The following is a 121,896-nucleotide window of genomic DNA, read 5'->3' as shown; positions in this document are numbered from 1 at the left end:
CACACACCCCACACACACACACAAACACACACACCCCCCCCACACACACACCCCACACGCACACACACGAACACACACCCCCACACACACCACACACATACACACACACACACACACAGGATTAGCTTTTTATTTATTAAAATATTTCACCAAAAGCCCAAGCAACAAGAAACGTAAATCACTCAAGACGTCTCAACCTTTAACAAATTTAGCAGAAAAACTTGTAATAGATTTTAATTATTTAATGAAACTTACCTCTCTTCCAAAAAGTTAAAGCTAGTGTATCCTTCTAGTAAAGGAATCATTCACTTTCTAAAGAAGAGCCACAGGAACAGTTGTGCCATTTATCAAGCAACACCGCATATTCGACAACTTATAGCCCAAATATTCTTGTTTCTGCAATACTAAAACCACATCACTAGGTAACTGTTACCACATCAACCTGATGGCAGAAAAATAACAGAAACTTGGGCTGGTGAATGATTAGTTGTTTACCTGATAAACAGTAAGTCAAATGTAAGCACAAGCATGAGTTAAGCATTAGCTATAACATATATAACTGATTAATTGTTCTAGCAAAAAGACCATTATCTCTTTTCCATGCGAGTAACCAAAAATCAAGGTGATGCTACAGAAACTACCATGTGATTCAAGGGTGAAAATTATAGAGACCGCTATTAGCAGCAAGGAAATCAAAATGGCTAAACACACCAAAGTTAGGGTTCAAAACTATAACATTTTGTTGTAGTCGCTGGCAACCAATTCAAGAATTGGTTAGCATATCATAACCACCGAAGTCATTTATCAGATTTATCAATCCTCCATTCATTTTCTCTCACTATACCCCCTCTAATAACGTAAATCATCCAAGACCACTCTTGCTAATAAGATATATTGAAAGAGAAAAAAAAGCGGGACAAAGCACTCTCTTTTGTCCTATTATTGATCTTCATTTCAATAAATACTCTTTCATATCAGGTAAACAAAAATGAGAATAAACATCTATTCAAACACACAAAAATATTATAAATGACATAAATAGACCACAAAGACAAACTATACCCATAATGAGCACAAAATTTTGCGAAACTATGGTGACATCCTGCACGAGAAAAGGGTAGTGAAAATAGAAACGAAGACTTAGAAATTGAAGCTGAGTGACAAATGTAACAAGATGCAGATGACAATCGTTGGCGCAAGAGATAAAAGAAATACCTCACTTCTTCTATGTCCATTTTGACACACCCACACACCCCACACACCCACACACCCCACACACCCACACCCACACACATACACACACCAACACATACACACACATACACACCCACCCCACACACATACACAAACACACACCCCACACACACACACCCACACACCACACACACACACAAACACACACAGATACACACACACACATCAACACATACACACACGCGCCACACGCACACACATACACACCCAACACACACACACCCCACCCACATAGACACACACCCCAACCCCACACACACGCACATACACACACACCAACACATACACACACGCTACACGCATACACACACACCCACATACCATACAGACACATACAAACACACACCCCACACACACACACACACACCACACACACACACACACGCCACACGTATACACATACACACCCCCCCCACACACACACAAACAAACACCCCACACACATACACCCACACACCACACAGACACACACACCCCACACACACCCACACACACCACACACACACACACACACAGGATTAGCTTTTTATTTATTAAACCATTTCACAAAAGCCCAAGCAACAAGAAACGTAAATCACACAAGACGTCTCAACCTTTAATAAATTTAGCAGAAAAACTTGTAATAGATTTTGATTATTTAATGAAACTAACCTATCTTTCAAAAAGTTAAAGCTAGTGTCTTCTTCTAGTAAAGGAATCACTCACTTTCTAAAGAAGAGCCACAGGAACAGCTGTGCCATTTATCAAGTAACACCGCATATTCAACAACTTATAGGCCAAATATCCTTGTTTCTGCAATACCCAAACCACATCACTAGGAAACTGTTACCACTCAAATATGTATGAAATTGCCCATAAGACAAACTGAGAATACACATCTATGCAAGCACACAAAAATATTTCAAATGACATAAATAGACCACAAAGACAAACTATACCCGTAATAAGCATAAAATATTGCGAAACTATGGTGACATCCTGCACGAGAAAAAGGGTAGTGAAGATAGAAACGAAGACTTACAAATTGAAGGTGAGTGACAAATGTAACATGACGCAGATAGCATTCGTTGGCGCAAGAGATAAAAGCAACTTATCACTTCTTATATGTTCAAAATTGAAGTAAAACATGTTCTACCGTGACACACCCACTCAAACACACATACACACACCACACACACACACACCAACACATACACACACGCCACACGCACACACATACACACATACACACCCACCCCACACACAAACACACACCTCACACACACATACCCCCCCCCCCACACACACACACATACACACACACGCCACACGCACACACATACACACCCCCACCCCCCACACACACAAACACACACCCCCCACAGACACACACACACACACACACACACACACCCATACTCCCCCCCCCCACACACACACCCCACACACACATACACACACACGCACACACATACATACCCGCCCCACACACCACACAGACACACACAAACACACAACCCACACACACAGAGACACACAAACACGCACCCCACCACCATACACCCCCCACACACACACACAAACACACACCCCACACACATACACCCACACCCCACACACAAACACACCCCACACACACACACACACACATACACCCACACCCAACACACACACACACAAACACACACCCCACACACATACACCCACACACCACACAGACACACACAAACACACCCCCACACCCCACACACCACACACCACACACACACATACAAACACACACAGAGGATTAGCTTTTTATTTACTTAAGCATTTTAGCAAAACCCAAGCAACAAGAAACGTAAATCACATAAGACGTCTCAATCTTTAACAAATTTAGCATAAAAAACTTGTAATAGATTTTGATTATTTATTGAAATTTACCTCTCTTCTAAAAAGTTAAAGCTAGTGTCTTTTTCCAGTAAAGGAATCATTCACTTTCTAAAGAAGAGCCACAGGAACAGCTGTGCCATTTATCAAGCAACACCGCATATTCAACAACTTATAGGCCAAATATCCTTGTTTCTGCAATACCAAAACCACATCACTAGAAAACTGTTACCACTCAAATATGTATGAAACTGCCCATAAGTACCTGAAGGCAGAAAAATAACAGAAACTTGGGCAGGTGAATGATTAGTTGTTTACCTAATAAACAGTAAGCCAAATGTAAGCATAAACATGAGTCAAGCATCAGCTACAAGATATATAACTGATTAATTGTTCCTAGCAAAAAGACCATTATCTCTTTTCCATGCGAGTACCCAAAAATCAAGGTGATACTACAGAAACTACCATGTGATTCAAGGGTGAAAATTATAGAGACCGCTATTAGCAGGAAGGAAATCAAAATGGCTAAACACACCAAAGTTAGGGTTCAAAACTATAACATTTTGTTTTAGTCGCTGGCAACCAATTCAAGAATTGGTTAGCATATCATAACCACCCAAGACATTTATCATATTTATCAATCCTCCATTCATTTTCTCTCACTATATCCCCTCTAGTAAAGTAAATCAATCAAAGACCACTCTTGCTAATGAGATATATTGAAAGAGAAAAAGAAGAGGGACAATGGACTCTCTCATGTCCTATTATTGATCTTCATTTCAATAAATACTCTTTCATATCAGGTGAAAAAATTAGCATAAAAACTTGTAATGGATTTTAATTACTTCATGAAACTTACATCTCTTCCAAAAAGTTAAAGCCAGTGTCTCCATCCAGTAAATGAATCATTCACTTTCTAAAGAAAAGCCACAGGAACAGTTGTGCCATTTATCAAGCAACACCTCAAATTCAACAACTTATAGGCCTAGTATCCTGATTTCTGCAATACAAACCATATTATTAGGAAACTATTACTACTCAAATATGTATGAAATTGCCCACAAGTACCTGAAGGCAGAAAAATAATAGAAATTTGGGCAGGTGAATCATTAGTTTATGCATGTTGATTGAAATTAATATGGGTCATGCTTAAGGCTTTACATGATTTGAGTTGAACGGAACACATTATTATTCAAAAATATTTGAATTAATATCGAATTTTGCATTTGAATTTAGTTTGGTTATTGATTTAATCGAACTCAAACAAATTTTAATTTGATCAAACATGAATCAAGCTAGCTCGAATAATTTGATATTTTTAAAAATATTTTATTATATTTTTTCGCTAATCGAATCGAACCTTCTAAAAAATATATTACTTAAGTTTTATTGTCAAGGTTAAAATATCAAATTCAAATAACTTCTATCAATCGATATCAAATAGTTTGAACTATTTTTCAACCCTAGTTATGTTAAGCCAAGAACTCTCAGAAAGTAATTATAAGGATCAAACTATATATTATTTCGTGCCATCACAAAATGGGTAAAGTTACCTTATTAATTAATAGATTTTTTGTTTGTTCTATAGTTGTGATTTATTATAATATTCAATATATTCAAATTCATAAATAAATTTAATACATTAATAATTTAAATCAATAAATACATTTAAATGAGACAAATAAATAAGACGTTAATATAAAAGTAGACATTACTTATATTCATAGAACTCAAACTGAAATTTTTTTATATATAACTTCAATCTATATTAATTGATGTACGTAGGCAAGCGTCCCATATTGGTTGTACACAAAAAGCTTGAGAGTGGCTTATAAGTCCCAATACTTCATCTTCCTAAGAATGCGCTTTTTAGAACAAACTCCCGAGGCTTTTGAGAAGTTAAAACGAACAATACATATGCAACAAAACATCAAATGAATTGTAAGTCACATCATTTGCCGTTGTTTGCAAAAACAAGGTCATGTGTCTCTCAAACCCCTCGTCTGAAGAATTTGAGTTAGTTATAAGTCTCAAAACCTCCGTTCCTCAACAAGGGATCTGATCCGGGTCGAAATCTACGCGACCTCCTTGGTTCGATCTCCCAAGCGGTTCGAGGTCGCTCCTCTCCCAGACTAGTGATTGGGCCCTGAGAAAAGAAGCAGATCGTTAGGCTTGCTGGGGTGGCCCCCAGCTAAGGCCCTCCGATGCTTAAGTCAGTGTTCGGTTGAGGTCGAAATATGGGGTCGCTGGGAAAAATAGCGAGCTGAAGGTAAAATGCGGTCGAGACGACGTACCTTTAATACACTGACTGGGAGGTATATATAGAGAACCAGGGGGTCTATCGACCCGCTACGCGCGTGCCACGTGCTCCAGGTCGTCGGGTCGGGTCGCGACCCGACCCGATAAAAGTGGCGCGGGTCATGCTGGCAAACTTGCGATTTTGGGCCCCATCAAAGGCAAAGTTGTCTTTTTACGAGAAAATAGGGTTTTACCCCCATCATTACTCCCCTACTTTTCTTAGTGTGAGTAGCACGCTAAGGAAAGTCGAATGGTCCATCGATCTCGTCCCTTAGATCATCATCGCCATCTCGATATTCGACCGTTGCCTTTCGACATTCGACCGTTGTCTTCGACACGGATCTCCATAAATTTACCCCTATAAATACAGGGAGGTTCGTCTGCAGTTCTGCTTCACTCTCAATCTCAATCGTTCCTCGCGCGATCTGCCTTCTCCAGCTGCGACCTGCCTTCTAGCCAGGTACTTCCGAGCGACCTCCTTTTAATATTATGTCTTCCAAGCCTAGTAATTCTAGTAGCTCATCTGGTAGTTCATCTAGTAGCTCTGGTAGTTCATCGAGTACCTCTGGTAGTTCATCTGCTAGTTCTTCGGGTAGTCCCGGCAGCTCCTCTGCGACCTCACAAATACCCATGGCTCGTAGAAAACAGATAGGATCCCCCAGCATAGGTAGAAGCGACCCGGAGATAGCAATCTCGCTGATGACCCCAGAACATAGCGAGGGCGAACCAACTGATAAACCTTGGCTAACCATTGAGAGCACTTTATACTTCACAGCTGATGCGATTAGAGAGAGGTATTATATTCCTCTAGATTACGAAATTATTCTTCCTTCTCCCTCGGATCGCATGAATCGACCTCCTCCAGGTAGTTGCCCGATTTCTATTGTACATTTAGCTGCAGGCTTGCGTTTTCCTCTTCCTCGTACCGTTGCTAGAATTTTATCCAGGTTAGAGATAGGTCCCATGCAACTAGCTCCCAATTCCATCTGCCATATTTTATCCTTTATTATCATAATGGAATACTTCGAGCTTGAACCCGACTTCGATAGCTTCTGGTCGCTTTACAAATTTACGACCTCGAAGAGGTCAGGCGACCAGGGTTTCTTCTATCTCACTACCAAACCAAACTGCTCCTTTGTTACCAAGCTAAAGTCCAATGTGGGCTCTTGGAAAGACAAATTTTTCTTCCTTCGACCTCCTCCTAACCAAGTCTGGCCATTCCCTTGTGATTGGCGAACTACTAAACCCGAACCCAAAATCCACGGCGTAGGGTTAGATGACGACCTGATCATTACTATCACCCAGTACCAATATCAAGCCAAATTGCTTTTGACGGAGCATACCCTAAAGCTCGCAGGTCTCAGTCCGGCACCTATTCAAACTCGGGGCTCTTTAGGTGATCAATCTCTTACCTTGCTCTGTTCGTAATTTTTGGTACTTAGTGGTGACTGGTTTGCATCTTTGCAGATTCTGTCGTGATGGATGCTCGCATTGCAAGAATGGTTCGTGCGAAAAGGGCTAAGCGAGCAGTTCCTCCTTCGGGACCAGACTCCCAGCATACTCTATCTGCTCCTTCAGAAGATGCGTCGAGGTCGCACGGAGTTCGATCTCTGAGTCCATCGGGCGCGACTCCCGTCGAGGTCGCCAGTGGGGACAACGATCCCACTCCTGAGCATTTACCGAGGGACTCCGAAGAGCCAAGTGATCCCGAACCGCTCATCCGGAAGAAGTCCAAGGGGAAACAGGTCGCTTCGGAGTCGTCCAAGAGGAAGCGTAGTTCCCCGCGACCTAATCCCTCCTCCCAAAAGAAATCCAAGGCAGATTCTTCAGCGGAGAGCGAGAATCTGAAGGTAGTTGACGAACTGACTGCCTGGTGGAGAGAGACCCAGAAGGACCTCCAATCGCCTTCTTATAGTCCGGCTGCCATGGAGGGTGAGAGGCTGATACCGAACTGGGCCATTTTGGGCCAAAGTTCCGTGTTGAAGACCCACGTTGGCCAAGACTCATGGGAGTTGTATAAGTCCACCATCCTGCCCCGCGATCAAGCTCTCCTCGCTCCCATGTCGCATATTCGGGTCGAGCAGAACTTCGCTCACTCCCTCGCACAGGTAGTGTTCTTCCAACTTCATCAACTTCTTTCGTTTTTGCCTTTAACTAATTCTCTGCTGCTATATGTAGGTCTCAGCTTTCGGGCATCATTTGTCTTTGAAGTGCAATTACTGGCGACATGAGAAGATGGTCGCTGACAAGCTACTCGAGGAAAAGAGCTCGAAGTTAGCGACCTGTGAGAAAGAGAAGGTCGAGCTCGAGGCTCAGAAGTCCGAACTAGAGGCTCAATTAAGAGAGCTCAGGCAGAAGGTCGCGTCTTCGGTGGAATCGGCTAAGGCGGAAGGCTTTTCAGCAGGTCGGGTGGCTGGTCGAGAGGAATTCCTATTCTCTGAAGAGTATCGACACCAGCTCGAAATTGCCCGGAATCAAGGTCGCGACCAGTACTTGAGTTCTGATGACTATGAGAAAACCTTAGCGGACACTCGGTTGCAGGGAGCTCGAGATTTCATGAAGTCTACCGCCTTCACGACCGCTGTAGAAGCTAAGTCTGCCGACTATCTGGTTAGAGGTTTCGATCGCTGCACTTCCCAAATAAAGAAGCTGAGAGGGTTCGCAGATGGGTTCGATACTAACTGGATCGACCCGACCTTGGATGGCAATCTCGCGGCGTTCCCTGAAGAACCCCCTTTGAAACATGATGATGAGTTTGGGGTTTTGGTGGAGGAAATTGAGAATATGGGCGAGGATGCAGTAGATAAGTAGGCTCTTTGTATTTCAATTTGTAATCGTTAACGCAGATCACTGTATTTACCTCAGTTGAGGTTGAGCCTGTAAATTATCCTTCTTCTCAATGAACTTCCTTCTTTATGAGAGATTCCCCTTTCATCTTTGTATTCCCATAATTCCCTTAAGATAATCATCAATCCGACCTCAAATATAGGGAGAATTGAAGCGATTTTCAAACACTTCTCCTGATCGCATTGATCGGTTTCGGCTGACAGGGAGGATGCGTTCTTTTAGATCGCCTAATCGATGGTCATCAGACCTTATGTTGTCCTGCCAGGTACCCTTTCCAGGTCTCGTAGTTGGTCCTTTATAAACGAGGGGTCGCATGGTTGGTGGTCTTTCAGACACAATGAGATCGCGCCTTGTGCAGGTCGGGTAGTTGGTGGTCTTTCAGACAAAATGAGATCGCGCCTTTTGCAGGTCGCGTAGTTGTTGGTCTTTCACAGACACAATGTGATCGCGCCTTTTGCAGGTCGCGTAGTTGTTGGTCTTTCACAGACACAATGTGATCGCGCCTTTTGCAGGTCGCGTAGTTGATGGTCTTTCACAGACACAATGAGATCGCGCCTTGTGCAGGTCGGGTAGTTGGTGGTCTTTCAGACAAAATGAGATCGCGCCTTTTGCAGGTCGCGTAGTTGTTGGTCTTTCACAGACACAATGTGATCGCGCCTTTTGCAGGTCGCGTAGTTGTTGGTCTTTCACAGACACAATGTGATCGCGCCTTTTGCAGGTCGCGTAGTTGATGGTCTTTCACAGACACAATGAGATCGCGCCTTCTGCAGGTCGCGTAGTTGATGGTCTTTCACAAACACAATGAGATCGCGCCTTCTGCAGGTCGCGTAGTTGATGGTCTTTCACAGACACAATGAGATCGCGCCTTGTGCAGGTCGCGTAGTTGATGGTCTTTCACAGACACAATGAGATCGCGCCTTTTGCAGGTCGCGTAGTTGTTGGTCTTTCACAGACACAATGTGATCGCGCCTTTTGCAGGTCGCGTAGTTGTTGGTCTTTCACAGGCACAATGTGATCGCGCCTTTTGCAGGTCGCGTAGTTGATGGTCTTTCACAGACACAATGAGATCGCGCCTTGTGCAGGTCGCGTAGTTGATGGTCTTTCACAGACACAATGAGATCGCGCCTTCTGCAGGTCGCGTAGTTGATGGTTGCGTGATATTGCGTCGTAGAGTAGGATACTACTGGAGCTATTTATTTCATGTGAACATTCATACGTGCTAATTCAACCAAATATTGCAATTGCGTACATGTTTTGTGATGTAAATATGAACATTTCAAAAAGATAATAATCATCCGTCATGCAAATAAAGATACAAACATACCCACTGTAGTGGATTGCTACCTTCACCTATTTCGACTTCGTTCTCGATCTCCTTCCCATTCTCTATCCTTGATTGTATTCATCTCCTCCTCGTTGATATATTTGTGGGCCAAAAGCGTCAATTGTTCTACATTTCCGGGGGGATCTCTAGCTAATGCTGATGCAAGCGGTCCCTTCTTTAAACCGTGTATTAATATACTCGTCATCATATCAATCTGCAGATCCTGCACCTCCAATGTCTCGTTATTGAATCTCCCCATAAAATCTTTAAGAGATTCCTCTCTTTCCTGCCGGATTGCGAATAAGTGGATCGCTGATCTCTTCGACTTTTGCTTGCTAGCGAAGTGGTATGCGAACCTGTGTAACAATTGCTCATATGATCCAATGGTCCCGTTAGGCAAGCCGGTGAACCATTCTTGTGCCTTCCCTGTCAAAGTAGTCACAAACAGCCTTGCGTTAATAGAATCTGTTTGCCTATATAAATTCATTACCATTCCGAATGTTGCGATGTGCTCGCGCGGGTCCTTCGTCCCATCGTATCTAGGTAGATCGGGTAGTCGAAAATTTGGACCAACAACTTCGAATAGCATTTCATTGGTGAAGGGCGAGTTCGTATTTTGCCTAGCCAGGTCGCCTTGCTTCTTCAGGTCGCTTCGCTTCTTCAGGTCGTCTAACTGTTGCTTCAGTTTCTCTATCTGCCTTCTTACGCCTCCCACTTCAACTCTGGAGGTCGCTGGTTGTCCTGCCTTACTGCTGCTAAATGTGGTAGCTGATCTCTCTCACCCCCGACTGGTTCTTGGCATTATTTCCTTACTCTTCCTCATGCGAACCGTTCCTTCTACTTGACCAGCCAAGATCATTTTTCTCCGTTCTTCCGTCCGTCCTTTCCCCGATGGTTCCCTGACAAGTGGGCAGTGCTCCTCTATGGCCTTCTTACTCGCTATCCCGATCATCCGCTGCTTCTCTTCATCGGTTAGATGCCACCTTCCCTCTTGTTCACGCATTGATGATTCTGACATGGCGAATTCTTCCTCAAACCAAATCTAAAGGAGCTTTCCTCAGATTCCCACAGACGGCGCCAACTGATCCGGGTCGAAATCTACGCGACCTCCTTGGTTCGATCTCCCAAGCGGTTCGAGGTCGCTCCTCTCCCAGACTAGTGATTGGGCCCTGAGAAAAGAAGCAGATCGTTAGGCTTGCTGGGGTAGCCCCCAGCTAAGGCCCTCCGATGCTTAAGTCAGTGTTCGGTTGAGGTCGAAATATGGGGTCGCTGGGAAAAATAGCGAGCTGAAGGTAAAATGCGGTCGAGACGACGTACCTTTAATACACTGACTGGGAGGTATATATAGAGAACCAGGGGGTCTATCGACCCGCTACGCGCGTGCCACGTGCTCCAGGTCGTCGGGTCGGGTCGCGACCCGACCCGGTAAAAGTGGCGCGGGTCATGCTGGCAAACTTGCGATTTTAGGCCCCATCAAGGGCAAAGTTGTCTTTTTACGAGAAAATAGGGTTTTACCCCCATCAGGATCTTTTCAAAATAAACTTGTGAAGCTTTAACAAAATTAAAACAAATAATATCACCCACAACGAAACACCAATCAATCGCAATCCGTATCACTAATCAAGAAAGTTGTCATTGGCTTTGTCAAAGCCAGTTGTGGGCATATATATGTAATAATGGGTTTAATGGTTACGATCTACCAACCATCCACATATACATATTTAATGTGAACATTTAATGTGTTCAATTGTAGATACATAAACTTTGCTTTTTCTTTTCTTCCTCTTTTGACTTTTGCGATCGATTCTTATAATTCGTGTGATAGGCATGCTGGAAGTGTAGGCTGAACGAGATTCTTGCCAATGTATAAATAAATAAATATATATATATATATATATATATAAATTCAATTCATTTTTGGAAGTTTAGATTTATTTTATTTAAAATTAAATCTACTAGACCATAATAAAAAATATTTCTTGCGATTTGTTTAGATCGGAACAAACTGAGATAAAAATTCTGTAAGTTTGCGTATTAATTAATAAATATTAAATAATGTATTCAATTATGTCACCTGTAATATATATATATATATAGACTAAAGAAAATTGCCGAATATATTTAATTTTTTTGGATTATAAAATATAAGATTATTATTCTGCATATGAATATTTAGCATATATGCTTGAATTTTCTCATAAGTCTATATATAATCTACATGATCTATAGATAAAGTCAATTAATTTTCTTATCTATCTATATATAAAGTCAATTAATATTTTACCTATGTAATGTCACATAAAAGCATAAATATTGAATTATTGAAAACAAAAATTATTTAATTAGTGAAAGTTATTTTATAGTTGCATTAACGAAAATTATGAGTTATTAATTGGCTGATTGTCAATTATATTTCTCAACAGGGGCATAAAATATTGTCAATTATGAGTATATTATGGGATTTTTTAAAAAATTATGAAGAATTAATTTACGAACAGAACTATTTTGTTCAATTGTGAATTCGTTGAAATCTTAATTATAAATGCTTTTGAGGGGTATGGAATGTCAATTTTTATTTTTGCAACAGTTAAGGAAAGCATTTTATCATTATTATATATAATAGTTTATCCTCTTAATTTTCATTTTGAAAATTGTACATCTAAAATTCATATTAGAGTTTTCAAATAACTTGAATAAATTTAACACTAACAAAATTTACACTTTACATATTTAATATTTTAGAATTTTTATATTTTATTAGCTATATTATCTTATATTATTCCCATATCATAGAAAAATATAAATTAACTGTCTATGATTAGTTAATAAATGAATATTTTTTTGGCAATCATGCAGGTTTATTTTTCGAGATTAAATATATTTTTGGTCTTGTAACTTTGGTATTTTATTTTATCCTTATTTTTTCTAGGATTATAAAATAGTCTTGTAACTTTTTGATATTTCGAGATTTTGGTCATTTCAGTGTTGGATGTTGCAAAATTGCCAGAATAAATCATGTGCTCTTTGCAATTTTGGCAATTTTATTCTTTATCTTTTTAAAAATTATAAAATAGTCCTCTATTTTTTTTTATATTTCATAATTTTGGTCCTTTTCGTGTATAAAAACACCAAATTGTCAAAATTACAAGAGCAAAATTATATTTAAGCTTTATTTTTTGTGTATAAATATGAAAATTAATATATTACTTTGTGGAAACATTATTGAATTAATGGAAAATTATATTTTTTTTATCCTATATATTAAGGCCTTTTTCAATTTAATCACAGTTGTTATGACTTTCTCATATTTATCACATGAGTTAGAAACTTCTTATTTTTATCATCAAATTGTTTTCCAGTCCAATAATTAATAGAGCACTACATACGAAAAAAATATTTTATAGTAACGGCTTTCGTAATAGACATCCCTACCAAGGCTTTTTTGGGCGTTACAAAATATTTGTAACGACTTGCTTGGAAACTATTACAATTTGTTACTATCTTTTTATCGGCCATGCATGACCGTTACAATTGTAGTCTAATGGAAAAAAAAGAATTTGGACCTACTTTTGGAACGACTCAATTAATTTCGATTTAATTGTTATTAGAACGATCTTTGTAACATATATAGGTATGGTGTGCTTGAACTTTGGCTTAGTGTTTGGATTACACTTTGTAGCGGTCTTGCATTATATTGTAATGGTTTTTGTATCACGTTTTGTATTTCTTTTTTCAACTGTTTTTGTAACGGTCTTTGTAACACCTTATCCATATGTTGGTTTTGATTTTGTATCTGCCTTTGTTACTGTTTTTTACACTGTTTTAGTAACGGCTTTTGGTCAGTATGTATCAAAAACCATCCTTTGCGCCGAATCCATCTGTTGTTCATCACCCAGTGTGAATAATTACGCACTAGTGTGGCAATCACAACATCAAAGTACTCCTGCACTCTCTCCTTGTTATGAAAAGTCCAATTATAATATTCTCGTATAAATCCTCGCATACACAAGTGATAACTAACATCGTCGGGTGTTTTGAACTTTGTGTTTTTGCACTTCCGGCAAGAGCATCTAATTTTGTCTCCATCCATATGTCCACGCTGACACTTTGCCCATTCTATGAAAGTCTTAACACAATCCTCAAACTCCAATGTAAGATCTGCCCTCCCGGGGAAGTTCTTATGATACATCAATCTCCTCAGTTTCGTGACATGATGATATATATATCATTGTATATTCACACGTATATATATATATATAATTATATAATTCAACGACCTATAAATTTATAATTTTACATTGCACTATTTAGTAATACGTAACATATAAGATCAAAAAATCATAAAACTAAAATAAGTAAACTATAATTAATTTTATTAACACAAAAAGATTAAATTAGTCATTATTATCTGGTCAACCAACTTAACAGATGATCAGCAGTTGACAATCCAAAAATTAAGTAATAATCTACTTGATCAAATTTAGAATATTGAGAGTGTGTTTAGTTAATAAGAATTTTTACAACAAATGAAATAAAATGAAAACAACTTGCAACACAATTGTATATAATCTATTTTGTTACGACCTTTCTAACGGCTTTTGAAAGGATTAATACAGCCTTTAAAAACTAGCCGTTAAAAAATGTAGTTGTTTTTCATGTTTGCCTTTGGAACGGCTTTTGTAATACTATCTATAAAAAAAAAAAAAAAAAAAAAAAAGCCATCCCTATTGATGCGGTTTTTGTAACATCTTCTTATTGTATAATTTCTCGCGATTTTTTCCATGGTAATTGTAACGGCTTCTTTTTTTTTTTCAAGACCATTACAATATTACACATCTTTACAAAAATCATAAGAAAATAGTATCGGCGAAGTATATGGAATGTGTTTTGTAACAGCTGGCATAATGCGAAAAGTTGGCCATCCCTAATTTCAGAAACCATTACAAAAACCTTTACAAAGTATAACGGCTGTAATTTATAATGGATTTACAGATACAAAGAAATGCTATTGCAAAAAAAAGTAAATCTTTTCAACCCTTTCATGACGTTATCATATCCAATTCATTATAAATACATAACAAAAACCGTGAGTTTTAAAACAGCCACAAATCCCCAATTTTTTATAGTGGAGAAGTCACAAAACCGATAGTTGAAACGCATAATGGGGTTTGCTTTTTTCTTCTCTTTTTTGACAATGAAATAACGAAATTGCATAATTGGTATCAAAAGTCGAGAATCAATTAATTAATATGATGTTGTCTTAATAAGTAAAAGTTTTAGGAGAAGGGTAATTTAGTCACTTGTCCTAAAACAAAATTTCACAATAATATCTACAAAGGGCCAAAACCAAAAAAAGAAAAGTTTAAACAAAAAGAAATATAAAAGTTACAATTGATTCGAAACGTCAGGAATGAATACAAATTTTATTCTTGATATTTAAGAAAAAATACGTAATCTTAGATCGACTAAATTGAGCTAAAATTATAAAACGAAATCTATCAATATATAGATAAATTAGTTAATAAACAAAGAGAGAAATTAAAACACACACAAAAAAAGAAAAGAAAAGAAAAGCCCCCTTAAATATGAAATCAAAAATTACAAATATCAAAACCCTTAAAGAGAAACCAACCAAACATCTTTGAACAAAATACAAATCAAGAAAATGTTTAGGGCAACCTGTAATTATAAACTTGAACCACAATATATCTTATAAGCAGCAACCCATATGTTTAATTACCACTATGCCCTTGCCTTGATCTTGGCTCTCAGGCTATTCTTCATCACTACAGTGAACTCAAGCTTCTCACTAAGGTCCACTTTCCCCTTATCCGGGTAACCCGCCCACTCAAATTCCTGCACCATTCGGGCCAACATCAAGTTCACATGCACCGTCGCCATGCTCAACCCGGGGCAGATCCTCCGCCCCACCCCGAACGGCATCATCTTCACTCCCTTCACACCCGTTATGTCCGCGTCCTCCCGATCCGCAAAGAACCGATCCGGGTCAAACTTCTCCGGGTTGGTCCATATATTCGGGTCGTCTGAAATACCCGGCAAGAAAAACTCGACGTTTGTGCCTGTCGGGATGTCGTAACCCGCCAACTTCGCGGGCTCAGTGACGGCATGCGTCAGTGAGAAGTAGGTTGGTGGGTGCTTGCGTAGGAGCTCCTTTACGACGGCGTTCAAGTACGGCATCTTCTCTACGTCCTTCTCGTCGACTCGTTTCTCGCCGACTGTCGATCGGATCTCATCGTAGAGTCGGGTCTGGATTTCCGGGTTCTCGATCATCCTCGCAACCGCCCACTCGATGGCGGTGGCGGTGGTGTCGGTGCCGCCATTGAGGAATTCCGAGCAGAGGGTTACGATCTCCGGGTTGGACGGAGCTGATTTTCTCCCTTCAATTTTGAGGTCGAAGAGGGTGTCCAGGTACGAGAATGACGCAGCAGTTTTGTCAGAACCAGGGTTCTGTATGGCGTTCCGCCGCTTTTCGATCAAAGGGACGAGGGTTTCGATTTGCTCTTTTCTCACTTCTTGAACCCTTTTTCTCTGTTTGGAGAAAAATGGGCTCAAGAGTGGGAGATAATCATCCAATCTCGGATCAAGAACGATGAGCACAGTTTTCATCATCTGGTCCACTTTTTCAATCATCTCCTCGTCCATTTCCACGCCGAAACACATGGCTAAGAGTATGCAAAACACTGCGAACCTGGCGTTCTTGAGCACCCAAACGAGGCCGTCGTTGGCCGCCGCCTCCGCCTTAAGCCTGTCAATAAGTTTATCCATCGCCACCTCCCGCGCCCGGCGGAACTCCCTGACCCTGGCGGTGCTGAGCATGTTCTGCACCATGTTCCGCCGCAAGGACCGCCACACGGGGCCGTAGACGGCGGCATTGACGGTGAACTTGTTGCAGCTGAAGATGGTCCGCGTCGGGTTCTCCCTCGGCCGGCTGGCGAAAATCGGGCCCTTCTCGATCAAAGCCTCGTAGGCCAACTCAGCACTGCTGATGATAATCATGGTTCTCGTGCCCATCTTCAGCGTCAAAATGGGACCGTACTTGGGAAGCAGCTCGCGAACATATTGGAAGAATGGCTTCCCGGAGCGCGCGACCTGGAACAGGTTGCCGACCACCGGCGGCCCGGGAGGCCCCGGCGGCAGATTGAGCTTCTTGGCTGTAGATTTGCGGGAGAAGACGAAGATCAAGGCTGAAATGAGGAACGCAAATGCAGTAAAAATGAGGTGATAGTAAGGGGAAAGCGGAGAAGAAGAGAGAGAATCCATGGGAGAGACAGAGAGAAAGGTGTTTGATGTGGGAATGGAGAAAGGAGATGAAGCCATGGAGTGTATATTAACAGATAAGAGCTTGATTTTACAGGTGGGATCAATTAAGGCTATTGAAATTTCTCACCAGAAAAGGGAAAAACTGTGGGTGTTTAATGCTCTGCTTACAATTAACAAACCCTTCCAAATTTCAATCATTTTTTTCAACTATTTTTGTAATCAAATTAGCCTAATATTTTCTGATAAATTGTGTAAATATAGAATATACAAAATGGAGTAGTTGTTAACTTGTTACATACATATATACAAAAAAAATAATTTTTTTTTGTTTTTATTTCATAATATTTCTTCCGTATCTATTTACAAATCTAATATTTTGTAGATACGGTATGTCCTGCCATCGATCGTATTTACGAGAAAATGTATTAAATGTTCGTATTATAGGTGATTAGGGTTCAAAAATAATAAAATTTATTCCGAATTCTCTATTATGATTTTCTATTAATAATTTTACAATATAAGCATGCTATGTATTGAAAATATTTTGTAATTTGAATATATAAATAAAGTTTATTTTATACATGCAATAATATATATGTATATATACATACAAGTAATAAAAGATAAAATAAAATACAAAATTAGAGCACAATATCCAAATTAATTGATATATAATTAATATCTTACTTTAAAAAGAAATATTTAATATACGTGATATATAATATTATATATACGAAATATAAATATAAGATTATAATTATACACAAGACTAAAATATGTAGAATATTTAAATTAGAAGGAAAAGTAAAAGTAGAGAAGTATAAATGAAGGAGAAGGAGGCGAATTTTAGTTCGGACACGACTCTATCATATTTAAATTAATTATATGACAAGTATAATATATTTATTGTGTGATAAGTATAACTTAAAAAAATAATTAATCACATCATACTTGCTCTATAATTAATTTAATTAGTCAAATTTATTCCAACAAAAATTTCCGAGAGGGAGTTGGGAGGTGGAAAACGGTGGGTGACAAGAGTGCTATTAATCACAGCTTCAACCACTTTCTCCGCTCATTAAATTTGCAGACCAAAAGTTAGATGTTGCTGCGCTGCCCTTCTCCATGTCTTACACACACACACACACATATATATATATAGCTTTGCTGATTCAACTTTCTTGGGAGAAAAGATACAATTTTAGTCCAATAATTTTAAGAATGATTTTTTGATTTTATGTGAATTATTTTTTATAATTTAGTCATATAATTTTAAAATTTTAATATTTTTTGTCGTTTTTGGCATGAAAATTACATTGGCGTGTACATGGCCTAATTAAATTCTAATTTTAGTACTATAAATTAATCTGTGCAGGATCAAAAATCTCAACCCAACATTGAACGCAAGATTTAGGTCATTTACAAGTCACATGTAATTTTTCAGTCAACTATTAAAATTACCAAAATTTTAAAGATACGGGACTAAATTATAAAAATCAATTCATGCATGGACGAAAAATGTCAACTCCCTAATTTACAGAACTAAAATTATGTTTTTTTTTTCACCTTTCTTTTATGCTCTGTAAGTATTTTATTTTTATATAGAAAAAGCAATGGCATATCATATCGATATCAATAAATAAATTCTTAGTGTAATAAATTCACATTAAGTAAGACAAATATCGACATTCTTCTTGTGGGACTCAAATTATGACTTCAAACTTATTTATAGGACTTTATCTATCGCTGGGCTAAGACATGTCTTGTAACTTTTCATTGAAGGAGAATCTAAATTTGCTTGATCCATTGGGAAGCATATTTTGCATTTATATATGACGTAAATAGAATGCAGGCTAAAAATAGTTACATCTATCATTTTAGAATTTAGATATTTAATTTGGAAAAACTATTTAAATTTCTAAGTATTAGAGTCATATGTATCATTTTAATCATTTGATGAATGATACCTTAATTAACCTGCAGCCTGATTAAATAACTAAATACGAGATAGAAAAATTCAACCAATTTAATTAAGTACTTACAAATCATTTTCGTTATTTATATTTTTTGAAAATATATCGATATTTCTAATCAATCGATATATAATTACTACAATTTTCAGTCCGTAATACATACATTAAAAAAAAATTCAAACACTTTATTAGAGCTTATAAGCTCTCAAACATCTTATAAGATGTTTTGAGAAGCTTATAAGCTTAGCCAAACACCCTCTTACTCTTATGCTTTATGGAACTTTTAAAATTGTAGTGAAATTCACTATAAAAAAAATGGCTCAATATAAAGCAATGAAAGTAATGTCGAGCTAATTAGCAAGTAAAATTCTCATTGCTAAAATTTATATTATTTAATATAAAATATTTACTTGCTAATGGATTTAGCAATAAAAATTTATTTAATAGCGAATTTTGCAACAAATTGTTTATGATATATTAAATAATATAGATTAGTAATGAAACTTATTTTATTTTCTAATTAGCTCGATTCTGATTTTAATATAAACAAACTTCATAGCTATTGAGCATTTCTTGTAGTGATTGAAAAAACTCAACACAATTAGTCCTATAAATTTGATAAAGCAGAGGGACTCTTTAGGATGACTAAACATGTCAAGTTTTCTTAATTTTGGTACTATTTTTTATCTCATTGATTATAGGATTCTCACTTTTTGTCATATAACTTCTAAAAAGTAACATTTTTATCCTATGATACACTTTCGATATTTATTTTAATGGAATATGACACGTAGCCTTTAGAGCTTTTATACTTTTGGTGCCATATGTTACAGGATTCTCACTTTTTGTCCCAAAATTTTAAGAAAAAAAAAAATAGCATTTTTTATCTCATGCACTTAACAGCCAAGTGGTCTTTCCGTTAAACATTTAAAGTAAAGGTGTCACGGGACCAATACTGCTATTTTTTTAAAATTACAGGACCAAAAGTGATAATTTCGTAACCAATAGGATAAAAAGTGAAAAAGCCTTAAATTACAAACGGAAAATAGTATCTTCTCTTTGTTTAATTATAATTATTATATCATATTATTTGAAAAAATTATGAATTCTCTAGCAAATGTAAGAGTTCATTTATGGGCATTTATCATTATTCATAAACACAGAATTGCTACCAAATTAACCAAATAAGCGGCACAAAATTTCACAAATGTCTCAATACCAATACTATAGTTGAAATTTGGGCACTTTGAGATGGTACGTACCATCCTAATACCACTAAACAAAAAAAGTATAAAAAATTTAATCATTGAAATTGATTCAATAACTACTTTTACAACATAGTCACGGCTTCGGAAGACACACGATATACTACACGACTTCTGGAAGAGTTTGACTAACTTCTAGAACTTGCGTAATAAATCTAGAACATATTATGACATAAACAGATAAAATTATACTTTTAGTCCCATAAAATATATATAATTCAGCATTTTTAGTCTTCTACTTTATAGAATTCTTAAAATGATCCCAAAAACCGAAGAAAGAAAACTCACTTTAAGTCCTTTGTTTTGCAGAATTTTTTAAAATAACTCCAAAATTTAAAACATTCGACAAATTTAATTGTCTTCTTGATGGGATATATATGACTAAACGTACGTGTAATGAAGAGATAACAACTATACGTACATACATATATACATATGTGTAGGTATAAGAATTTAATGAGATGAAGACAAGAGAAGAGTGAAGTTGGTTGCATGCATGTGATATATATAAGCTTGACATGTGGCTCATTACAACCCCCTACTCCCACATTAATCTTCTACCCCATTCACCTTGTCAACCACATTATATATATATATATATATATATATGTTGATGTGAAGTACATATAAATTTTCAAAAAGTACGAAATTCACACAAACATATATGTGTGTGTGTGTGTGTGTTACAAGGCATGCAGAAACTAAACCTGAATATATGTATATGCAGATGAGAACTGTAATTACTTCAACAGTACAATAACAGACTTCATATAATGTTTGGATTCAGAGACAGAAAGAAGGCAGACTTTTCTCTCTGTCAATTGTTGTCTTCATCATCTCTGCTTCCATTTATTACACTACTAATTAAATAATAATGGATGAGTACTCTATCAGCTACCTGCCTACCAAACTATTTCAGTTATTTTTTTTATGGTGTTTGCATAGCATTGATTTATGATGTATGGATACATACATGATATGATACGGGCGCTGTGACATGAAAATTTTAAAAAAAATTAGGATACGATACACCTATATATAATATATTTACCTCAAATAGAACCAAATTGATGATCCAATCACTGCAAGAAATTATTATTATGGCCAAAAATGAAAACTCAAGGTGAACAATAATGATTTACAGCTCCACAACAGCTAATATCGGCCAATGTTTCAGTAGTTAAGGCCAAACATTAGTCATAGCTAAAAGTCTAGGTAAAAGTTTTTGTTACGATTAACGTCGGGTTCAAATTCATTTTTGGTCCTATAATTATATGTACCTTTTTTATATTTTAATTATTTATTCTGTAAGGTTGCAAAATGGGCAAATTAATATTTTTTTTAATTTATAGATAAAGGATAAAATTTGGTCGAAAATTTTAACATCAATCGCAAAGTAGCACGTGTGAAAATTAATTAGTCACGGCTAAAAATATTGGTAAAAAGTTTATTAATAAGATGCCAAATACACCAAAAATAGTCAATAAGGTGAGAATGTCCAATTTTTTACTAGCACATGCAATGCACGTGCCATTTTCAAGTCAATGTTAATATTTTCGGCATATGTCCTTGAATCGAGAAGTTAATTAAAAAAATAAGAGTACATGATTATTTTGCAACTTAACAAAATCAAGAACTAAAATACAGAAGGGGTATCATTACATGATTGAAAATGCATATAATTTTTAAAATTATGATAAGTACTTTGATCATAGTTGAAACTACGAAAAATTGATTGATTTCTTGTATATAATTATTAAATCATAGTCATTACAACATCGGGACCGCATAGCGCAGTGGATTAGCGCGTTTGACTTCGGATCAAAAGGTCGTGGGTTCGACTCCCACTGTGGTCGATGAATACCCTTTTTCATATTTAGTTTTCACTTTCTTCCTTTTCTTTTAAAAATTAAAAATAATAATAATATTAATTGAAGGAACCTGCATAGCTGATATTGGACCTTACGCATTACAGAGTGTACATTTGTTCATCGTTGCTCCAACCCTTATTTTCTCTATACATATACACATGCAATATTCTTCCCCAAATTAATTCTCAGTCTTTAATTAGAAGCCCCTGAAATTTGAATCCCATGTTAGGGTTGAGACCCCCCCCACTCTCACCTCTTGATTTCCCCTTAAAATCCAAACCTTTCCCTCCAAATCCAATTCCTCCCCTACAAAACCCTAATTTCTTCTCAATTTCGACGACCCTGCGAAAATCTCCATCACCAAACCGGAAACAGTTCCGAATTCATGCGCAAAATGGTAACAACGAGAACAAAGATGGCGGGCCGCCGACGGGGAACGGAGAGGAGGAGAAGGTGAAGAATGGACGGGCGAGATTGAATCTGAGGTGGGTGGATCTGGTGCTGGACCCGGACCCGGATAACTTGGTGGCCGTGGGATTGACGGGGCTCCTGACTTGGGCCAGCGTTCAGGTGTTGTGGCAGCTGTTTGTGATATCGGCGGCCATTCTGATTGCTGCTCTCAAATACACCATTGTTGCTGTTCTTCTCATCTTTATTCTTATTACTCTTCTTTGATTTTCATTTTTTCTTTTTCATATAAATTTTTGGGAGAATGAAGTTTGGCTTCAGTGTGTATATATGATTTGGGCAATGATGGAAGAATTATTGAATTTTTATGTCAATTTTCTCTGAGTATGAACATTTTTAATCAAAGGAATCCCATTTTTGTGAGTATAATATTTTGCTTATTACCAATCAATAGTAGCCTCTAAAGTTGAGTAATGTTGGATTTTGGTAATAAATTAATATATATATATATATATATATATACATTGGAAAAATGAACAAAAAGTATTGAGGAAAAGAAAATGCAGTAATATTAAAAATTGTTTGTTTTTTCAGGCGATGTTGCTGAAGAAATTTTTACACTTTTGTCACATTCATTGCATGTGCAAATTTACCAAATCACATTTTATGCGTGTGTAAAATAAGACAGTAATATTCGAGTCTCATATAACACTAATCAGACATAAATTTACTTCTTTTCATGTTGGTATTATGATTTTCTTCGAAAGTGAGTATGAAAGTTACCATCATGAGTTGGGACGCAATGTACTTGCAGTCATCATAGTGAAATTCAGAAGAAACAAACAGGGCCATAGTTCTGTAACTTGGAAGGAACACTGGCTTAAGATTTCTAAGCGGAAAATCAAAATTGAAGCAGCCTACTTGTTACTCAGACTTAATTTTTGAACACAACTAGCATTGAATTCAATCAAGAGGACAATTCCATGTTTCAACATTTCAGTTTACAGGATTTTAACAAAGTTTGATCAGCAACAAGAATCAAACCAAGATTCCTGAGACTACTCTTATAGTTCTTTCATAACAAAGCCCCGAAAAGTTAAAAAGCCAGAACTATCAATGCTACCAAAAATCAAATTATCAAACATATTAACTTGAAATAGTATATATTCTTCACGTTGCGTCCAAACATTCAAAGGAAGTTGGCTGCCCTTGGCACGTCAACAGAACAACGGGAATAATTACAGAATTTTATCACAAGTGATTAATGTAACTGTGATGAGCAACCGTCTAGACTGAGTTAAATAGAAGGTATGGATGATCAAAATTTGAGTGCATGGTTTGTAGAAACGGTGTGCTTCCTTCTGGTATGCCTGGAAAGACCTATTCCTCGTCAAACTTAATCTTCTTTGGAGTGGGTTGGATACATCCGACCTGCAGAAGGTACAAAAAATTGTCAATAAATCTGACCGGAGTTTGTTAAGGATGCGACATTCTTGAACAAACTAAAAGATCAGTTCGGTTGGACTGTTGCAAAAATTAATATTTTTGTTTTTCTGGTTTTAATAAATGGGGCCAATACAAGTGAAGTATTATGCAAATATGAAGGACACAATATTGGAGAAGAAAACAGAAGAAGATATATCATCATTACTATTTCTGGGCACTCATAATGAATGCCAGCAGCCTCGATCCGCTTTCGTCTCTTTTGGTCCCTTCGCATTATTCCTGCAACTAACTTCTGCTGCTGTTCCAGAGTTCGTTCCTGGATATTACAGTTCAATCAATAGGACTAAAATTAAGTGGAAGTGGCATAAAGTAAAAGGACGAAATTTAAACCATCATCTGCACCTTATCATGATGCTTTCTTTCAATTTGAACCCAATCCAAGGGTTGGTACCATCGGTTTACACCTTTCCATCTGCAAAGATGTAGGTACAAAATCCTTAGAATTCTAAAGAATCCATAAAAGACATGCTTCAGGTTCCGTGTGGCCAAAGTATACATTTTCTACCAAAGCAGATTGCTAAATATATACATTATGAATTACTTAAACAAGAAAAGAAAGAATCTTCATGAATGCTTGAGAATGAGGACCAAGCATACTTGCAGTGATAATTACTCACAATTTTGGATGAACTTGTGCAGGAGGAACAACGCGAACTTGCAACAGATGCTCATACATTAGATAATTATGCATGCATTCTTCAACAACTCTTGCGACCTGCAGTAGTAAGAAAAGGAGCAGCGAACAAGGATTAGGAAAGGTCAAACAGGTCCAAACCATGTGAAGAAATAGAAAGACTTTATAGCTATTAATATCTTTTCTAGAAATGTACAACCTCAGGAGACTCAAATTCAATGAACCCAAAATGCTTCGACTTTCCTGTCTGCCAGAAGTGAAAAGGAGGAAAAAGAAATTAATAGAGTAAGTGAAAGGATAATGACATGCCTTGTCCCAATGACACATACAACGACACCAAAGAAGCTCCACATGCATATGAAAACAAAATTCTAGAATTTTACACTTTGCACTTGAAACGTTAAAAGATTGATGCCAGAAACACACTTATTTAATCATTTGATATTAATTTGTTTAACAAAAGCATTAAAAAGTTGATAACATTGCAGCCTCGTGCATTTTCAAATTCCAATAACAGTAATACCAAAAATCTATAGCAGAAGGTCAGATAAATTCTTTTTCAACTATAGATGAAAACTTCAATTTGCATCTCATGAATTTTGTACTTAACAAAATCGGTTGCAGTCACAGATTCTTCCTGCTTGCATGATTTACAAGTGAATTTTTGAGGCAACAGATTCAATAGCCAATTCAGTTAATCCGAACAATCAAAGATGAAAAGCAATTATGCTGCAAAGCAAAGTACAACAGTGCATAAAGCCCCCAAAAGAGCGAGGGATTTGCACTACTTCACCCTTCAGAGGCACAACAGGAACAATTTTATTTCAATCGACCTCCTAGAAAGCTCTAACCAAACATTCAACTCATCTTCCTGGAATTAATTCTAAACACATGTTCTCTAACTGAAACAAAAACCGTGGAGAGAGAAACATATCTTCTAGCAGAGAGTGGGAAGGATCAGATACCGTTAACAGAAGCTAGTGTATAAGTTGCTTGAACATGATGATATCAGTGCCAGAAATTATTTAAAAAAAGGCAAAAAGCAGGGACAAGTACAACAGTAAATACAATGGGACCATATGATGGCTAATTTTTCTAGACAACAGGATGCAGCTCAATCTACCATCTACACACCCCAAGTTCAGTTTCTCTTATTCCATTCACCTGTTCAATGTATATTAACCTAACATGGTAATGAATACCAGATAAAAAGGGTAGAATCTTATGTCGAGCGATACCAGATAAAGCAGACAATCTAATTGGCATCAAAAGCTCTCCATCAAAAAGATTAGGATCCCTTCTTCTAATGCAATCCACTCTATTCCAAATAATTATCACTCTCCTCTAATCCATGCAACATATTATAATATAGTAACACACTAACATCTTGATAAAACAAAATCCGTCTCACTTAGTGAAAGAATAATCCAGAGTCCAATCTTTCCAACATCACAGCTTGGTAAATGCAACGAATGCTATATACCGCTTGATGATGCAAGGAACCATCATGCAGTCTCAGCGGAAAACAACCATTCAAATCAACCATCAGTTTTGACGGAACTAGATAGTTGGTGGAAATCCATATAATAAAATACAAAACAAACTGCCAATGAAACAAGGAACCAACCTTCCTATTCCTTGCAATTCTGAGTCTCTTAATTGTACCAAACTGTTTAAAAAAAGCTGCACGAACCAATCATTAGTACATTGAATCGTGTTCCCAACATACAATACCATACAGTGAATTACTGCAAACACGGGGAGAAAGACTTGCAACAGACCTTCCATTTCATTCTCATAAAACCCATGTGGGATTCTCCCAATATACAGAACTGTTGCTTTATTCTCTCTATCTTCAACTTTTAGAAGATCCCTGGCAGGGCCGCCCTCCAATGGCTAAATTTTTCCCACATAAATCACGAAAACCGAATTACTTCACATACCTCTTACAAAATTAATCATAAAATAAAACCCCAAAAGGCAAACAAACACATACGAGGACTTATACATATAAATAAGACTGAATTTAATTAATTAACCGAGAAAAAGGCAGAAACAACACACCAAAAAATCAGGGGTCGCATCTTTGGAAGTAGAAAATTGAGCTGAGGCCTTCTTCAAATTCTTCATCACTGCTTTCTTCTTAGCCTTTGCCCCCATTTTCCTTGTAGCAATTTGTGTTCGTAAAAATTAATAGGTATGAGCAATTAAGAATTATGAGATTACGTTACCAGGCGCAGCTCAGGGAGAGAAAGCCTCCTAAACCCTAACTATGGGAACGGGGAAACATTTTAGTATAGGTCATAATATAAAGGATATTACAGTTTTCGTCCTTCGTCTTTACAATTGCATCAATTTAAGTAGCTATATTTTATCTCTTCAAATTTAAGGAAAAAAAATTATAATTAAGGATTTATTTGATTAGGGTATAAAGTGGTTTACCTCATCCAATTTGGAGTTCTTTATTACAAATTCCAGGGTCAAGCCTCCATATATTTGATTTTCTTGAAATAAATTTGCGAATCAATTAAAAAGAAAATAATTCGTAGATGATGAAAATTCTTACTTTCCAATTTATGCAGCTACCAAATTTTAGGGGTGTACATAAATCGATTTAATCGGCCGAATCGAATCGAACAGAAAATTTCAGTTCGATCATCTATTCTTTTTCTTAAAAAATTCGGTTTTCGGTTCGATTTTTTGGTGACCGGTCGGTTAACCAAACCGAATCGAAAACCAATTTTTTAAATATTATATTAAATAAAATATTTATTATATATAAATATTATATATATTATATTATATTTATATACTAAGATTAATATTATTAATATATATTATTATTAATGTACACTCGTGACTTGTACTATTAAATTAGAATTTAATTTTGTTATTTTGGTATTTATATTTTTGGATAAAATTGAAAAAATATCACAATTATTTATATATATATTATTTTAAAAAAATAATTTTTTTTATTTTTTAAACCGAACCGAATCAAACCATTTCCGTTCGGTTTTCGGTTTTCAAAAATCCCGAACCGAAAATTCAGTTCCATTCGGTTCGGTTAACCGATTTGTACAGCCCTAGCAAATTTTTCATGAGATTATGTGTCATCATCTGTGCAATATATTAAAGGAGAACACCTTTTTATTATCTTCTTTTTTATAATATGCTTTTTTCTTTAATATTAATTTATTTTTTATTTATTTATCTAATTTTTAACTCCCCACTATCTTTAAATAGTTATTTTGTATTTTTATTTTCTTGCACATTTTTTTTTTTGCACAACTATTTACAAACCTAATATTAATTTATTAAAATTTTGGATATGTTAATTAAATAATAAAAAGTTATTAATATTTCAAATAATATTAAAAAAATTATGCACACACATAAAATATGCCGTACATTACTAGTTTATAATTTTGGTTTACGAGTATAATTGTCGGCAACTTCCAATGGCTAGTGCAACCCCAGGATACACGTAAAGCATTGACACATCAAATAACCGGTAGTAAAAAGGCTAACGGATGGTAACGATGAGGACCATTTTGTTATGCTTGATAGTTCGGGGGTGTGTTTGCAACAAGAACCATAATTCGGGATGCAAAGTGTATTAAACCCCGACTTTTAAGTGCTTGAAATGTATGATAGCCTGATACACATTCTTCTGCTCCAGGACTGACTTTCATCGAGTGCCCGACCAAGTGCTGCATCTACAGGTAACTCAAATAGTCCTTAGTGAAACCAAGGATATTGCTTTTGAATTTTGTCAGTAGGTTTGTTAAATCTTTGAAAAATAATCAGATACAAAAATTAAGCAGCATGGTTTTTGAACTGTGGTCATTCCATTCGTCATAAATAAAACAAAAATCACCAAAAACTATCAGAAAGACGAAACTAATGTTACCAAACAATAACCTGCACGGGATGTAGAGGGGAGTGCCGTTTCTGTTGCTCCTAAGAGTGACAACAGTTAATATTTTAAGTTAAAAGAGGATGGTACCATCGATCAGAATGAGTAGCCAAAGCTCAAGTTGGAGAAGTCTTGCAGAAAACTTGCATCAACTTGGTTCATCCATCTTCCCCCCTTGTATTAGATCACAACTCAAACTTGTATGCTCTCGTTGTCCTGTTCAATATGCAAACTTTGCATATCAGAAGAATCCAGTCACAGATCATGTAATTTCTAAGAGCGAGCTTACATCTATCAGAAATCTGTATAAGAGACGGCTGATCCAATTTGGAGCTAAGTTGTAATGATAGGATTAAGCTATCTAACATATTATATCATGATCACCGAAAAGAAAACACAATGAAGAGAATACCAAATCCAAGTTGAAACGAAAATCAAGAACATATAAAATTAATACAACAGATTGGAAATTATACTTTCTCGATATCCTTCCATCACCACCTGACTCTAAAAATAAAAAGATAAATAAATGAATAACGAAAAGAACAAAGGTTTTGCGAATATGTTAACATGGGTGATCATATTTCGTCTATCTGAACTAGGTTTCAGCTGACATAGAGCTTTCGAATTACCAAAGAAAGGCAAATAGGAGTTTTTCTATTGTGTCTGGAATCCTCGTATTTCATCAAAAGGATTTGGGGTAAATGACCAAGCAGTTTCCATGAAAATGAACTTGTTGACACAACAAGTCAATTCACCATTTTAGTCCTACATAACAAGACATCTGATTTCTCATTAATAATGAGGCCTGTTTTTAACATTGCAAGATTTAAGATTTTTCATTAAGATAACAAGTATAATAATTTACCATGATCCTGAGAATATAAGGAAAAATGTCATTCTAACTATTACCGGCAGGAGTGTAGTGCCAGGGGCTCCTTAGAGTTCGGAAGACTAGTTAGTGAAACAACTATAATCATATAGGCCCATAAAACAATGAAAGCTAACACAAGAAAGGTTGAAATCTATGATAATGTACAAGACGATTGGAGACATGCTGAACTGTAACTAGTTTTCTAATCCAAAAGCAGGGACATTTATTGATTCACCAGGTACCTTACAGAACATTTGGTAAAGGCATAAAAGCTCTTGCCGCACTTCATAGAGCCCTCTCTGCAAAACAAGCATGTGGACTCATATTCGCAATCTTCAATAAGCAATTCTTGGTTTGTTTGTCTCTGTTGTTGTTCTTTCACGCATCAGCTATTAAGAGTTGAACCCTGGATATCTCCCACACCTTTTTCAAGTGCTGGAATCTAGTACAAAAACAAAACATTCCGTTGTTGGTTGCTGTGCCTGTATCCTATAATATCCTGCATTCATTATTCATCTGTGCGCTTCATATAGTGCGTTATTAGGTCCATTGATGGCAAGTTTGATAGGATACTTTAGAATATCTTGAGCATACCAGAGAACTTAAATTTCTAGCAATTAATTCTCACCAAACAATACTGTCTTCTCTGCCCATATTTGCTTTCGCAGGTTCAACAACTCAACATGTGAAAACAACCACTGCATTGTGTTTCACTCAAGGCAAGCTCTTTGCCTCATCTCAGCTTAACAAAAGTTTGGGAACTCACTCAGCCAAGCGTCATTCGATGCTTCAAGATGCTATTTGTCGAATGCAGGATCAACATTCTTTGGGATTTTTCTTATGGAATCTATATAAGATCTTGAAACAGTCAATTTCAACTTACTCAGAAAGGCACCCTCATTGGAGTCTAAAGCATTTTCAGTTTTTGATTTTGTTGCAATAAGAACAAAATTCTCCCCATTTCCAACATCAATCTCATACAACTCCTCAAAAGCATCTTGAAACTTGCTAATCAACCTTTCATAATATAACTTGCTAGAAGGAATTGCATTAATAATGAGAACTCCCTCCTCATGAAGAACAGCTCTTGCTGCTAGAAGAACAGACTTCCTAAGAAACTCCTTTGGTGGTGCACAAACACCCATTGTTGGATCATTTGAATCCAAATCAACCATAACAACATGAAACCTACTCGTCTCACTTTCAATCTTTGCAAGCTTTTTAACATACTTAAACCCATCTTCAGCAAAGAGATGAATTAACTCATCACTTCCCAGCCCAAAGTATCTCTTGGCGACTTCCAACACAACCTCATCTTCTTCCACTCCCACAACTTCAAAATCCAAATAAGCCCTCAAGAATCCAAGCAAAGCCCCTCCGCCGACGCCCAAACACAAAGCTTTCGGCCTAAACCCGTCCCACAATTGCCCCTCCAAGAACTGACTAATCACTGATATGCCAGCAACCATCGGACTCAAATATGGTTGAACCAACACTCCCTTATCCAATTCAAACTCCATAGTATCCAAATTTTCCAAGCAAGATTCGTCTTTTGGGCGAATCCTGATCTGGGACTGCACGAAATTCGGCATTCTCTTGAACCTCAACCTCCTCCTAAACTCCTTAAAGCCATCATTCTCCAACTCAACGTTTTCTATCAACATTTCACCAACACAAGGCCCCTGACAAACCTCCAAGACTGAACTTTTAACCACCTCATCTTCATAACTCAACAAGGGCACTTCTGGCCTTTCACCATCACCAAGAAATGCTGATTTGGGGGTTAGGGCTGATAGCAAAGGCGCCAGATTTTGTTGGAGGGCTGTTGAATAGGAGGGGTGGAGTGTGGAATTATAGGAAGTGGGCTGCGGGTGGGACGGGGAATTCCCAACTAAGATAAGGCGGGAGAGAGGTTCGGTGGTGGGGGAAGATAGGAGGAGCTGGAGGTGGCCGGAGAAAGTGGAAAAAATCCAGTCGGATTCACGGCCTGGTGGGATCCACATGGCGGCGGTAAAGGCACCGGCGGCGGAGGAGGCGGGGGAATCGAGGACGGCGATATGGAGGTGGTGGCTATCGGGGAGTATGAAGGTGACGTAGCGGGAGGGAACTATGGTTTCGAAAGTGGATGGACTGAGAGACATCATTCTTGCAACTGTATTGTTGTCAGCAATTAGAAGGTCTCGAAATTGATATTTGAAATGTATTTATCGATATTTTATTACAACATAAATTACATTTGACACCCCTAAATTTAGACTAAAATACAGAAATGCTCCACATCTATTATAAAATTATAAATATCTTTTAAAATTATAATTGTAATTACAAAACACCCCCTCTTTAAAAACAAACTTACAAACATTTTTTGAAAAATATTACAATAACAACTTTTAGAAATGTAACTATAATTTTATAAAAAAGCATAAAATGTTCGAATATTTTGACATAACCACAAGGGTGTCAGTATAAAAAGTATATGTATTTTAATTTTAAATTAGGTATGTGTTGGATTGTTTATTAGGTAGAGATTCATAAAAATAATAATAATAAATAAATCAGTAATATAATTCAAGTTTTTTTCAATGTCCAATGATACTTAAAAATTATTTTTTTCATTTGAAAAATATTTAATTTAAATAAGTGTATTGTTGATTTTTTTTATTTAAAAATTCACTCATTTTTTAAGGTGAATTAATTAGTAAAATGATCTAAATTTATCTTTATGTTCAATATGCTTTTTTGATTTTCTACTTATTATTATTTAAATTTTAAATTATCATTTTATTTTTTAAAATTTAAATAATTATGATGGTACTTTTATCTTTTAAAAAAAAATACAAAATTCTAGTTTGAAAGTGGAGTGCAAGATCTTCACCCCTATGGATACATTTTTATTGAGAAATCTTTTCTTTCTATAAGATTAAAACTTAAAAAGATTAAATCGATATTTTTAAATTAACGAGCATATTTAAAGAAAATCAAGAAACAAAAAACTACTGCTATAAATAGATTATATAGTATCTATTCACATTCATATGATTCAAATTCACAACCTGTTGATTATGATAACTCAAACTAACCGTTCGAGAAAGGCTTCATCAATAAACTTTTATAAAGAAAATATAAGTAACCCAATGTAATATTAAATCCAAATCTTTCAAAATATTCATGTACATAGATTTTTTATTCAGCTTTAGTCTTAGTTCAGTCCAACGGTTATATAATTAATTATGGTAGCAATGATTTATGATGTTTGGATTTTTTTTTACAATTTCATAATAGATTATATAAATGCACATTTTAGCTAAATTTTAAAAGTAACATCATTTCTCAGAGTTATGAAAAATTAAAAAATTATTTGGTAATTAAATGAAAATTAATTACATTGTCTAAAACTATAAATTGTAGTTTTGGTGAAATTTAATCGGATAAAATACAATTTTACCTTCCTATGCTAATGAAAAAAGTCCAAAAAAAAAAATATCATGCGAAAAAACAAAGTGCAATTCATCCCATTGTAATTTAAAAAATAGTTAAATATATTACGCACTCCTGAATTATGCATTTAATTGCATTTACACCCAAAAAGTATGAAATTTAACAAAAACACTGTAACAAAATAGTTTAGTATTGATAGGATAAAAATGCCCTTCTTACAAACTCCCTCTACTTTTTGTTTTACTATTTAAAATATATTTTATTAAAAAATCTCCACCGAAATTATTTATAGTGATTTGAAATTTTATTCAAATTTTATTTTGAAAATAATATGAAATTTACAACCTTTTATAAAATTAAGTAATACAAAAAAATATTTATAAGGTCAATGTATGAAAATATATTTTACAAAACAAAAAATATATGTTAAAAAAGTACATGCAAATGTGTGTAATTTCATAATGCATGTAATATTATATAAAAAGTATGTGATATAATTTATAAATTTTTATTCAATTACATGTCTCCATAATAAAGTGTATCATATCATTACTCAAAAAATTAAAGATATTATATATTAATTATATTATAAATTTGTATATTGTACAATGTTTATATATATGTTTAATCTGATATTTTAAAATTATAATGATAATTTATTTTTAAAAAAAGTTTAATATACGTACAACAGAAGCAAAAATTATGTGAATCTTTTACCAGTTATGCAAAATATATAATAATTATAAATTTATAGAGTTTATACAAATTCTATATTTTTTAATAAAAATCATAAACTTTGAGTAGTGTTTAAATTATTATTTAGGAGAATAATTGCAATAGACATATTTTAGGGGTGTAAATAATAAGGTCATTATCGTCATAAAAAAATTGATCAATATTATGAGGGGCTATTTTGTTACATTTTATAATTTAGGGGGTGTAAATGCACTTATGCATAGTTTAGAGGTGCAAAATGTATTTAATCCTTTAAAAATGATGCAATTTACCTCCTTTTGTAAATTGACGGGAGAGGTAAATTACATCATTTTTTAAATTAGAAGGGAATTTTTTGTACTTTAATTTTTCACAGGGACTTTTTTGCACTTTTCCATTAACACAAAGTAATTGCATTTTAACCCAAATGTACTCCCAAAAGTGAATTAATGAAAAATAAGCCAAAAGATTAAAAATATACATATACTCTTGAAACGTTAATTTGACCTGCGCAATCACATGGACAAACAAATATTTAATTTGAAAACATGTCACCAAAATTTCTCCAGCTTTCATTCAAAATTACATTTTATTACAGACAAGTAATGTTTGGTGGTTTCATTGTGTTATACAAAAGTCCAGAAAACATATAGTTGAAAGTGATTCTAAAATGATTTAGAACATTTTAGATAAATATAAATATATATATGAGAATTCTAAAATAATTTGAAACATTTTGGAACTGAGTGTACATGCAAAAATTGATCTCCACCATGTGATTAAAAAGATTGCAACAACAAGAAAAATAAGAGAGGCACCATAACTATAAGTATGAGAGAGTTGAACTCAATACCTACTTCAATTTTACATTTTCCCACCATTTTACCTTAGTTCAAGAGTTTTGGTTGAGTTAAATACATGTAATATGTTTATATTTCATTTTGCGCTACAAAATTTTATATCGTGAGTGAATGTACATAAAAACAAAAGTATCTAAAAAAAATAATATTTTTCAATTATGATTTGGTATGTTTTATATAAAATAAGTTTTGATTCCACCAAATAAAATGTAGAACGTCTAGATAAATTTAACTTTACAAGTTGCTAAAGTTTCTAAGATATCATAATGACCATATCCATGGAAAATAACAGTAATTGAATTATATCTTCATCCTTTGGATAGTCTTCACCATTATTTGCTATGTTTATTAAACTATTGGAGCTACTCTCTTCCATGAAAATAGAAAATGATGTCCTATAAAATTAATTAAGCAAGTACATTAATGAATGATACAATTTCAACTCGATATGTTATATAGTGTTTAACGATAAATAGAATCTTAATAGATTGATATCAAGGATTTTTGAATGCAAAAGAAAATTCCAATATGAATTTGAAGCGATCATTAGAACACCACATTCCACAACCCTTCACCTCCCTTGATTGACTCGTGCTTCCACAAACTTAACAGTGTTATCCGTCGTTCCCTCAAATGGAAAGGAAGAATAGTGTGCCATATAGAGGTCGGCCTGCCGCACCGGAGCAAAGAATGAAAGGATTAGTTGTTTGAATCTCGAGGTGGGTGGGATGGACTCCTGGTGAGCGGATCGAAAAGAGGCATGGGTAGCAAATTGTGTTGGCTTGCATACAAAAGCAACGGCCAATAGTCATTGCAGCTGCGGTTACTAGTATCTGTCATAATTTTCTACTTTTAACCTTTCTAATTTACCATAATAAAAAATTATATTTTTTTTCGAGAGGAGCCATCACTAAAATCAGTCGCAGCTATCATAGGTGATTAAAAATATAAAGTAATTCCATTTTAATTCTTGTATTTTTTATTATTTTCAATTTATGCTCTTTTTTATTTAAAAAAACTTAAACTTGTAATATGTGAAGAAGATTGAAATGAGACTGATGTATTAAAAAAAATAGCCACATATAGGGGACTCGAGGCCCAAAAGGTCTGGAATTTGATTGAAGGCCAGCTTATATATGATGCTTTTTAGGTTTCTTGCTTATTTATGTCTAAGGGTAATATTCTACAGATTAAGTTCATCTCATATTTTAGCTCAAAGTTTCTACATTATTCACTTTACGAACTCGGCTCTTAATCTGTTTTAGAAAAGTCACTCTAAGTCATACAGTCACATAATTGACTCTTTATATAATTTATGTCATCATATATGCAATTTCATGACGTAACTTTATAAATATGATATAATGATATTATTGAAAGGTTATTGTTTTAATCAAATTTATAAATAAATAAATAATAGGGTCTGATGGACCCGAATCCAACTTGAGAGTCAATTAAAACTTTAAAACTTGTTATAACTTTTTTTTTTCTCGACAATAAATCATATTTTAAAAATATTTTTTTTAAAAAAAATATATTTAATTATGCACACTCATTTGAAACCAACACACACTAGTAAAAATTAAAAGTTTGAAGGCCTTTAGTGGCCCAACACTTGGTAAATGAAATTCTACTATGTTACTTGAAGAATCATCGAACATGTTTTTTACAAAAAAAAAAATTATGTAAATGTATTTTGTTCGAAAAAACATATTCATATAAATGCAAAAGTTAAAATCGTTTCCGTCGTGGTATTTTTTATTTTTAAAAAATTTTACGTACAATATCTTATATTTTAAATCGATTTGACCTGCCCAACAGAACGCCCAACAAATAAATAGTTTGATCATTCTAGTCACCAAAATTTTTAGAGCTTTCCTTCAAAATTGCATAATATACAAACAAAATAATGTATTGGTTTCATGTGTTTGTGTTGTAAAAAAGGGCACAAAATATTTTAAATTAATATGACTATTCTAAAATGATTTAGAATATTTTAGATAAATATATATATGAGAATTCTAAAAGAATTAAAAATATTTTAGAACTGACCGTACATTACAAACTAAATTGATCAACACCATTTGATTAAAATGACCACAACAAGAAGAATAAGAATGATATAAGGATGAGAGGTGAACTCAATACCTTCTTCTATGTTACATTTTCCTACCATCTTAACTTAGTTCAAGAGTCTTGATTCAACTAAATAAATGCCATATAAACATATTTCATTTTATGCTACAAAGTTTCATATTATGAATACACATGAAAAAGAAAAATTATCTAAAGCAAAATTAGTGTTTCTCAATCATGCTTTGCTACTTCTTACATAAAATGAATTCTCATTCTACAAAGCAAAAATGTAGAATTTCTACATAAATTTAACTTAACAAGTTGCTAACGTTTCTAAAATATCATAATGGCCATATCCATGGAAAAGAACATTGATCGGATTATCTTCATCTTTTCGATATTCTTCTCCATAATTGGCTATGTTCATTAAACTACCGGAGCTTCTCTCCTTCATGAAAACAGAAATCGGCGTCCTGTAATTAGATCAATTAAGCAAGTACATTAATAAATGATAGAGCTCCAGCTCGATAACGCAAATAATATCTAAATGCACAATAAAATCTTAACAGATTGATATCAAGGATTCCATGAATGCAGAAGAAAATCCTAATGAACCTAAAGTGATCATTAGAACATCATACTACACCTGGCAAAAGCATAACACGTCGAAGCAAAAGAGAACAATACGTGTACAAACTAAATGAATAATACAAATGTTTATAGAACATCAACTCCTTGTATGCTAATAGCTAGTTATGTCACATGTTATAAATATATTATAACTCAAGCATTTTGTTAATAAAAACATTCGTGCATCAACTTGCTGCCCTAAAAAAGTATACGTAATGAACTACATACCACACAAAATAGAATACAAAACCAATGCATTGGATTTTCTATTGCAATTTGCATCTTATGCTCCATTTAACACAAGCACGCAATGTGTATAAAATCTTTTCCTAAATAAAATATACACTGTCATGTTTATTGAATGGAACAAAAGAAACAATAGTATTTGGGCTAGAAAATCAATCCAGCAATTAGATAGTGCCTCACAAAATCACAACACACTATAAGAAAGCAAATAACTCACCTAAGAACATGTGAAGACATTAGCAACTCAGGTTCTCCTCCCCACACATAAGGCTCTTGAATCCTTTTCACATATACATCAAAATCTTCCTCAATGAACCTACACAAATAAAAAACATCAAACCTATACATTCAAACCACTTGGTTTCTCGAAAAGAGAAATACCATTCGACTTCTTTTCGCCTCTTTAACAGCTCTTCAACCACCTGAACATCATCATTTCATCAATCAGAAATACAGATTCATATGCATATCTATACTTTACTTTTATAACAGAAAACTTATTAGTTTTCATTGAATCTTTTTGGCATAATCTCACGAATTAAAACCAATCCATCAACAAAACAATTATAATTGTTCATAAGTATGTACATACTTGAGCTCTTAATTCATCAGCAAGCTCTCTCTGACGATTCTCATCAGGAGCCTCTTCCCCATTCCTCAAGCATGCCATGTGTGCTACTGCTCTAAACAAACACCTTCCATCTGCGACAACCCCTGCCCAACAACAATAATAATATGATCACACGACTAATCTCTTAATTAAACCACAATTAAGCAATCAAAATCAAAATCCCAATTCACCTGTCACTCTATAGTTACAAATTACATCACTTTTCAATTCATCCTCCGCCGCGGGATTCGGAATCGGATCCGAATCGATCGCCGGTGCAGCGGCGAAGAGCAACCAAGCGGACTCGGGGTGGTGGAGCCATCGCGCGGGCCTTGCGTCCCACGCCACATTCCACGACCCTTCACCTCCCTTCACCGACTCGCGCTCCCGCCTGCCTAGCACTGCCGTCCGCCGCCGCCTCCAATGAGAAGGAAGAATGGTGTGCCATATTGAGGCTGCGCCGCCGCCGCATGGGGGCGGAGAGTGGTTACACGGATCCCGAGGTGGGTGGAGAGAGCTCCTTGTTAGCCGGTCGAATGGAGCCGCCGCGGAGCCGTGGGCGTAGGACAGAGAGAGTGAAGTCAGCAACCAAGGCCTGGGACGCGCGCAAAGTACTCCGAGCATCACCAGAATCAGTCTCGCTCAGAAATGAGTGACAAACCAATACCAACACCAAATCTCACCCACAGTAGGTGATTAAAAGTATAATTTAATTACAATTTAGTCCTTCTATTTTTGTTATCTCTGTTTCACACCCTGTTTTAGTTTGTATTTCCTTTTTTCCCAAAATTAGGATTCTTTTCATTTTTGGTAAGATACAAATTTAAATTTTTCCTTTCAGAAATACAAAACATACCATGAAATCTTTTCTTTTTCAAAATTTATGAAAAAAATACAAAATAATTCATTTTTCAGTACGAATTAAGATGGTATCTAAAAATAATTTTTTTTTATAAAATATTAAAAACTTATAAACTCATTTGAAAAGAAAGAAAAAAAAAAGTAAGAATCTTTTTGCCATTGTTTTACAATCCTAACAAATTTCTGAACTTTAATATATTATTAATATTTTATAAAATTTATTATTTTATTTTACTCGAAATCAAATAAAAAACTTATATATTAAATAAAATTGATACGTTTATAAACTTTGGAATATTTTAAGAGATATGCGAACTTTTAATTTTTTTTCAAACGTGTGAGTCAATACCCACATAAGTCGTTAGTTATTACTTAGATCACATACAATATCATTATTATGCGTTATTCTATTAATACACAGTTGATACGATTACAATTCACATGGACAAAATCAAATTTTCCAAAAAATATAAAGTCGTATAGGCAACATCAATTTTTTCCAAAAATACAAGGGTAAATTAAAATAGGCTTTTCACGATATTTTTCATAATCACAAATATTTACTCGTTGTTTGAAAAATTATAAATATTTGTCTAAAATTATAAATACCCCCTCGTGATAGTCCATTATAGGAGAAGATTATAATTTTAAAAAAATATTTATAAATTTTTAAATAATAAAAATTTATTTTTAAGTATGATATATTTTATAAAAAGCTTATCGTAATCTATTCGAAGTATAAATTCACATGGACGACAAAAATAAATGATAAGAATAAAGAGTAATATTGTATTGAATGATGCCCCCTCGTGTGGTCCTTCTCAGACTTTTCAACAACAGAAAAATGGTGTAAAGTCACGTGGTGGGCAAGAAAAGTTTATTTTCTGATCCCCCCAAGTGCACGCAACTCTTGGTGCAACCCTCTTTGCATCTTTACACGTGGCGGTTTCCGCACCAACTAGGTCATGTTTTGTAAAATTATGGGTAGCTCTATCTCTGTTTGTTTGGGTAGGTGGGGAAACTATTCTTTAATTTAATATATAATATAATAAATAGATTTTTGTCTAATTTCTATGGTCCTTAAAATAAGCTACGTTTCTTTGGAGTTGGAAGCATGTCATTCATTCAATATTATAATTTTTGATAAATTGTAATTGCTTCCCCAAAACTTTGCATAATTATAAATATTTCCTTCAAATAAAAAATAATAATATAGCCCCTGAGGTGTACATACTCATTTTACCTTGACTGGTTATATTCTTTTTTTTTTTAAAAAAAAAGTAATTAATTAAGGGTAGCTTAAGTAAATCAATAAAAAATAAATGATATATTGATTAGTTCACCATAAAAATTGAGTGAAAACTTAACAGAAGCTAACAGAACGACTCATTGTTAGCCGAACAATCAATCAGGGGGCTATTTGTAAATATCCAAACAATAGAGCTACGTATAACTATGTCAGACCTAAAAAAAAAAAAGTAGTTGCAATTTACCTTATAATTTATTCTCCCACAAAAATAAACAATGATCATATTTATATACTGTGTATAAATCATCAGCAGTCTGAATAGTTAACTCGATATATTTTTCTAAATAAAACTAATCGGGATATATGTGATTTAAAGAAATAATATCTATATAATCCTTTCCAATTATTCTTTTTTAATGTTATTTATGTCTTATTATTTTATTTCTATCACTTCGCTCCATATTTGAAGTTTTTAACATTTTATCTCTTATATGTTTCTTTTTTTAGTGAAATTTTATTTTTTCAAGGTATTGTTCTCTGCACTTATCCTACTTTAATAGTCATGAAAATACTTAACTCGACTATATTAATTAAAATATTTAAGTACAAATATTCAGTATGTCAACACTATTGGTCCGAATATATACAATTATTCAAGTTAAAAAATTACTATTTAACTATGTTGATTCAGATTGAAATTCTACTATTAGAATATTACGATTAAATTTACAAGTGAATTTCGATAGCGACTACATTTATTAGTTACAAATTTGTTATGTATAAGTTATTATAGTCTATTTGGGAAAACATTGATTGTAATATTGGTAGAACAAAGTAAATAATAGTGGAAATAGAGTTTTTATTACTTTAGGTTTGCACATCATAAGACAAAAAGTTTGTCATAAAAGCTGGACAGCTATCACATTCAATTTATAGAAACAAATAGCCCACCATGCTATGCTTGAAATTTAAAGTTGTCTTTGGCTTCATCTCAAACTTTCCAAATGTCAAGTTGATTAAAAGTTTTAATTTAAAAGGGTGTTTGCAAACAATATTTTCAGTATATTTTCAACAATAAACTGAGAAGCGTTTATTTTAAAACCTCACAAACACGCCCTAAATATAAATTAACAATTTGCAAGTTATTATTTTTTATATTTAAAATTATTTAATTTTAGTATTATCAACAGCGTGAGACTTGCAATGATACTGGTGTCATCAACAACAAAGTTAATTGACTTGTTCATAATTTTAATGTACATTACTATTAAAAATAATGATATATTTCAGCATACTATTATATATAACAATAGATATTTCGAATAAAAAGGCAATGATATTACTTTAACCCCACTTGGTTAAAGACTTGTCCTAATACACAGTCAGCAGCTACCAGAGTGAGAGAGACCTAGACAAAGATTCGCTTAAATATAGCATCAAGAAGAAAAATAATCACTTCAGCATTTGAACAATTCAGCAAATCAGATGTATTAATGCCTCAAAAACCAGGAACCATGATCCATGATATAAGTATTTCTAACCAATGGACAAATAAATTTGACTAAGTTTATGCAAGGAAGACGGCTGAAGCCCCAACGTACAATTACAAGACTATCGTGGAGAAATATGAAACTCCATATACTGTAAGTTCGTTCGAGAGAACAAGCGACTGCTTGGTGAAATGTCTGCTAAATGTTTCTGAAACTAACATTCGGTTTCTACACCACGTAACATGACAATGTTAAAAAGCATAGTGGCTTCCACTATGATTCTTGAAAACTTGTCGAGTGCCAAGAGGAATTAGGACCACCCATCTCACCTCTTTCGACGTGGAGTCGCTAGAGTGCAAGCAATTTCCAACTTGAATCACCTCGCCAGCTGATTTCAAGATTGCGTCAACTGTGGACAAACTGGAGAGATATATTACCACAAGCTTTCCTGATGAATTCGGAGTCCTGCATGCATAGATGAAGAGTGTAAGACGGACATAGAATTTTCTTGAACTTCAATATGATAGTTAATGCAGTCACAAGTCGTGAAATATCAGCTGAATGTGAGAAACGAGATTTCCACAACAGCTGTTGGCATCCTAAGAGAGTAGTACAACCATATTGATTCCATTCAGCACAAATGTACAAAAAGTTGGATTTGACAGATTGCAGAGATATTCTATAATGTTGAAATATATAGTGATTTTGCTGGAGAAGTTTCTCAGCATTGCTAGAGTGGTGCAAGTGACTTTCAGCTGTTACATATGCAAAGACATACCGCTCTAACATCCATCAGTGTAACAATCAACCTGAGGAAAAATTGATCCTGTCCGGTACCAAGAGAAAGTGAACAAGTAGAATTACAAACACCAGTTTCCATAACATGATACAAATGATCTTTTACAAAAATTTCATAAACAATGTATTATAAACAAAGTGTGGCAAGTTTAGTTTGAATTCCTCTAAAAAATGCAAAATAAATCCTCTTTTCTAAAATTTGATATTAAGAAGGCCTGCGCACACTCCTTAAATTGACAAGTAGCCTAAACCAATCTCCAATTTTTTGGTGTGCATGAAAATACATTTTAACGAGTCTAATGACCTCATTTGTATATGACTTTCGAATAGGTGTTCTCTGAGCATGCGCCTTTAATGCATTTTGATGTATACTATGTCAAACACATTCTTGGGACAAAATTGGTATAAGATTTAGATAAATATCCAAGGACTACAGGCATATATGAGGACCACATGCTCTCACTCCAAGAAAAACGATCCTTACCTTTGCCTTCCAAATAACTATAATACACTTCAAGAATGTGCCTCTTAATGTTCCTAGAATGTAGAATACTCACAATAAACGCATATGAGCAACTACAGTTTAGTAAGAAGAAATCAGAAGTAATCCATTGCCAATATGAGGTGTACAGAGAACCAGAAAACAAAATATATATTTACACACGTCGATATCCCTATTGACTAACCTTTAATATATTTTACAAAGAATGAAGTATAAAACTTATATGCATAAGAAAGAGTCTACATCCCCATTGACTAGCCGTTAATATATTTTATAAAGACTGAAATATAAAACTTATATGCATAAGAAAGCCGATTTCCGAGCATCAGAACATGAACAAATTCACAAAGAACAGTTTCACAGCCAAACATACCTATAATAGCTTTTAGCCTCTTGAAACATGTACAGACGAGATGATTGCACTTAAAACTGTTAGAGATACTAAAATATCATTTGCAGACAGATCCTCCAGACAGCTTTTGCACGACATAAATGGATGAATTATTTATGCAGTCACAAAAACTACTGTCTGAAGCTTTTCAGGGATGAACTGCCTTATGGATTTGACTGCATCAAAGTAAGCGCCTCTGAAAGGGGCTTCTAGTCCATCAATAACCTTCAATAATGAAACAAGAATAAGAACATAAGGATTTCAACATTTCAATAAGCTACTATTGATAAGTAAAACACCTAAACTAGAAGTTTATAGCCTCACAGAAAGCAGGTTGAGGAATTTGGAACTAAGAAAGCTGCCCATGTTGTTTGACACCACCATTACATGTGAAGCAAATCACCTTCATGCAAAGAGTCATGCAATCTTCATTGTTAACTCAATTTCCCCCAGAAGGAGTTCTTTGAATGGATTCAAAGATTCCTACATTTTGCTACTATCTAACCATTCTTTACAAAAATGATTTTAGTAACTCATAATTTGGAGAACTATGAGAAAATGTATCCCACGGAAAGCACATGTGAGAAGAAGAAAAGGAAACATCTTGAATTGACAACGAGTTCACACAGAGGAGAAGGTTAATTTAAACTCACCAATAAGGACACTCCAGATATGTCAACAGCCTTTAAGGAGAGAAGCTCCAAAAGTCTCTCTGGGGTGGAGACAAGAAACTCTGGCTCACAACTCTTTAAGCTGTCAGATAATGAGATCAAACAAGTTAAAAGAAAAAGACAGAATACTCCAAAAAGATTACTAGTAAAGGAATAAACAATGGCAATAAGAAAACAACAATGTCACTAAGTAAGTATTCCAACATCCAAATAATCAATGTGGAAAATCAAACAAATAAAAAGAAAAGACATAGTTCAACAACAACTTGCATTTTAGCGGCTCACAACACATTTTGTGCACTGTTACATTGTTTATGATCCCCGAGTATGGTGCTGAGCCTAAATAGTCAATAACCAAGAACTTTCACCGTGCAGCATGGGACATAATTGCTGGAGATTAGCCAGCATCAAGTTCACACTCCAATAAGTACAAATCTTACATGAAAGAATGTATTCGTTGGAAAACTAACCCACTAATTTGATGATCTATGGAGGCACCAGAATGCAAACTCACTGTAAGTATTCCAAGCGCTTTCAAAGGCTTGCAAACTTGTCGTACCTAGTAATGATGCAATACAAATAAACCAATGGAGATTAGTTAACAACCAAGCAGAAATAGCTTTTCCAGGCAAGTGATATCACACAACGGAACGGATAAAATTGAATATTCTATGGTACTCCAAGGATAAAAGTGTTGTGCATTACCTTAGAACAGAAGAATTTCTTTCCTCAAATATGTGAAAAGATTTTTATCAGTTCATCTTACCAAATTTAACAATTACGAAAAAAATATATCCAAGGAAAGTTATTGTGTAGTTAGATAATAAATCATCTTAATCCCATTACATTTAACTGAAAATGTAGCCTTTCCACCAAGTGCGCTCAAGATTTCCTGAGGGAGGTCTTGTGTTTGAAACTAGATATGTGCGGAACAAAAGCAAAGAAAAGTCAAGTGGAAGACAACTCATGTAGAGAAACCCCGTAAAAGGAATGCTATTAATGCAGATGCCATGAAGATCTCAACATTATGACAAAAAAATGTTTGTCACAGAAAGTAGCCTACAGTACAAACCTTAGAAGCCTTTTCTTGTGATGGCACTAGATATAAAAGAAAAGGGCCACTAAGTGACAAGCCCTCTTTCTCCTTCATTGAAATGGTATCAGCAGCAGTTGATGCCATCCACGCAATTTGCTCGACAGTGGCACCAGCTCCAGTGGTCTCCAACACATCTTTTCCAGTGCAGTAACAATTCCAGAACTCAAGGCCCCACGCATTGGCAAAGAGAGGCTTTTCCCCTTCACTACTCAAGGCTCCACCATTCTCCAAAGCTTTTTGAATTGAATTCAAGCACATAATCAAGAACTTTGACGGGCACTCCAAGTTGTTCTCTGAAGCAAATTCTTTCCAAGAATGATTGGACCCGTCCCGCTTGATGATTTGGCATGTTGATTTCCCTAAGTTGATAGCAATCTCCGGCCCCATGAAACTTATAGAAGAAACCAAAGCTAATTTCCCTTTCTCCACATTCACGGACTCAATAGCTTTGTGCCCTTTAAGATCCCCATCTGCATTATTGTCCTTGAAAGATTCTTTCTTCAGCCCACGAGCACTCTTGTCCACAAGCTTACGCCTTTCTTTGGAATTTCTCTTCCTTTTTCTCGTGGGTTCGTTTTTCCCAAGCTTATCATTGAAAGGGTCCTCTGGAGTTGGAAGGCTGAAGCACATACCCTGAAAGCAACCATAAACAACACTTCTTAGCTACAATGCACTATGAACTACATAGCATCACTGCAAAACACACTCACCATTAACGATTAGCCATACATCAAAAGAACGTTGCTTGATCAAAACTCAATGTCTAGAAACACAAACAAAAACATCAACCACACCCCAGCATTGAGCAGAAAGCTATCAATCTACAGGCATACCTCCAACATCAAGCAAAGAAGAAGCTTAAATCTTGACAAAACAAGTAAAAGAACAGGAAAAACCATTACTTTCCTTCTCTATCAGAAGCCATCTAAACTCACCTGACAGTTGCGGCGTTTGCCGGACTGGCGGCGCTTCTTGGCGGCGATAATGGAAGCGACACGAGCGGAGACCTTTGAGGACGAATCCCTCTTGTTTTCTTGCTTTTTCCTGTTCTTCTTGTTCCTCCGCCTGCTTATCGAATCATCGCTTCTTCCCATTTCTTGCTGAAATCGAGAGCACGATGCGGTAGTTACTGGGATTTTGCAGTTCCTCTGCTCGCACGCAGTCAGTGCGTGTTTATAGTGTTGGGGTTTGTGGATGAATTCGGTATTAAATGGAATGTTGTGGTCTTTCTCGTCATTTGAAGTGATTATATGGGCTTACTGGGCTTCCACTATAATGGGCCCCTACCATCACTACTAGTGAAGTGATAGTTTGGGCTTCCCATACTTAGAAACTGATCCTCTGAGGGGAAAAGAAAGGTGTGATATGTAAGAATATATTTTATAAAATAAAATTAGAAAAGTGAAATAAAGTAAATTTACAAAAAAAATAAAAAAATGTATTCTTTTAGGTGTGTTTATATAGATATAAAATTATTATAATTATAATTAATATAACATATAAAAAGATATCTAAATAAAAAATTTAAAATATAATAAATCGCAATTATATTTACAAGATAAAAAAAAAAGGAAAAAAACAAACTCGGCGTAAGCAAAAAATAAAAGAAAACACCTTAATGTGGGGTTTCATGAATAAGTTAAAATCATGGTTCAAATGCTACTAAATATGTAGATATTTGTCTCACTTTATATGAGTGTATTTGGTACAAACAAAAGTTTACTTTTATAACAATAGTCAGATTTTTCTCACTCAATTCGATCAAGTTACGATAGTATTCGAGTGTAGAAATAATTTTCTCATAAAAAAAAATCTTAAACATATTTCACTATTATAAAAAAAAGACACGTCTTATCATCTATAATAATTACATTTTATTTTTTACTTAATAATTTTTGATATCATATCTAATTTATTCCATTTTATTTTTTTAGGATTATTTGATCTGCAATATCTCACCTATAATATTTACGTGAATTATCTATATTTTTTAAAAAATACAGTAACACTTATAAAAAATATTAACATTATTTATATATTTTTTTAAAAAATTATACATTCACGTTAAAAACGCCAAAAATCTTGACTGAGTAATTAGTGTAAATAGAGTGTAAGTAGGGTGTAATGACTCAATTTCGAAGCGGTTGGACACAGCGTCACGTGGGCCCCACTCAACTCACGTGTCTGACTCACGTTTATCACTCACACGAAACGGAAATTCGTTAAGCAGTGGTTTTCTCTTCTTTCTTGCGCCCGACCCCATCGATTCTCACTTCTTCCCCCCCCGCACAGAATCAAAATCTAATTCCAATTCCTGTATGCCAGAGAATGTCTATGCACAGAAGCCGGTCGGGGCGGACGACGTCGCTCCGTGAGTCGGAATCACGCCTCTCTGAGTCGGAGAAGGTCGAGGGCGCCGGTAGCTGGGACGCCCTTGAGTGGACCAAAGTTGATGTGTGTGGATTTTTCAACTAGGGTTTTGGATTTTTGTTTATGATTTTCTTGTGGGGTTATTTTGAGTTTCTTTCTTTTTTCTTGTGTTTTATTTTGCAGCCGGTTTCGAGGTCTGTTCCGCAGGGACTGCAGCAGTTCTTGCTTGAGGCCGAGCAACTCATAGTAGAGGTGACTATGGATTTTAATTTGTTGACCATTTCGGGAAAAAGGGAGAATAAGTTTCGTGTTATGTGTTGAATTTGAAGTTTGTTTATCCAGATTCTTGAAGTTTTAGTTCTTAGTAAAATGATATGTTAATGGCACTAGTAAATATGAAGCGGGGGTCTGGTTTTTACTGTCATTTTTACTGCAGAGAGAGATTCTGGGATTACTTTTTTAAGAGGACATGTTGAATTAGGAAAGAAGAACTCAATCGCGAAAGTGCTTCTAGGGCAGAAGACACTATTTCTTTAACCATGAAGTAAGGATGCTATAAGTTGTTTGTATTTAGTGTCTGGATTACATGGCATTGGAATCCTGTAACTGTCAATACCATGGAAGGTGGAAATTAATCCCGTGCAAGGCGTAAATCAGATATCGGAGTTTAGATGGAGAAAGCACGTGTCAAGTGACAGTGCTAATAGGTGTCATTTGACTTTGATGTAGTTATTAGATGCTTTAATGGATTTTCCAGATTAGAGTTCCAAGTGCATTGTGTAACACATGCTTTACTTAATCTGCAAATGACCTTTGTCAATACTTCAAAATATACTAATCCATTAAATAATAGAATGCGTAAAGATCTTGAAGAAAGCTATAAATTTTCCTTTAGCACAACTCTTATAGTTATTTTTCTGCTTTTGTATGTTTATTGACCATTCCTTTCACGTCTGGTGACCTATGTGTTCGAAGTCAATCTAAATATTGTTGAATTTGCCCAGAACATTTCTTATTTTATTTGAAGAAACTTACTCCTAAGAACTTCTTTAATCTGAGCAGAATTATTACGTGGCAAACGTGAAATGCTATCTCTTAACTGTTGGTTATAGTTTGTTTTGTGCTACTTATTCCTAAATGGTTGCCTTCATTTTGAGGCAAAATTGTCTCATATTGATCGTGATATTTCCTTGTGCTCTGTGTAAACATATATATGTATCAATGCATGCAAACATACGAATACACATGCTTCATTTTGATTCATTTTACATTTGACATACCTTTTTATTGTGTGTTCTTCAAGACATGCTCTTTCTATATTATACTCTCATTAGGTTTGTCAAATTTTGAATATATTAACAAAGTTGAGGACAGTGGAATAAAACAAATAAATTACGTGGTTTATCCATTCACGAGACAAATATCTGAAGGGCTAGAACATATTCATTAATCATTATCTTTTAATTTGAGATTACATCACTACTAGTTTATGAACTATATATTTATATAGGTGAGATAGAAGGGGAAAAAAGAGGATTTATGTGGTTTGGCCATTTGACTTATTTCTACGAGACAAATCCCCAAAGGGTTCATTCTCTCTTAATTTGAGATTACAATGACCACCTATTTATATAGGTTTTACATATATGCAAATATAGCAAGTGGAGCAAATAATTCCAAAATCAATTCAAAATATCATAACAATCAATTAGACATACATTGTTTCACTTTGCCAAATATGCCAGCGAATCAACTCTTGATTCGTAATCTAGGTGGTTTTCCATTTGGTTAGGTTTGGGGTGGAGTTCGTGGAAGTACCAAGATGATGTTTTACATGACTTTTTTTCATGTTAATCACGTATTTACTATTTAGCTCCATGGACCAAGTAATCCTGAGAATTTTATTGTTGTCAGCATGGATTGTGTTTTGTCAGAGAGTTTAAGTACAGGGGCTGTGGGTGGTCGAATTTCAGATCATATGTACCTGGAAGGTTTTACCTCCCCAGTCCTGTAGGTAATCCTTAAAATCGGCAGGGGCGGACCATATGGTGATAAATCTGTCCTGTGGAACTAATATTTTTTTTCTATAAAAAATGGTCCTGACCATTATGTAAAGATGCACATTAAAAAATGTTGGATGGAACTTTACATGCTAATATGCTGGTATACTTTGTTTTTCTACCATTTGGAATAGCCGGAAATCTTGGTCTGACCACTCTATGTTTCACTCTTCTACATTCAATTATTTGCTTAAGACACTATTATTTGATCTTGTAATTCCCTGCTTTATCGTCTTGCCTGCTGACAATATTTTAATGATTTTAACAAATAAAGAATTTAGCTGTGGTTCTGTTATTTTGTCGTCTAAAAATTAGAATGTGTAGGTAACTGAGATTTGATGTTCACATCCAGGGATATGGCGTTGTTCTTGTGAATACTGATGAGGCAGGGACGTTGTTTGTTACAAACTTTCGTCTTCTTTTCCTGGTGAGTATCATTGAATGTACCATTACAATCTATTCGTGAGACTTATACTGTACTCTGAGGTAATATGGATTTGCTCTTAAAAAGCTTAGACAGCAGGAAACTAGAGAGTTTATTTTTATAATGATAGAAAAGCTAAAGATGGCTAAGTAGCTATCCTTTTGCACCTTTTCTGAACCAATATCTGTTAAAAATTAATTTATTTTCCATGAAGTTGAATTCCGTGAAACATTTTAGCCCACTGACCTGGCAATTTATCATTTATGGATCTAGGAAGAATTTCCCTTTTGAGGGCTCATATGCATGCAGCGTTATCCTATAAGCAGAAAGATCCGTAAGGTGGAAAAATTAGAAGTTCAATTTTGTATTAGACCACCATTGAGTGAAGTGTCTTGTAGACCGTTAGCAATACTTTTAGGTGATAAGATAGCTAGAATTGATAAGATTTCTGATGGGCAGTTCTCCTATTCAAATTTACTCAAACTTCGTCTTGCTTTTTGTTGCAAAACAATCAGAAACTTTATTCTTGCTTGCTGACTGGAATGAACTTTTCCTTTTCTAGAGTGAGGGATCTAGAAGTATTATAGGACTTGGCACTATACCTTTGGCAACAATTGAGAAGTTCGGGAAAACTGTAAGTTGTATATGATCGAATCAATCTTCTATTTGTTTCATGGTTATACTTATTTTTTCTTGCCAAACACTAGTATCTATTACTGTTTCTCCTTGTGTCTTTGACATTCTTGTGCTCTATTTTCTAATGTAGATAGTAATCTATTTATTTTTTCTTTTGGGATTGTTTGTTCTTCTTTTGTTTTTTTGGGTGGGGGTTGGTGGGTGATGGAGGGGAAAGTGGAAGAGGGCATAAAGGACCTCATGGTTGGATACTTGATTGATAATCAGGGTAAGTGCAGAGACGGATGAAGGAAGTATTAATTGAGTGTTAGATGAATGTATGATTGAATAAAGCATGTTATTATCTTAATCAAATATATTATGCTTACTATATATGATTAATAAAATGTGATATTAAACGTCTTTTATATTGTGCTAGCTTTAATGGACTAAATAACACGATAAGTGATATGCCTAGAATGCGCCTTGATCATAAGTTCTTCCTTTATTATTTTTATTTATACTTCGTTTCTCTTTCTATTTATTTACTTTGTTAATCTTTTCTCTCCTTCTCCTTAATTTCTTGCCCAGATTTCTTGTCTCTTTCATTTTCTTTCTTCTTAGTTCTGTCTAATTTTTCCTCTTTTATTCTCTTTTTCTTACCACATTCTGCTCATTCCAGTCCTGCTCTTTCCCTTTTTCAGGTCCTATTTTTCTCTCTGTGCCTCCACTCTTTTCTTCATTTTTTGTTTTCCTTTCCAGAATCTATCTAGGTTCTGCTGGCTGCTTGTATCAGTGTTGCTGCCCCTGCTGCCTCATTTCTTTTCCTTTTTTCTTGTTCTCTTCCTATTTCTTCTTTATCGAATCTCCTTGTTTCTGGTATTTATTAGCAGTGACTATAGATCTTCTTCAGCATTGCTGCCATTGAAGTGTCACCTCCATCACCACCATTGATCTGCTAAAAGGGCCCAACTTATGAGGGGAAAAAACAATCTCAGTTGCTAGGTGTTTTGGTTGCAAGAATTTGAGCTTCAGTACTTAGAACCACCACAGGTAGAATTCAGAGGCAAGATGATATTGCAGGGGGCTGTTTCTAGTTTTTTATGACGAAATTGGGTATTTGAGGGAGGAAAGAAATTGGGTATTTGAGGAGGAAAAGAAAATTGGGTATTTTGGGAGAAGCAGCATAATAGTTGTAGTATTAGTAAAACCTTGTGAGCTAGGAGGAGTCATGGGGAAGATATATTTAACAGAAGCCATTATCATTTGGAGGCTTGGAGCATTGCTTGATTAAATTCTTTTAGCAACAGGATTCTTCAGGGATATGGAATCCCATTCATAAGCTGAAAAGTAATTGCTCTTATTTTCTTTGGTTGCCATCTGGTTAATATAATCACCAGCTCCCTTTTTTGTACTGCTAGTGGGCTAGATGGATTTGCAGACAACAATTATTAGTTAGTCTCATGCTAGTTCCTTGTTTATGCTTTTTACATGAGCACTTGTCTTTTTTGGATGAAGTTATCTTAGTGATATTAAAATCATTTGGCATATCTTGTATTTTGGCATTCACCAGAGAAATAGACTAGTGGTAGACTGTCCAAGTGAGTGATTTTACCCTGTTAGGTGGTCTGGGCAGATGAACCAAACTTGATTCCAAATGCATGACTGGTCCCATGTAGTGACTTTGCCGAACTTGCCTCAGATCCTACTGGATTATGTTGATGGTGTATTCCCTTTCAGCTGCAAGTAAAAAAGTGACTGCTTATTGTCGATCACCCTTACATGGTATCTGTCAATTTTTCTAAGAGGATATTTAAGAACTGTGTCCTCCGTCATTTGGGAAATTAGATTATGATGCAGTGGAACTTTTGGCAGGCTGATTTCTAGGTTCCTATTTAGGTTCCTATTTTAACTTTGGGATTGCTGATTTTTTATTGCACAATTGTTGATTCTGGGAGTACTGCGAATTTTTACTTATGTTGCGTGAATGCCCTGCTTTTCTGCATCCTCTTCGTATAGTTGTTTTGTTCAATCCCTGCACATTGGGATTTTGCATTGCCCTTTTATTGAATTATGCCGGTACAGTACTTATTGTGTTTGGTGATAATACACAATTTTAATTCAAATTGCTTTTCCTGGCCAAAGGTAATGAAGCTTCCATCAGGCCCCAGGCCGTTTGACAAGACTCCATCACAGCGATTGCTTCAGGTCATTGGTATGCAACATCCTTGTCCAAAAAGTGCAACTTGCACCTTATTATTATTAGTCACTGAGAGCAGTCCTGGGCAAATATATGAGGAACAATCACCAAAGCAAAGTTCTATTTGTAATTGGTTGTGGTATTGATCAATGATAGGGAAGTGTTGCTTTATCTGGTTTATGATTTATTTGTCAGCTGATCACTGAGTTTGTACAGAACTATGTTGTGTGATTGATTGAATTAAATCTACCCACTGTCCAATTGATTGCATTAATTGGACTGTTTTTTACTCTGATCTGCAGGCAAGGATATGAGAATTATTGTGTTTGGTTTTCGGCCTCGTACAAAACAGGTCAGTCATCCTGGTAATAGAAAGTTTATTTGTTTGACCTTTTGAACCAGCTCCAGGTGGTGGTATAGGTAATATTTCTGATACTTAGGCTGCATATCAAAGGATTTTCCTTTCTATGTTTTTGGATGAGCAGTACATGGTTAGTGTTTATGAACAATTGTGTGACTAACTAGGAAATCAACTAATCTAAAAGGTGATAAATCATAAAAACTATACAATATATATTTGTTGTATAGAGGTAAATTTACAGATTTCCAGCAGTCCCCTGATTTCCAACGCTTTTTGAATAGATAGTTAGTTGGGATATTGTGCCTGCAGCTGTTAAAATCAGTTTTTGAAATGAAATTACAATAGTCTGCTTGAAACATGTGAACGCCCAGATTATAGTCTTGGCTTCAGTAATCTGTTATTTTGTAAAAGATTTCCTTGACTCGCTTGCTAACCTAGCCCAACAATAAAAAACCTATTATTGATTGATTAAATAATCTGGATCAAACATTTAATGTACTAGAGTATTTTGAATCTATGTAGAATAATCACTATGTAGAACTACAAAGTAAGGAACATTCTAATTGATTTGATTAATATCGGTGGATCATTTATTAATCATTCACTGAATGATAATAACTACAAGTGATGGTGATGCATGATTCACATAACAAAAAATCCAATACTTAAAAATAGCTTATAAAATAAATAACTGGAGAGTGGAAAAAGTTTAAGCCTTACCAGTGGTGGTACATGAGATTGGGGGTTGTCCAGATCTATTGCTAGGAACCATCTCTCTAAAGTAGCGGCCTATATGAAGTAGTATCTAAAGATGAAATCGAAGTTAAGAGTTTCCAGCCTCATACATTTTGATAAACATTCAGAAAATTTATTCATCTCATCAATTAGAGAGGAAAGTTTTTGGTATTGATTTTGCAACAAGAAAATGAAGCTATGTATTAATCCATATTTTTACATGAAGAATTATGTATTAATCTATATTCATACAGTATAGTGTATCAAGAGTGGTAGTCTCTGTATCCTGATAAATTTGTGACACTCTTATCAAACTGCAATATCACCAGCTCTGTTTCTGACTTTGGTTTCCCCAAGTCCCAACCAAGATTCAAACCGGTCCCCGTCTTAAGGGTCTGTAGGCTTTTTTATATTAAAACAATGTCCAGATTAAGTATGTTACGAATTACAGTCACTTCTGTTTAGAATTTTAATCGCTTTGGCTACTCTTATGTATCAAAGTGGTTACTCCACTGCATAACTCTGGGCCCTTTTATCTTCTCATCCGTGTATGATGAATTTTCATGACATCATATTTTATATATGAAAGATGTGAACTCAAAATGTAGTGAACCATGATTGAAATAAAAACTAACCAATTTAAGTTCAGATTTTGGATTAAGGATTATGTCCAGATTAGTACCTGAGTACCTAACTTGATATTTTACCCTGAAAGTATCTCAATTATTATTCTTAATATTAATCTTCACAACATATGTCTTACAAGGTAAACCTGATTGAAAAATTGTGATTATGCAGAGGCGTGCTGTATATGATGCATTATTAAGGTGCACTAGGCCAGCTAGACTTTGGGATCTCTATGCTTTTGTCTCTGGACCTTCTAGATTCAATAACACAAGCCCTAAGGTGCGGCTATTGAATGAGTACTACCGGCTTCTCGGGATGGGGTCACATCATGCTTCTTCTAGGACAATTGAAGATGGCTCGTTCACATTGTCTAATGAATGGTGGAGAATAAGCAAAGTGAATTCTAATTATACAATGTGTGCGACCTATCCATTTGCGTTGCTTATTCCAAATTCCATCAGGTAAGATAATTTGCTTGCCTTTGATTTCTTCTCTGGAGTTACTGCAGGAAATCTCACTAATGCTGGTGATGGTGTGCATTATGTCTTTGCTTCGCTTCTGTTGTCAGTGATGTAGAAATACAGCAGGCTTGTACCTTCCGTGCACGGTGTAGGTTGCCTGTAATTTCCTGGTGTCATCCAGGTACTTGCTTATTCAGTTTCAAATAAATATTTTTATCTCGACTTCCTTTGTAAGTCTGTCTCACTAATGAGCTATAGGAACTGGAGCTGTTCTTGCTCGTTCTTCACAACCACTGGTTGGCCTCATGATGAATATGCGAAGGTGTGTCTTTTGCAGTTTTTAAACCTTGTAGTCCCATAAGAAGCTGTTAGTTATGATTGTTGCTATAGCAATGTTCAGTAGTGAGAGTGTGGAAGGTAGGTTCAGTCTCTTTGCTCTGTCTCCTGACATATGTTCTCTACAGCAATGCTGATGAGAAGCTAGTTGCAGCACTCTGGACTCAGCTTTCTGGAATTAAGGAACGCAGGAGGTGGCTTTTCTCATTTAGTTTGGCACAGTACTCATTTTTTTCGTACTTGTTATCATTAAACCTTTCACCTTGTTTCGCCTCTACCTTAATTTGTTGTGTTATTAAGCAGCTGAATCACCCAAAAATTGTAATATACTTCAGCTTGAGATTATTATCTAAAACAGTTTCAATATCTATATTCGAGAAAATCATTTTGTTGAATAAATTTTCAATAGGAAGCTATACATCGCTGATGCAAGGCCTAGGAAAAATGCTTTAGCAAACGGAGCAATGGGTGGTGGATCAGAGTCATCTGCCAATTATTCTCATTCTGAGGTCTGTCTAAATTTTGTGTCGACAAATTCTGACCTCATATTTCCCAAGTACTTCGGTTTTCTTTGTGTTCTTTTTTCTTTAATCTTCAGATTATCTTATTTGAACTGCTTGCAGATTGTTTTCTTTGGGATAGACAATATACATGCTATGAGAGAGAGCCTTGTTAGGCTTAGAGAATACGTGGATACTCATGGTGCCAATTCATCTGATGGGATGTCTTCGTTTTTGGTATGATTTTTATTCCTGCAAAGATATTGCTGCATACGACAAAAGAGGTTTCTGTTCTACTTATTAGGACAAAGTGATACCAAACCCCCATGAATCACCTTCACTCCATTTTCCCCATTGTGTGATCCTCTGGTAGCCTACCTGACCAATGCACGAAATATGTATTGTGATATGACAAAACTGAAGAAAATCAAGCTGTCTTCATGTAATTTGTTCTGAAAACATTGGACTTGGTATCTATTCAGTATGATGTACGTTCTCTACCTTCTTCTGAAGAATTAGAATAATGGTGTTCTCTTTGCAGACAACAATTATATTGGTGGAATTCCCAATTAACCAAATATCCCCACTAAGTTGTATAGTTCTAGTTGAATGATGAATCTAAGTCATTGGCTGACTTGATTATTTGCTGGCTTAAATTAGTAGTATATCAGTCAAAACTCCACAATAGCAAGACATATCAAGTCTGCTGAATTTTGTCAGTACTCTACAATATCACAATTCACAATCACTTGAGAAGCCTAAAATTGGCCAAGAATGTCTGCTGGTCTATCTGCTGATAATTAGTATGATTTTTACCTTTTTCTTTACCTTTGCCTTTTTACTGGCAGAGGCATGGTGGATGGACCTGGGGAGGAGGTAATCTCAGCAGTATGTCTGCCTCGGTCTCAACTCTTGGGGACAGTGGTTGGTTAATACATGTACAAAGTGTCTTGGCTGGTTCTGCTTGGATTGCTGCTCGTGTTGCACTGGAATCAGCTACAGTGCTTGTTCATTGTAGGTGAGATATCTTACTCATTAGTCATTCCCCGTATGAGCAGATTGTGCCTCATCTTTCATTAACAATGGCCTGAGCTTTGTTTTCTCAACATGCAACTCATACAGCCAGCCTATAGTGGCACTCATCAGTTGAAATTTTTTTATTAGTCACGAAACATCATGGTGTTTGTTTTCACTTCAGAAGTGAATGCTTTTTGGGTTAATCATTGTCTAGAAGTACATTGCGGGACTAACCATGGTAAATATTAGGGTTAATTTAACCGTACTATTCTGTGCAGGCAGGCTTTGCCCCTGTACTCCCTGTTGCATCTTTTTACTTAGACTCATGAAGCTGCTCTGAATGCATGTTCATCAGAATAAATTTTACTGTTCATATGTAATTCACTAGAATCAGTATAAAGTCACATATCAAATTTTAAAAAAGATAGCGTCACAATGGGTGACCTAGTTGTATTAATAGCTTAACCTAAATAATTAGAAAAAGATGAAAAACTACCTAAATTTACCACTTGGAAACATGGATCTGTGTTATGAGAGGTGGGGTTGTTAAGCTGAGATTTTGTAGTGGCTAGTGGTTTATGGTGGTTGAGCGAGGGGGTTTACAGGTTGTGGCCTTGAGGTAGGGGGTTGGGGATTGACTGCTTGGACTTGAGATGGATATGGGGATTTTGCAAGGCATATGAGGAGGTTATGATCCTGAGGAGAAAATGATGTAATTCTCCTTTTCCTTCAACAACTCGTTTTGTGCTTTTTCCAATTAATAAGTAATTCCAATGTATTATCTGGACTACTTCTCTTAATCTTTTCTATTTATAGTTTGAATTTAAATATGATTTATACTAGTTTTTAAGTTTGAATGATTTTAACATTTATTAATTTTATGAATGGTAATTTGAGAGTATAGGAATTACTGGTTTATAACAAATAAGTTGGTAAGTTTGAAATATATTTATAGGTTTCCATGCTTTGATTTTAGGAATATACAATTTAAAAATAGTCAACTATTTTTCCATTTTATTTACTCAAAGGTTAAAATTAAATGAATTATTTGAATGTATGACTTTTTATAATTTTAGATATATTTACATTTTAATTTTGTTGAGAATGTAGTAGAAAGTTCTACAAAGGAAGATCAATATATGTCTAAGGAATTATATCCTTTACTATATAAAGTCTTTCACCTTTTGTTTAAATTTTGTGAAAAGTGTTGACACTATCTGCAAAAGTAGTGAATATAAAAATTTACTGATTACATCCACTGGGTATAGATAGCATTGTACTTAGTCCTTAGGAATTTTTGTCTCAAAATATTCCATTATAAGCACCTAGAGGGAAATAAGTTTTTCTCATATATTTTGGCTGACAGAGGCAAAATTTGTGGCACAGACACGAATGTCAATGGGACATCTAGGATTTCAAAACTCAATTACAAATCTCAATTGGTTTCTTTGTTATTGGGCCTAACCTCGGGTGGTTTTTGTTAACCCAACATTTTTGTTCAGATGCTTTACAAATGAAACTACCATCAGAATTTCAAAATCTCCATATATTCTTTAAATAGGAATTGTTGCTTTATTGCTTTTCTGAAGCTTCATTATAAACACATATTATCTCCCTGTCAAAGTTCTTAAGAAAGGTTAACTATTGGAACTTAATTGCATGATCTTCGAAATTGTTATTATAATTGGTGGAGCATAATACTGAGGATATTGACAATCTCTCTTTTCAACTAGTCCACACAGGAAAAAAAAGAATCCGAATATCTAGTTTATGGATTAAGTATATTTGGAGAAAAGGACAACTGCTACATGTTAATCCTGTTCTTCAGATATCCTGCTATATACGAGATGGAGGTAGATTATACTGTTTTTTAGCTACCATCAGTTAAGGATGTTGATGATTTGTTCGATAACCAGGACCACACAATTCACACTTGGGTGGTTATATATGTTTCGCTAACAAAACTTGTTCCTTACCTGTTATAAAATATGTAACATGTTGAAGGAATTTCTGTTAAGTGCTCTGCAACTCCGTAATTAAGCTTTTAGTTCTTTTATATAGTTCACATGATTGTGATTTCATCAGTCGAGCCTGAGATTGTGAGCAATCAATTTTTAGTATTGACTCATGCTGCTCATAATTTTTATTTCCCATCTGCTACCTTGGTCCTTGTTTACCTTCTATATCTGGTGGCTATACATGTCATGGTGCTCATCCATGTTAAATGCTTTAAGTCTGAGAATATAGTTCGTAATCTTTGCTAATTTTTAAATGCTTGCTGTCTTACTGTGTTACGAGAAATGACAACCTTCTGCTGTTTCAAATGAAGTGTTTGTTCACTTCATGCCCTCTAAGTTTGAAAACTACTATTATCTGATATGAAGTACTACCCATTGGTTTGGTCTTACAAAATTGTGTTAGCAGTGATGGGTGGGATAGAACAACTCAATTGGTCTCCCTTGCGAGCTTGTTGCTTGATCCATACTACCGGACGATCAAAGGTTTCCAGGTATTGGCTAAATACTTCTGGATCTTCTTTATTCAACCATTATGTCTAATGCATGTTCTGTCTATAACTTCGGTTTAGCCTTTTCAATTAGCTATTATGTCTTGCAGCTATTGAATGTGGTAGCTTTTGTCTATATTTTATTTTATCTTTTCATCTCTGTGAGTCGACTTGGTCAAATTGTTGGAATGGATGTGGATGTCACCATGTAACCATACTATATTTGAAAAAATAGATATTGACTTTTTGGTGACGAGGTTCAATTTTTTCTTCTCATTCAGGCATTAATAGAGAAAGATTGGCTTGCATTTGGTCATCCATTTTCAGATCGTCTTGGAGTGCCAACTGTGTCTGGAAGTGATAATCCTTTTGAATTATCACGACAGGCTTCTACAGGGAGCATCCAGTCGTCCCCCGGGCGGCAATCATCCAGCTCATTCACAGCTCAACCTACATCTTCTCATGCTCAAAATAATTACTCACCCATCTTTTTGCAGGTACATGTATTGGAAATATCCACTGCTTCAAAGAGGGCTGAATTTTGCTTTAACTGTTTTCTTATCACCCTATTTAAATCATTTGTAGAAGTACTTATCTTCGAAGATACTTATGGATTTGGGGAATTTCTTGTGACACCAACTGTCATACCCAAAGAGAGGATATTTATTTTGTTGAATTGTTAACTCTAAGTTAGTCCCCATACACATCCTCACTTTAATTGTAACTTCATCTCAATGAATACTTTTGAGTAGCTTTGGAGTTTGGCTTTGAAAAGTTCAACCTAGAAACTGCTTTTCTTTTTCTTTTTATACTATGGAGTTTGGCTTTGAAAAGTTCAACCTAGAAACTGCCTCTTCTTTTCCCTTTTATCTCTGTTTCATCTTTTTAAAATTTTGAAATTGTTGTGCAGTGGGTTGATTGTGTTTCACAACTGTTACGAATGTATCCTTTTGCCTTTGAATTCTCATCGGTATGTATCTTCCTTTGATGCATCTAGACAAAGCTAGTTCTTCAATCATCGGTTATAATACTGCTTGGTTACTGTTACTTTCTGGAACTGCAGGTTTTCCTGGTAGATTTACTAGACTGTGTGCTTTCCTGCCGTTTTGGAAACTTTTTCTGCAACAGGTATCAGTCCTTCCTTCAGTTCAAACTTCTAAAACTAGCATATCTCTTGGCTGCAAACCCTCTGCTCCCATAACCCGTGTTTCTGCATTTTGTTTAATGTGAAATTTTGTGTCATATAAGACAAAAGATGCAGGGTAAAAATTCTGCAACTTCCAAAAGTTAGGAAACAGAGCTCCAAATTGGCATAACCGAAGTATATCAAATATTGACCTTTTAGGTTAAAGAAAAAACAAGTGCAAGAGGCGCCACTAGAAATAATCACCTCATCGCAACTCAAATGGCACAGGGTTTTGGTAGTGCTAAACTAGTCTCCTCTTAGAAAGACTTGGTGAATGCAGAAGCTAAGGCCTTCTTTGTTTTTTTTGCCTTTTCCATTTTAAATTTTCAATATCTCAAGTTTTTGTTTTTGTAGTGGGTTTTTGTGTGAGAATGAAAATATGTTTGGATTAGTATGTTTCGTGATAGATTTTCTTATGAAAAAGAGGTATATGTATTTGAATTTGTTTTTTGTGATTTTTTTTTTAACAAAAAGATGTAATAGAATGATAATATGTTTGGATTACGATGGTTTGTGATATTTTCTTTTATAAAAAAAGACGTGATACTCTGTAGTAGTTTTTTATCTGAAAACACATGATAGAATGGATATTTTAAAACTTAGATTGCAAATGGGTCTTTGAAAATGAAACCAAGCAAGGCCAAAGGGTTTCCTCATTGGAAATCTTCTATTCTTCTATAGGTGGTGAAGGTTCAGTTGCCATGTCAACTTACAGAGCACAACTGAATCTATAATGGACAATTATGTTTTAAACAAATTCTGCTTTCTGACTTAAGAAGTTGATTATCCAATGCTAGTTCTTTCTGATACCACTCAAGTAATAATTCAGATTCAACTTCAAGCAAAATCAAAACCAACAATCTTGCTAGATGTTGGGGATGATAGTTGATCACACTGGCCTAAAATCTAAAACTCTATATCTGATATTCTGTATTGTGCAAGAATTTATTATACATGAAATGAACTCTTGTTAGACTCCTATTATCATTTTGAAATACCTACCTAAATGTTTCCGGCAATTGGTACTTCAAAACTCAGTGAAAAGGAAAGGCAGCAAGCTGGTGTTTATGATTCATGTGGCTGCTTGTGGATGTATTTAGCTGATTTGCGGGTTTCAGATGGAAGGTCTCATGTGCATTATAACCACTTCTATGATCCATCAAAATCTGAAGGTCCATTACTACCTCCAGCTGCAGCTTTAGCCCCAACACTTTGGCCTCAGTTCCACCTTAGATGGGCTTGTCCTTTGGAAGTCCAAGCCGGGGAGATCGAGACACACTGTAGGAATATGGCTAAGAAGATCTCTGAACTGCAGAAGGTAATTGCAATGTTTTTCTTATCGCACGTGGTTGAACTTCTTTAGGCTGGAGGCGTACTTTTTTCTTTTTCTAGCTGTGTGTGTGTGTATGTGGATGCCGATCAGTGCGAAAATGCACTCCATTTTTTTTGTTGAGAATCTCTATGTGCATATATGTTAAAATATCTCGTTTGAAGAATTTAGGCACTCCAGCTATGCGTAACGCAGACTTGCCAAACCAAAATTAGATTTGTGTGTGGAACCATAAACAGAGATTGGTTTGGTTTAACATGTGATCCTGATACCAACTGTATTCCTTTCTTTCCCGAGGCAAAAATAGAAGCATATAAAGGTTTTCCCCGAACTCTGGCTGACCAACGCCGACCTACCTGGTCCTCTCCGTCCCTCCACTTTCCACCTTTCTCACTTCTCTAGCCCTCCCTCTCATTCTTTGACTTATTTACTAGAAGCAAAACATGTGTTGAAAGTGAAAGACAATCTTTTATATTGTGTTTAATAGGAAATAGGGAGTATCGCGTATATGTTTATGAGGTATTTACGAGGAATAGGCTGTCGAATTTCAACCCACAATCTCCTTAACAACTTATTTAATGTCAGACGCCAAACTCAACAAATAATGCCAAGATTATTTTGGGACACAAAATGCTAGCAACTTCAGCAATATCAGATGCCAAACTCACCAAATAATGCTATGATATTTTTGGAACTTAAAATGCTATATGTCCTTTAATACATAAGGCCTTGAAGTGTTTAGGTCGAATTTATAAGATGTTACTGTTCACAATTTTGTAATTAATATGGTCAAAACTAGACGGATTTATTAGTCTCATAGTGGTGAGAACGTGGGAATGAATGGATGATAAACAATTAGAAACTAAAAAAAATGAACTTATGTACATAGATTCATGTGATTAGACTTCATTTTTCAGCGATATAATAAGTCAGATAAGAACCAGAGGTTGCCATCAAGAGATGGAGGCATAAATGTAATTCTTGTCACTAAATAGACAGTCAAGACCATCTTTTTTGCTTACATAGAAAAGGCCTCTTTTCCACGATTAAACATCATCTGTTATGCTGGCATAAAACAAATTCCATCTCCAATTACAATATTCGTAGCAGATATGTATTACTATCACACAATTATCGTAATGCATAAAACTATGCTGGCTTTCTTGTTTCCACAATCATGTCTCTGGTCATATAACAGAATGCTGCATAAAACTTAACATCTATATATGAAGTAATGGAGATGAGTATAAAGGATAGCATAAGATTTTTTATCAAGTTTTTGTATGAGTAAGACATCTACAGATAAGTAATCAGTTGCTGTTGAAATTTTTTTCTTCTAACTAGGGAATTAAATCTAGTCGACATATAGATTTCATAAGATTTAATTGGATCTGCAAGATTCTGCATGCAAAACATATATAGGAAAGCTTAGAACACTTAACTATAGCTTGGATTCTTGTCACCAAGTTGGAGGGGGCGCTCAAAGTTTAGGGTGGAAGTTAATTCTTTCCTTACTGTAAGGGGTATGAGCTGTTGCCTCTTCTTTACTACAGTTGTTGCTTGTCTTTCTCTTGCTATTAGGATATTATTAAGTGTTTTCTAGTTGTATTATTTAAAAGCTACAGTCTGGATGAGAGAGAGAGAGAGAGAGAGAGAGAGAGAGAGAGAGTTACACCGCTCTCCATTGAGGTTTGGTGTAATTACATGTAGTCTCCTGTGGTTTGCAAAATTACATTTAGTATCCTTGAGGTTTGCTTCCGTCTAACAAATAGGTCCCTCCATTAGTCAAAATTTACTATTTGATGATATTAACAAAAAAATTGGATGAAAGACATATTTTCCTCTGATTGACTTATTACTGATTTATTACAAGTCAGATAAATCTTTTTATAACCAGATTACCCTTATATATCTTCACACGTAAAGCATGTGAGGGGATATATCTTCACCATTATAAGAGCATTTTAGTGACAAAGATTTGTTTGACCTGCAATGCAATAAATTAGTAATAAGTCAATCGAAGGGTAAATATCAATTTTCATTCAATTTTTTTTGTTAATATCAACAAATTTTTGTTTAGTGAACTTTGACTAACGGAGGGACCTATTTGTTAGATGGAAGCAAAACTCACGATAGGAGACTGTAATTATCCCAATATATTATTACAAAGTACAAGTTATAACACCTAGCCTATATAACACATATGACGCATCACTATTTACAATTGGTTGAGGGTAGGAGGATAAAGTGCGTTGTGTTTGTTTACAAAAGGGAGGGATTATAGTAAGTCTGCTGGCATGGTCAACATCCCAATAGCAGAAAAGAGGTTCTGCTCTCTTAAACTTGGTCAATGTTCTCTAAAACCCCTCCCGAAGGGGAAGCATGACTGAATGAGGCTTCACTGGTCTGCTAAGGTAATCGACTTAAAAGTGGAATCACACAATGTACTTTCTTTTTTCCCCTGAAGACCAAGTATGGTCTAAAACCAAACATGCTTAGTTTTAGTTTGGTTTGTTTTATTGTCAAATTTGCTGGTGTCTTTCTTTTAATGCTGTCAATGAAAGCAGACTACATTGCATGAGATGAAACCTAGGTAACTGATTCTGCCAGCCCACATGACTTTCTCAATTCTTGCCACTCTGTGGTTGGATATTTACAAATGTTGGCAGGCAAAAGAGTTGGCAGAGGCAAAAGTTATGGAAACAACAGTCGCCATGGAGTCTTTGACAGCTGAGTTGCGAAATGAAAAGCTCAGCAGCGTATCAGCCAGGGATTGGGCTAGAAGAGCCAAGAAGGAAAGTGCAGCTATAAAGCGGGCAGTACAATCGCTTGGGTGCAAGGTTCACTTCTCGGAAGATGGTGATTGCATTGTCAGCATTGAGAGCAACCCAACTGAAATTCCTCAAAAATCACTGTTTTCAGTTTCGGAAATGCAATCTGGTGGTTATTCAGAGCATGACGAGAAATCAGGTAATTCCACTTCAGTTGCTCATGCGGCGGACGATGATTCCAGTGATCCTATAAGTCGTGTCTGTGAATCTTTATGCCCTTTTCGCACCAGAGATGGAGGGTGTAGATGGCCTAATGCTGGTTGTGCTCAATTTGAGAGTCAGTTTGTTGGTTTGAAGGCAAATTATGATGCATTTGACCGACTTTCTATATATGACAGCTACTTTTGAGTCGTAATATATTCGGATTTGAACTAAGTCTCAGATGCGGAAACACCCTTCAGCCATACCATCCAGCTGATAACTGATTCATAGGAGTCGAATGAAGTTTTGTAGGTCAAAGATTTTTGTCACGAGTAAGTCAGAAATGAATTAACAAATACTCGAACAATGTAAAGAAACAAAAAGCTGAAGATGGACCCTCATATTTGACATGGGTCTCGGGAATGTACATACATAGTGAATAGAGCTAGTATTGGCTAGCCTCAGGTTTCTGGTCGTCTCTGGAGGTAGCGAAGCAGTTTATTGTTTTAATGGTAATTTTGTGATGGTATCGGTTGAGATTGTGCGATGTATACAGCTGACAATCTGCCCTTCATTGATAAGATAGCATGTGATGCCTGCTGTATAGATTCTTGATTTATTAGGGTTACATCTGTTGTCCCTTCAACTTTAGATGAATAAATCTCCATTGTAATTGCCATTGTTGTACCTTGATGCAATGATTCAAATAAATTGAAATTTCTGTATGGATTTACCGGGTGTAATATAGATTGATTTCAGGATGTATGACAATCACCGAGCATAAGTGTTAGGTTGTTGATTATTATTCATAAAAGCCTCTAGGACTTCGGTTTGCAAACATCTGTAATTGCAGATATAGAAGGGTACACTGGGCACAGCAAAAGAATCATGTATGAATAGCTGAATGAACGGTTATTTGTGATTCTAGTGTTCTTTGAACTCCTCTAATTCCGAAGAATGCCAGACCATCTACACTCCAATGGGGAATAATCTAATGGTTTGAGCACATTATTTTGAGAGGGTTTTGTGTTTGAACCTTGGGTATGTGTGCGTGAGTGTGGGTAAAAAAAAAGGCCATCTACATAGTAGAATAACATCCAACCATAGTTCAGTGGCCTTTCATGATTTCTTGTTACAAAGGGTAGATATTCAGAAATAATTTGACATTTCGCCCCTTAATATTAAACTTGCATCTCACAGAGATACATCAATAGAAAGACAGCTACTTTATAAATGAGAGTATATCATTCATTCACATTGACAGAAAGATGCCTCAATATGTTCATAAGTGAAATTGTGTGATTCCAACCTTGCATGACGTTCAGGAGCAGAGAGGAATATGCAGAATCCTAACAATTTATGTTATTAGCTACCTTCATGTGAGAGAGATCTGACATTCGTTGTAGGACAAATTGGTTATACTGTTACAGTTTGATACAGATTGGCAGACAAACCTTCGGATTAATACAAATCAAATGTATTTGTGGAACTGAATTTACTAATTCCACCTGTTACATCACTATGACTGGACAAATTACATACAGTAAAATTTCTGTGTATGGCTTGAAGGATATGAGTAAAATGGGTTTGCCAATAAAGTGATCTTAATGTAGTCAGAAACCACTAGAGTCTCACACCTAAACCAACCATGATAATGGCCCGGCAAGTTTGTTATATGGCTTGACCCAAACCACTCGCCTCTCATGCCTAAACCATTCAAACAGGTAAAGAGCAGTTGAAAACTGAATAGGAGAGCACTTGTAACACATATCATACACAGAACTCAACTGCAAAACAAAGGTGATGCTGATAATTGAGAAAATGTGGAAGATTAAATGAACCTTGAGCTGAGCAGTTGACTGAAAGATTAACATTTTCAGTGTAAGGTCAAAGAACTACACTTTTTTAAGAAGAGTAGATGATTACAAGCGACGGAAACTTTCGCCCTAATGGAATAAGGCTAATCATGAGCTGGTGGAGGCTCATCGTCAGACTTCTTCTGTCCTTTCCGCTCATTCCACCTTGTCCATGCCCACCTCAAAATGAAAAATCCTCCGATAGCATAAACCTGTGTTCAGCCAAAGAGGCATGAGCATAAAAAGATAAGAACATTCCACAGTAACAGAGAGAGGCTTCCATCTTTGGAGGCTGCATGCACACTTGTACACCACCAAGTTTGCATAATGCACATTCCTCTCACAAGTCTTCGAGAGGGAGTCTTTGCTAAGTAAGACATGCTATGGTGGAATATTTAATATCTATAACCACATTACGAATTAATCCTATCTCTTGGGATTTACATAAATATCAATATGAATCATGTAACACCCTCTCATAGATGTCATAATGATGCTGTATCAAATGGTCCTAAAAGTTTCCAAGAAACTGCTCTCCAGTTTTTTTCCCCACCTCCTACCATTAGAACAGACAAATGCACTTGTGAGGGGACATGGACACTTTCTCATTAAAAGGTCACAGTCTTGTGATTTGTCCTGCAGTGACTACCATCAACTACTCATTCTTCCTGAATTGGAACTAAATGCATTCCTTGTCAAAGCCACTTAAATATAATACTGAAGTCTGATTTAGTTCCTACTTGCACCCACATAATTATAATACACACCTCCAAATTTACTCTAACCATTTCTTCTTTAGATGTTCCAACATAAGACTCCACTTCATAAAATGAAAACCTTTTCCCAAAAAATACTTATTCAATCAAAGAGATGATGTGGCACCACTAGCTCTCATATGCTATTTTAGATGAAGTATGCACTTGGTGCCAGGTCAAGTTAGTGCCATAATCTTGGGGCGGGAGGAGTATTTGATTTTGGTGTTAGTGTAATATGCTCATCATAAAAGTGGTTAATAGTATTTAAAGATACAAGTTAGATACACATGAGAAAGCTGTACTGCATCAAGGGATAATTGGTAAATTGGCGAGGAAGAAAAAATACTTTTAACTCCAGAACAGGCAGGCAGCTTGAACTTCAAAAGATAGAGGACTATTGACATCATAAAATCATGGAAACTTGCAATTCCGAAAAATGAAAAAGGAAAAAGAAGCATTTGAATACAAAAGCAGACTCACCTAAGAACAGATAGATAGGCTTTTAGGAGGTAGACAATCCCTTTTTACTCCTTTTTTTTTGGGGGAAAGGATGCCTAATTGGCAGGTTATGGCACAATCACAACAGAAAAAGGGTTCGGCTCATTAAAAGAAAAATCTCGAATAGCATTTAGTTGTGGTTTGGATCAGGACAAAATAAAATAAAAATTACAACAGTATTTTATGCCCTAGTAAAGTTCGAGCTGAAGATTTCACGCCATATTCAGGTATCTTACTAGATTTTCACATCCAGTAGACTTTATTATTCATATGATAATCACTGAATAGCAATGAACTTATGACGTGCACTAGCCCTTTTATGGCCAACAATCCTCCCCCTAAAAAGTAATAACTTGGCTAGGATAAAAGATTTTTGGTGCATGTACTATCGCCAACTAATCAGGTCGTATACACACTTCCATGTAGTTGCTTAATAGGTACATCTTGGTAGGAGTTTGTCACTTTCAAGGACCTTTTGCATTTGACTTTGACTAATTCATCCTCCTACTGAAGTGGGAAAAATACTTTGGGCTTAGGCCAGGAGTTATGTGCTAAGGAATGACATATAATCAACCATGCCAGTTTCAAAGAACACAAACAAAATGACCAGCAAACACCCAAGCAACAGGGGAATCAACAAAATTTCCTTTACCTCCACATCAAAATTAAACAAAACCTGCACGATATGTATACTGAGTCACTTCAAAAGTTCAAGCATCAATGACAAATTATACCTAATTCACACAGTACATGAATTTCCCTCCCAAAACAGTCTACACATAACTACCTTGTACCAAATCAAGGTAATCGGCAGTGACAAATGCAAGAAGAACGAATTTCAGTCTTTAAAAGCTCATTTAGTTGGGAGAACAGTGAATGTACAGATAAAATGAAAGTATACATGGATATATAAAAAAATATTTTGTATTTGGTTTGAAAGAATAGTAGAGCAAAACTAAAACCGGAGATTGATTAAACCTTCCTAGGTTTGGTTTGAAAGAATATGCAGAGGTAAGCAAAATAGGATGTAGGTAAAACTTCCCCAGAGCCCAAAAAAGTGCAAGTATAAAGCTTAAAAGACAAAGAAAGAATCCTCATTTTGATTTTTATTACCATATTATCCATAAATATTTGACGCTAAAATAGTGTCTATAGATTATCCTTCTTGCTTCTTCATATCCTCGACAAGGAAAATAAAGACATTTCATTTTCATTCTTTCTTTTGCCTTAGTATTGCTAAGACCTTTCAACTTATTAGTTTATAAATAGTTTACTTTTTTCTTAGTAGTAAGGTAAATTCGCCATCTGATATACAAATTACAAATAAATAGTTAATTGGTAAAACTACAAAATTAATCTCCCCATCCTACTTTTTTATTTTATTTTATCAAACAATTTGAAACTTTCTTCCATTTGAATTATAACAATCAACATGGAAAACAAGAAAAGAAAAGTATAAAAATTTTCCTATGCAAAAAAAAGTCCACTTGTCCTCCCAAAATCACTTCACCTTGCCTCTCATTCAATCAAACGAAGCCTTAAGAATAGAATATAACACACAAACCGCACAAACTACTCTGCAACACAAAGATAAACTCAAACACCAGGAGAATACACAGATTCATATGCCACCATCCAAACAAACCAAGGTACAACTACTTATGCAGAAGTTACCGTCATAATACTTACAAGACATACAAACCGTTAAAATCCAAAAGCAGAAGAAACAGAACCCAAAAAAACCCAGAAAAATTTCCAAGGAAACAGAGGCGAACCTGCCATAGGAGTACAGGATTGGTACTCCGTTCACCTTCCTCAGCCTCGGCTTCCAGCTTCAACGGAGGAAAGCTCTGCCTCGGAAACGCCACAACAGCAGGCTTATTACTTTCATCTTCCACCACGGCTGGTTCAACCTTGATTGCCCCTTCGCCTCCAGCAGCAGCGCCGCCGGCTGGCTCAACCTTAGCACCATTATTCTTCAGTGGGAAAGGCAGCTTAATTGCACCAAGCAAGTTTAAAAAGAAAACTATAATGGGATTCTTTTCTTCCTCTTTTTGATACGCTGAGTTTTTGGGTTCTTCCATTTTCACTGCGTGTTGTGTTTGTGAGCGTTCTGGAGAATTAATAGGTTGGTTTTTGGTTCTTGGGAGGGGCGGAGAGTACAACACCCGGGTGGGGGGTAGTCCACAGTATTCGATGGAGTAGGGAACGCGAAGGTTGTGGAAGTAAAATAGGAAATGGACTGTAGTTACGACGCCGTATCGCGTGGATCCAGATTTTCCAATTTTAAATGATATTGAAAACAAATAAAATCGTTAGAAAATAATAAATGTAGATTGGATTTGGGAAAGAGTAAACGTGTTTTTCACTAAATCAACTTAAATTAACTTTTGCAAACTCCAACTCCAATTCATGATCCGAGTTAGTGATCAAGTTAGATAATGTCTCGATGAATTTTAATGGGAAAATATTTTACGAAAATTAAAAATCTTATGTTTCTTTTATATGGGGCATTATCAAATTTTAATTTGAAATTATTTTTAAAAAAAATTAAAGTGACGTTCGAAAAAAAAAATTTAAATTTATTTCAAAGAGAGAGATTTTAAAGAATATAGTCAAGAAAAGAATTATGTACTTAAATTATTTCTTTTAAGAATTTGAGATATTTTATATGTCCAATGATGTAAAGGGAATCTTTTTCTTTAATATATATATACATATATTAGGTTTTTATCAAAATAACATATAGTATGCAAGTTTATAATTAAGGGCATTATTCGATACTCTTTTAGGGGTTATAATGATATTAATATCAATAATATTTTGGTTCAAGTGAGAGAAAAAAGAAAGTAAAAGAGGGAACGGAGGAAAAAAATAATATTTTTTCTTCAAGTTGTTTGGTATGATTGGAAAGGAAGTAAGTCTCAAATACTTTTTTTCTTTTTTGGTGCAAAGAAAATAATATTGAGAAGAAAAAACATATTTGCCCTTTCAAAGAAAATATATAGTCTGACTATCTTTTGTCTATGTTCATGATTAGGCACAACATGCTTTCGAAAATAAAACTAACTTCCATAAATTCATATATACATTTCTTTGACTGTCTTGTGCCTAGGGTTTTCCAAGTCCTCGATTTACAAACTTCCTCCACCCACTCTACTCGAGAATACCGAGAACTTGGAATAAAATATGCAATATCTGTGAGAAATTTTACAAATTATATGTCAAATATTTATTATTTTTGGGAAAAAAAAATCATATTGACTACAATTATTGTATTTTTTTTTTCTTATACAGTTTTATCTCATATTTAATTACATATTCAAATCAAATCTATTTTATCCCATTTTTTTTCATCAAGGCTATATTTGGATGGAATGATTTGGATATAAGAAACGATAAATTGCACGACACCCCTTGTGTTTAAGGAAATTAGCATAAACCCTCTTGTGTTATGTTTAAAAAACAGCAAAATACCCCTCTACATTTAGAAATTAACGGAGAACGCATTTCACGCACCTAAATGAGAGTGAGTTTCTTTGTTAACACTTGTTGACATTATTTTATATTTATTAATATCTGTTTTACCCCTTTGTTTCATATATAAGGGAAAATAACTATTTCAGTTAAATATATTTTAATAAATTATCTATTATTGATTAATTTTATTTATTATTTAGTTTTGAGATATTTAATAAATTATATTTATTTATAAAATATATTAACTAAATATTAAAATACCTAAAATATATATATTTTTTTAAATTTTAAATTAACAAATCACAATACAAAATTTAATATAGTATATGAATACAAATAAAAATCTAACAAAATTAAATTATTACTTAATTTAAATATATTTTAATAAATTATATTAAATAATATTTAATTACAATTACCATATTTTAAAAATAAAAATTTAATAATTCTTTTATTATTTTTAAATTTTGAAAAAATAAATTATTTTTACTTATTTTCCAAAACATAAAATTTTCAAAGTCAGATTTGTTTTATATGTATATATTTATATACAAATTTATATAAAATAAAAAACTAAAAAAAAAAAAAAAACGAAAAACGATCTTCTTCCTCACCGACCAGCGTCCGCTTTCGCCCACTGCCTTGCCATGGATCTGGCCAGACGACCTTCGTCGCCCATTTTACTTGCAGGGGTGACGACGAGGTCACCCAGAAGACTGGGCGACCTCGTCGTCGCCCACGCCCACAGAGATAGAGAGGGTCGCTTCCGTCTTATAATATATATATATATATATACATATATATATAATTATATAGAGATATGTAACTATATGTATATATAATACAAAATATATATTTAAAATAGTTTAAAATCTGGACCATTTCATTCTTATGCAGTGAAAATCAATGACTATCAACACAAGGGCATAACGATTAATTTCTTAAAAGATATAATACTGTTAACCCGAATTAACTGAGGGGGAAAGTGTACAATATTTTTAAAAAATACAGGAGATTTTTCCTATAAAATTGACATACGGGATTTTTAACTAAAAAATCTAAACAAAGGAGTGCTTTATGCAATTTACCCTTTGAGAAATATATTTGGAGATCGAATTTCAAATACTTTATATTAAGTAGATTTAAAATTCATCACAGCCATTGATCAATTAATTGAATTGACATCGCTTTCTTTATGGAAGGAGAGGGTCCTGGATTCAACCCAAGTTTCCCCCACCCTCATTGTTCTAAAAAAAGTCCATCACCATATCACAAAATATAATTTAAAATTACAGTTTAAAATTTGAAGGTACTGAATTATCCAAACAAGTTTGATAACTCTGTTACTTATGAATTTGAAATCTTTAGTTCGGATTCCCGATCCAAATGCAACACAAAATGAAATGAAATCACATACAATCACAACTAGGGCTGAAAAAATAATCAAACTATTCAATACTCGATTGAAATTAATTAATAAAAGCTCGTTTAAACTCGATCTATTAAATTTAACAAATTCAACTTGAACAAAAAATTTTATTCGGTAAACTTTTGAGCTTGGATTGAGCTTGATTCCATTAATGCAAAAATAATAAAATATATTTAAAAATATTAAATTACTCGAACTCGACTCGAGTTTGATCCAATTAAAGCTCGTTTAAGCTCAACTAGAATAATAATCAAATCAAATTCAAATACAATTTTTGAAGCTAGATAATAATTCAAACAAATTTGAACAATAACGTATTCGGCTCGATTGGAAGCATTTACACTTCTAATCACACCTTTTAATTATCAAGCTATCTCATTTAATTATAAACAATATTTTCATATTGTTTAGGTCCTGAATTTATTAGGATAATATTTGCTTAGAATTTTCGAAATTTTTGAATCCATCATCTGAATTTGTAACAATGGAAAGTCGATATTTACTCCAATAAAAAAACATTAAACGTATTATCACTACAAAAGTAACACGCTGCTGTAATAGGTACACATCATCTGCTATAATAATATTACTACTGTCAGAATACTTATCACAATTGTAGCTAATAAGGATAAGAGGAACACTTAGGACTTAAATTTAGAATACCTACTAAGCTACTAAGATTAAAGAAATACTAAAAGTTGTTTGCAATAACTTTTACGTTTGCAGTGTAAATAAATTACAAAGAAAATTATAAATTACGCAATAGTAAAAGTTGAAATTATTTGAAAAGCACAAATTAAAAATGAAGAAAAGTTGAAATTGAAGTGTAAAAAAAAAATTAATATTTATAATTTTACCAATAAACTGAAGAAATTGGTAGAAAATTATTTATAACTTTTGACTTAAATCAACTTTATACAAACAGTTCAAAAATACAAACTGTAAAAGAAATTTCATCTTATTTGTCAGTAACAAGTTGATAAATAACTTGATTGCAGTATATGATCTTCAGAGAAGAATTGCTTCAAATGCTCTGTACTGTATTACCCTTTAAAATTTCATCTTATTTGTCAGTAACAAGTTGATAAATAACTTGATTGCAGTATATGATCTTCAGAGAAGAATTGCTTCAAATGCTCTGTACTGTATTACCCTTTATAGTAAATAATAACAAATGCACTCATTGCATATGATAAAAACATATTTAGGCACTCTTCACAGTTGTACGGCTATTTAAACTGTGATCCTTCATGTCAGCTTCTTTTATATCAGCTCATGAGCCCTTCAAGTTTGGCCTCTGGTATCAATCAGTCTAAGAGATCAAATTTCTAACATTATGAGTGCATAGAAATATACAAATTCTGCCGATTTGAGGAGAGGAAAAAGTAAATAGAGGACGATGAGACTTAATCAAATGAGGTAACAGCAAGTGCTACCCTAAGGTCATTCGACGTTCCACATACATACATTCTGTATGTTTCTATGTCTTGTTGAAAAAGATTAGGAGTAGGGGCAGAGTAATAGCTTCCACTCACATGATCACGTTTAGAGAATATTATCTCCCTGAAGATCGGTTCATGGCCGTTGAGGAGATTTCCCATGCTCAACACTTTCCTCCATGACTGGTTCGCCGTTGGTGGAGGGAACATGCCGATGATTAAGTTTCTGTCACGCAAGCTTACTTGTTGCCTTTTGTCAAATTCCTGGTGAGGTAAATGACAAGGTTATATCTACAAAGCAGTATATTTTACTCCTTTTTGCATATAAAACAATGTTTCATGTATTCTTCTACTGATTTAGTTAGTCAATCACTGTTTAGAACTTATACCTATGTTCAATTAGATCTTCAGGATTTATTGAGATTGTTTCAAGAGTGCTTCGTATTTTTTGCGTTGATTTTGGAAAATGTTCTTAATTACTAACTGAAAGATGTGTAACTGTGTGGGTAGACTAATTAATTCAATGTTTTAATATTTTAAAAAATATATAAAATATGTAATAATTAGAATATAGGATTAAATGCATGCAACCCCCTTCTCATTTACATTCCTTGAAGTATGTTTGTCACAATCATTCCTCTAAAAGATATTGAGTTATTATATAATTTTTATATGCGTGACTTTTCATAAATTATGTTTGTTATAGTCATTCCCTAAAGTATATTGCACATTTTTTCATTTATGAATATACATTAATACTTAAAATATTTATATTATACAACGGTAAATTGATTTGGTTATGTTCATATGTGCATATATATATATGTGTGTGTGTGTGTGAGTGTATATGTTTCAAAATAATTTTTAAAAATTATATTGATGTATATACGTATTGTAAAAATGCAAATGTACATACATAATTAATATGTATTCCTAACAAAAATAAGATATGTTTATTTTACTCTTTGAGATGTTCCGTGGCTTTTAGACAGGTTAAAAAATTCATCCAAACTAACCCATTTGAAGACAATGATTTACCCAAGAGCAAAGGGGGCATGCAACAACATATATACCAGAAAGACCTCTCAAATGAAAAGTGGCATAGCGGAAGTGTACCTTCTTGGTATCACCTTTTGCAGAGCCTGTTCCCATATTTGGGAGATAGTAGTCGTAGCAATCACTGAAAATTGCTTCTGCAAGGTGTGGTGATTGCAAGAATTTGCGGTGAAGAGATGCTGCAAGTAGAATTAACTTCTCAATGTGTCCAAAAGTAGTGCATAGTCGTCTGAGGTCTTCAATAACATCACTATCACTGATCGTACTATGTGCTGTAATAGAAACAAGCAGCAGTTAGTAAATTCCTGAAAGCACTGTCGAAACAATGAAGTATTGCAAAGTAAAAGGTATCCAAAAGACATTACACTGCAAGTATTTTAGCGTAGATGCCATAGTAACATATAATTGTCCAATTTTTGTAGTCATCTGTTTCAAATTGCCAAATGAAGTCTGATAAAGAGTGTCAGCTGCTGCTCTGAAGGCAGTACAAACCATTTGCTCCAGCAGTTGATATGGTTTAAGTGTCTCCAAGTAGTGAAGAACCTAACTCAAGATGACATAATATCAATAATAATGAAAGAACAAGAAAGGCAAGAATGTTTGAAGCAAAAGTAAGTTGATGCCTTTATCTGACTTCCGGCAGAACTATTTACTCTTAAATATTTTAACAGGTTGATTGACATGCCATGGAGCTGGTTTCTATTATGAATTTCTGTTTCAAATATGATTTCAATGTTAGACCTACTTCAATTTTGTATCCTCCAAAACTTGTTCACTCAACTTTAGAGTAGCAGATGAAGAGGTGAAAATAGCCTAAAAATCATCCAAAAAATAGAATACCTTTTCTCCTTCTCTATTTGGATCCAGGAGTGGTTTCTGTTGAGAAGCAGGCAAAGGCAAAGCTTCATTCCAGATCTTTCTCCATGAGTTCCCATAATCAGACATTCTCTCTGAAAGTCTTCCAGAAGGAGGCCACTTGATTTCTGACACTTCCGTGGCATTAATTTGAGACACTCCAGTCTGCTCGCTATCATCATTTTCCCAGTCCTTTGGTGAGTGCCATCGAATAAAATCTTCAAAGACAGCTTCCGGATTAGCTGCCTTAAATGCAGACATGTCTGCAGTCAGATGCAAAGAAAATCTTTCCATGGTCAGAATACTCCATGATGCTGGCATATGTACTTTAACATTCTAGCACACTATTTCAGTGGATAACGAATCCATACATCATGCTGTCACCCTATATGTTTGTGAAGCAAAACTTCAGTAAGAAGTGTGTTTGTGTGTTTTAGTTTTCAGATTAAACAAAATGATGGAATCCGAAAAGAGCAAGCCCTAGAATCAGTTAGGGCCCTTGACTTGGGTACAACAAAATTCATGTCATCTGTAAGTCAACATCTTACACTTGAATTTCTCATATTTGTCATTTTACACGCGGAAGGATAAGGGCAATGCAACAGTAAAATACTCTTGACATTTTCAAACCATGGTTGTAAGTGATCCTTTTGAAGCATGGCAGGCGACCATAGGTACCCAATGCTGATAATAACCACAACCCCATACTTAGGTTTCAGAGAGCACAAATTCAGCTACCTCGTTCCTCCTAGCCGTCACCACCAAAAGAGAAAAGCAAAAAGAACAAATAACAAGTACAAAGAAACAAAATAGGTAAAAGAAGAGAGAAAGCAGAAACTCCAGCCTGGTAGATTGAACATTTAATTTCAAATCAAGCAATTGTCTTCCACGAAAGGCGTAACTTTGATATAGAAAAATGAAAGACCGTACAGGATAATGCTGATAGCTAAAAGGCAAATTATGCGCAGCTTTAAGACTTCCAGCTGGATTCTGGAATTTCTCATACATTCTCAAATGACTACCATCTTTTCCATAGACTATTGCAGAAATCAAAAGACCAACTAATCAGACTAGCTAGTGCATGTCAGACACTCTATGCCTGTGAATGATTTTAAATATACCGAGTATGAAAAACAATTATACTAAGATTCTTCTATTATTTTTTACTTTATTTGACTCATGACATACATACTTTGAGTAGTCAAAGAAGATAATTTGATTGGAAAAGAAAAAAAGGAAGCAAAGTAGGAACAGTGGGAGAAACACATGTCAACTTGTGTGAAGAGATAACTTGACAGACCAAATCGTGTTAGAGTTTACCAGTACCGAAAACAAAAAAAAATCGTGTTAGAGAACACCAATAAGGCATTCTTCATAAAGTAGTGATGAAGATCCTAACTTATTTTTCATTATTCTAGTTCGTCACAGAAGGTGGCTTCTGAAAGAGAGAGAACCATCATTTTGAGCATAAAATCTGTCAGAAAAGAAATTTATAGAAAAGGAAACTGCAGCCAGTGTGTAATAAAAGTCAGGATGGAAAGTGAAATTAATTACCAGAGGCCAGAATATCCCTTTCAAGTTGACCAGAGAAGCTCTGAAATGGAACGGAAAGAATAATAGTCAATTCATGTATTATATGTCTAGCAGCAAGAATTCAAAGCCACATATAGTGCGTACTTTACTGCCAAAAAAGCAGCAAGAATTGGAAAGCTACATATAGTGCTTGCTTTACTGCCAAAAAACTAATAACAAAATTAGCTTTTAAGCTATGATGCATGGACACCAATAAGCAACACTTAAACGAAATTACTTAAAAATTTTAGGATATTGCACAGCTCTGAAATGGCTGCCCAATATATTGAAGTACTTCAATATTATATTCGGCGGTTGTGTGTACACATAAGTGCAGAAACATATGTAAATATGCCATTGATAACTGTCAAAATTTTCAATAGGTGAAGATAGAAACAGAACGAGGAACTACGTGGTTCAACCATATGACCTAAATCCACAAGACAAATGCTCAAAAGGCTAAATCATGTTATTCTCTCTTAATTTGGGATTACAATGTGAATTACAGATACCAGAAATAGAAAATGGAGGTCATTGCTCGAAAATCAAATAAAAAATGTCACTACAATCAATTAGATATTATGTGATTTGGCAATTATATTGAAAAATCAATTCTTTATTCGAGTAGAAAACTGAAGTGCCAGTGAATTATAGTTTTAAAGTGACTACTAAGTTGCATTATTAACCCAAGTAATTACCAGTGGTCTGTAAATGGGTGAAGTGGTGATTAAAGTTTAATATCAGATGTATTAAGACCTTCATATCTGAATGCAGATTAAAAATCCACCACTCTGTTGATTCCATGCTAAAACTCAATAATAACAACAGACCTGAATCTAAGTACAGACAACATTTCTATTAAAGGAGATGCACAATGATTTACAAAAACGAAGACAATCATGTTTAGGCAAGGAAAACACCATATACTACAATTATTTAAGCTTACAAATGAATCACCCAAAGCTACAGCAGCCCTTAAGCGTTCTTCATGCATGTCTTCTGTCATGAGAGGTGGATCCTGCAGCAAAGTTAACAGAGATGCATTTTATTCCTTCAACTGCTCTTTCAGAGTAGGCAGCAGATAGTAAACTACCTGGGTTATTGGAGCATGCATAATCTTGTGTGCTTTCAAGAGCATCATTGACCCTGCTACACCAGATGAACCATTCCTACAAGTAGAGACAATTATTTTAAAATGCGGAAACATAGAGATATCTAGCAAAAAAAAGAAGCTACTGGCATTCCAGAACCACACAAGCAACCGAGATTCACTGATTTACAAGAACCAATAGGCTAAAGAGAATTCAGATGCAGACCAACATCTGCAGGCATGTTATAGTTCTTTCTGTGCCGGGAAAAAGTAAAACAGTAAAAAAGATATGCCCACAGCACCATTTTAAGTATCAGTGTGTAACAGTACAAGGATATGTAATCTCATCGTCATTCCTCAACAATAACATCACAATTTATATTAATGTAAATGTCATGCTTGGGAAAATACATTTTTGGTCCCTCCAAAATACCACTAAAACAGTTTTAGTCCCCTAGTTTTGGTCCCTCAAAATTACCATTTTTGAACACTTTTAGTCCCCACAGTTAATTCTCCGTTAGTAGTTAACGGACAACCCTAATCCCAAAATCAACTAACAGTTAATTCCTTCCCTCCCAATTCCTATAATTCAGACACTCCTAGATGCAACGTTCAACTAGATCATGCATTACAAGAAATGTGCTGGTCTTGACATGAAATTCAAATATTATGGTGCCGTGTTAAATGTGTGTGTGAATCAGAAGCGTTTGAGAGGAGGTCAAAGGGTGCAAGCCCACCGATCAAAACCCATTATCTGCCATCTGTGTACCTTAGGATGAGGCTGATTGTGTTGTATGCCAAGTGTGAGGTTCTCAGTGATGCAAGCATGGTGTTTGATGGAATGCCCGAGAGGAATGTGGTGTCTTGGACTGCCATGATTGCAGGGTATACCAAATATGGGCTCTACTTGGAGGCTGACAGCCTCTTTGTTGAGAAGCTAAGATCAGGTATTCTTCTGGGACATGCTGCCAGTGTTTCTGGTGCGTATTGACATGTTCTATAGTATGTGAAAAATAATGGTGGACCACTCTTGTTTGGTATTTTGTTCACTGGAATTCTGGTATACTAGAATCTCGAAGGATGAAGTGTGTTATCTGCTCATTCATTGATGTGGAACCTTTGCAATGTACTGATAGAATTGCTGTTGAGATTGGAGTGACCCAAGTGGTTTTTGTAGCCAAAAGTTTCATTTTAATAGCTTCTAATCATGGCTTAGAAAGGTGATATTTCAAGTGAATGAGTCAAAAATTTTCAGTCAAAATGAAGAGACAGAGGAGGAGGGTTTTAAGAGTTGTTTTTTAGAGAGAACTTTTGTAGTAAAATGAAGCCAAAGTGGGTTTATATTGTTCCCAACCACTTTTATGCACCAAAATGCAGCAGATTTCCCCCCAATTCCAGCCCCTTGTGCGTTATCCGTTAACTTTTACGGGGAAATCAACGGTGGGACTAAAAGTTCTAAAAATGGTAACTTGAAGGTCCAACCAAAACTGTAATTCGTGAATAAGGGGGGATCAAAATGTTTTAGTGGTATTTTGGAGGGACCAAAAATGTACTTTTCCTTGTCATGCTTCTATTGACATTTACTTACTCCTGCATAAGCACGGGTGCAATTCACATAAGTTTCAAACAATATTATAGAGAAAAAATCCTCTCACTGTACAAAACCCTAGCTATACACAATCTGAACCTGCTGGGCGATATTCATATCTTTTAGTCTTTCTGCTGTCCTAACTTCATCCGTATCCTATGTCTTTTACATAAATTCTACAGGTAACTAATTATAGGAGGCAAGTAATCAAGGAGGTTTAAACATATTTCACTACCTAATTTCTAGGAACAAGTCATAGACATCATAAGCATTGAGGGAGTGTGGGACCCCTGGAGCTCAATCAAGTAGGAGTTATGAAGTATAGAGAGCTCTTAATCATTGGAGATATCTCATCCCAATTCCAACTCAATCTATTTTCCAATGTCTTAACCCATTGCTATGGTAATACAGTTGTTTGCAAAGGATATCATTTCAATTTAAAATCATTGCAATTAATTGAAATGAAAAATTATGAAGTCACTTTGAAAGACTTCACAACATAGAAGCATAAATTTAGATATACTGGAGTTTCTGCGAATGCCATTAATGAAACACCTAGATTTTTAGCAAAGTTATAATTTGTATTTGATACCTTATCTGAAGCTAAGAAAATGGGAAACGAAATCCTTCTTAAAGAAATAAGCAAAACTTCACGACTAGCTTGTATACCTGTCATGTTTCCTGCCAAAACCTTCACTAACTCCATGAGAAGCAGAAAACTCCATTGGTCCCTGAAGATCTTCCTGCAATAAAATGCATACTCAAGGTTAGTGGTCAAAGTTAATGTAACACGAATCACAAGGAACAAAATCAAAATAACTACCTGTGCAGGAGAAGTCAAAGGATCATTTGTACCAAAGTTTTGCCCTTTAACCTCTCGACGCTTTTTATCAATGCATACAGCAAGCTGCAAAAACCAGCAATAGGATCCTTTTAACAGTTTGGCAAGAACATATTTTATTTGGAAGATATAATAGGCTGTTTTTGGATTAATTCATCAGGCTGCAATAACTCACAGCAATAGGATGTCTTTTGATCGACTCATAATACTGTAGAATGACTGACCATATCAAAGACTAAGCTACAGAGGATCCTCCAGTGTATGTTAAAGAACAAAAGATTCCAATTACCAAGAAAACAAGATGGGTTGGCTAAATCTGAATTCAAAAGGCTGTTGACGAGTCTCAACTCCATTTGAAGATATACTTTGTTAATACATGGCTATGGAATTACACTAACAATTAATAACAGCATATTTTATCTTTTATTCGTAAATCAACATAAGGACTTTGAGATTAAAGAGAAACGCCATGGAATACAGATTCCTCCATAAGACAAGAAGATATTACTGGAAGTTAATGGTGCTGAAATTTCCTAGTAAAATTTTTTACGAACTTAAAAACTACTTGCAGCTTAGAAAAAAAATAGAGGGTAACTATACAGCTTCATCTCCCAGAATCACTTCTTCTCGATTCTAATTTTTATAAAGGAAGCTTTTAGTTTCCAGCTCATGATGTAAGAAACTTGGCTCCATAGGAATAGTCGAATTAATTTTAGGTCCCAGTAACTTCACAACAATAAATTTCCATCGACAGAGCAAAATGAAAATCAGAAAGGGTCAAGGGTTTATCATTCACAGAGAGATACAGATAGATAGATAGCTTGAGAAGAGAGAAGAGAGGAGGGAGAGCAGATTTAGACCATGTTCTCATATACACTATATTAAGAAAACCAACCATGTGCAGTTTCTGATTTATCAAACAGGTGGATAGGTCGATTGTGCCATTGGTTGGCATTCTTGGTAATGGCTGTGATTCTTCCCAACACCAACGAACCTCGCGAACAAACTCTATCCAGAGTACAGCAATTGCTAATCCAATAAACAAGAATATAAACAGCAGTTGACGTAAAATTAGAGTTAAACAAAGAATATAAACATGAGAGGGCTGTTGCTTAATAAGCTCCTTCAAAGGGATACAACACTAGGTTATAAATAGGAATACCCCGTATGCTACAGTTGCCAAACCAGAGAGCATGTAAGCAGAACTGTGCAAAGAGTGATTCAAGTGGAGCGCCTTTAATAGATCGAGAATTTTTATGCTCGCCCAGAGAGGAACCTGGTTGCGTTTCTGTAACTGCACAGGAAGAAAAGAAAAGTAACAAAAGAAATAAATTGACACCCATGGGATCTGCAACCAAAACCTCAACATAATCCAATTAAGAAATCTTGTTTACATCTTTATAATCTTCAGTAAATGCTCTTATAATCTAAGGCAAAGGTTGATTTTCTGTGGTGAATACCATATTGAATTAATTTATCCAATTGATTGCTGTCATAAACTCCTCATTCTTCTGGCTTCGTTCATGCACTCATTTGCAATGGATGCAAACAACAATTTAGAGAGCTCTATAGAATTACAACCAAAACTGGATCACTGAGATCAACAATCACCAGTTACATAGGCTCTGAGAGGTAACATTGACCGATAATTTCACAGGCACAAAATTCAGCAAGGGCCATTTTATTTTGACGGTATGAAGTTGCAACTGAAATTTTGAAGAATAAAAAATTTTGTACCCTCATGAAAGAGATCTTTTAGCACGCGGTCAAGAACAGTTGGTGGAGGTACAACTGCTGATGATTTCAAATTTTCGGAACCTGAATTTTCAACTGCATGTGAAGATATTAAACATCATTTAATCAAAGATTTGAGAATATAAAGAAGAATATAAATAGAATTGCAGTGCAGAAAAATATAACATGCATCAGTTATAGTTCACTTTTGATACCTCAGATTATGTATGTAAGATTTTCAAACCTGATACAAAATCTTCAATAAATTTAGCCTCTGACGCCATTTCCAATGCCTTAACTAAAAGGTGCAACTGGGACGCAAATCCAATAGTTCTTCCATCAGAAATTGCACTGCTAAACATGGATAAATACACATCACCCCATCACTTCACCAACAAAGATTGAAACTTATTTCCTACGCACCATACAATGAAAGATCCATATTAATGGGACAATGCTTCCTTGGAAACAAGTTATTGATTAGAGGACGGAAGCTAGAGTATTTTCTTCTAAAAGCATTCAAAAGTTTACAGCAGCAAAGATCTCCAGACCAACATTTCCAATCGGGTCAAAGCCATAAAGCCAAAACACCGAAAGCCCTTACATACTCAAGTTAATGGAAGAAGCCCACAAGTTGGATCAACATAGAACCCATTGGTAAAGATAAACCATATCAGAAGGATTGTTTTAGATAAAGTTCATATGCAGTCCAAACAGCAGAAAATTCAAGTATTTGAAATGGGAGTATGAAACAACATCTGGACAAATGATCCAAGGATCTGTCACAGGAAAACCTTTCGGTTTACTGGAACTGATATTAATGGTTTCCTACTCACATGCTATCGAATGTAGACAATGTAGCAACCAATATGGACAGCCTATGCAAAAAAATGCAGGCTGACCGTTATCTTAGTCACATACAGGATCTTGCTGTAGTAAGAGTAGGATTGTATTGCCCCACGAATATACCATGTACAAGTCTCATCATTAGCACTAGTCATGCATCACCCATTTATCTCCCAAGGACTTGAATAAGGTTGCCCATACTTGATACAAGCACATCTTGGTGTAATACATATTAGACATTCCCCAGTACATGACAATTGAACATTTGAAATCTCAAATACTGCAGAACTGCTCTTACAGATTTTCGGAAAGACATGGATACAAGAACCACTTATCAGCTTCAAGTGGTGAGGCATTCTCTAATTCAGCCATATCCAGAGAACTTTCAGCTGTTATCTCAGACCATATAGCAAGCAACTGAAATCCTGCATGAGGTAGTTTAACAAATGAAAGGTGAAAAATATTTTTGCCATCTGATGACATTCATGAAAGAAACTGACTTATGGTATCACACCCAGGCAATCAACAAATGAGGCTTTTGACCACCAGCAATGCTACAACCACAACTTTATGATATTATAAGCAGCAGCTTTTCACCTTTGACCAGATCCTCCGCAGAATACCACTTGCTCCAGGGACAATCATCATCCCATTGTGTTTTGCCATGAGTGTCAGTCTCAATATTTTCACTAGATCCTCTATCGTCAATATTGGGTTCTTGCAATTCATCCTCATCATCATAAGTAGGGGTTCTGTAGGTCAACTTCAGCTTAAAATGGACTTCAAAATGATGCATTGACCAGTCAACCGCAGTATAGGCCTTGGGAATACATTTAAAAAATGGACTATAAATAGTATAATAGAACATCATAAAGATTCCATAAATTCATAACAAAATAATTTAAAATCTATCAAGGGAATAGGACCTGCAAATACATTGAATCATCTATCTAGCTTGAGGATAGAGTACAGTGCTTATGCAACAGTTGAGATGGTATCAAAATGAAGCAATTCAACTGGAATAGCAATTAATTAGAGAATGTGCTATACAAGCCTGAACCATTTCTATGATGATAGTTTCAGTGTACCACTCTTTCAAAAGCAAATATTAAAGAAAAGCATGAGCAACTGCTAATACTACATAAAAACGTTTTTTCATGTACTACATATTGATCAGAAAAGTAAAACATTTGAAGACTTCCATAGGCAAATGGTCATAACCATGGTATATTGCTTTTCAGTAAACTTTGAAGCCTCAAAATATGAAACAAATTACCAAATGCGAGAATCAATATACAATCAGACTATCAAACTGCTCAAGAATGCTGATTGCGAATGATAGAACTTATTGCAACAACCAAAAAAAATAAAATAAAAAGGAACTTACAAACTTAGAAACAAACAGCTCGTATAATCCTTCCAAATGCATAAGCTTTATAGGGACTTGGCTACCAATGCAGTCAGCTTCAAATCTCCTAGTAAAAACTGTTCCCATATTTTGAATACCAATATATGCTTTACGAGAAGGATCATGAACTGGTACAAATGCAGGCCACAGGCTGCAATTAATGACCACAAATGATATTAATGGCTCTGAGTATTTTAGTCCTTAATACTGGAAGAAACTCACTGTATAATTATGTCTAAGTAATAGCAACCTACATGCATCAACACAAGACTAAACCAAGACCAAGAAAGTTATGTAGTCCGACAGAAAACCTTACGCTTGCTTGGTTCTCTTTCCTGTGAACATATTCACTCCCAGGAATGAGCTAAACATATTCCTACTTATTTTCGTCTCTTCCCCTAAATATTATCAAGAAGCTCTCATCATTACTATTCATACTATATATATATATATCACAATTATTAAATGTTCTTCTACAATATTAAGATTCTTCAGAAGTTGGTTTTTGCCTCATTAGAAGTCACAAGCACTAGGTCGTTTACTCTATATCCAGAATGTTTCCTCAATCTTATGGACACAAAACTAAATGTCTAGACCCTACACAATCTCGAAATTTTTTCTTGATGTGCTTATCCCAGCCGTGTTCACGGCCCTAAAAGAAGAAGAAGAAGAAAGAAAACTATTTCCTGATACTGGACTGGAAAATTAAGGAAGAAAACAGTAGAGCTAGGACACATAGCAGCCAAACCATGAACAGTTGGACAAAGCAATGGCAACTGCACTCAAAAGTTTGCTTGCCTCTGGTGCGTCAAGAACTACGCCACTTGCACTCTGTGGAGCAATCACCTGACAGTTTGAAACATGAGCATGAAACATAACAAGACAGTTAGTCTAAAGAGCAACGTTAACTCATACAGAGAAAGAGAGAGAGACAGACAGAGACCAGAAACTCCTTCACTCCGAAACAGAGCTGCAGATCATGCAATGTCTGATCCCAATCTGCGCCTTTACCTAGGCCAATGAGAAGCCTAATAAGATATGAATTAGGAAAAAGTACCCCTTGTGAAGTTAATATCACATTGACAGTACCATCATTAGTTGGTCCAAAATAGTACTCCATGCAATAACTTTTAATAGCATACTTGAACTCAGATTTGACCTTGTACAAATCCTTCAAATGATTTATTTGAACAGCATCCTTTACCTATAACCAAATGCAAAAGGTCTCAAGCTAGATAACAAACCCTATCAAGAACGTGACATAATCAAATGGTCATTTATTTTTGGATGGATACAATAAAATGGGATCTTAAACCAAATTGTGGCAATATTTTCATGGACGGATACAAGATATCTCATCAGATGCGTCCATAAGGCATTATAAGCCAAAAAGAACCTTCTTCCTTGAGAATAGTATGCAATCTGTACTTTATAAATATCATTAAGGGTCGGTCAGTCACTTTTGGTTGAGTATGACATTATTCCAAAACCTCTGGATGAAATATACTTAGCATTGCATCAAGAGCACTTCTCAACCTAGGCAATTGTTGCCTCAATGATGTCATCTGCCGTCATATACAGTAGAAAAATTGAAATAGAACCATCCTTTTTGACTTGCAAATTAATGAAAATGGCATCAAGCAATCTAGCAGGATGAATACAAGTCCATTAAATTCAAATTGGTAAAAAGAAGCAAAATTCAAGATAGCAGGATGACATCACAGAAAAGAGAGTTGCTCTAACTTAAACAATTACGGATGGGAACCAAGCATACCAGCAGATTCTTTGGACCATCAGCCAACCACTGTCGACAGACAGCCTCTATTTCAGAGATGAACCTAAAAACATGCAATTGGCAGTACAATTATTGCAGGTGTGTGGTTTTCTTGTGAATAATGTGTCATGTTGTGACAAAGGAATATCATACCTTTCCCAAGAGGAGGCCAGAGTAAAATCATCAAAATGCTCAAACTGCAAAAACATTAGGATGGGAAAAAAATAAGAACAAGTACATATAAAAACTGCCCTGCTTAAAACTCATTATCTATTGCAATGGTGAAGAAGTTTAGGTCATACCTCCTCTTCTTCTTCTTCATCCTCTACAACCCTTTTTGAATTGCTAGTTGACATCATCTAAAAAATTAACTGCAAAAGGCAAAACAAAATTACTAAAGGTCTCAAATTGTAAACAGTAAAGACCATTATTTCAAAGCTGTAACTGTCTTTTTTTGTTATTATGTAAATATTAACAATGAAAAGTTCCAAGAAGAGCATCCAATCTGTATTCTAGGACTTTGATTATGTCAGAAGAGAATAGCGGCAGTTTGAATTACAAAATTTTAATAAATAATAAACTGCAAACTTCATAGCTTTAATTCTTGATCTTCGAGATTGGTCAACCAAAATGAGAAAACCAGAGAAGAGAAATATCCAAGGAATACTATAGTATTTTGATTATGTAGAAAGATGAGAACAACGACATTTTGATTCGGAAAGCAAGGATCTTATACAGTAGGAACACTGTCCTTTTTTTTTCTCTTTTTTGCCTTTTACCTGACAAGGGATTTTAACTGTAATAGCCAGATCTGAGAAAGGAGATAAAGATTTCACATTAAATGTTGAACCAGGTAGTAGAAGTCTAAGTGGCAACTAATGAAGATTATTGATCAGGAAAAATTGCACGACCAGAGTTGTTCTCTGACACCGAGTAGCTCAGAAAGAGAGCAATCTCTTCTCTCTGACTTGGTGCTTTCTCTGGAGCAAGCTAAGATTTTCACTTAAAGCTTAACAAGAACTTGGTGCTAAGGTTTCCTAACAACAATGGCCTTGAAAGGACCATGGTTGATCGACACACTACCACTTACACTTCATCCTTCCAGAAAAGTGTGGACAATCATAGCGCAATGCTAGGACTAAAGATGTTTAATAAAAGATTTCCAAAGGGTTAAAATATAGTTGAAGTCAATATTGATGATATTACCTGAATCCCTTAGTTGCATCTCCCTTATATTTATCAGCTTATAAATCGGTCCCAAATATTTGCCAAAAGAACGTAAATCGTCATCAGTCATCTCATTCCACAGAACTGGTCCACTTTGCATAAAGGAAAAGCAGGACAACTCCTCAATTATCAGGGGCTTCCACAATTAACTTCATGATTCTAGTCCTAGCTTCACAGCTCCCAGAATTAACATTACCAGACCTTTGATTCTGTATGATGATCTATTTATAGCATCACTTAAGCTTTCAGGCCAAACATTTTCTCTTGTGTTTTAAATTCTGAAGATGTATTAATAGTCTCCAATTCTCTGTCACAACCAATCAGTGTAAACTGATACTTTATGCGGTCATGAAGGCAGCAGCAAGGGCATCCACTCTGATGAAATCTAAAATCAGCAGTTTGCATTTTGTTGAAGCGATCTTGAGTCTCCCAGAGCAACTTCACCGGAGATCGTTTGTAGAAACCTTTCACAGTTACGAAGTGCCAGATGATGGCTTTTAAATAAACTGCTTTCCAGAATAATCAAATGAAGGGGGTGAATAATCAAATGAAGGAGGTTGGCGTAACTGACCTATATTTATGATAATTTTCAGTGGCTTTAACAGACAGCTTAATAAATTCTGGAGCCTTACAGTTTCTTTTTTGCTGGTGGACTGGGGTTCAGGGGTTTTAATTTTATTAATATAATATGTCTCGTTTCTGTCGGCTAGAGAACTTCCAGGTTCCATGAAACTGAAGATTATCTTACCATGATTGCATCTTCAGAGCTCTACGGAACTCTTGTAAGGTTTTCAGGCCATTGCTGATAAAGTATTCGGAATTTTCCAAGCAATTTGTGGTTTCTCTAAGTTGCATATACAAGCAACCACAGGTGATTTTAAGGGAGTTAAGGCGAAGACCCTAAATTTTTTTCTTTCATATACAGTTTATATACCCATTTGACGTTATCTCTACACAATTTGACATAATTTATGAGAAGGTGTCAGAAATCTATATACTAGATAGCCCCATAAATCCATAAAACCCAGTGATCGCTCATTTTGTCCCTGTTGTCAGTGCCCAAATAACTGTACGGATCCATCCTACATCAGACTTCCATTATTTCTGATAAAATTTACCAAATATGCATGGCTCCAATGAGTAGAACTTTATCGCCACTGCATTATGTGAATGCCACCCCCATTGGTCTCTATTTCTAGCATTTTCTCCATCTCCTTTTCATAACTGGTCAGGAATCTTATTAGCTTTGATTGTCAAGCTTTTAATTATCTGCTCAGGGGAAGGAAACATATTTTGTAGAAGCAGAACATCTTTCATTTCTGGCTCTTAAGCGCTAAGCTGGTAACATATGGTATTAACAAGATCGTTGAGCTTTCTCAATTTTCTCTGGGGTTGGCTCCTAGATGACTCTAAAATCCGAAAGCAGCATGGGAGAAAGACTGCGGCCCAAAACCAGAAGCAGTTACTGATTCAAAATATTCAGCAGGTAAATCAAGCAATACTCTTGATGCAAGTTAAGGCTTGGTTACTGATAGGAAATACCTCGCAACACGTAAATTAAAAATTCATAGCACAACAGCTTCAAAGTTCTAATTCATGTTCGAAAGATTCTGCTCTATTCTAAAACTTAAAGTATTGCCATTTATATGTTCTGTTGTTCCATCAGGAGGTGTAGATGAGAACATTAAGCTGCCTGGTAATGCGAAGCGCGCAATCTTTATTTTTATCTTTAAATTTAACGAGAAGAACCTAAAAGTGGGAGCTGATCTTGGATGAAATTTGAGCCCTCCAGAGTATATTCTTCAGCAACTCATTGGTGATCAAGGATAAACACATTGCCCGGAATGGTTCATCTCAAAATAATAATATAATCGACCTATGCCTGTTTGAACAGCCTCAGTTAATACTGTCTTGCTTTGATAAGAATCAATACGATCTTTATAAGGCTCCTCCTCTGAATGAAATTCAGTGAGATCCAGAGAGACCATGTCTTCATCCATAGGATCCCAAGTACCGAATGGCTTCGGCAGAAAATTCACTGAGTTCTTCAGAAGTTGCAAGATCCAGGAAATGCTTTGAACTATTTCAACTCAAACAAGCAGTGTTCAAGCATGCCTTCACCGCTTGGTTGGATGTACAAGACACTAATCATAGGTTAACAGGAACTGAAATCACCCAATATGGAATCATCTTCCATCCCAAGGTGATAAACAAATTGCAGGAACAAATGAATAGATTCTGACTCATACAAAAGGAAACAACTACTATTATTGCAGCAACTATATGCACCGGTCGAATGAGAGAACCAACATATTTTTATTCATCCAGCAGAAGGCCTCTGGACAAGAATTCCATCCGTTGTTAGTTGGATTGGGTGAAAATACAATGGACAGGGTAATATTGCTTGCATTAGGAGCATACAACAGCCTGATTAGAGATACTAACAGTGCTTCTATCCAAAGATACTTCCAAAGTGGGAATGTTAACAGTGAATCAACTACCTCATATCTAAATGTCCCAGCATTGTAAAGGAAATGATAACAGCAGACTTTGTGAGCTCGTGAGGCCGAGGACTTGTGCATTTTCCACATTGTTCCGTCATAATTAAAAATTAATTTTGAAAGGAGCAGCAAGTTCAATCAAAAAAGATGTCAGAGCATTTTGCCAAATGCATATGGCGGCTAAAGACTTTACAAGTGATGAATAATACAAAATTTCCTCTTGAAAACCCAATAATATTACCAAAATTTAGTTAAAAAGAAACTATAAAATTCCTAAAATAGCATTTACCTCAACCACACAACACATTCCCCATAAAAAAGATTTTTCAGAAACTACATACAGGCAGAGATAACAGCATTACAAATCCCGGTCCGTATATAAGATGCAAGGAACAATCGGATCATAAACATCAAAATTCATTCCTCGATCATAGAACTAGGTCAAAATCAAGGCTATCGATGAGATACATATATAGATATACGTACCTTGCCCGAGTTGTTCACCGTCAATGGAGGAGAGGATCCGAGGATGTTAATGTTTGGATTCCCGTGATTTTTGCCCCCCTCTTCTTTCCTTTTCCGGTTTACTTAGTTTATGTATTTCCCTTAATGGAGCATGCTCTACACCACTCTGCCAATCATCAAATAACTACAGTACTATGAGCTTGAGGTTTTGCAATTTCTTTAAAACAGGGGGTGCATTTTGCAATTTCACTAAAATACAGGGAGATCCTTTACAGTTTTACCCATTAATTATTAATCTATACGGTATTTTTCATAATAATTCTTTTTTCAATTTGCGGTGCTAAAATAGGCATATTGACATGACTATAAATTTTCATTTATTCCACTTGCAAGACTTTCTTTTTTCATTTTTTCCCCCAAATCTCTTCATCAATTCATACTTTTTACTTTTTGTTTCACTTTAATCTCTTATATATTAATTCCCATTTATTTTTCATTATTATATTTACTTTTCGTTATTAGATTGTATAAAAAGTCGTATCATCCAAATAAGATATTTACTTGACGTTATTTCTAATTCAAGAGCCAATTAATATTTGGTTGAATAACTCAACCCAAACAAATTAAGTAAACATAATATAATTGATATATAATTATTATTTTTTTCCTATCACCCATATAATTCATATCACAAAGTAAATAGGAATTTGAGGGATAATAATAGTCCCCTTCCCCCTTAAGTTTGGATTAATAGCAGACACCCTCAAAGTTTGAGGCATTTTGCACTTTGCCCCCCAATTATTTTTTTTACATTCGACCACCCATTAAATACTTTGTTCCTATTGGTCCAAATAGCCCAAGCAATAATCGCACAGGAGGGGAACTGGACTCAACCGCTGATTCTTTCCACTGTGAAACCACCCGCCAAGGAGTGCCGGACATCGCCCAAACCTGTCGGGCTAAGTCACATGTTAACATAGCATGATAAGAGTCCTCATCTTCCGGCGGACAGCAGACATCCACAGGAATCCGCCTTCTCCTAAGGTTATTCGTTGTCGGAAGAGCATCATGACTCAGCCGCCACAAGAACACCTTCACTTTACTAGGGACTTCGCATTTCCATATAACACTCCACACCTGATGGGCGAGGTTTCCCGAACTAACACCACCAACACGTTCTTCCAAATCTGTAAGTGGTATCAGGTATGCACTCTTAACAGAAATAAACTGACCATCACACTCCCCATGAGGCGGTGGAAGAGATAGAATAATTTTAGCATCATCCTCATTAAAGACCTGTTGGATCAGATCAATGTTCCATTCTCTGCGATTGTGAAGAAACAGAGAGCAAAACGTGGCATTCGGCGATAGTGTATTGGGACGGTAGTAATGATGTCGAGGAAGCCATGCATGCCAACAAACACCAACCCTCCTACCATCTCCAATACGCCATCAAGAACATCCCTGGCTGCACAAATACTCCTCCAAGTGAAGGAGGGGTTGTGGTCAATCTTAGCATCAAAGAAGTCTGATCGTGGGAAGTATTTTGCCTTGATCACCCGACTCAACAAACTTGATGGATTCGTAACAAAACGCCAACCTTGCTTTGCTAACATCGCAATATTAAAGCGCTCAAGTTCCCGAAATCCAAGCCCACCGTCACGTTTACTCCTGCACATCCGTTTCCACGCCACCCAGTGGAGCTTCCGATCTGCTGGACTACTCCGCCAGAAATTCACGATTGCCCTTTTTTTACTTTCCCGAAAGACCCGCAAAAATGAAGGAGATTATTCTTCATCTGCATTGCCTGCCACCACCTTCTTCCCACAGCCTCCACTGCCCATTCCATCTAACCCCAACTATGTAAATCTTCCTCCAATTTCTCCACACCTTCGATTAATCTTTTGACTTGAACCCTCCAACAAGACCCAACAAAAAATTCCTAACATCCAACTAAATAAAAGAAAACCCAACAAAAAAAGAAAGATTTCTGTCAAATATTCACAAATGAAAATACAAAAGTTTCAAGAAATCGAAAAGAAACGTAAAGCTTAACATTCGAGGTAGAGATGGCAATTTGGCCTCGAAAAACTAGCATAGTGTTTGCATTTATATTTTGAGTGTTTTGTTTTGATATTTTGGAGATGGAGAGAGAAAAATAGAAATAAAAAGTGTATGTTGGAGGTAGATGGTATGTTTGAATTTATGCTTTGAGATAATTTAAAATATTCTAAATAAGTGGTGTAGTCTTGATATTGAGACTTGTGAAACAAAAATTACTGTATCTCTTATTATTTTTATATATAAATATCTTATGTTTAACATTGTATTTTTTGAGGATAAAAAGTATTATTTATTGTCAAAATATGTCTCTTTTATATTATATATATAATTATATATATTATATAGAGAAAGTTGAAAAATAAAAAAACACACAAGATATGGTGTAAAAAATACAAAACAAATATTGAGTGAGTTTTATCTTGTCTCGAAAAATGCCAAAACATGAAACCAAACATAATGTAGAATTTTGACTTGAACAAGACGTGTTTGGTATTGATTTTGGCAGTTCTAGCCACTTGGTTGGGACTTGGCTGGGCTGGAGTAGGGTATGAGTTTTGTACGAAACCTGCCCCGATTCATATTTTATATAGTTTTTATTATTTATTATTCATATATAATATATTATTAATCAAAAAACTTATAGTATTATATGTAAATCTTTAAATAATTTTATATGTATCCAACTCTATATAAGAAATTACAATGACTTCTTTTGAGATTTGTCATAATTACGAATACTCCCTAATTATTTGGAAACTTACCAATATCTCCTGATTTTAACAGTCATCTAATAATTAGTTCATTCCATTAGTTTTTGTTAGGTTTTCATCTATGTGCTATGGTAAACTGACCAAAATGTCCTTGTAGACTATAAATTATAATTTTACTTGTTTTTAAAAATTTTTATTTTTTATTGACTAAGTGAATAATTTTTTATAATTTTTTAAATTTTTTCATCCACCCCGTTTGATTTTTTTTTTATAAATTTTTAAATTTTTTAACAAAAAAAAATACATTAAGGGCATACTTGACATTTTCATACCCCTTATACAAACATTACATGATTTTATCAAACATTAGGGGGTATTTGTAATTTTTCGAACAATATGAGGTATTCGTAATTATGTCAAACTTCAGGGGAGGCCGTTGTAATTTATCTTAGAAATACAAAAAAATAAAAAATTAGTTGATGATAAAAATAATAATTTCGATGAACGTATACTTTATCTTTTATAATTAATTTACATTAAAAACTATATTAAGTTATTTAAATCTAAACTAACATTATTTATTAAAAAAATGAAATAGTAGTTGAATGTATTCTTTGTATTATATAATTCATTGTAGATTGTAAAATAATATTACCTAATAAGAAAATTAATAATTTAAATGAACTTACACTTTGTCTTATACAATTCATTTTAAATTAAAAATTATGTTAATGTATTTAAATCAAAACTTATATTACTTGTTAAAAAAATAAAATATTAGTTAAATAATAAATGTATTTAAATCTAGTTAAATTAACAATATAAATTATTTAACTCTAACTAAAAATTAACTAAAATAACAATACAAAATGTTAAAAAAAAAGACTTAAAGTCAAAATCCTCTTTAGACTTTAGCCGAGCGGAGCAAAAGCAGCATGGGTTGGCGGGGCGGGGTAGGGGTACGGGGCAGGGTGAACTTTGGGCCCGGGACATAGACATGAATAATAAAAGGCTTTGTGCAAATGTTAGAAAGAAAGAAATATGTATATTTTTAGAATTTTTAATATATTTGATTTGTATTAATATAAGACACACAGAAATGAGTTACGACGTAGGCAAATATTCAAAATATTTTTGGCTGTCTTTCGGATAACAAAAAGCTTAAAAACAAACATAGTCCGAGTGCATGATTGGATTTAGCATCTCAACAACAAAATGATACATAGTTCTTCATCGACATGGGAAACATAAACCAAATCATCTTATTGAAGCAAACGGGCAGAAAAAATACACCGAAGTACAAACATTTTGCACAATATACGTCCGCGGGGGGGGGGGGGGGATCGTCTGCTAAACCAAGAACTTAGTTCTTGACAGTGGTAACATGCCTAAGAAGCATGGAGACGACATCCGGGGAGATTCTTGCAGCCTCTATCTTGAGATGGTGGATCTTTGCCTCAGTTTCTTGTTCAAGGCGCTTGACGTTAGCACCGGAGTCTCCACTGCTCTGGACAAAGAAAAATAAGAGTGAGAGAGTGAGCATAAAGCAACGACCCATTCTGGAGCAACTCTCAATCAGAACAAGAAAATTGAAGTTTCAATGAATTCATGTCGAATCATGCATGAATGACTTGTTAAAGGTGTTCTTACCTCTGCCAGCTTCCTCTGAAAGTCGGCTTCCATTTGAGCACGGAACTCAGCAATTTCCCTCTCGGCCTCTTCTTTCGCCTGCTTCAGTCTTGCTTGTTTTGCAGTTCTAGCAGCATTGACAATGCGCTGAGCTTCTTGCTCTGCAGTTAACAAGAGTTGAATTCCGTTCTGGCTACTGCTGGCTGCCATATCTACAGATGTTGAAGCAGGGCTGCACTGACAGAAGTTCGTGTAAGTAAATGAAACTCAACCAAAGGTGGGAGCAAAACGAACAGAATATTGACCAATTTTATTGTAAAATGCTGTAAACATCATAGCCAATCCCAACATCGAGAAACTATGGAAAAACCTGCACTATCTAACAGTACAAACAACAGTATATAATCGCCAAACAAGCTTTACTATCCTAAGTCCTAACCCCACAAACAACCAGAATGAGAATAAATTATGGATTCCATTCCAATCAAATCAATTAACTAAAGATTAGAAGTGATTATCTGAGCATACTACTCTTTCAGAAAGGCGTTTTGAATTATCGAAGGGTATTATACAAATCAACAACAGTTGCTCGAGTGGTGAATAGCAACCCCAAACGGGATAAGGCAATATTGGTTAGTTTTTCATATCCACTCGTCCCCTCATTACATAGCAAAGTATTTCATGCCTGGCCCTTTATTACTCAAGCAAATACACTGAGGTTATAAGGTTATATTTGGATTAATGGATTTAAAATCATGGATTTCAGATCCTTGGTACAAATCCTCTTTATTTGCTTTGATAATTCTAATTCATAGGATTTCAAATACTTCAACTCTAAATTTGGACTATGTTTTTGTTCAACTTTGATGGATTTCAAATTCTTCTAACATGGGCTTATTTGAAATCATTTCACCAAATCCTTCCCTCAAATTCAAATCCAAATGTAACCTTAGGCTAAATCTGAATAGATGAATTTGTAGTTAGAGATTTCAAATCCCTAATACCAAATTCTTTGAATTTCTTTTGGATAATTCTAAATTCAAAGGGTTCGATCCAAATCCTTCCAACCAAATGCAGCATTACAGGATCTCAACTCAAATGTGATCACAACAAGCCTAAGTAATCATCCCATTACAAAACAACCCCCCCTCCCCCTCCCCCAATCCAAGCAATGCCTCTGCCCATCAAATCCCACAATCAAAACATGATTTTGTTCATCAGATCCCACAACCATAATCTTGATTATAGTTCAAGAAAACAACCAAACCATGACATCGCCATCAAAATCCCACCACCCAAAATCTGAACACAATTCAAGAAAACACCAATTCACCTCATGGGCTTCCCTCAATCCCAAGACTGGGAAATTGGGTCTACCCTGACGAAATCTAATTATCCGCAAGAAACTCGTCTAACCCACTACAATTAGCAAAACGTAACACCAAAATTTATGAATAAAGAAGAAGCAGCAGACAAACAAGCATCAGTTGGAAGCTTTACCTGTAGAAGGTAGATCCCAAATACTAAAGCAGCAGCAGCAAAAAGGAGAACTTGCAGTGAGAAAGACAGAGATGAAGTAAAACAAAGGTAAAAGAGAAGTTTGACTTAGAGGAGGAACTTTGGAGGATCTCTCAACAACGTGGCAACGTGCGAACTTTTGCAATTGTAAAGAAAATGGGAAAAAAAAAATCAGTTGCTGCCCAAATTTTTTTAGAGGGCTGGTGCCATAATATTTTGGTTCATTTTGATTTTCATTTGTGAGTTTCTTTTATTATTATTAAATGTCATGACATGTTATTGTTATGTGCATATTATAAATAATTTGATATTTTATAATATATAATAAATAGTAATAAAATATATAAAATAATAATAAATCATATTTCAAAAAAATAATATAATTATCTAATGAAGGATACAAATATCATATTTAAAAATTAATACGACGGTATTACTAACAATTGACTGTGAGCTAGAGGACCTTTTTTTATATTAACTAATCACTAAAATAAATAATAAATAATATTTTATGTTTTAATATATATTATGAATAAAAGTAAAATATATAAATCAATACAATATATAAAAAAAAAGAAAACTAATTTATCAATTGTTGGACGTTGGGTTGGTTTTGTGGACTCATAACCTAATATACATTCATATTTGATATGAAGTTTGAAGTCTTCCATCTTGACGTTGGATAAAGACTCCTCTAGGATAAGTATTAGGGAAAATTACAATGTATTCGCCTAAGGTTTGTTATAACTACAAATATTCTCTTGTTATTTGAAAAATTATAAATTCTCCCTTCAAAATTACTAATATCCCCTTGTGATTGTAGAGGGGTATTTGTTAGGATATTTGTAATTTCAGAAAGTATTTGTAGCTTTTTAAACAATGAGAAAATATTTGTAATTAAGACAAACCTCAGGGAGCTTATTGTTTTACCCTAAATACTATCTAATAGAGTTTATAGCCTCCCAAATATATATTGAGATAATGACTCATCTAAAATAGATGATAACTGAAATAGAGTTTATGGGCCTCCAAATATATATTCGGACATGGACTCCTCTTAAAAATATGATTGGATATATATATAAAAAGGGTTCATGATAGACATGATTGTAAGCAAATAGGTACATAAACACAAGTGTGATAAAAATGAGTTTGAAAAACTAAACTTGATTAGTATAAAAAAATTATTTTTTAAATTCAATTATTAAAAAAATAGAAAATGCAAGAACTAATGGGTAAGACACATACCCTATACAATCTTTTTGGTATAATTTGAGTAAGACCCAATGAGTACTTTATGAGCAGCATAAGAGTAGGGTATAATAAAATGGTAAGTTACAACGAATTCTTTTGAAATTTATCATAATTACAAATACCCCATTATTTTTTAAAAAAAACTACAAATATCCCTTTAAAATTACAAATAACTCTATACAATGGGATGTCATAAAGAGGTATTTGTTATAGTATTTATAAGTTCAGAGGGGTATTTGTAAATTTTTAAAGTAATATTTATAATTATGATAAACCTATGAAAGATCCCATTATAATTTACACGAAATAAAATAATAATGTACAGTAATGACCGTTAGAAGTGGCATTTTTCATGTGCGGATGATCTGATGCTTCCTGTAATTCTTTATTACATAATTGTTGCAAGTTGAAGTATTGACTTTATTTGTAGTGATAGATCTCATCTATCCTTCACATGTTTCATGTCTATGTTGTTGTTGTTCTTTTTTTTTTTTTTTTTTTTGATAATTTGTCTACGTTTTTGTTTTATGTATTCTTGAAAATGAAATATATGTTAAGAGTTAATTGATAGATTTAATTGTATTTTTAGTCCTATAATTTTATTTATTCAATATTTTAGTCCTGTAATTTGTTAATATTATAAAATAGTCCTTCACATTTTGTAATTTCACGATCTCTTAACAAATTTGGCCAGAAATTTTAAATATTGGCCAAAAAGTGGGATGTGCCGATTTAAAATGGAGAAATACTTCTTATTGGTTGATGTTTGTTAACTATGAGCGGATCTTCGAGTTCACGCTCGTGTAGCCTAGTTTGGATACTTTAATTTGAAATTATACTCGTAGGCCAGAGATCAATTGATTTAACATAAAATGACCATGTGATCTCATCATTTACGTCAAAATGCGTCCGATTGAAATTCATCTTAACTTAGTCAAAACTCTTGTGAACACAACAAAATAAGGTAAGACATTTGTAATACAAAATTGATTTATTATTCAATGATCGATAATAATAAATCATAGCTTCGCCAGTTTTAACATCCCGTCTCGAGCTCAAAAATACGAACATGAAACAACAATGCTCGTATTAAGTATAAATCCGCATGTGAATGCATATATCCCGTACTAAGAGCGGGAATAGGAGTTTGCGGACAACTTCTTGATGAATTGGACGACAACATTCGCGACGTTTGTAGCAGCAAGAGGCCCGAACAAGTTGATGGAATTTTCGCCGTCTTGCGCTCCAGCTAGGTCGGACAAACCACGGACGACGATCACCGGGAAGCCGTTCGATAAGCTTGTCTATAATTGCACAAAAATGAACAATTTCACTATTTACTTACAGAGATGCTAAAAAATGATAGAGATAATACCAAAGGTGTACAAGGAAAACTTGCCATTACTACTGCAGTGCTCTCCATGTCAGCTGATGAAACCCCAAAAGTTTGGAAGATGAAATCTCTATAAGCAGCATTGTCAAGAAAAGTGTTGGCTGTGGAGCCTCTCAGTCCAACCACAACTCTGGGCTTATTATCAAGGCACAGGGTGGCATTCACACATTGTTCCAATTCCATACCCTATATATATGTGTGTGTGTCATAAAAATAATTCAAGAAGATAACCTCATAAGATCCCCCCCCCCCCACCAACAAAAAAAAAAGAAAAAAAAAATAAATATGTAATTGGGCTAATTACACTTAGATCTCTTAAAAATATGAAATTATATTTTTTTTTAAATTATACTTGCATCATTTTTAAAAATTCTTTATTTACGATTTGTACCCCTTTTGTTAAGTTTGGATAGAAAACACTGACTTTAAATATATATATATATATATATATAAACTTTCAATTAATATTATCCCTTATTCAACGTTCTACCTAATTTATTGACTAAGACACTCCAGTATTATTTTCATACGTGTGAGGAGGTAAATATAATATTTATAAAGTGAAAGGGTAAGTTATAAAAGTCATTAGATGAATGAACAAAACTAGCCATATTGTCCATATTTTATTTGAAATGCTGAATAAGGTGTAAAAGTGGAAGTTTAACAATTTTTCTTTTTTTATAGAGCTCATCATTTGATTTTATTGAAAGTGAGATCGAATCATAAATGTACGTAACACTCACCTCCAGACTAGTTGCTAATTGAAGCCAATTGTTGCTCACTTGAAACCAAAGCATTTGTCGAGGAGTATTAGGCTCTCCAGCCTCAGAATAGAACTGCTCCGGGCTGTATCCAATTCGTCCTAATGAATTATTTCCCTCTTTCGGGACGTTATAGTTCTCGAAATCTAATTGAGCAACATCATTTGATGGAATTGTCGCATTTGGTTTCTGTCCAAAATAATATGTTAAAAGTATTTATAATTATGCCGAATATCAGAAGAAATTAATATAATCTAGGCTACAAATTATGTTATTGGGTAGTTACCAGCCAATCCCAGAGGCCAGTGTTGGCAAATTGCTTGGGAATGCTGACATCTCCTATGGACAGGGAACTGTTTGTATTCCCAGAAATCCCAAAATGGATCAATCCTTTAATGTAGAAGTGGTCCACCATTTGTTGTGTTGCAGCAGCAGCATTCACCTAACCAAATAAATTTAAGAAAATTATAAATACTTCCCTCAAATTTTAATAAATACACATACACCCCCTAATTTTTAAAAATTATGATGCACCTCCCTAACTATTTTATTAATTTATTGCCTTCTTACATAAAAAACAACATTAATCATTAGTCTTTGTAATAGCTGAAAACTTCAACGTTGACCAAAGTTTAAGTACAAATTCAGTTTTATCGACGTGGTTGTTTTTATAAAATGTCATTATTATAGCTTCAAAAATCATTATGGTAATAAAATACAAATTCTTATCATGCAATAGATTTAATCAGCAATAATTTTAATATCATTACTTAATTTTCCATTGCTAATATTCTCTTTGCTCCAGAGTAGAAACCTCACCAGTCCAACTCCACATCTCACATAGATAACGTTCTTCCCTTCTACTGTCCCAATTCGAAATCGTCGTCCTGTAGTTAAATTAACTCGACACATTGACTTAGACTGCCACAAATATTTAAGTCTAAAAATTTGAAAAGAATAAAAAAAAAAATACAATTTTAGTCCTGTAATAAGTATGAGGGGTAGCAATTTTGTCCTATAATTTCAGACAAAACGGCAGGAATTTTGCTAAAATGGCCAAAAAAATGCAATTATATCTACACCTCGGACTTATGATATTCTAATATATTACACAATATATACACACACAACAGAAACGCCAACATTACTTACACAAACTATTCCTTACTATTTGCGAAATTACATAAACCCTTTAGAAACTTCAAACAACATTACACAAACTACCCCTGTTTTTTTTTTTTTTTTTATCGTGAGAGATGATTTTTGTAATAATACAAAAAATAGAGATAGTTTCCATAAACAAACCATAAACGAGGGAGTTTCAAAGTAATTATCCCTGGATATGAATGCAGGTTGTGAGAGAACTTGCCTGAGAGGTCGACATAGGGGTATTTGGAGTGGTTCTTGAAGGCACCAGAAGCAAAGAAAGCATTCTCTTCAGGTGGATAAACTGTGATGAGACCAAGATATGGCCCTCTCCTGTTGATCTCCCTTACTATGGCTAATGATTTCCCTCTCTCAACTGGAAATCCCAACACACCTGAGAACAGTACGAGGAATATTGACACAAAACCCACAACTATTCTTGCACCCATTGCTGGTTTTGTTCAAGTTTATGTTAGTACAGCAGCTGCTTCTTGCAACCTCAATTATATATACAATGAAGATTTGATGTGATGGGTGTGGACTATTTGATGTAAATTCAAATATGTCTGAATATATGTGGCCCCATCTAATGAGAAGTTCTTGTTTGTTTTTTCCCTTGAGAAAATGTTGTTGAAATATAAAATGTCACGTTCAAGGTTGTAAGAGTTGAAGTAAACATTAAATATAACACACATAGTTTGTATATATATATAGAAGTAAAATTATATTTTTGATCCCTTACGACAAGGAGTGTTGCAATTTTGATCCTATACTTTACGAAGGTAACATATTTGATCCCATAGAATAAGAAAACGTCTCCATATAGTCCCATAGAATAACTGAGGTTAATTTTTTGATGTCCCACCACTTTTTGGTGGTCAAATGTGGCCTTCAATGGTTTCGAAAATCAGTATTACACTTTTAATCATATACTTTAGAAGATTAATATACTTGGTCCCATATAATTGGAAAGCCTTGTACATGCGGTCCAAGAGCCTAATTGAGGTTCATTTTTTGATGGAAACCACTTTTACGTGGTCGAATGTGGTTTTCAATTTTAATTACGAATAACCCCTTATTATTTGTTTGCTAAATAACAAATAAATAAAAAATAACTATGTAAGCCCTAGACAGTGATATATAAATTACTTCCCCCCAAAACAAAAAAAAAAATTAAAAAATATAAAAATCTTTGAGTGGGTAAAGTAAATAGTCCATAAACATATTTTAGAAAATAATAATTCCAAAATATCATTTTTTCTGTGCAGTTCATCACAAAGGTTGAATTAAAACCTAACTTATTATTAGATGGACGTTCAAATCAGGAAAATGTGCGTTTATAATTTTTTAAAAAATAAAAAAGTATTGATAATTATGTTAAAATTTAGGAATGATGGTTATTATTTACCCAAATCTATATGACTTGTTAAAAAAAGGTTGTAAAGTTGGACTCATGCAGTAGGAAATTGCGTAATTATGATTGAATATACGAAGTGTTCTCTAATTATTTATGAAATATAAAATAAAATAAATCTTTTACAATTGTTTCAAAAAATATTTTAAAAAGACAATTACTTCACTGATTGACCACTTCTAATTAAATCTCATTTTTTGATCCATTACAAATATTATATTTACACACACATATATATATATATATATATATACTATTATAAAATAAAATAAAAACTTTCGCCTTACCAATTTTTGAATAACCAAATTGACCCTTAAATTCATTTCTTCCCTTCAACAAAAATTTTGGTCGGAATAGTAATTTTAAAAATTTTCCTCTCACTCATTACTTCATATTTCTCTCTTTACAAACTTCTTCATATTTATTTTTCTAATAAATATTTATATTTTTAATAAACTTACAATTACAATACATATATATTTATATATTGGCACCTCACGCCACATTTCTTTATTCAATACTTTTTCTTTTTTATTACAAATTTCTTTTCCATTCATCTCAGTTTTTTTATTTATATGCTCGTGAGAACTACATGCAACGATTACTCATATATATATATATGTATATTCTTGCAAGTTGAATGAGTCCTATGATAGACTCCATGACATGTTTCATGAGTGTTGGTGCTTCATTTTTAATTATGTAATAATCTTGAATTTGTGGTTCTTTTTTGGGGTGATTAGGTAAAGAGTTAATTTTGTTGCAGTCATCAATGGTATGCTTTGGCCTTTGTTTTTTGACCTGAACCAATGGCCTAACTTTCATGCAATCTTATTTATAACACATTTTAATTACAACTTATAACATGTTATATTTGTTTGGATAAAATAAGTTACCTATAATCTTTAAACAACTAATTATAAACTTCTACTTAACATCTAATTATTTTTGGAGCATATAAGGTTTTTTTTTTTTTTAAAAAAAAGAAAACTAACTATATTTTGTAACAACTTATTAAAATATTTTTAAAAAATTTTAAACTCATCTAAATATCGTCTATTTTATCTAGAAAATTAATCCGTTTTATGTTTTAGGATTTTGATACTACAGGTGATTCACTAAAGGAAATGTGACTTTTTTTTATCATTTTGGTTAATTAATATAAATTAGTCACGGCTACGTAACCGATACTAGTTGTTTCTTCTACAAGTGGGGTCAAAAAAATTTATTATAGCTAAAATTCGTGGTAAATATTTTAGTTATATGTAAAGCCATAGCGAATATTGATTAACAATTGTCAAAACTTAATTTTCAATCATTTTCACTTCACAGTAGGTGATATAGTGTTAAGTTATTATGATTTTTAAACGAGTTTAATCAATGAGCAAATTACATTCTATGAATTGAAAAAAAAATACCTAATTATCTCCCTATGTTTTCTAAAGTAAAGCAATTTATTTTTCTGTATTTTTTAAGGAGGTAAATTGATTCATGAAAATTGCTCTATTTTAAAAAATATAGGGACATATGTTGCTTCTTTTTTTTTTTTTTTTTCATAGGGGAATAATTTACTTATTTGCAATATTACGAGATGTTGCTTGCATTTTTTTTATTTTTAAACTATAATGATTTATATTATAGGGAATAATTAATTTTTGTGTAGTGGTTCTTGCAAGTTGAAATGTATGTGTGTGTATATATATTATAGTGACAGATATCCATTGCACGTTAAATTATGAATTCTTGAAATTAAATACGTGATTTTGCGTGACTAATTTAATTGAAAAGCTTTGTGGGCATATTCGATTCGTGTTTATAAAATAATATGCAAATCAAATCGTATCAAAGTTTGTCTGGCTGCAAAGTAAAAAATTATCGTTTTAACTCATGATATAATTTTAATAAATTATTTTAATACATATTTTATCACCATACTCCACATGAAAAGTTCATGCTAAGAGAACAATAAAATATACATAGATGGATACAATTTAAAGGATTAAAATGAGAAAAATAAATTTAAACAGACTATTTTATTTTTTAAAAAGTTAAAATTCAACCATATTTTTGTCAAAAAAATGTCAGAGAGATCAAGACTAAAGTCAAGAAATGAATTTAAAAAACTAAAGTAATAATAAATACGAGAATCAATATATGATAATAGATACGAGAATTAAACCAAAAGAAAATGTAATGTAGAGTAGTAATTGAACGCGAAAATGCTTTGAACAGTATCATTTTGATGTGTGCAAGTGGTATGAAAACATTACCCTTTACTGAGGGTAGAGCGGCTTTTTATGGACTTCACCCCTACTAGATGGAAAAGTTGGGTCCCTTTGAAACTCGGGGAAGCGGTTACTAGGCGATAGGTTCCAACGATCCTGTGGTCTTTTCTTGTCCATGTGTTTTCAGTATCTTAGCTATTATAGGTTTATTTCTCCGGATGGAGTTATTCTCCTCTTCAGGAGGGTTAGTTATAGTAAGCCAAACCTCCCCCCTAGATCTGTGGCTTGGCTTCCCTTTGAATTGTCCTGGTAGGACTCATCCACGTGTTATTGGGGCTTTCTTAGGGCTAACCTAGCTGCTACATGAGCGGTCCTATTCGGCCTCTTCAAATCTTTTTGAGCTTTTTTGTTCCTTTATGATCTCCTCAGATCCCCCAAGCTAATTGGACGTCCTTCGAGAGTTGAGGGTAAACCCTTTTCACTATTGGACTGCGAAAGAATTGTCCCATTCTGAACTTTTCTTACTACGCTCTTCCATGGGCTTTGAATATTTTGGGCATCGAGTATATTATCTTAAGTTATTGAGAATAATATAGTTAATTTATTTACTTTCTATTTTTCATAATACTCGTTAAATACTTTAGTTTTTGATATGTTGTTCGCATAAATTGCTACCGACGTATTCAAATTGTTTCATATTAAATTAAAATATTAACCTCACATTTCTTCTTAAATTATATAGTTTTTTTTAATTTAATTAAATTAATATCGTTGCGTATAGCCGAAAAGATTTTTGAAATTGAATTTTTTTTGTATTTTCAGTTTAAAGAATTCACCCAAGATTATTTCTGTTTTGGAATTGTCAACTTTATTTTTGCTTTTTTTTTTAAAAAAAAATAAAAATTATGAAAAAAATCAGATGAGATAGATGAAAAAATATAAAAATTTGTAAAAAAAAAATTCAGTTGGTCATAAAAGAAATTTTAATTTTTTTACAAAAATAAGTAAAATTATAATTTATAGTACACAAAAACATTTTAGTCAATTCATCATAAAAAATGAATAAAAACATAATGAAGACTAATGGATTGGGCTAATTGCTATATAACTATTAAAATTTTGAGAATATTAGTAATTTTTTAAACAATAAGAGGGTATTTATGATTATATAAAATTTTAAAAGAATTAGTTGTAATTTTACCCAAACAAAAAAAATATTGCAGATGATATATTTAATTAATATTTCATTTTTTAATATAATGAATCGTATTTTATTAAAAAAAATCAATTAAACATTATATAGTTTTCAAGGAGTAATACAATATCCTTCAAGAACAAGAGAATGAACTGAACTCCTAACCATATATTTGAATAATGAATAAAATGGTTTTAATTAATTATGGTCTCTTACACTTTTAATTCAAGTTTCTATTATTTCTTTTCCCTAAAAATCACACACAATGATGAACGAAAAATTAAGCAATCACAGCTATAAACAAAAATGGAATTTCTACGGATCAAAATTGAGTACGTACAAACATTCTGTATTGTATTTCCCAACCAGTACGTACTTACATACGTATATATATACTTTGTATTGTCCTACCGGTTTTGAAGTGTCTCAATCGCCTTTTTCCACTGCATTGCTCTTTGTTTTGCGTCCTCGAATGACAGAACTTTCTTCGGCTGTTTCAACATGAAACATTTTATTATGTAACATAATTAGATATATATATATATATACACGGTGATCGATATTTAAGGCCACATGCAAATTACGTGCCTGTTATTTTTTTAAAATGAAGGAAAATGAGCACGTGACTTGCACTTTATTTGTTCCATCAATTTTTCGATGGAAGTTGTTAGAAAGATTGAAAGTGAGAATTTTCTAAAGTTTCGAGACTCTTTGAGGCTTATATTTATGAGAAGAATTTAATACTTCTATAGTGCATATATAAATTGGGGGAGATAACATTTTTCGTCCTATATTTTGGATCTTTCTATTTTTTATTCTATTGGTTAAAGAATTATCAATTTTGGTTTCATAATTTTAATAAAGTAGCACTCTTGGTCCCACGGCACCTTTCGGTTAAGTAATTAAAGGAAAAGACATGTAATTGTTAAGTGCATGGGGACCAAAAATGCTACTTTTTTAAGTTATGTGACAAAAAGTGAGAACTGTTAACCAATGAGACTAGAAGTCGAATGGTCCTCATGGTCACTTGCAAGAACGTGATATTTTTCATTAAAATATCTAATGGAGAAGTGTCATGAAACCAAAAATGCTACTTTTTTAAAATAACAGGATCAAAGTAAAATCTCTTAACCAATGAGACAAAAATAAAGACACCCTAGGTCATGGTACGAAAAAAGTATTATTTTCCGTATAAATTGTAACGTAGGATGCAATATGAATTGGTAGGCAAATACGAAATACACTTTTAGTTCCATAATATACTTAAATATGTCGAATGTTTTTAATTTTATAACCATTTTGCAAATTCCATAAAGTTGAAGATTAAAAGTATTGACATCCCCAGATCCTATGAGACTAAAAGAGTAATTTTACATAATTGTTAATCCAAATTGATCTGGAAAAGAAAAAAGCAAAAAGCACATATCGAGATCAAGGTGCACAATCGAACAGCCCAGCCCAGGACTGATATGGACAATCCCGTAAAGCCTGACCCCGGACCAACCCAATACTCTGTATGATCGTTCATGGGGTGGTTTCTAAGCCTTTAAATGTGCCCCAATTTAATTTATTTTTAAATCTAAACCTAACCCATGAACTAACCCAGTTTAGTCCCAGTCTAAGCTCAAATCAAGCCGAGTTGGGGCTGTTCTATAAAATTGAGTTATCTTTTAAATAATTAAATTTATGATTGTTGAAATAAATTATAAAAAAATAAATCAAACAAAAATTTATAACTAGAAAAAAGAACTTAAAACTTTTACATAATTGACTGTATTAGTTTACATCAGATTTTAGGCCGTGATCATTATAAATATAGGGAATAATCATAAAGAGCGCAATTATTTGCAGGAAGGGCAGAGTAGTTGAGTGAGAGGACAGACACTTACAGTGCAAATCTTGAAGTTGGAGGGGGTTGCAACTTGAATGCAGAGATCATTAGGGTTATCAGACCAGACGATGTTTCCTTTGGGCACCAGCTTTGCAGGATCAACATAGAACAACTTAGGCTTGTTGGTGAGGATAAGCTGCACTTTCTTGCTCGACAGTTTCTGCAGCTTCTTCACCATTGAGATCATCAGAACCGATTCTCCTGCCTCCAAGAATTGTTGCCTGTTCCAAACAACAAGCACATAATTAGTACACTGCACTCGGAATGTTGTCACTAAATAATTCTCATCTTGTTTTCATATAACTGTTAACGACAAGAATCGTGTACAAACTTATCAATATTAATCCCTAGTGACAATTTATTGACAACAATACGATTATAACAAACGACGGTCATTTAATTTTGACGACTTATTGACAATACGAATATGGCAAAAACCAACTCCTCGTACTTACCATTTCGAATCGAAGGAATCAATGGAAGCAAGCCTTGTGACGCTACCTTCAGAAGCTGATGCAGCGCCATCGTGCGCTTTGAGCGAACCCGCGTGCGATGGACTCCGCGAAGAATCTTGGTCCTCGCTGCTAGCAGAATGAACCTGTAACACCACACATGAACGCACCACCACATCAAGAATCTATACTTCAAAATTTAAAATTATAACAAACACTCATTTAGCCATAATTTCGTAACGATTATTTGGTCGTTGTTTCGGCAGATGATGCGCCAGAACATTAGACTTATGTAAAGACCACCGTGGAAAATATTCTGATGTAACTAAAAATTCATAGTAAATGTCGATTACTTATGATTATAACTTAAGTTTTTACAGTGATGGGCTTTAATATGGTTGATAATGTTTATTTATCATAATTTTTAAATCGTGGTCGTTCGTAATATAAGATTTTTTTTTTTTTGGAGTGCAAAAGGTTTGAAGCGTGTTTTTCACCAAAAGACATCTTTATCACTTTTTCTTCCCTCAAAAGTGGTTTAAATGCATTTTTTGTCTTTTACCTGAAGTTATTTGGTGTTTTTTGTCCTTTTACTTTTAGGGTAGCATTTTGATCTTATAATTTTTAAACGTTCGCAATTTCAGTCATTTTTTTCCCATTAGAGTTCACACTTTTCGCCTAAAAAATGTATATACATCTCATGTGATCTTTTTAAAATTGGGACTACTATTCCTATTGGCTCATTTTTTCAGTATTTTTGTCCTTTAGTTTTTTAGAGTACTATTTTGAACCTGTATCTTTTAATTTTTGCTATTTTAGTTCTTTTTTTGGCCGGAGTTCACCCTTCTCACTTGTAAAAAGAAAAAAAGACCAAATCGCTAAATTAAAATAATGCAAAACTAAAATACTATCCTAAAGAATAAAAATGCAAAATAACTTAATTCACGAAACAAAAAAATGCTTTTAATCCCTCAAAAGTTCATGAAAAGGCCAAGACTCTACTATTTTCCCCATATATGTGAATAGGCTCACAGTTTTCTATATCAATGAATAAAGGGTTAATGAATAAATTTTATTGTGAAAATATTAAAAGGCACAAAATCTTCCTATATAATTAGAGTGTTTACAGCTTGATAAATTGATTGAATCGAATCAAATAGAAAATTTGATATATATTGAAACCGAATCAACAAACTCATTTTCGATATTCGGTTTTTATTTTCTTCAAAATTCAATATTCAATTCTTTATCAATTTTTAGTATCGGTTTATCGAACCGTAGCACATATAGAAATATTATGGTCGTTTTATATTATAGAAATAATTTTTATATATTCATTATTTTTGTACCATTTTTGTTATTTTACTCATTGAAAACTTAAAAAAAAAGCGTAAAAAAGAATCTTACTCTTGGATCTGGTGCAAGTTCAGGTGGGGTTCCGGACCTCAAATTCGTCCAATCAATTCCCTTAAAAAAGGGATGGCATTTGAGAGCAGCATAGCCGTCAGGTCCTGCACCCGGTCGCCTGCTCGGATCTATGTTCTACGTATATAAACCCATTATCATCTTTTAGATGGAAACTAATCTTATGGATACTACACATAATTTTTCAAATTACAAGATATTTAAATGTACGGGATATTCTAACTCAAATCCAATTCGATCAGATTTGAATCAATTATATGACAAGTGCAATACATTTACCGTGTGATTGATGTACAGTCAGGGAAAGTGACCAATCACATAACAAGTGTGATACACTTGCTCTATCATTGATCTGATTCGATCAAACTTGATTCGAACAGTCTTTTTCATACGTATACTTATACTAAACCTCAGAGGAAAAAAGTGTAATGATCCCGTTACTTTATTTTCATATTGGTTCACAATAAGTGAGAAAAAGAAATGAGGAGGGAGTGATTTTGGGTGTTACCAATAACTGGTCAATGAGGTCTCGTGCTTCTGGAGAAAAGTAATTTGGAAATCTGATATCTCTGGCAATAATTCTTTGGAAAATAAGCCATTCACTTGCATCCTTGAAAGGAGAAGTCCCTGACAGCATTTGATACAATGTGCATCCAAGCGCCCACAGATCATTTCTGTTCATTTATATATATTTCTTCTCATAATTAATTATATCTCATCATAATGATAAAAAAAAATGAGACATTTTCAATTTTAGTCACTTAATTAGTCACTGAATCAGTTTTGATACCCATATTTCGATTTCATCAATTTTGGTCGATACTAAACTTACGAAAGGCTATTTTGGAGGGAAAAAGAAAATACAGAACTGATTACGGCACGTGCAGCCTTTCCACCAATTTGGATGATCAACGAAGGAGAGGGTTGATTTTGATCATTTTAAGAAAATTTGAGAGTCAAAATCAATGGCTTCGAAATATGGGGTGTCAAAATTGATTCAGTGGTTAATTGGGGACCAAACTTGAAATTATCCCCCAAAAGAATTAAATAAAAGAGTTCATAATTAATTAATTACCCAAAAGTTGCAGGAGAGGAATTTAAAACTTCTGGAGGAACGTAAGCGGCTGTTCCCACAAAGGTACAAGCCTTATCATCTGAATTTTTAAAAACAAAAAAATAAAGTTAGAGAATAAAAAATCATGTTATTGTTTGCATCGCGAATTCACTAGAAAAAAATATGAATTTTTGTTCTTAATAATTATCATAGTTAAAAATTAAAAATGAGGGCGAATATTTATTAATCATGATTGCACAACAGCATAATGATTATTAGAGCTATTATTTCTGCAAGCGAGATCCGATATTAGTTACACTTAAAAAATATAATAAATGTTTAGGCCATGATAGAACCATGGCGAATATTGACTAACCGCGGACAAAATTTATATTTTCATCTCGATTTTATAGGACTATGATGGATAATATTGATTCGTTATGATTTTAGGTCGTAGTAGTGTTTAATAGTGCACGGAATAATCCTTTTTTCTTTAGTGATTAATCTTTTTGTTTCTAAAGTATGTTTTAGGTTAATTTTCCCAAAATTTTATAGATAAACTGTAAAATTTAAGAAACAAGCAGAATAATTATAATTTTTTTTAAAGAATTAAGTTTCTGATGTTTTTAGACATAACTGTTTATAATTCTGTGTTATTTTTACGCAGACCAAAGCAATTGATTTCTTTTAGTATCATAATAAGAATATTTGAAGTTGATGTAGTACTTGGTGTGGTATTTAAATAATACTATTGTGATTATTTTTTTAACTATATATATTATAAATATTCACTCTAAAAAGAGAATGTTTGTGATAAAAAAAATTAAATGATGATTTATTAAAATTATTGCTATATGTATTAAGTGATAAGAATTTTTTATTTACTGCTGGAATGATTTTTATAATTTTAATAGCCATGATAATTAAGTAAATATTGTGGAAAAATAGTATTTTTTTTGCCCCATATTTCAGGATTGGTACACTTTTTGTCCCATTGGTAATGGCTCATTAGTTCTCCCATAAGTTACAAATAATCTCACTCTTAGTTCTTTTGGCAAATCCGTTAGTATTTTGGATAATAATCATACATGAATCTTCCGTCAAAATACTAATAGAATCTGGTAAAAAGACTGAAAATGAAAAATTTTTGTAATTTATGAAACCATTAATAAGAATCTCATAACCAATGTGACGAAAATTATATTCGCCTCAACATACAGAATGGGAAAAGCAATTTCCTGTATATCGTCAACTATAAATATACTTAGAATCGAGAGATTTAAATCCCTTTTAATTTAGAATTATTCAAATAAATTTAAAATTTTTTTATTACGGATCTAAAATTCCATCAATCAAAATGTGATTTAAAATATTTTTTTGTAGAAAAATTTGGAAAGTAGGTGGCATAATGTGGTTAATTATAGGAAATGATGGATGTACCTGATGCAGCATTTGGAAGGACAGTGATTCGGCTATCTTGCATGGGCTTTACACTACCAAAATCAGCAATCTTGATATGTCCATCTGCTGTAAGCAACAGGTTCTCCGGCTGCCATGGGTTCACTAAACTATTAACATTGCTAATTTACACATAAAATTATACTTTTAGTTCTATGGGATGCGGGATTTTTGAAATGTACCTGAAATTAAATATATTCTTAATCCTCTATTTTATAAAATTTATGAGATTGAATGTGTCAATTTTTCCCATTTTTGACACTATTATGAAAATTCCAAAACATAGGATTAAATGTATCGAATTCTTTTAATATTGGTACCATTTTAAAAATCTCGTAAAGCGAAGGACTAAAAATTTTGAAATTCCTATCCTATGGGGGTTAAAAGTATAATTTTGCACTACTATATCAAAATGTTTATTTAAATATATGTATATATGTATAAAAGAGTATGTACCTTAATATCGCGATGTATCAACCCCATACTGTGTATATATTCAAGAGCATCGACAGCTTCAGCTGCGTAGAAACGAGCATCGTCCTCAGCAAGACGACCTTTCTGCACATACTCATAAATCAGTTACATCAACATTGCTCAAGATTAACAAGATCCCATGTGAAAACACTAATAGGCAAATAAAAAGTCCTAAATTTTTTTTTTTTAAAAAAAATGCAACCTCCTGAAATTTTAGAGGAATAGGCAACATTATCCCCTAACGTGAGGGGCAGACGGGATTGGATTTTCTATTGCAATCTTCTATTTTATTTCATATATACACCCCAAATCTTAAATAAAATTGACACTTAATCTTTGTACACATGGCATGTATACACAAAAATTCAATAGAAGATGCCACACGAATTGCAATAGAAAATTCAATCAAGAAACAATAAGCTTCATTTTAAAAAAATTAGAGTGTTATACGGCTCTTTCTTTTTAATAGGATCCATCTTTCGCCTATTGATGTTTTCACAGAGGGTAAAATAGAATTAACTCATAAATTACTCAAAAAAAGAGCTTAAAAATTACATCTCAAAGCCAATTATAGAACAAAATTTGCCCAACACTTTCCATAAAACATTTAAGCAAAATATTGATGCTTCTAATGAATTAGTTACAAGCATACCCTGGTTATTTGGTCAAAAAGTTCGCCGCCTTCACAAGATTCCAGTGCCATATCTTCATAACATATATAGTTAAAGAAACAAGAACGTCAACATAAATAACGAAAGAAAACAAAGTAACGCAACCAACGATAATTAATACATCTCATATTTGGTTTTTTTTTTGACAAATTTAATCCCATTCACGCTATAATAAATCTCATATTTTATTATGTAATTATGAGTCGTTAAGACCAAAATTATCAATACAGAACTAAATTTATCAGAAAATAATCTAATGTGAGGTGTAAATAGAGTAAGTTACAGAACTAAAAGTGTTAATGACCTAAAGTTAATATAAATTATTGAACATTTTCATCCTTTTAACTTTCTAGAGTAATATTTTCGCAATTTTAATCCTTTTCCCCCCAAAATTCACCTCCACCAGCGAGAAGTGTGAACCCAGCAAAAACAGAAAAGAACTGAAATCAAAATTATAAATATGCAGAACTAAAATACTACCCTAAAACGTTAAATACAAAAATACTGACAAAAATGAGCCAATAGAAATACTAACCTCAATTTTAGAAAATCACGTGAAACACACATAACCTTTTTTGGGAGATAAGGGTAAACTCTAAGGGGGCCAGAAAAAAGAAAAAAAAAAGAGTAAAATCGTGAAAACTAAAAAGATGCAAAATCAAAATACCATTCTGAAAAATTAAAGAACGAAAACACCAAATAACTTAAATTACAGTACCAAAAATGCATTTTAAGCCGAGAATTAATAGTACTCACAGAGTGAGAAAGTATCCTGAAACGTGAAAAACAATCGAACAACACCAGGATGGTCTAATTGATCCAACACTATACGCTCCAATTTTACGTAGGCTGTTTTGTTTTCCTTTGTGATGAACTTTTTATCCATGATCTTCATTGCATAAACAACTCCTGTGTCTTTCTTCTTTGCTCTCACTACCTGTTCACAATCCATTTATCGATCACACTATAAAATAAATATTACATAGAAATTAAATTAAAACATGATAATTAATTAATTAATTAAATAAAAAAAGAGTATTAGACCTTGGAATAAGAACCAACTCCATAAATCTTTCCCAATTCAAAATCCTGGATGCTAAAATTCTGTTGAGGTGCTCTAAATGCAAAGCTCTTAGATTTCTGATGATGAATATTATTATTACTATTACTAGTACTATTATTGTCGTTCGACAACGATGAGTCGATCGTCGCCTTTGAATCAAATTCCTTTGCAGTTTTGTCGATCGTTTCTCCTCCTTCTTCCCCCGCCATTTGTTAATAATGATCTGCCCGATCCGGCCACCCCCACCGGTATTATGTATCAAATAAAATAAATGCGAAAATACGTATATATCTATATATACAATCTATTCATATGTATATGTATACGTAACAAGAATTGAATTTATTTTCAAGAGCCCTCAATGACAGAAAAGAGACCTCAACAAATGATTTCTAACAAAATATTATGAATGAATTAAATATATGTATATATATATATATATTTTCAAGATTTGTATGCAAAGAAGAGGGAAATTGTATGCATGTATACGAAATAGGTATGATCTTTATGAGTTTCTCAGAAAGAAAAGCTATTAGATCTGGGATGAATGGGAGGGGAGAGATGGTTGTGTACATGCATGGAGGAGGCAGATCAAAGGAAAACAATTACGGTAAATTGCATTGACACCCTTGATATTAAATCTAATTACACAAACATCTTTCATTTTTTATAAAATTACAATTACACTCCTTGAGATTGTGTAGTTTTAATTACAAGTATATCTCTTATTCTTTGACGAAATTTTACACGAGTGTACCTATGATTTCATAAATGACGCGAAGGAGGGGAGTTTGTGTAATTAAGCATAACCTTAGGGGTGTCAATATAGTTTACTTGGGCATTATGCTGTTGATAGTAATTTGCGTTGCAATTTATGATACAATGCAATAAATAAATTATTCTGTGATCGTAGTCAATTTCTTGGATCAATCTAATTTTATGACATGAAGTTATATAGTTATATTTATCTTAAAGGTACGTAATTGATATACGAAAAAGATTATGATTAGAGTAATTAAAATTTATTTTAAAACGTCCCAAAAAATTAGAAATACAATTTATAAAATGTAAATGATCAGAGTGGGGGGTGGGGGGGGGGGGGAGAAAGTGATGGATCTACGATTGGGTAAGTCCTAAAGAATAATCAGTTCCATGTATAACATATTGCTAAACACACTCCTCTTTTTTAATTTTTAAACTTAATGTCGTTAATTAGGAATTTAAATAAACTCTCCGTTGTATCCTTCAGGCAAATTGTCGACGGGGTAAACCCCGTCGCCCAATTGTGCGTTGGGAGACGTCGCCCGGTTGTGCTCACGTCGTCCCTTTTTGGGGGCAGCCGCGACGGGATGGATTGGGCGAGGAATTATTATATACATAATAATTTTATTTTTTTTATAATTTATAATTATCTATAAAATACTAATTTTTTATGCATTTTATTTTTTTACTGTGCAAGTAAGATTATTTATTATTTGCACGCATGGACGTCGTGTCATGACAGCTAGTATAAAATCTAAATATAAAGTTTGTTTTTGCGATAGAGAAGAGATAAAAAGAATGTCCCGTGAGTAAAAAAAATCCAAATAAAAAAGTATTTTTTTTTTCTTTTTTTATCCATGCCATTGATTATATGGCATGAAAATTTTACATGTGAGCTCTTATGTGGCAAGAAAAAATAAAAAGAAATAATTAGTTTGGCACTTGATTTTTTATTACAATTCCATGTCTGCAAAGCACACAAGAAAAGCCTTAATGTTTTGTCCACGTCAACAAATTCCGACCGTTTTGAAAATTAGGTGGCCAAAGTCTTGTAATTGCCAAAAATAATTTAATTTTGAGGTATTATTGCCATCGTTGTATATAACGTCTTTGTTTTGTCACCCCTCCTAATATACGGTGTAGTAAATACATTAAGCCTATAAAAAGTTGCTGAAAAATTGGCGGCCTCACTACTAAACCTTACTTAGCATAATTTTGAAATATTTTTTCAACATATTTTTTATTTTACTGTTATATTTAGTAATATTTCACTTTCATAAGAAGATTTTAAAAGATGTGTTCAGTGGAGTGGTGAAGCCATCATCTTTCACACCAAGGTTGGGGTTTTGAACCCCTTGATCACTTTTATGATTTTTTATTTTTTATTTGGCAAATTCGTTATTTTTAATGGATGTTAAACGATAAGAACTAAAATTTGATGAAATCTTAAAGTGTGAGGAATTAAATTTGATAAAAAAAAAAAAAAAAAACATGAGTAACCAAAAGTGATAATTCACCCTAACAAATTAATAAAACTTATTTTGTTCCAATTTTCTCAAAAAGAAAAAAGAAACCATCTCATAAGATAACACGTAATTATATACTACAAAAACAAGATTGTGATCTATAAAAGGAATGTTTGCAATAACTTCTACGTTTGATGGTGCAAAAAGTTGTAAATCAGGAGAAAAAATATTGTAACTTACGCATTAATAAAAATTGAGGAAATTTTCAGATGAAAGTTAAAAATGAAAGAAGTTGGAAAATTTGAATAAACAACTTAATATTTACAGTTTTATTAATAAGCTACAGAAATTAGTAGAAACATACATCCAGCTGTTGACTTAAATCAACTTAATTTCAACAGTTTAAAAATAAAAACTGTAAAAGAAAAACAATCTTTTCAACGTATTTTCAATAATAAGCTAATAATCACTTAAGTGTTTGCAGAAAACCCCTAAATTAGACATACTGATATAAACATTTTAAGACATCATATGAATCCAACAGCTTTCCACTCACATATGTAGACTGTAGAGGCATCAAATTTCCCAAAATACAAGAAAAAAAGAGAACCACCACCATGTATTTTCATTCAGAACACTGTACAGTTTGACTGACCAGAACTAAGACACTCTGAGATTTCTCACAAAAATTCACAACAACATTGTAGGCTATAAACAAACATACAGTTGTAGAGAAAAAGACCAAGAAGACAAACATAAAAACAAAATCAAACAAAGGCATCTAAGCTTTTTACCTTGACCAATCTGTCTTAACTATACATCCCACCCATCCTTCCTACTGCTAAATTCAGCTTTTCTGTGAGTTAAACCGCCATACATACCTGCAAATTTCGTTAAACAGTTGCTTCTGACCCCATAATGAGCCTGTGTGTTCCGGCTAATTGCGACGCCTGACAATTTCGAGGTATCGACTGCCCATGCAGGTTTAACATACTCGACTACGCTTGAAGAGCTCGCGTTTGCGTACAAGTAGTTCATCAGCACATCCTCACAGTTGAAATAGCTATCCACCAATGCTCGACCAGCTTCAGCTTCTGCGGTCCAATACCTCTCAAATGCTACCTTAGCATCAACGAAAGCAGCCCCCGTCAAAATCATGTTGTATCCATTGTGCTTACGAGCATGTTTCTCGCCTCTATACTTCAAAGGGCTGCTGTTGATGAGCCGAGGATAGAAACCGACAATCCTATCTGGATGCTCGCGCCATACCTTGAACCCTCGTTCAATATCATCACAGGTCATCATAATGTCATCATCGAGCTCAAGAACCGCTCGGGTCTTAATCAAAGGGTCAACCTTAAATCGGTTGTTCAGTGAATTATTTTTCTCTACTCTTATCCTTACCGGCACTGCTGAGTCAAAATCACCCGGTTGTGGTGGTATTCCTTTGTTCCAGACCACGACTATCTCACGCACAGAGGAGCATCTTGAGTAATGTTTTATATACATTTTCAAATTCCAAAGGCGAGCATCGTACGTCATTGTTAGTAATGTAAACTGGGAGTAGTGTCCGTCCAACAGGTAGGGTTCCTCAGCCCCGCTACCGCCATAGATATACTTAACACCAGTACACATTAGCATCACAGCCCCCACAATGGTCACAAGGAGGACAAAAATTCCGGTGCAAGTGTTTGGTCTTATTCTCGCACGGAGAATCAAACCTGCTCGGTTCAAGCGACTGCAAAAAAGTCTAAGCTTTGAAGAGAATAAGTTTGGCCTCTCCCAAGTTAAGAAAGTGTCACTTCTCTTTTCCATGCTGTGAGGGCACCAACTTAAGGGCACTAAACACTTTACAGCCCCAAGCAGCAAGCCGACAAGCATGACTAGACCAGCAACAGCAACAACTGAAGCAGACCCAAGAATGAAGCGATGAACTGCATCTCCAGACGGCACTCGGTCTCCATCTAGAACTGCAATCCACTGCCCAGAGCTGAGCTGCTGTACATCAAGGTGATGGTTGCGGGCCCCGTTCCAAGCATTTCGTCCCTTAGCGGGCTCTTTGGAGGGAAACGGAACCTCAACTTCTTTGAACTCCTCAGTGTTCAGAACTTCAACCCTAAACACTCGTATTCTATGGCCGTATGTCTGGCCACAGTCTTGACCAATACGATAAAGATTTCCCTTATAAACAAAAGGTCTCCCTCCATTCCGGGCTCCCATGCTCTTGTCTGTGTTATATATAGGGTTCTTCTTGTGAGGTTTCCAGGGACCTAGAGGTGAGCTGCTGTGCCAGATCTCCAGCTGTCCGTTCTTCTTGGTGCCAATCCCAGTGTGATCAGAACCAAAAAGCCAGAATTTACCTTCACGAGGAATCATAAATGAGTCTACTAGCGGCTTTTTCATAATAACCTTATGCAATGTCCATTTTAAAGGGAAGTCGATTGCGCGATAAAGACGAAGATCCCCATTTGCACTGCCCTCTGGCATCATATATATCTGGGATAGAAAAATTGAAAATGAGTAACCAAGAAAGAAACTTAGACTAAGAAAACAACATTATCTCGCACTAAGGCCAACAAAATTATTAAGATCCATGGATAGAATGGCGGAACCTAGTGATCGCCATCTGTCAAAAGTAGGTGTTAAATTCTTCCCAACTCAACTAGCAAACTGAGGGGCTGGACGGACTCACTTTCCCTTTTGAATTTACGAGAACCTTCCCTTTAGGTTCCCCCATTGAAAAGAAAAGACATTACAATTGTCTGCCTTCTGAAATTTAATACAAAACAATTACATCTCTATGTTGATACGTAACAAGCTCTTCGGAGAGAAACGGAACCTCAAGGTTCTAAGAACTACCACCTATTCTAATAGAATAGGTGATACGTAAATATTATGAAGTTGGAGAGAAAGTCTTGGTAACTTCAAGAGGGGGAAGCGTGCTTTGGGTGGTCAGACTGAGACAAACTACCAAGGTAAGTTATTGTAATTTAATTAGTTGAGTCTTACATTTCCATTGTACTCAAAGACATATGGATAGGAGAGATGCCAATCTTCGTCGAGCGCGATACCCAGCTGTTTCCATGTTGCTCCCTTGTCTATACTCCTTGCAACTCCAATATCTCCTTGCATTGTGATTGAATTTTTGGTTTCGTAGAATAGGTAAAGGATTTCACCCTGAATCATGTAATCAAACATCAGCTTCAGCCCGCAGAAACTTCACCTGTAACATGTTACTGAGTCTGGTACAATATTCTAACACAACTAGCAAACAAGTCCGGTGAAAGATCATATGCAATTTTTTAATCTAGCTTACAACTAAAATTAACATAAGTATGTAGCCATAATGTCCCATGATTTTTGTAACTATGAAACAAATCAACATAATCAAATTGATCATGATAGCAACCTCTGGTTTCTCAAAGCAAATGATGAAGACCACACTTGAAAATTCAATATTGTAACGTGAACGGCCCAATTTATTATTTCTGACAAATCTGTTATCTCAATGTGTAAGAAATATAACCCATATCAAATATCAGTACTGGATTTATTCGAAAGAACAGTTCAAGCAAATCGTACTCTCGTATTAATTCCATCCATCATTTTTTCCCTCTATCTGTCGGGACTAGCAAGGTGCATTTTGGCTCTCCAATTAAAATGACCAATGCGCAGATCAAATATGAAGAGCAATGGATAGCATGATCAACAAAAGCACTATGAGCACAAAGGGCAAAAAGTGGGGAAGTTGCAGCAGAAATATATCCTAAAGAAGAAGCGGAGGTCAAATTCAATTGAAATATGCTGTTTAAACCTTGACTACCAGAGGTATATCACCATCCCCGGGTAGGTGTATAGGAGTCTAGACAACAGGAATTCCATATCCTATAAACTAGTTGTGACTCGTGATTACTAATTAATCCTCAAAATTTTATCAACCAAGGTTCAACACATGAGAACATTTACATAAACATAGAGAACGAATTTGATACACAAAGGCGAAGCAAACAATAAGACATGTAGTCCTCGGGTTGGCAACGCCACAGGTCTAGGCTGGTGGGATGGGCATGAAACCCATCCCGCTTTTTTTGGGGAAAACCCGGACCCACAATCCGCCACGCCCCACCCCAACTCTATTAATTGTTTAAAATTAATTTCTTTTTTCATATTCCAAAATAATAAATATTTTCTTAATTAAATTATGTGATATTATTTAAAATGACCATTGTTAAGATGACAAAGGCATAGATTTCACCAAACATATCACATTCGTGCACATTTATATGTATCTATATTAACTTAAGCATGTGTCCAGCAAAATGCACACAAAATTTTATGCATAGAAAGCATCCGATGTAGTCAAACCAGTTCAATGCAAATGGCCCACAGATGTTCCGGTACACCCTTCATATTCTATGTTACAATTCTGCTAAGAGGTTTTTCCAGAAAACTTAACCTTTAACTTGACTGAACATAACATTCCATTTCAAACACCAGTTGCTGTGCACATGTGCTACTGATCGTAACATCCCTTGTCACACCACCCATGACTAAAACATGTCTACAGAGCTGCCTTAAATTTGTCTTAGTACAGATGGAGCACTTCTCAACAAACTCCCCTGGATCTTGCATACCACTTTAAGTCCTATAACAGCTTTCTGATTTCATCTGCGAGAATCTACAAAAAGCTCACTTGGATATTGCTTTCCAACTAAGATAAGTTCTTGATGGTACCGTTGGTCATCCAACTCAAATACAAAAAGGAAAAAAGAATATATTCTGTCCCCACCAAGGTGATTCAGGTAGATTTTAAGTTTTTTTTC

At 34.5% G+C, this 121,896-nt stretch overlaps 13 protein-coding genes and 1 non-coding gene across 21 annotated transcripts in view; 3 read left to right on the top strand and 11 right to left on the bottom strand.

Moving 5' to 3' along the window:
• Positions 1-15,129: 15,129 nt before the first annotated feature.
• Positions 15,130-16,948, bottom strand: LOC105179689 (cytochrome P450 77A2). Its single transcript, XM_011103338.3, has one exon. It carries the CDS (start codon positions 16,907-16,909, stop codon positions 15,314-15,316), a length of 1,596 nt encoding a protein of 531 aa, XP_011101640.1. The 5' UTR covers positions 16,910-16,948; the 3' UTR covers positions 15,130-15,313.
• Positions 16,949-21,872: 4,924 nt separating this feature from the next.
• TRNAR-UCG (transfer RNA arginine (anticodon UCG)) lies at positions 21,873-21,946 on the top strand. The gene has a single exon. It is a non-coding gene; the product is annotated as a tRNA-Arg (tRNA).
• A 121-nt stretch (positions 21,947-22,067) lies between these two features.
• LOC105179690 (uncharacterized) lies at positions 22,068-22,743 on the top strand. The gene has a single exon (XM_011103339.3). It carries the CDS (start codon positions 22,184-22,186, stop codon positions 22,634-22,636), a length of 453 nt encoding a protein of 150 aa, XP_011101641.1. The 5' UTR covers positions 22,068-22,183; the 3' UTR covers positions 22,637-22,743.
• A 746-nt stretch (positions 22,744-23,489) lies between these two features.
• On the bottom strand, positions 23,490-26,808 carry LOC105179691 (RNA-binding (RRM/RBD/RNP motifs) family protein). Its single transcript, XM_011103340.3, has 8 exons — positions 26,574-26,808; positions 26,291-26,405; positions 26,137-26,192; positions 24,709-24,756; positions 24,493-24,590; positions 24,218-24,287; positions 24,021-24,131; positions 23,490-23,800 (listed from the first exon to the last, which is right to left on the bottom strand). Exons 1-8 carry the CDS (start codon positions 26,667-26,669, stop codon positions 23,750-23,752), a joined length of 645 nt encoding a protein of 214 aa, XP_011101642.1. The 5' UTR covers positions 26,670-26,808; the 3' UTR covers positions 23,490-23,749.
• Positions 26,809-28,320: 1,512 nt separating this feature from the next.
• Positions 28,321-31,484, bottom strand: LOC105179692 (S-adenosyl-L-methionine-dependent methyltransferases superfamily protein). 2 transcript variants are annotated; one of them, XM_011103342.3, is made up of 3 exons: positions 29,931-31,484; positions 29,545-29,744; positions 28,321-28,644 (listed from the first exon to the last, which is right to left on the bottom strand). In XM_011103342.3, exon 1 carries the CDS (start codon positions 31,444-31,446, stop codon positions 30,100-30,102), a length of 1,347 nt encoding a protein of 448 aa, XP_011101644.1. In that variant the 5' UTR covers positions 31,447-31,484; the 3' UTR covers positions 28,321-28,644; positions 29,545-29,744; positions 29,931-30,099. The 2 variants fall into 2 exon arrangements, with proteins under 2 accessions (XP_011101644.1, XP_011101643.1); XM_011103341.3 differs by having other exon boundaries at positions 29,545-31,484.
• A 5,026-nt stretch (positions 31,485-36,510) lies between these two features.
• Positions 36,511-38,559, bottom strand: LOC105179694 (OVARIAN TUMOR DOMAIN-containing deubiquitinating enzyme 3). Its single transcript, XM_011103343.3, has 5 exons — positions 38,068-38,559; positions 37,859-37,980; positions 37,648-37,688; positions 37,484-37,582; positions 36,511-36,863 (listed from the first exon to the last, which is right to left on the bottom strand). The coding sequence occupies exons 1-5, from the start codon at positions 38,498-38,500 to the stop codon at positions 36,704-36,706; spliced, it is 855 nt and encodes a 284-aa protein (XP_011101645.1). The 5' UTR covers positions 38,501-38,559; the 3' UTR covers positions 36,511-36,703.
• A 2,890-nt stretch (positions 38,560-41,449) lies between these two features.
• On the bottom strand, positions 41,450-46,107 carry LOC105179695 (P-loop containing nucleoside triphosphate hydrolases superfamily protein). Its single transcript, XM_011103344.3, is given in 7 exon segments — positions 41,450-41,941; positions 43,150-43,293; positions 43,296-43,392; positions 43,821-43,920; positions 44,309-44,397; positions 44,911-45,567; positions 45,870-46,107. Coding segments are annotated over 6 exon segments (1,170 nt in total). The 5' UTR covers positions 46,029-46,107; the 3' UTR covers positions 41,450-41,941; positions 43,150-43,225.
• Positions 46,108-47,147: 1,040 nt separating this feature from the next.
• Positions 47,148-65,365, top strand: LOC105179696 (Myotubularin-like phosphatases II superfamily). 2 transcript variants are annotated; one of them, XM_011103345.3, is made up of 19 exons: positions 47,149-47,388; positions 47,488-47,556; positions 49,717-49,791; positions 50,351-50,422; positions 52,549-52,618; positions 52,906-52,955; positions 54,498-54,787; positions 54,895-54,968; positions 55,046-55,109; positions 55,252-55,317; positions 55,533-55,632; positions 55,747-55,860; positions 56,472-56,641; positions 59,065-59,149; positions 59,428-59,643; positions 60,057-60,116; positions 60,210-60,274; positions 61,371-61,650; positions 64,332-65,365. In XM_011103345.3, the coding sequence occupies exons 1-19, from the start codon at positions 47,263-47,265 to the stop codon at positions 64,839-64,841; spliced, it is 2,556 nt and encodes an 851-aa protein (XP_011101647.1). In that variant the 5' UTR covers positions 47,149-47,262; the 3' UTR covers positions 64,842-65,365. The 2 variants fall into 2 exon arrangements, with proteins under 2 accessions (XP_011101649.1, XP_011101647.1); XM_011103347.3 differs by lacking the exon at positions 50,351-50,422 and having other exon boundaries at positions 47,148-47,388.
• Positions 65,366-66,447: 1,082 nt separating this feature from the next.
• LOC105179697 (uncharacterized) lies at positions 66,448-69,958 on the bottom strand. Its single transcript, XM_011103348.3, has 2 exons — positions 69,519-69,958; positions 66,448-66,702 (listed from the first exon to the last, which is right to left on the bottom strand). Exons 1-2 carry the CDS (start codon positions 69,825-69,827, stop codon positions 66,595-66,597), a joined length of 417 nt encoding a protein of 138 aa, XP_011101650.1. The 5' UTR covers positions 69,828-69,958; the 3' UTR covers positions 66,448-66,594.
• A 3,818-nt stretch (positions 69,959-73,776) lies between these two features.
• LOC105179698 (Rab3 GTPase-activating protein catalytic protein) lies at positions 73,777-91,226 on the bottom strand. 5 transcript variants are annotated; one of them, XM_011103351.3, is made up of 23 exons: positions 91,070-91,226; positions 87,158-87,226; positions 87,009-87,052; positions 86,856-86,919; positions 86,171-86,285; positions 86,025-86,092; positions 85,830-85,927; positions 85,061-85,232; positions 84,271-84,493; positions 83,972-84,098; positions 83,072-83,181; positions 82,831-82,923; positions 82,256-82,387; positions 81,989-82,122; positions 81,076-81,159; positions 80,922-80,995; positions 78,668-78,743; positions 78,521-78,592; positions 77,557-77,596; positions 75,988-76,265; positions 75,513-75,690; positions 75,208-75,419; positions 73,777-74,355 (listed from the first exon to the last, which is right to left on the bottom strand). In XM_011103351.3, exons 2-23 carry the CDS (start codon positions 87,212-87,214, stop codon positions 74,059-74,061), a joined length of 2,748 nt encoding a protein of 915 aa, XP_011101653.1. In that variant the 5' UTR covers positions 87,215-87,226; positions 91,070-91,226; the 3' UTR covers positions 73,777-74,058. The 5 variants fall into 5 exon arrangements, with proteins under 5 accessions (XP_011101653.1, XP_088738764.1, XP_020547059.1 ...); XM_088882638.1 differs by having other exon boundaries at positions 83,072-83,178; positions 91,070-91,225; XM_020691400.1 differs by lacking the exons at positions 86,171-86,285; positions 91,070-91,226 and having other exon boundaries at positions 86,025-86,109.
• A 3,757-nt stretch (positions 91,227-94,983) lies between these two features.
• On the bottom strand, positions 94,984-97,111 carry LOC105179706 (V-type proton ATPase subunit G 1). Of its 2 annotated transcripts, none has more exons than XM_011103361.3 (3): positions 96,952-97,111; positions 95,473-95,683; positions 94,984-95,329 (listed from the first exon to the last, which is right to left on the bottom strand). In XM_011103361.3, the coding sequence occupies exons 2-3, from the start codon at positions 95,659-95,661 to the stop codon at positions 95,186-95,188; spliced, it is 333 nt and encodes a 110-aa protein (XP_011101663.2). In that variant the 5' UTR covers positions 95,662-95,683; positions 96,952-97,111; the 3' UTR covers positions 94,984-95,185. The 2 variants fall into 2 exon arrangements, with proteins under 2 accessions (XP_011101663.2, XP_020547058.2); XM_020691399.2 differs by having other exon boundaries at positions 95,473-95,688; positions 96,952-97,086.
• A 2,089-nt stretch (positions 97,112-99,200) lies between these two features.
• LOC105179707 (bark storage protein A-like) lies at positions 99,201-102,011 on the bottom strand. The gene is made up of 6 exons (XM_011103362.3): positions 101,747-102,011; positions 101,197-101,264; positions 100,664-100,819; positions 100,360-100,566; positions 99,623-99,802; positions 99,201-99,527 (listed from the first exon to the last, which is right to left on the bottom strand). The coding sequence occupies exons 1-6, from the start codon at positions 101,970-101,972 to the stop codon at positions 99,351-99,353; spliced, it is 1,014 nt and encodes a 337-aa protein (XP_011101664.2). The 5' UTR covers positions 101,973-102,011; the 3' UTR covers positions 99,201-99,350.
• Positions 102,012-106,764: 4,753 nt separating this feature from the next.
• LOC105179699 (3-phosphoinositide-dependent protein kinase 2) lies at positions 106,765-115,148 on the bottom strand. The gene is made up of 11 exons (XM_011103354.3): positions 114,827-115,148; positions 114,539-114,719; positions 113,764-113,816; positions 113,094-113,195; positions 112,620-112,728; positions 111,201-111,279; positions 110,634-110,799; positions 110,108-110,242; positions 108,704-108,846; positions 108,247-108,469; positions 106,765-106,848 (listed from the first exon to the last, which is right to left on the bottom strand). Exons 1-11 carry the CDS (start codon positions 115,052-115,054, stop codon positions 106,765-106,767), a joined length of 1,503 nt encoding a protein of 500 aa, XP_011101656.1. The 5' UTR covers positions 115,055-115,148.
• Positions 115,149-117,664: 2,516 nt separating this feature from the next.
• The window catches only part of LOC105179701 (glycosyltransferase family protein 47), a 6,143-nt gene continuing 1,911 nt past the window's right edge, over positions 117,665-121,896 (bottom strand). Inside the window, exons 3-4 of the mRNA XM_011103355.3 lie at positions 120,083-120,250; positions 117,665-119,569 (exon numbers count right to left, since the gene is read on the bottom strand). Of these exons, the coding sequence (XP_011101657.1) occupies positions 117,887-119,569; positions 120,083-120,250 (1,851 nt within the window). The 3' untranslated portion in view covers positions 117,665-117,886. The remainder of the gene's footprint in view (positions 119,570-120,082; positions 120,251-121,896) is intronic.

Source organism: Sesamum indicum, linkage group LG7 (genome assembly GCF_026168435.1).
Source record: "Sesamum indicum cultivar Baizhima isolate 11 linkage group LG7, ASM2616843v1, whole genome shotgun sequence".
NCBI classification, from domain to species: domain Eukaryota; kingdom Viridiplantae; phylum Streptophyta; class Magnoliopsida; order Lamiales; family Pedaliaceae; genus Sesamum; species Sesamum indicum.
The sequence above is the reverse complement of the archived record's forward strand: the minus strand, read 5'-3'. Positions and strand labels throughout refer to the sequence as shown.

Excerpts from the sequence above, each read along its gene's own strand:
- LOC105179692 (XM_011103341.3), bottom strand. The coding sequence starts at position 31,446 with ATGATGTCTCTCAGTCCATCCACTTTCGAAACCATAGTTCCCTCCCGC.
- LOC105179707 (XM_011103362.3), bottom strand. The coding sequence starts at position 101,972 with ATGGGTGCAAGAATAGTTGTGGGTTTTGTGTCAATATTCCTCGTACTG. Across the intron at positions 100,820-101,196 it reads TGAGATGTGGAGTTGGACTG|GTGAATGCTGCTGCTGCAAC; the intron begins GTGAGGTTTCTA and ends TTATTTGGTTAG. Across the intron at positions 99,803-100,359 it reads AATTAGCAACTAGTCTGGAG|GGTATGGAATTGGAACAATG; the intron begins GTGAGTGTTACG and ends ACATATATATAG.
- LOC105179698 (XM_011103351.3), bottom strand. The coding sequence starts at position 87,214 with ATGATGTCAACTAGCAATTCAAAAAGGGTTGTAGAGGATGAAGAAGAA. Across the intron at positions 85,233-85,829 it reads GCTTTGTCCAACTGTTCATG|CCTGTGGCCTGCATTTGTAC; the intron begins GTTTGGCTGCTA and ends CATTAATTGCAG. Across the intron at positions 78,744-80,921 it reads TTTGGCAGGAAACATGACAG|GAATGGTTCATCTGGTGTAG; the intron begins GTATACAAGCTA and ends CTCTACTTGTAG.
- LOC105179691 (XM_011103340.3), bottom strand. The coding sequence starts at position 26,669 with ATGGGGGCAAAGGCTAAGAAGAAAGCAGTGATGAAGAATTTGAAGAAG. Across the intron at positions 24,132-24,217 it reads AAAGAAAGCATCATGATAAG|GAACGAACTCTGGAACAGCA; the intron begins GTGCAGATGATG and ends TGTAATATCCAG. Across the intron at positions 23,801-24,020 it reads ATTATGAGTGCCCAGAAATA|GTCGGATGTATCCAACCCAC; the intron begins GTAATGATGATA and ends TACCTTCTGCAG.
- LOC105179690 (XM_011103339.3), top strand. The coding sequence starts at position 22,184 with ATGTTAGGGTTGAGACCCCCCCCACTCTCACCTCTTGATTTCCCCTTA.
- LOC105179699 (XM_011103354.3), bottom strand. The coding sequence starts at position 115,054 with ATGGCGGGGGAAGAAGGAGGAGAAACGATCGACAAAACTGCAAAGGAA. Across the intron at positions 113,196-113,763 it reads TTTTTGACCAAATAACCAGG|AAAGGTCGTCTTGCTGAGGA; the intron begins GTATGCTTGTAA and ends GAGTATGTGCAG. Across the intron at positions 106,849-108,246 it reads CCAACTTCAAGATTTGCACT|CCGAAGAAAGTTCTGTCATT; the intron begins GTAAGTGTCTGT and ends ATGTTGAAACAG.
- LOC105179689 (XM_011103338.3), bottom strand. The coding sequence starts at position 16,909 with ATGGCTTCATCTCCTTTCTCCATTCCCACATCAAACACCTTTCTCTCT.
- LOC105179706 (XM_011103361.3), bottom strand. The coding sequence starts at position 95,661 with ATGGCAGCCAGCAGTAGCCAGAACGGAATTCAACTCTTGTTAACTGCA. Across the intron at positions 95,330-95,472 it reads TTCAGAGGAAGCTGGCAGAG|AGCAGTGGAGACTCCGGTGC; the intron begins GTAAGAACACCT and ends TTCTTTGTCCAG.
- LOC105179696 (XM_011103345.3), top strand. The coding sequence starts at position 47,263 with ATGTCTATGCACAGAAGCCGGTCGGGGCGGACGACGTCGCTCCGTGAG. Across the intron at positions 52,619-52,905 it reads GCGATTGCTTCAGGTCATTG|GCAAGGATATGAGAATTATT; the intron begins GTATGCAACATC and ends TCTGATCTGCAG. Across the intron at positions 61,651-64,331 it reads AGATCTCTGAACTGCAGAAG|GCAAAAGAGTTGGCAGAGGC; the intron begins GTAATTGCAATG and ends AAATGTTGGCAG.
- LOC105179694 (XM_011103343.3), bottom strand. The coding sequence starts at position 38,500 with ATGCTCGGAGTACTTTGCGCGCGTCCCAGGCCTTGGTTGCTGACTTCA. Across the intron at positions 37,583-37,647 it reads AGGCGAAAAGAAGTCGAATG|GTTCATTGAGGAAGATTTTG; the intron begins GTATTTCTCTTT and ends TTATTTGTGTAG. Across the intron at positions 36,864-37,483 it reads ATGTCTTCACATGTTCTTAG|GACGCCGATTTCTGTTTTCA; the intron begins GTGAGTTATTTG and ends ATCTAATTACAG.
- LOC105179697 (XM_011103348.3), bottom strand. The coding sequence starts at position 69,827 with ATGGAAGAACCCAAAAACTCAGCGTATCAAAAAGAGGAAGAAAAGAAT. Across the intron at positions 66,703-69,518 it reads ATCCTGTACTCCTATGGCAG|GTTTATGCTATCGGAGGATT; the intron begins GTTCGCCTCTGT and ends GGCTGAACACAG.